Below are 144,179 nucleotides of genomic sequence, written 5' to 3' on the forward strand. Positions count from 1 at the left end.
GACTTCATGGATCAAAAGGCCTGTACTGTTCTGTGTTGAATGTTCTAAAGTTAGAGTGATCACGCACATACAGCACAGATGCAGGACCTTCAGCCCAATGTATCCATGACAACGATGGTGCCTATCCAGATAGTCCCAATGTCTGCACTGAGGTCATATCCCTCTAAGCCCCTCCCCTTCATGTACCCGTCCAAGTGTTTCTTATGTGATACTATTGTACCTACCGCAACCACCTCCTCTGGCAGTTCATTCCATCTGCTCACCAATCTCTGCATGAAATAGTTGCTACTCCAATCCCCATTAAATCTCCCCCCCTCCCCGACCTCCCTAAATCTATATCCATAGTTTTGCACTCCCTACCTTGGGGAAAAGACTGTTACCATCCAACTTATCTATCCCTCTCAAAACTTTAAACGTATCTGTCAGCCCTCATTATCCTGCACCACAAGGAATAAAGACATAGCCTGTCCAACATCTCCCTATGACTCAGGCCTTCTAGTCCTAACAACATCCTAATAAATCTTTTCTGCTCTCTTTCCATTTTACCACATCTTTCCTATAGCAGAGCAACTAAAACTGTACACTGTACTTCAAGTGCAACCTCATCAATGATTTATACACTAGTCCATAATGTCCTAGCTCATATACTCAATGTTCTGACTGATGAAAGCCAGCTTGCTACATACCTGTTCCACTCCCATATCTACTTTAACAAACTATGCACTTGTACTCCTAGGTCCTTCTGTTCTCTTACAATCCCCAGTACCCTTCCACTCATAGTACAGTCATTCACTGGTTTGACTTTCCAATGTGCATCAGCTCATACTTAAGCTGTGTTGAAATCCATTTGCCATTCCTTGGCCCACTTCCCCCAGCTGATCAAAATCCCCTTGTTATCTATGATAATCTTCTTTATTATCACCATCTCCTAATTTTGTGTCACCTGCAAATGTACTGATCAAGCCTGATGTACTCACGGCCAAACCACTAATATAAATAACAAGGGTCCCAACATTAAACTTTGCAGCACACTGCTAGTCACTGGTTTCCATTCCGAGAAACAAATCATCTTCCTTCCCTAGTACATTAAAAATGCTTGTGTTCAGAATGTTTGAAAGCTGTAGAATCACAAATAGTAGCATGCATGTACAAGAGAATTTATTCTGAAGATCAGGCATAACAAAAGATCAATCAGATAAAAAAAATGGTTTGATCACATGTTAAAGAGCAAAAGGGTTTTCTTTATTTTCAAGCTTCATGACTAATTTGATTTAAGCAAACACACTGTGCCAAAATATTTTCGATTATAAAATGTTACTGTATCTACTTAAAACAAGTAGCAAACTCAGATGACAATCCGTATTGGAATTAAGTTTGTGTGATGAATGCATTTAGCAAGAAATATAATTGGTAGTGTTAAAAAGAGATATTTGTAGAAAATCTCATGCGAGTAATGCTTTTAGACTTCAGTTCTACTGTGATAACTTAGAAAAAGATTGGGTTTTGTTCAATGATCTCAATTTATGGCAGTAATATTCCCATTGCAATTTTGCTTGGATTTGGTACAGAGTGCATTAGTTGCACACAGCTACAGCTACATAATATAGGTCACATTCTGTTGCCTTTGTGCACAGTCTAGCCAAACATTTCCTGTTACTGGAATGAATTATGCTTTTGTGCAGACCATGTAAACATTTATTTATAGAGGCTTTCTGATAAAGCCAGGAAATACAGCATAATAGGAAACAGTGTTAGTTACTCTTTCACTAAGTTCTTCCATAGAAGAGAACTCTGGACTTTGAAAGGTTTGTTGGAGGTGGAATAGTAGTTTTCCTCATGGAACAATTGAGATAGTTGGTAACTGCTAGCATAGGAGAGCCAATTCAGCAGTGGTGATGCACTCAATCCTAGCAGACATGGGCTAGCAAACACAGGTTGTTGAAGCATCAGGTTGGTAAAATGCACAGCCATCTTAAAGTTTCACAATGTTGTAATCTTTGTGTTCAGATGATTCTCCCATGTTGAACACTGCTTTAACACTTCCTGGTAGAATTATTAACAATAATTAGATGTCTTATTATGAATTCTGCAATTCCTCAGTTCATTTAATGTTATAGGTATTAGCATGGTAAATGCCTTTCAGCGTAGCATCATTGCTAACTCCTTTCTTTATCTCAGTAATCTGTGAAGCATTTGGAGGAAGAGAGAATGAATGCAGAAGGATGGAGAAGGATGGGTGTGATTGCACCCCATACACCGTGCGTATGAGTCAGTCTTCTTTCAAGAGCTACACTTTCAGTTTCAGTTGATGTGCATGGGGTTGTTTTACTATGTAAACATCATCTTAATTTCCTCTTGCATTAAGTATTTAACTTGCGCTGTAAAAAAAATACAGTGATCTCTTTCATATAATGTTCTACATTTAAACCGGAGCTTCCAATGTCTCTTCTCATTCCTAATGGTAACCACCTTGTCATATTCCTTGCCAATTCACCGAATTCAATCTCATTAGATAACTGGGATCAGGTTTCTCATGCATAAATCTAAAACACTTGTGTATACAAAGAACAAACTTGGATCTGACCCCAACATCACCAGTCTGAACACCACTTATTTAACCCTTCATTTCCTGACCATCAATTTTCTATCCATACTGTTATAACTCCTCGTATATCACGCACTTTGATTTTCTTCATGCATTTCGGACTTTATTGGGCACTTTCTAAAAGCTGATTATATAAATAGCCTTTCCCAATTCAATTCGAGGTCAAATGTGTTGAAACGTTGCAATACGTGCTCTCCATATTTTACTTAAAATAAATAAAACCTTGTTCACTTCTAAATACTTACCAATTGTTGATTCTAAGTTTGCACAACTGGATTTAATCTTCCCTCATTCGAGGTAATGAGTATTAAACCAGCTGCTTACTGGAGTCAGGCCATAACTTGTGTACTTAAAGGGGATTAGCTGTCTGATTTCTCTCAGAAAAGTTAATATTAATATGAAAGGGGCATTCTGTCGGCTTTCCATCCTGAGTTCTCACAACATTGATAGAACGGATTATTGTATTATTTATGAGACTGGGGGAAACCAGCATCTATTGCTGTCCTTGAGCCACTTCGGGTCTAAGTTTTATAATTTAAACCCAATGACACTGAAGAAATGCAAATGTATTACAAGGCCATGGTGCGATTTGTGTAGTTCAGAAACGTCACTCATTCAGGTATTTCAGTGACTTTTGATATCCCTTGCAAATGGTGGAGAGGCTTTGGAGAGCCACAAGGTGAGTCTGTCATCATGGAATATCCAATCACTGCTCTTGCAGTTGCATCATTTATGTGGCTGGTAAACATCTGATCAATGATGACTCACATTATCACACCAACATCCAGGACAAAGCCATATTCTCGATTGGCGTTTAACCTACAGCCCAGAACTTCCTCTGCCTCTACTCAGTATACAATCTGTAAAATGCACGGCAATTCAACTATTTCAATATGACTTCTTAAATTCTTAGCCACCACCATGAAGAGGAACAACAGCAAGATTGGTGCCTGCAGGCTCTCCTCCAGCTCATACACTGCCCTGAGGTGGAAATGTATTGAAATTGACTTTCATTGAGTCTAAATTATGAAACTTAGACACAGCAGGACTGTGGGAGTACTTTCAGTAGAAGTACTGGCTCAGGAAAGACAGCTGGGATGAGCAATTAATTCTGGCCTTGCAAGCTATGCCCCAATTCCAAAAATCAATGCAATGGTAAAAACATTGAACATTATGAATAGATGGCTGGACTCTCATGTGGAAGATTGTCATTGCGTGGCACTTGCGTTGATAAAATGTTAGTTGATTTGCTATGAACTTATTGACATCGGCTCTTCTATGACATTTTGTGAAGCACTGATGTTCTTATTCTCTGCTATTTTTAAAAAATGGATAACATGTGTCCAGTACTGGACTTCCTATTTACCAGATTTGTAGAAATAACTCTGCCACAAGCCACAAGCATTGTAATAATTCAAAAAGAATGTTAACCACTGCCTACTATAGGGAAAAAGGAATGAAAAATCTACTGAGATAGATTTGTCTTCCTTTAACAGAATCCATTCTTCATTTTCTGCTGGCACCATCCCTGCCATTCTGTTAATTATATGCTTAGATAAACCCTCAGTATTTTAATTTATATCATTGACTTTTGGTTATTCTGTCCCTCACTATATTCCTTGAAGACTGAATTTTTTTTTGATTTTTATTAGTTTAGTCTTTTTGTACAATATTTTCTTACAGTAGCGCTTAGATTCAATATTTTTCCAGGAGAAAGTTATTCTGTGCTTTGTGCATCTGTAATTGTATTTGCTCACATTTTTTATCTCTGTGCTAACATTTTTATCTAGTCATTTCAGACCATATTCTCACACAACTTTGTCCAGAGCTGTATGCAAAGGATTGCCAATCTCCGGCACTATCTTGTCTTTCTCCTGCTTACAGAATTGTTGACCGATTCCATTGGCAGGATTAAAACAATCAGCTCACAATGCCAGGGACTATTGGTGTGAATCTGTATCCTATGACCATGTAGCAAAATTTATTCATTTAAAGGAAACATTTCCATAATAGAGGCTTTAATAACAATGTTGTTATTTACTGGTTTGAAGGGCTGGATGGCCTGTTCCTGTTCCTACTTTCGTTAGATATGTTTGAGTAAATAATGATTTGCAATCCTCTGCATGAGGGACATCCTCTCATAAAGGGTATTCTGACCCAAAATATTTCAAAACACATTATGTCTCTTAAATCAAGTAGAAAAGGACAATACACTGCTATAGGCTGTTGGAGAGAGTGTCTTGGTATCGGCCAATAGGTGGCACACTTATGCAGGTCAGGGCAGGAGGGAAGGTGTTAGGATTTCTATCTCAAACATGCACTGTTCCCTTTGATGGTCTGCTGGAAGTGAAAGATGCTTGTTCACTATAGGGAACTGAGCTTTTATAAGTTTGAAACTTGATCTGACAGACCTTCAAATGAGAATTTAGTTCTCAGAATTACTTTTCCAGAAAGCCATGTTGCAATCCTATTATTTAAGAAAGGACAACATGTGAGTATCCTTAGTAAACTACAGGATCGCCATCTTCTGGTAATCAAATAAATTTCAGCAAAATATTCTTTATATTGGTCAAAGTTCAAACTTCAATGTAAACTTATTATCAAAGTACATATATGTCACCATATACAACCTTGAGATTTATTTTCTTTTGCAGCATACTCAATAAATCCAATAGCCACAATAGAATCAATGACAGACTGCATTAACTGGGTGTACAATCACTGTGCAAAAGACAATAAACTGCACAAATACAGAAAAAAGAGAAATAAGAACAATAATATTAATACCAAAAGTCACAATACTAAACACCACTGGAATAAGACCATAAGACAAAGGAGCAGAAGTAGGCCATTCGCCCCTTCGAGCCTGCTCTGCCATTTTATCATGAGCTGGTCCATTCTCCCATTTAGTCCCACTCTCCCACCTTCTCACCATAACCTTTGATGCCCTGGCTACTCAGATACTTAACAATCTCTGCCTTAAATACACCCAATGACTTGGCCTCCACTGCTGCCCGTGGCAACAAATTCCATAGATTCACCACCCTCTGACTAAAAAAATTTCTTCGCATTTCTGTTCTGAATGGGCGTCCTTCAATCCTTAAGTCATGCCCTCTCATACTAGGCTCCCCCATCATGGGAAACAACTTTGCCACATCCACTATGTCCATGCCTTTCAACATTCGAAATGTTTCTGTGAGGTCTCCCCTCATTCTGCTAAACCCCAAAGAATACAGTCCAAGAGCGGACAAACGTTCCTCATATGTTAACCCTCTCATTCCCGGAATCATTCTAGTGAATCTTCTCTGTACCCTCTCCAACGTTGGCACATCCTTTCTTAAATAAGGAGACCAAAACTACCCACAGTACTCCAAGTGAGGTCTCACCAGCGCCTTATAGAGCCACAACATCACATCCCTGCTCCTATACTCTATTCCTCTAGAAATGAATGCCAACATTGCATTCGCCTTCTTCACCACTGACTCAACCTGGATGTTAACCTTAAGGGTATCCTGTACAAGGACTCCCAAGTCCCGTTGCATCTCAGAACTTTGAATTCTCTCCCCATTTAAATAATAGTCTGCCCATTTATTTCTTCTGCCAAAGTGCATAACCATACACTTTCCAACATTGTATTTCATTTGCCACTCCCTTGCCCATTCTTCCAATCTATCCAAGTCTCTCTGCAGACTCTCTGTTTCCTCAGTTCCTAGCAATTGAGAAACGAGTAGGCTTGGCTATACCCACACCTCAGGTTTTACCAGCTTGAGCTGAGAAAAAAACAGAAAAACAATAATAGTAATAATCATAATAAATAAATAATAAATATTGAGAACATGAGATGAAGATATTTTGAAAGTAAGTTCATAGATTGTGGGAACATTTCAGTAAAGGAGCAAGTGAAGTTCAGTAAAGTTATCACCACTGGCTCGAGAGCCTGATGGTTAAGTAGTAATAACTGTTGCTGAACCAGGTAGTGTGTGTCTTGAAGTTCCTGCACCTTCTTCCTGATGGCAGCAGTGTGAAGAGAGTATGGCCTGGGTGGAGGGTTCCCTACTGATGGATGTTGCTTTCTTGCAACAGCATTTTGTGTAGTTGGGAGGGTTTTACCTGTCATGTACTTGGCCGATGCCATTACCGTTTGTAGGATTTACTGCTCAAAGGCATTGATGTTTCCATACCAGACTATGATGCGGCCAGTCAATATACTCTCCACTGAATGCAGAAGGAATCAAGCAGAAAAAATGCAATTTGTTAAAGTTAGGAATAGATTAAAAGAAGAAGATTTATAATGTAGATACTCGAAGCATAAAGGAAAGGAAAAGTAATTATATGAGATCAATTTAATATGAGACATAAAAACAGATTATAAGACACTAAAGTTAGGTACAAAGGAAATGTTTAACGAAATTTAATGTGATTAACATAGGTTGAGACTGGAGAAAATATAATGGGAAATAATGAGATGGCAGAGAAAATTAAAAAACTTTTTGTTTCTGCCTTCATGGAAGAAGACAAAAAATCTTTCAGAAATAATAAAAGCTAACACACTTGGAGTGAAGGAGGAGCAGAAAACAATTCGTAAAAAAACTTGGAGTAATTAATAGGACTGCAAGGTCATAAATCCCCTAGACCTGACCATCTGCACTGAGTGGCTAAGGATGCCCTGGTTGTCTTCTTCAAAATTCCATGGATTCTACAACAGTTCACACAAATTAGAAGGGACTGAATGTAATCTCATCATCATCATTACTAGGTGCTGTGCCCAGTTTGAGCTTTGACTGCCATGGCCCACACACTCCTGTTTCGGGTCAAGTGGATCAATTCATTGGTATTCATTTCCAGTTCTCTGGCTGCTGTCTCCATCATCATTTGTCTTTGTCTTCCTCTTGCTTTCTTCCCTTCAATCTTTCCCATAATTACCGTGCATTCATAGTCATATTCATGGTCATAGTCATACTTTATTGATCCCGAGGGAAATTGGTTTTTGTTACAGTTGCACCATAAGTAATTAAAAAATAATAAACCATAAATAATTAAATAGTAATATGTAAATTATGCCAGGAATAAGTCCAGGACCAGCTTATTGGCTCAGGGTGTCTGACCCTCCAAGGGAGGAGTTGTAAAGTTTGATGGCCGCAGGCAGGAATGCCTTCCTATGACGCTCTGTGTTGCATCTCGGTGGAATGAGTCTCTGGCTGAATGTATTCCTGTGCCCAACCAGCCCGTTATGTAGTGGATGGGAGACATTGTCCAAGATGGCATGCAACTTGGACAGTATCCCCTTTTCAGACACCACCATGAGAGAGTCCAGTTCCATCCCCACAACATCACCGGCCTTATGAATGAGTTTGTTGATTCTGTTGGTGTCTGCTACCCTCAGCCTGCTGCCCCAGCACACAACAGCAAATATGATTGCACTGGCCACCACAGACTCGTAGAATATTCTCAGCATCGTCCGACAGATGTTAAAGGACCTCAGTCTCCTCAGGAAATAGAGACGCCTCTGACCCTTCTTGTAGACAGCCTCAGTGTTCTTTGACCAGTCCAGTTTAATGTCAATTCGTATCCCCAGGTATTTGTAATCCTCCACCATGTCCACACTGACCCCCTGGATGGAAACAGGGGTCACCGGTGCCTTAGCTCTCCTCAGGTCTACCACCAGCTCCTTAGTCTTTTCCACATTAAGCTGCAGATAATTCTGCTCACACCATGTGACAAAGTTTCCTACCGTAAGCCCTGTACTCAGCCTCATCTCCCTTGCTGATGCATCCAACTATGGCAGAGTCATCAGAAAACTTCTGAAGATGACAAGATTCTGTGCAGTAGTTGAAGTCTGAGGTGTAAACGGTAAAGAGAAAGGGAGACAAGGCAGTCCCCTGTGGAGCCCCAGTGCTGCTGATCACTCTGTCGGACACACAGTGCTGCAAGCACACATACTGTGGTCTGCCAGCCAGGTAATCAAGAATCCATGACACCAGGAAAGCATCCACCTGCATCGCTGTCAGCTTCTCCCCCAGGAGAGCAGGGTGGATGGTGTTGAACGCACTGGAGAAGTCAAAAAACATGACCCTCACAGTGCTCGCTGGCTTGTCCAAATGGGCGTAGATGCGGTTCAGCAGGTAGACGATGGCATCCTCAACTCATAGTCGGGGCTGGTAGGTGAACTGGAGGGGATCTAAGTGTGGCCTGACCATAGGCCAGAGCAGCTCCAGAACAAGTCTCTCCAGGGTCTTCATGATGTGGGAGGTCAACGCCACCGGTCTGTAGTCATTGAGGCCGCTGGGGCATGGCGTCTTCGGCATAGGGACAAAGCAGGATGTCTTCCTCAGTACAGGAACCCTCTGGAGACTCAAGCTCAGGTTGAGGACATGGTGAGGTACTCCACATAGCTGAGGGGCACAGGCTTTGAGCACCCTGGTACTGACACCATCCGGTCCTGCAGCCTTGCTTGGGTTGAGACGTTTCAGCTGTCTTCTCACCTGTTCAGCTGTGAAGCCCACCGTGGTGCTTTCATGTGGGGAAGGGGTATAGTCATGAGAGCAGGGTGGGGGACTGTGAGGAGGGGTAGGAGGGGAGAGTGGAATGTGTGTTGGTTGGGGGCCGATAATGGATGACTCATGTGGGGGATTCTAACTCGTCTTTCCTAATCACATATCCAATGAAGTTACATTGCTTTTTCATGATCTCATACATTATTTCTCTTTTTGTGTTTACTGTGTTCATGACATCCTCATTAGATATTCGTTTATCCATGATACTTTGCATCCTCCTCAAAAACCACATCTCTGCTGCTTCAATTCCTTTCCTCATGTTACCAGATATTGTCCAACAGTCTGAGCCATGTAACATAACTGGATAAACGTAACATTTCAGTACTCTGAGGCGGGTTGTCATGCTTAGTTTAGTATTGGTCAGTATACTCCTCATTCTCATAAAGGTGTCTTTTGCCATCCCTATTCTTCTTTTGATGTCCATGTCGCACCTGCCATCTGTTGTCACCCAGCTTCCTAAGTAGCAAAAGTTCTGTACTTGTTTTGTCTTTCCCATTTATTCTCAGCCTGCAGACAGGATTCTCCTTCTTTTTAGATAACACCATACATCCTGTCTTATTGCAATTGATAGATAGACCCATTTTTGCACTTTCTTCAACAACTATATCAATTAAGTTTGTAGTTCTTCCTCCATACTTGCAATTAACAGTGTCATCTGCATATCTGAAATTACTGATGTTTTCGCCACCAACTTTGATTCCCAAGATGTCTCTTTTTTTTTGTAATATTGTTTCACTGTACACATTAAATAGATCAGGGGAGAAAACACACCCTTGTCTAACACCTCTCTTGATTTTCATGAACTGACTCACTTCTCCATCTATTCTTACAGCGGCAGTTTGCTCCCAGTACAGATTTCTGATTAGGCAGAGCTCTTTCGAATCTAGATCTAGAGTTTTCTGTAATATTTTCAAATAACTTATTGTGCTTCACTTTATCAAATGTTTTTGTGTAGTTGATAAAACAAAGAAACAAATCTTTTTGCACTTGAATAGCTCATTCTGATAGTATCCTTAACATCAATATTGTGGTTCTTGTCCCTTTGTCTTTCACAAAACCAGTTGTAATCTACCTATTCAAAAAAGGTTTGAGAAAGTAAACTGAAGTACAGACCCGTTAGCTAAACATTAGTACTGGAAAAATTCTGGAACCAATGATTAATGAAGTATAGTGGGGTCAGTTAGAAAATAATAATTAGATTGGACAAAGTCAACATGGAATTGTGAAAGGCAAATCATTTTACTAAATCTGTTATAGCTTTATTTGATGTGACTATAACTAGGTGAGTAGTTAAGGTGGCAGGGGGAGATAGTGGATGTCATATACTGTATTTGCCCACTTAAAGGGCTCCTATGAGATAGTACATGAGAATGTACTTTTAAATTTTACTTGGTACTGCCACTTCGACCAACATTTATTGCCTGTTCTAACTTGCTCCTGGAAAGATGCTGAGGAGCTTTTTTCTTGGCCTGTTTTCTTGTGAAAGTACTCACATAGTGCCGCAGGATTTAGACTTAGAGTCAATGAAGAATTGGCAAAATGTTTCCAAGTCATGATGATGTATGACTTGAGCAGAAGCCTACAGTTAAAGATGTTCCTCTGTGCCAAAATGCTAAAACAGCAGAGAACATTACAGAACAGTACAGACCCTTCAGCCCACAATTTTGAGCTGGCTCTTTAACCTAATCTAAGATCAATCTAACCCTTCCCTCCTATATAGCCCTTCATTTTTCTATCTTCTGTTGCCTGCCTAAGATTTTCTTAAATGTATCTGCCTCTACGAACATCCCAGGCACCCACCATTCTTTGTGTAAAAATCATACATCTGACATCCCCCCATACGTTCCTCTGATCAGCTTAAAATTTTGCCTCTTTGTGTTAGCCATTTCCACCCTGGGCGAAAAAGTCTCTGGCTGTTCACTCAATTCATGCCTCCTATCATCTTGTATACCTTGTACCCCTCTATCATGAACCTTTGTGGTCTTATGTAGAGAGGGTATGATCAAGAGTTTAGAAATATAAGAGGTGATTTAATTGAAGTATGCAAAATTCTTACGTGCCCTGACACAGTCGATGCAGGGATGATGATTCTTTCCTCTGCTGTGATGTTTAGAACAAAGGTTATGGTCTTAAAATGAAGGGTATTCCATTCAGCATTGAGATGAAAGGAGGCATCTCCACTTAAGGTAGTTAGTATTTCAAAGTTCAAAGTAAATTTATTATCCAAGTATGTATATGTTACCAAATACTACTTTGTGATTCATTTTCATGCAGGGAAGTGTGGACTGGAAAATCAGTTGAGGATTTTGTTCAAGACAGACACTAAAGAGATTTTTGGATTTGAAGAATAATCAAGCACTATAGGGTTATTGCAGGAAAATTGATCTTCCAGGGTATCAAAATTTAAGCTTCAAAGTAATTTTTAAAATTGAACAAAGTACATATATGTCACCATACACCACCCTGAGATTCAGTTTCTCATGGCCATTCACTGTAAACTGCACACAAAGACAGACAACCAATGTGCAAAAGTAGGCAATCTATGCAAATACAAAAAAACATGATTAAATAAATAAATATTGAGAGCATGAGTTGTATAGTCCTTGGAAGTGAGTCCATAGGTTGTGGGCTCAGTTCAGTGTTGAGGTGAGTGAAGCTATCCTCGCTGGTTCGGGAGCCTGATTCTGGTGGTGTGGCATCTAAGGTTCCTGTGCCTCCTTCCTGATGGCAGAAGTGAGAAGAGACTGGGTGGAGGGTGTCCTGCTTTCCTTTGACAGGGCTCCTTGTAGTTGTGCTCAGTGGTGGGGAGGACTTTACCTGTGATGAAATGGGATGTATCCAATACTTTTTGTAGTCTTTTCTGTTCAAGGGTATTGGTGCTTCAGTACTAGGCTGTGATGCAACCAGCCAGTATTCTCTCCACCATGCATGTATAGAAGTTTGTCAAAGTTATAGATGGCATGCCAAATCTTTGCAAACTTCTTGGGAAGTACATTTGCTGTCATCCCTTGTCTGTAATAGCACTTACATGCTGGACGCAGACAGAGCCTCTGAAATGATAACTCTGAGGAATTTAAAGTTGCAGACCCTCTCCAACTTTGAACCTGGGATGACGATCGGATCATGGACCTCCAGTTTTCTTCTCCTGTAGTCAATAATCAGCTCTTTGGTTTTACTGACGTTGAGTGAGAGGTTGTTGTTTTGGCATCATTCACAGATTTTCAATCTCTCTCCTATATGCTGATTCATCACCATATGATTGATTCAGCAATATGGCATTTGATACCATTGATTTGGGTACAGTCATTGAACTAGTAATCTAGAAGCAGGGATTTTAAAACCTACGTGTAAACGGTGGAATTTAAGTTCAAAATGATGTGGTCTAGAGATATACCTCAGACTGACCAGTTAAAGACAGCAGATTTCCTCCCCTGAAGAACGTTAGTGAAACCAGAGGTAAAAAACAGCAACGTGTAAATCATTGTGATTAATATGAAAAGAATGAAGCTCACATCATTCTGAAACCACAGTCAGAAGATAAGGGTGAATCAGAGACCTCACGCCATAGATTGCACAAGGCCATAGTGAAGGAGGTTGTCCTATACTGGAGGAACAGGCATGGTCTCAGAAAGCCTGTGAAAGTGGCTTGACAAAATCAGAGATGGAGAATATTGAAGATCTCACAGAGGATCCTGCAGTGTGAGAGAATCGTAGCTCAGTAACAAGTCTTGGGCAAATGGAACCAATTAGATCAGATCTGGAACAGTAGTCTGCTGAGTGGGAGCCTCGCGCTTAAGTAAAATGCATTTAGGGAGAAGTGGTTACCGATGCTTTAATCTGGAACACAAAATAATTTCTGGAGAACTCGGTAGATCAGACAACATCGACATGGGCAGAGAGATGGTCAGTGTTTATCGTTGAGGTGCTGCATGAATTCTTGACCTGAAAGATTAGTTATTGTTATAGACTAATACAGCACAGTAACAGGTCCGCCTGATCCATGCTGAACACCAACACTCCTCCCTGCTAGTGCCAGTTGCCATGTTCGGCCGATAACCCTCTCCTCCCATCTAAGTGCTTCTTAAATGTTGCAAATGTACCTACCTCGACCACTTCTTCTAGCTTCTAGTTCCAGAAACTCGCTACCCTCTTTGTAAATAAAAAGACTCTTTTAAATCTCACCCAGATTACTTTGGAGAGAATTTGTTTCCCTTTTCTTTAATGATGAAGGTAATGATTAACATATTTAATCAAGGATGCTGTTGTGCCGCCTTTATAGTGAAACATATGCTGGTTCTAGGACAGAACTACTGATATGGTAATGTCAAGAAATTTAGGGTTACTGACCCTCTCCAACACCCCCACATCCCGTAATGAGAACTGTCTTGTGGACCTCCACTTCTTCCTCCTGTAGTCAACCTTCAGCTCTTTGAGCTGGCATTGAGTAAGAGATTGTTCCTGTGACACTACTCAACCAGATTTTCAACCTCCCGCCTATATGCCGAATCATCACTACCTTTGATTCAGCCTACAACAGTAGTGTCACCAGCAAACTTCAATGAGGCATTGGAGCTGTGCTTGGCCACACAATTATAGGTACAGAGTGAGTATAGCGAGGGGCTAAACACATCATCTTGTGGTGCACCTGTACTGATGGTGATTGTGGAGTGGATTTTTTTTGCCAATCTGTACTGACTGGGGTCTGCAAGTGAGGAAACTGAGGGTCCAGTTGCATAGGGCAGTATTGAGGCCTGGGTCTTAGAGTCTAGTGCGGAATCTTCCATGAGTTAGAAACTCAATGTGCTGAGTTTCTCCAGCGGGATGTTTTTAGTGTGTATAAATTTTTATGGCTCTGTAGCGAAAGTCATTGTAAAAAATTCTGCTTTGAACCATTTAGGTCAGATTATAAAGCAGTTTTATTTGTCAGTTTAAATTACTGGCTATTGCCATGTAGCTTCGAGAATGGATTGGAGAGGATAATGAGTCATTACATGAGTATACTACTGTCCTTGTTTACTCTAATTTAAACCCACTAAATCCTGTAGCACTGAAGACTGGAGCAGAGGCTGTTATCCTGTTGCTCATTATGAAGTGACCTCCAGTCACATCTTTTTGTGTTGCCAGTTGACCTCTTCACATCAATGGGAAATCTTTAAATCTTGGGCAGAAATTGCTTGATTTTTTTTGTCCTTTTTATGACTCCTTTGTATTGTGAACTCAACTCCAGGGTCCATCAAATGTCATGCTTGTGATGTCCCTTTGAATTGTGGGTTGAAATTGTGTTCAGAACGCTATTGTAGATCATGGGCTTCGACAGAACCCCAGCCACCTTGAAAAGGCAAAATGAGACATCAGAGAGAGGAACTTTAGCTGTTTCCACAGATGAGCCTAAAGAAGCAGCTGTTTGACGCCCTCTTAGCTCCACCCACTTTCGGGTTAACGATGGTTTTTGCTGATGCATATCGTGGTCTCACTTTAGGGGCTTTGCTGTTACTTGCTGAGTGGTGGGCACTGACGCTTTCTACTTAAACAGGTGGGGATGCAGGAGAGGAAGTTGATGCCTTGATGGGCTGCTTGCGTGTAGGAGGGGGAGAAAAGACTTAGGGGCTCTAATGTTTTTCTGTTGTTTATTCTTTTGGGGTTCTCTTCCTTTTTTTATGGATATCTGTGAAGAGTAAGAATATCAGGTTGTATTCTGTACACATTCCCTGATAATAAAATGGAAAGGTATGAACCATTTGAAGTATGATGACATGTCACCTCTTACCCTGGCAGCCAGTCAAACGTCACTGAGCAAATGTGCTGCAGAGAATGTCGAGTCTGTTGCTTGTTAATGATAGCTCTATGACACCTGCATTCTCCACTGCCACCACTTCCAGCACATTAAAATTCAGCTCTTGGGTGCAGTACTGCATAATAATATCAGAACGAGTATCAGCAAAAAAGTGGTTTCAAGAAAGGAGTTAAAAAAGAAACGTCAGTAAGTCTAAAATGGCAGTTGTAATTTTCTATATACAGCTCCCAGTGTAACTTTTTATGGATCGATTACTATCATAATATGCTGTTGCGATCTACAATTACCAGTGTGGCCTCACAAGCAGACAGAACAATGCAAGGGATTACGGTAAAGCTACTTTCCATTGCAGCTGTCTGTGTGTGTCCTTTTATTTTGCTATCTGTGGTGACACTTTGGCCCATTTTCAGCACTACAGCACCAGGGATGCATCCCTTTATTTGAAATGTGAAGTCCGAGATGTATCTAATGCTGAACTCAAACCTACCTTCTTCACTCCTGCGAGCTCATTATTACATAACGATATAAAAAACAAGAGCAGGAGAAGGAGATACATATGTCCTCTAAAGCTTGCTTAGTCATTAAACAAGAGTGTGACTGACCTGACGATTAACTTCAGCTCTAATTGCGTGTCTGCCTGATCCCGACATACTTAAATTCTCCTATAATCTAACCATCTGTCCATCTTTGCCTTGAATATACCCAATGAATCTGCAATTGAGAATAATAAAGATTCAAGTCACTCATGGAAGAGAAAGTCTTCCTTATTTAAGTGTTAAATGGGTGACACTCTATGCCAAGATTATTCTCTTCATATTCCCATCTTCTCAGCATCTACCAGGTCAAGCTCTTTCAGACTTTTTTTGGTAAGATCCTATTTCTTTCTTCTATATGACAATCTGCATTTATTTAATTTTGCATCACAAGAGAAGGTCTTTATCCAACACATTAACTGAGCGCTAGACTCAAATATATCTATCTAGAGCATTATCATCTTATTTGCAGCTCATGCCAAGGACACGTGTTTCAGGTTATGCTGATCCTGCCATTAGGTCTCAGACAGAAGTTAATCCACTTTTGTCTAACTGCAATGTGGACACTGCACACCATTTTTCTCCTATTGATATCATCACGCCATCATCCCCTCAAAACAAACCAATAAGCTCCAAGACTTTGGTATCAGCACCTCTATGCGCAATTGGATCCTGGATTTCCTCACTTGCAGAGCCCAGAAAGGTCAAATTCTCAACTTCATCTCCTCCACAATCTCCATCAGCACAGCTGTACCACAAGGCTGCGTGCTTAGTCCCCTGCTCTGCTCACTTTACGCTTATGACTGTGAGACTAAGCACAACTCCAGTGCCATACTGAAGTTTGCTGATGGCGCCACTGCCATAGGCCGAATAAAAGGTGGTGATGAGTCAACTTATAGGAGGGAGACTGAAAATCTGACTGAGTGGTGCCACAGCAACAACCTCTCACTCAGTGTCAGCACGAGCTGATTATTCACTGCAGGAGGAAGAAACTGAAAGTCCATGAACCAGTCCTCATCGGAAGATCAGAGGTGGAGGAGTTGAGTAACTTCACGTTCCTAGGTGCTATTGTTTCTGAGTACCTGTCCTGATCCCAGCATGTAAGTGCAAATATGAAGAAAGCAAACCAGCACCTCTACATCCTTTGGATTTTGTGGAGATTTGGCATGACATCTAGAACTTTGACAAACTTCTATAGGTATTTAGTGGGGAGTATATTGACTGGCTGAAACACAGCTTGGTATGGAAACACCAGTGCTCTTGGATGGAAAATCCTACAAAAGGTAATCGATATGGCCCAGTCCATCACAGGTAAAGCCCACCTAGCCATTGACCGCATCTACCTGAAACGCTGTCGCAGGGAAGCAGCATCCATCATCAGCGACCCCCCAGCTCCCAGAGCATGCTTTCTTCTCACTGCTGCAATCAGGAAGAAGGTTTAAGAGCCTCAGGACTCATCAGGTTCAGGAGGAGTTATTACCCCTCAACTATCAGGCTGTTGAACCAAAGGGCATAACTTCCCTCAACTACACTTGCCCCATCATTGAAATGCTCCTACAATCTATGGACTCACTTTTAAGGACTCTTCATCTTATGTTCTCAATATTTATTTCTCATCAATTTATTATTCTATCTATCTTTATGTATTTGCATAGTTTGCTGTCTTCTACACTCTGGTTGAACACCCAAGTTGGGCAGATTTTCATTGATTCTCTTTACATTTTTATTATCCTATAGATTTATTGAGTATGCCCACAAGAAAATGAATCTCAGGGTTGTATATGGTGACATACATGTACCTTGATAATAAATTTACTTTGAACTTTGAACTTTGAACAGAAGTCACTGAGCAATCATTGAGTCATTGAGCATTGATGGTTGCTGTGCACCAGAACTTTTAGGCTTTTAATCATACATTATTCTACCTCTGTCTCACCAAGATTTAGTAGCTTTAGTAATGACTATTGATTTTGAAGTTTAAATTAAAGATTCACAGTTACGCTGTTTGACAAACACATGGACAACTCCAAGTTCTCATGATACTGACCATAACGTCTCCGGTGCTGAAAATAAACCATCACTGTGCGTCAGCCCGAAAAGATGTAATAAGCCTCCCACAAGGCTGGTGATGATTTAGTGAAAGACTATCTGCCATATGATGATTTGACCTTAAGTTTGCCTGCACAATGAATCTTAAAGTATCATCTGTCATACGTTGAAGCCAACTTTTACTGCAATAGGATTTCATTTCTTAGATGTTAAAATAATAGCAGAGTGTTTTGCTATTAATTTCTTTTTTTATTTAAACATATCACTTGCAAGGCCACATTTAATATCCATTTCCCATTGTCCTTGAGAAGGGGAGTGATGAAGGTGATGCCACAGTATTGAGGGCCACCAAGTTCCATGATTTAGACCAGAGGCGATGAAGGAACAATAAAAGTTGTCAAGATGACTCATGCCTTTGAGGTGATCTTGAAAATTTGGGTGGGTTGGGCGCTCATGTCTAGCAATGTGGTAGAGGCTGAGGGTTTGTGGGGCACTGTTGATGAAACTGATGAATGGATGCTGACGACACTATGATGCTCTGGTATGAAAAGAATGCAGATTAAAATTGAAGGATGAGATAGCAATCAGATGGGCTCTTTTGTTCTGGATGCTGTGGAGCTTCCTGGATGTTCCTGGGAATGCACTCCTCCAGACAAGTGGAAAATATTCCAGAGTATTGCTTTGGAGAGACCAGGAGATAAATCATTTGTAGCAGGATATTCAACTTTTGTGGCCACTGATTGTCAGTGTCATGAACGGAGATATCTATAATGGGCATATTGCAGATAATAAAATAAAAGAGGCTTTAAAATGGTGTCACTTCTGTCAGCACCTGATGAAGACCTGTCTGGCAGTTGTGTGCCTCAGTGGTTTAATTCTTGGTGATAGATGCTGAAATTACCTAGCTGAAGTCATGTTTTTCCCTTTGCTACCCCAATCAGTACTTCTCTGCCCCTGTTTAACCCTTCCTATTCAAAAACTGCTATTCCTCTAACTCTTTCTCTAACTCCCAGTAATTTCTCCCCCTCCCCCTTCTTTCTTTTTCCATTCCCCATTCCGGCCTCTCTCCCACCTCTTCTCTGCTCCTCACCTCCTTCTGGTGCCCTTCCTCCTTCCCTTTCTCCCACGTCCACCCTCCTCTCCTGTCAGATTCCTTCTGCTTCAGCACTTCATCTTTTCTGCCTATCAACTCCCAGCTTCCTTTATTTCCCCACCCCACCCACCTACCTTCCCTCTCACTTGCCTTTTCCAATCAACTTCCAGTTGTACTCCACCCCACCCCCAACCCTAGCACACACCCTCCTCTGGCTTCTTCCTCCTTCCTTTCCAGTCCCACTGAAAGATTTCCACCCAGAACACTGGCTCTTTATTCCTTTCCATAGGTAATGCTCTGTAATGTTTCACTGCTAATGTAATGGTTTCTCTGTAGCAGCAGTGTCTGGGTTCTGACTAGTGATAGCAGGGCCTTTGGAATGTGCGCCATCCAATGAGAGGCGTGTTTTTCTTTCTTGTGTGCCCTGGAGAAGGTTTTGCGGGCTTTTGTTCGGCAGAAGATGAAAAGAAAAGACGCCAGAACTGGGAAATTGTAGTCTACAGGAAGGAGTGAACTTGGAATGGGGTCGGGAGTCAATGGTGAATCGATAGAGAACGAACCGATGGGAAAACAGTGAGCTCCAACGTTGCGCATTAGATTGTTTCATGAGAATCGGTCCTTTTTCTGTTTTGTTTCTTTACTAACCCTATAGTCAAACTAAGAATTATACAGCTCAATCGTTTAATTGCATATTGTGTACTGTTTGTTATTTCGTGGTACTGATTTGTAACAGGGGAACACAAACAAAATTTCTCAAGTTTGGCCGGGCCGGGGGCTGCCTCCCCCTAGATTAAACCACTAGCCAAACCTGAGGGTTGCATTTGTGGGGGTATCGTTTAGGATTCATTTTGTTAGATGCTGTGTTATTACCCTGAGCATTGAACCAGTGGGGTAGATATTCGTACTCCTGATGAATTGTTAATTCGCCTGTTAGGTACTCTTAAAGTTGCGATTGCGGGGCGGAGGTTTGATATAGTGGCGGGCGCAGCTCTCGATTTAATGCAGACTAGCGCTGACATAACGGCAGTGGGGCGGGCCGAATCACAAGTCGAGTTTCTCGTAGCTGGGGGCAGAGATTTCAAAGACAGGGTTCTATCGTTTCTGAGGAGTGAGGGGAAGGAATGTTCGGATTTGGAATGTCTAATTAGTCCCCGCCCTCCAGGGAAGAGTGAGAACTCTGAGGTGGTATTCACCCTTACCTCTCTGGCGAATATATGGAAAAATGCCCAGGTCCAAAGTCCCAGCTATGGTAGGCTCCGCCTATTCTCTGGAATAACTCCCACCCCTAAAGGGGAGGAGGAGTATGAGACTTGGACGGAGTAGCCCTCTTAGTTGTTAGATGAGTGACAGTGCTCTGATGATGTAAAGCAACAGCGATTGGCTGAGAGCTTGAGTGGGCGGGCTGCTGACGTGAGAGCCGTCAGGTTGCGGTACCCCATAGCTAAAGCTGTCGATTGCATGAAAGTATTGGAAAATGCATTTGGCAGGACAGGAAGCCCAATGGAGCTGATGGCAGAATTTCAGAGCATGCGTCAGGAGAAGTGGGGAGAAGCTTCCGGCCTACATCTTTTGGCTAGAAAGGCAACTAAATTGTTTGTGGCGTAGAATGGCTATTCAGGCAGCTGAGGTGGATCAGTTAAGAGTGAACCAGATAGGAAAGGGTGCCCAGTCCCAGGACTTGATCGCTTGGGGTTTCCGACTGTCTTGTAAGAGACGTCCCCCTCCCTCATTTGTTGAACTGATCAGTGACGAACGAGAGGAGGAGAATGCGTTGGAGGCGTGGGAGGCCTCAGTCAGCAGGGTACAGTCCTCAGTAGTGGTCCCCTGCGGTGAAGTGACTACGGATAGCCCGCCCCAGGGAATGGTAGAGGAGATTGTGGCAGAGTTGAGAACTGAGATGTCTCAGCGGGTGTGACTGCCACCCGCATATGATGGAGCTGATGGGGGTTGTGTGGTAAACCATGTATATAGGTTGTAACTGGGTTACCTGTCTGGACATGCCTGGACACACCCCTCTGCTGACTGCTCCTGTGGCTCCTCCCACAGACCCCTGAATAAAGGCGATTGTGTCAATGCTCCTCCCACAGTCCAGGACAGACATACAGCATGGACGTGGATCCATTTTACTGTTAATTAAAACCTTTCGGTATTTACTCTACTTCCAGTCTTTTGGAGTAATTGATAGTGCATCAATTTTATTAACAGTAATTTTAAGGCATGGAACACGTCCTGACACACGACAAGTTAGACCTCGACCCGCAAACACCTGAAGCCGTAAATGCTTTCGAACTCTGGCTACACCTGCTTCGAATCATACCTGGAAGAGATTGAAGTGACTGAGTCCGCCACGAAGCACAGAGTTCTCCTCTCCAGGGTCAGTCTACGGGTCTACTCAATGATTAGAGACCAGCCGAGCTATGATGGCACGATGAGCGCCCTCAGAAGACAATACCTGCGGCCGGTAAATACCGTCTATGCGCGACATCGCTTAGTGATGCGGCAGCAGGGGCCCGGAGAGTCGAGCGCTGAGTTCATCCGGACCCTACAGACACTCGTGCCGGCCTGCGATTGCCGGAGGCTGACAGCCGAACAGCATGCGGAGCTCCTTGTAAGAGATGCCTTCGTCACGGGGACCAGGTCAGTGTATGTGCGTCAGCGGCTGCTGGAACACGCCGATCTTACCTTACGTTCGGTGACTGAGCTGGCCGACACACTAGAGGCAGCTCTGCACAACTCTGACACTCTCCAGGCACGCGATCTCCCAACGGCCTCTTGGACGCTGCAGACCCCATAACCCGCCGGCAAATCGACCGCGGCTGCTGCCAGTCGCGAGTCCGCAAAGTGCTACTTCTGCGGACTCGAAAAGCACCCCCGGAAATGCCCGGCCCGAGAAGCTACCTGCTCCAGCTGTGGAAAGAAGGGCCACTTCGCCAAGGCCTGTAAGTCCAAACCGCGAGTGGGAATGAGCAGCGCCACGTGCGGGGCATGGGGGTCACTATCTTGCCTGCACGCCGCCACCTTGGTCGGCACCACCTCGCACCGCCTACGACCCATGGGTGCTCATGGGGCACCCCACCGCGCAGGACCAAGACAGCGACCCAACTCTGGCTTCCGTGACCCTCGACCAAAGCGCTCCCCACCAACTTGCAAGGTCAATAATGGACATTCTGGTGGGGGGGCGCAGGACAAGCTGCCTGTTTGACACGGGCAGCACGGAGAGTTTTATCCACCCGGACACGGTGCAGCATTGCGGACTCACGATACAGCCGGTAAGTCAGAGGGTCACCATGGCTTCCGGGTTGCATTCAACAGACATCTGGGGGGGGGTTGTGTAGCGACACTAGTGGTGCAGGGCACAGAATATCGAGACTTTACATTACTGGTCATGCCTCAGCTGTGTGCCCCTGTGCTATTGGGGCTCGACTTCCAGAGCCACCAGAAAAGTGTGACAATGGAGTATGATGGGCCCCTCCCACCAATCACTGTCGGAAATCCTCAGTTTTGTAGGAATACGTCACATTCCCCGCTACTGACCACCCCCACACACTGACCCGCACATCCCACCCAACACTATGCCAACAGCTGCACTACGGACACCACTTGCGGCCTCTCCACCCTCAGGATCCCTCCTCCACCGCTGTTTGCCAACCTGACCTCCGACTGTAAACCTGTGGCAACTAAAATCAGGAGGTACAGCGCAGGGACAGAGCCTTCATTAAGTCGGAGGTGCAGCGGCTGCTTAAGGAGTGGGTCATTGAGGCAAGAACAAGTCCTTGGAGGGCCCAGGTGGTCATTGTTTGGAAGGAGGAGACTATAGCCAGACCATCAATAGGCTCATGCAGCTCGACGCGTACCCTCTACCCCGCATCATGGATATGGTCAATCAGATAGCACAGTACAAGGTGTACTCGACCATAGACCTAAAATCCGCTTACCATCAGCTCCCCATCTGCCAGGAGGAATGCTCTTACACCGCCTACGGGGCGGACGGCAAGCCTTATCACTTCCTGTGCGTCCCCTTCGGTGTCACGAATGGTGTATCTGTCTTCCTGAGGGAAATGGACCGGATGGTGGACCAGTGCCAACTGAAGGCCATGTTCCCATATCTGGATAACATCATCATCTGCGGTCACGACCGGCAGGATCACGACAACAACCTCCGAAAATTTCTCCAAGCGGCCAAAGCTTTCAACCTCACCTATAACAAGGACATGTATGTGTTCGGAACCACCTGACTTGCTATCCTTGGGTGTGTTGTGGAGAATGGAGTCATTGGCCCTGACCCCGACCATATGTGCCCCCTGTTGGAACTCCCTCTTCCCAACACCCTCAGAGCCCTCAAAAGGTGTCTAGGTTTCTTTTCATATTACATCCAATGGGTCCTTAATTACGCAGACAAGGCCCGGCCCCTAGTCAAGTCCATCACATTTCCCCTCTCAGCCGAGGCCCATGCGGCCTTCAGCCGCATTAAAGGGGACATTGCCAAAGCAGCAATGCATGCGGTGGACGAGGCCATTCCCTTCCAAGTAGAGAGTGGCGCCTCCAACTTCGCGCTGGCTGCTATCCTTAACCAGGCGGGAAGACCAGTGGCGTTCTTCTCCTGTACTCTTCAAGGCCCTGAAATTCGGCACTCCGGGGAGGCCCAGGCCATAGTGGAAGCCATTAGGCACTGGAGGCTCCATCTCGCCGGCAAAAAGTTCACCCTGCTGACTGATCAGCGCTCAGTCGCATTCATGTTTAGCAACCAACAGCGGGCAAAATCAAAAATGATAAAATTCTGTGGTGTAGAATCGAACTCTCCACCTACAACCATGACATCATGTACAGGCCTGGGAAGCTCAATGAGCCCTCCGATGCCCTATCCCGGGGAACGTGCGCCAGCGCGCAGATCGAATGGCTATACACCCTGCATGCAGATCCTTGCCACCCGGGGGCTTTTCCACTTCGTGAAAGCCCGGAACCTGCCTTACTCCCTTGAGGAGATCAGGACGATGACCAGGGACTACTAAGTCTGCGCAGAGTGCAAACCTCACTTCTACCAACCCGAAAAGGCACAATTAATCAAGGCCAACCCACCCCTTTGAGCCACTGAGTGTCGACTTTAAGGGCCCCCTTCCCTCCACCGACCACAATGTGTATTTTCTTAACGTAATCGACGAGTACTCGCAGTTTCCCTTCGCCATCCCCTGCTCCGATACCACTACCACGTCAGTTATAAAAGCTCTGCGCAAGCTCTTCACTCTATTCGGATACCCATGCTATATCCATAGTGACAGAGGGTCCTCGTTTATGAGTGACGAGCTGCACCAATATCTACTGGCTAGGGGAATTGCAACTAGTAGGACCACAAGCTATAATCCCCGGGGGAATGGACAGGTGGAGAAGGAGAATGGCACAGTGTGGAAAGCCACACTCTTAGCCCTCAGGTCAAAGGGACTGCCGGTCTCCTGCTGGCAAGAGGTCCTTCCCGAGGCAATCTACTCCATCCGCTCCCTGTTATGCACGTCCACCAATGCCACCCCTCATGAGCGGCTCTTTTCTTTTCCCAGAAAGTCGACCACCGGGACCACCTTACCAACTTGGCTGACGTCCCCGGGGCCAGTGCTGCTCCGGAAACATGCGAGGAGCAATAAATACTCCCCGATGGTCGAGAGGGTTCACTTACTTCATGCAAACCCCCAGTATGCCTACGTGGTTTTATCTGATGGGCGGGAGGACACGGTTTCCATCCGCGACCTGGCGCCCGCAGGAGAATCGGGTCCCTACCCTGAACACTCCATGGTGACTATTAACCCCGTACCCACTGATATATATACCCACGAGACACCACGCACTCCAAACCCTACACAGACACCCCACGATACTTCCACACCGGACGTGACGCACACGCACGAGGGATTACTGACGCCTAACGTGCTGGCACCTCAAGTCAGGCCGGAGCCAACACAACCGCCGTCGCCGATTCAATCACCACTGGTGCCATGTAGGTCACAGCAACGGACTCCACTGCCTGATAGACTTGACCTGTAAATATACTTGTTTTAAATATTGTCAGTCACTTCACCCCGCGGGACTCTCTTTTTTATAAACCATATATATATGTTGTAACTGGGTTTCCTGTCTGGACACGCCCCTCTGCTGTCTGCTCCTGTAGCTCCTCCCACAGACCCTGAATAAAGACGATTGTGCCACTGCTCCTCCTCTCAGTCCAGGGGCAGATACTCAGCATGGACAAAGACCCATTTTACTGTTAATAAAAGCCTTTCAGTATTTACCCTACTTCCAGTCTTTTGGAGTAATTGATAGTGCATCAGGTTGCAGATCCCCTAAGGGGATGAACAGTGTAGAGGGCTGCTGCCAGCTGGTGTCACGCGAGAAGGAGAGTGAGCCCCCGGGTATCTAAGCAGAGAGAGTCATTGAGCAAACTTAGAGGAGACCTAGTGAGGGAATGGCCTGGTGTCTCTGGAGGAACCCATTCCTAGCAATACACCAAGGAACCCCCAAAAGCGAAAGACCCTAATCCTGAAGGCTTATAGGGGCCATGCTCCAGTGTATCGTTACGGATAGAAGGTATTTATGCTAAAGCCATACTCGACACCAGGTTGCAGGTTACGTTGCTGTACTGTTCGTTTTACAACTGGTATCTGACGCATTTACATTGACACCATTCAGGGCAGTAGAGATCTGGGGTCTCAGTGCTGGTGATTATCCACACAATGGTTATTTGTCAGTGAAACTGGAGTTTTCGGAGGCCGATGTGGGAGTGGCTGAGGTTGTTGATATATTAGTGCTCGTTTGTCCGGACCCCGCTGAGATGGGCGGCGTTTCAATCCTGGTGGTGACCAACACACCTCTGGTGAGGAGGCTCATGGGGGCTGCAAGGAAAAGGCTGTGGAGAACTTTCTGGTAACATTGTCCGTGCGCTTGGTGTTTCGAGCTGCTTTTGAAGAAGTGCATGATTGCATTGGGCCGGATACCAACTTTAGACGAAGGATTGTGTGGTTTACCCAGTTGAAGCCAATAGTGTTATGGCCTGGGGAAGTAGCAAGAGTGATGGGGACCCCCAGATTTCCTGGACTGCTTGAGGGCAAAGCCCTCTTACTGGAAGCTCCAGAAGACCACGAGGGAGAGTCGGGATTTCCTGCAGGGTTGCTAGTGAGGCCCGAACTGCAGAAGCCCTCGGTGGTACAGGGGAGCAGGATGGCGGTGATTGTCAGGAACACTACGAAGAGGGAGGTCATCTTCAAGCGGAGGATGCCCCTGGTGCATTTGTTCCTGGTGACCATAATGTTTAGTGTCTCTGTGAGACAAACTGGGGAGAAGCTATTGGGAAAAGGGGGAAAGTTGACCCCTGAGTCATTCAACTTCGGGAACTCCTGCGGGTTGGAAGAGGAGGTTGGTAGAGAAGATGTTGAAGCTGGAAGGTGTCTTTTCCACTGACAAGTTTGACGTGGGTTGTTCCAAGAGCTCTCGTCACACTATCCGGGTGACAGAGGACACCCCGCTCAGAGAGAGGTCATGCTGATTGGCCCCTGCAGAGGTGGAAGACGGTCAGCAGCATTTGTGTCAGTTGAAGGAAGCTGGGATCATCACCGAGTCCTGAAGCCACTGTTCGTCTCCAACAGTAGTGGCCTGAAAGAACTTGGGAAGTTACAGATGTGTATGGACTGTAGGACTCTGAACAGGCATACTGGCCCTGACCAGTATACGGTCCCGAGGATCAAAGATGCGCTGGCATGTCCGAGTGGTGCGAAGTGGTTCAGTGTGCTTGACCTGAGGAGTAGAGATTACCAGATCCCCATGAGTGAGGCTGACAAAGAGAAGGGCTAAGAGAGTTGTAAAAGAGCGCCTGAAGGCTTTGTGTGTCAATGCAAGGAACATTCGTAATAAGGTGGATGAATTGAAAGTGCAGATTGTTATTAATGATTATGATATAGTTGGGATCACAGAGACATGGCTCCAGGGTGACCAGGGATGGGAACTCAACGTTCAGGGATATTCAATATTCAGGAGGGATAGACATGAAGGGAGGGGAGGTGGGGTGGCGTTGCTGGTTAAAGAAGAGATTAACGCAATAGAAAGGAAGGACATAAGCCGGGAAGATGTGGAATCGATATGGGTAGGGCTGCGTAACACTAAGGGGCAGAAGACGCTGGTGGGAGTTGTGTACAGGCCACCTAACAGTAGTAGTGAGGTCGGAGATGGTATTAAACAGGAAATTAGAAATGTGTGCAATAAAGGAACAGCAGTTATAATGGGTGACTTCAATCTACATGTAGATTGGGTGAACCAAATTGGTAAAGGTGCTGAGGAAGAGGATTTCTTGGAATGTATGCGGGATGGTTTTTTGAACCAACATGTTGAGGAACCAACTAGAGAGCAGGCTATTCTGGATTGGGTTTTGAGCAATGAGGAAGGGTTAATTAGCAATCTTGTCGTGAGAGGCCCCTTGGGTAAGAGTGACCATAATATGGTGGAATTCTTCATTAAGATGGAGAGTGACATAGTTAATTCAGAAACAAAGGTTCTGAACTTAAAGAGGGGTAACTTTGAAGGTATGAGACGTGAATTAGCTAAGATAGACTGGCAAATGACACTTAAAGGATTGACGGTGGATATGCAATGGCAAGCATTTAAAGATTGCATGGATGAACTACAACAATTGTTCATCCCAGTTTGGCAAAAGAATAAATCAAGGAAGGTAGTGCACCTGTGGCTGACAAGAGAAATTAGGGATTGTATCAATTCCAAAGAAGAAGCATACAAATTAGCCAGAGAAAGTGGCTCACCTGAGGACTGGGAGAAATTCAGAGTTCAGCAGAGGAGGACAAAGGGCTTAATTAGGAAGGGGAAAAAAGATTATGAGAGAAAACTGGCAGGAAACATAAAAACGGACTGTAAAAGCTTTTATAGATATGTAAAAAGGAAAAGACTGGTAAAGACAAATGTAGGTCCCCTGCAGACAGAAACAGGTGAATTGATTATGGGGAGCAAGGACATGGCAGACCAATTGAATAATTACTTTGGTTCTGTTTTCACTAAGGAGGACATAAATAATCTTCCAGAAATAGTAGGGGACAGAGGGTCCAGTGAGATGGAGGAACTGAGCAAAATACATGTTAGTAGGGAAGTGGTGTTAGGTAAATTGAAGGGATTGAAGGCAGATAAATCCCCAGGGCCAGATGGTCTGAATTCCAGGGTGCTTAAGGAAGTAGCCCAAGAAATAGTGGATGCATTAGTGATAATTTTTCAAAACTCGTTAGATTCTGGACTAGTTCCTGAGGATTGGAGGGTGGCTAATGTAACTCCACTTTTTAAAAAAGGAGGGAGAGAGAAACCGGGGAATTATAGACCGGTTAGCCTAACGTCGGTGGTGGGGAAACCGCTGGAGTCAGTTATCAAGGATGTGATAACAGCACATTTGGAAAGCGATGAAATGATCGGACAAAGTCAGCATGGATTTGTGAAAGGAAAATCATGTCTGACGAATCTCATAGAATTTTTTGAGGATGTAACTAGTAGAGTGGATAGGGGAGAACCAGTGGATGTGGTATATTTGGATTTTCAGAAGGCTTTTGACAAGGTCCCACACAGGAGATTAGTGTGCAAACTTAAAGCACACGGTATTAGGGGTAAGGTATTGGTGTGGGTGGAGAGTTGGTTAGCAGACAGGAGGCAAAGAGTGGGAATAAACGGGACCTTTTCAGAATGGCAGGCGGTGACTCGTGGGGTACCGCAAGGCTCAGTTGAAGCCAGTTCATTGGCTATATTTAAGAGGGAGTTAGATATGGCCCTTGTGGCTACGGGGGTCAGGGGGTATGGAGGGAAGGCTGGGGTGGGGTTCTGAGTTGGATGATCAGCCATGATCATATTAAATGGCGATGCAGGCTCAAAGGGCCGAATGGCCTACTCCTGCACCTATTTTCTATGTTTCTATGTAAGACAGCATTTATATGTCCCCTGTGATTCTTCCAGCATCCACGGTGGCCAAAGTGTTATGGGAGAAGTATTTCATTTATTATGGCCTCCTCAGGCAGATACATAGTGATCAGGGACTGGACTTCAAGAGCAGGCTCATCCATGAGTTACTGGGCATGCTTGGAGTCGAGAAGTCGAGGACCACTCCCTATCATCCGGAGGGTGATCCCCAGCCTGAGAGGTTTAATCGATCCTTGCTAGACATGCTTGGGACCCTGGAGATCAGCAAGAAGAGCAGGTGGAGTCAACATATTGGACATCTGGTCCACAGTTTCAACTGTACCCGAAATGAAGCTACCAGGTACTCGCCAGACAACCTAATGTTCGTGTGGGGTGAGGTTGCCCATTGACCTTTGTTTTGGGACTGACGAGGGAGACTTAACCCCAAAGACTTATCTGAAATATGTGTCTGATATGATAAGAGAGCTGAAAAGTGCTTATGAATTAGCTGGGGTCGCGGCTTCCAAGCAGAATCAAGGGAATAAGAGGAGGTATGGTCAAAAGGTGAGGTTCTTCCAACTCCTGCCAGGAGGCCGAGTCTACATAAAGAACTTGGGTCTACCTGGAAAGCATAAGTTGGCTGACCGCTGGGCGGCTACACCCTATGGTGGAGAGTCAGATGCCAAACCTACCAGTTTTCCAGATGAAACCAAAAGATGGGAATGGGTCTGTCAAGGTTCTCCATCGGAACCACCTGCTGCCCCTGGGACAAGAGGTGCTGGTAGGCACAAAGCCCTTAACTTCGAGTGGAGTCATCGGGACGCCGTCATGACAGTGTTTTTTTAGCAGGCTTTCTTATTTTAACAAGGCCTAGTTGCTAGCTCGACGCTCAATCCAGCACAGATGGAAAGTGTGCAAGGGAGCTGGCTGGATTCAAACTCGGGAGCCTTCGCTCCGAAGTCTGGTGCTGATGTCAACATGCCACCAGCCGGCTCGTAAGAGGGCTCTGCGGAAATGCAGGGCGACTGCAGGGCCAACAGCAGGCGAGGTTAGGCCGGCCCCCACCCCTGAGAGGGATACTCATTCGGAGGATGAGGACCTGGATGTGTGGTATATTGGGCCAAATAGGTTTGTCCCATATGGGACCACTCTTGTCCCGTATTTCCCCTGCTAAGGTAGAGCGTTCCTATGAAACCTTTTGTGCTGAAATGGCATAAAGTGAAGAAGCAATTACGGTTAATTTATATGGGAAATATTTTTGAGCGTTCCCAGACCCAAAAAATAACCTACCAAATCATACCAAATAACACATAAAACCTAAAATAACACTAACATATAGTAAAAGCAGGAATGATATGATAATTACACAGCCTATATAAAGTAGAAATAATGAATGTACGTGTAGTTTCACTGAACAGAATCGCCAAAACCAATTTGTAGAAAAAAAAATGGGCACGTCACACATGCCCACACAGGTGCCCGTGCAAGGCTTCATGGTCATGTTAGTCTTTCTCGGGGTAAACACAAGTGTCCCGTATTTGACTGCTACTTTTGTCCCTTGTTTGGGAGTGAGAAAGTTGGCAACTCTATGCCTATCTGTGGAGAGCCTGGGTTGCAGTGGGATGCTATAAGGGGTGAAGTGGGACTTGGCCACGGGACAGAGGGGTCTGAGTTGCAGGTGATAGGCCGGGGGAGGCCTCACCAGGTAGAGCAGAAGTATCCGTAGTAGTGTCTGAACCTGAAGAGTTAAGTGAGGGGGGGAGCAGAGGCCTCAGAGAATTAGGAGACCACCGGAGAGCTTGGCCTATGTAGCAACGAGGAAACAGGGTGCGGCCCCTACCGTTTTGTGGGGCTACGTCACTGATTTTCACACCTGGGGTGGACTTTATGCTTTGTAGGAAGGATTGGTGAATTACCTCAACATCATGAGGACATGACTAAATATGGTGGGGACAGTCTGTAATGCTCTGTAAGGATTCACTGCTAATGTAATGGTTTCTCTGTAAGGTTTCACTGCTAATGTAACAGTTTCTCTGTAGCAGCTGTGTCTAGGTTATGACGAGAGATAATGGGGGCTTTGGAATGTGTGCTGTCCAATGAGGGGCATGTTTTTCTTTCTTGTGTGCCCGAGAGAAGGTTTCGCTGGCTTTTGTTCGGCAGAAGATGGAGAGAGAAGACGCCATAACGGGGAAATCGTAGTCTGCAGGATGGAGTGGACTTGGAATGGGGTCGGGAGTCGATGGCGCTGGAGAAATCGATGGAGAGCGAACTGATGGGAAAACCGTGAGCTCCAACATTGTGCATTAGACTGTTTCATGAGCATGGGCCCTTTTTTGTTTTCTTTACTAACCCTATTGTCAAACTAAGAATTATACAGCTCAATCGTTTAATCACATACTGTGCACTGTTTGTTATTTTGTGGTACTGATTTGTAACAGGGGAACACATCAAGCAGCATCCACACAAACAAGATTTCTCAGGTTTGATCAGGCTGGAGGCTGTCTCCCCCTAGATTAAGCCGCAAGTTGAACCTGAAGGTTACGCACAGATGCTGCCCAGTCTGCTGAGTTCCTCCAGCATTTTCTGTGTGTTGAACTGCAGAATCTCTTGTGTTTATATGTTGCATGCCATTATGCCTGGGTCTGATAGAGTTTATTTAGTGATAAAGGATTCTGTGATTTGGCCAAATGGAGTGATTCTGTAGCATGGAGTTTTTTCAGGCTGAACAGCTTTTCCTCTCTTGTACAGCCTCAAGTCTTTGTGAAGAGGGCTTTGCTATATTGACCAGACTATGCTGATTGTCACTGAATCCAGTGTCTGATCAGACTATGGTTAACCCATTTGTTCTTTTCTTCTTACACCTCATAGTATGAGTTCAGTATAATTGCTTCTTTTGTTAACCCACTTCAGAAGTCGGTTAAGAACTAATAGCGTTATTCTGGGTATGGAATCACTCCTGGTAAGGAGGGCAATTTTCAGTCTTTACAGACACAAACAGAACAGGTGAGATTTTACATCAATTATTGGTTTCCTAATTACCAATACTGAAACCAGCATTTAATCAGAATTATTACATTAACTGTATTTAAATTCCCTGATGCAACGGTGAACTCTCAACTCCAGCACTGTACACTAGCAATTCAGTTATATGTCCAGTTAAAGATTTGAAAACCTTCTTTCTTGCTGACATTTCATAGAAACATAGAAAACCTACAGCATAATACAGGCCCTTCGGCCCACAATGATGTTCCGAACACGTACTTACTTCAGAAATTACCTAGAGTTACCCATAGCCCTCTATTTTTCTAAGCTCCGTGTCCCTATCCATGAGTCTCTTAAAAGGCCCTATCATATCTGCAGTCAATATAATTTCCCCCCTTATCCATCACAGATAACAAAGAGAAACCACCCTGATCCTTAGCCTTTTATGACTCTTATGTGTAGTGGATGATGTGGTTGGAGGAGCTTAGGAGAATCAGTGGCACCTAACGGCCACTCCTTTGCTCGCATCTTTGGAAACAGCTCTATTTCCATCTTTATTTTTCAGGGTTCTTTTGAAGACCCTGACCTGGAGTTACACACTGACTACGGTTCTTTGCGGGAATGCGACCCACTCTTGGGGTTTCACAACTGGCCATTTTTTGACACGCCAAAGGCACAGCCTAAGACCTCAGCTCACCTTCGGAGGGCTGAGATCTTGTGGTTCTGGTGACAGGCAGATCAAAAGTCGGTGTCTGGGCAGGAGATCAGGGTGTTGTGGGAGATGGACGATCTAAGGCTGTGTGTCCAGAGATCTTTGGGCACAGAGCTCGGAAAAAGTGAAGCAACAGACTTTTAACATTGTAAATCAGCGAGTTGTTTGCTATGTCTCCCCTCTCGCTGTGAAAGGGAGACATCTCTTTCTCCCTTATTAGGGAGAGAGAGAGCCTGTGGTATGTCGAATACTGGGTGAACGAGCAGGAGGGAGAGGAGCAGGGGGGAGACTTTGGGGTTCTAATTATTTAACTGTCATTCATTCTTTGGGGGCACTTCTCTGCTTTTCGTGGATGCTTGCAAAGAAAAAGCATTTCAGGATGTATATTGTACACATTTCTCTGAGATTAAATGTACCTTTGAAGCCTTTGAAACCTTTGAATAGCATCTTTTAAGGAGCTGGACAACCTGTGCCTATTAAAACAGCAGAGGCAACTTTGACAGGTGGCTTAATCCATGACTCCTTGCCTAACTGGCTGCCAGAGATAGTAAGATATTTTATTTTGAATATATAAGATACTTACATCATTTAAAAAAAATTAAAACAAACACATACAAATAACAATAAATAATCAGCTTCATTCCATGCAATTTTTTTCCTTTATTGAATATCAATGGATGGGAATTTTCTTCCCCAAATCTAACCGAGCACAATTGTTTTGTGCACATTCCCCAATCCCATGCTGGGAACATGAGGAGTACATAATTAAAGTCAGAGTACCTTTATTATCAGAGTGTTTACATGTAATCATATACTTCCTTGAGATTCATTTTCTTGCAGCCATTTATAGGAAATAAAGAAATAAAATAAAATTTTACTAAAAAACTTCACAAAGACTGACAAAAGAATACCAATGTGCAAAAGAAGACAAAATGTGAAAATATAAATAGCACTGAGAATATGAGTTGTAGTGAGTCCTTGAAAATGAGTCTATAGATCATAGAGTCAGTTTAGAGTAGTGATCAATGAAGCTATCCACACCACTTCAGGATCCTGATGGTTGTAGAGTATTAATTGTTCCTGAATCTGGGTGGTATGGGACCTAAAGTGTTGTACCTTCTTCCAGATGATAGTAGCAAGAAGAGGGAATGGGCTGGATAGTGGGGTTCTTTCAGGTTGGATGTTACTTTTTTGTGGCAGCAGTCCATGTAAATGTAGGTGGGGTGTTTTGTTTGTGATGGATTGGGTTGTATCCACCAATTTTTGAAGTCTTTTCTGTTCCCGAATATTGGTGTTTCCATTCCCAGCTGTGATGAAGCCAGGTAGGATATTGTCTATAGAAGTACGTCAATGGAAGTTTGTCAAAGTTTATTTTGAGATGCCAAATCTATGTAAACTCTTAAGAAGTTTATACCTTCATACCTTCTTTGTGATGACACTTATGAGCTGGTATTAGAACAGATCCTCTGTTCTGTTGATACCAAGGAATTTAAATCTACTGACTCATTTGTCTTTTCATTTCTCATCAGAAGAAAATTGAATAAAATACCAGTTTAATACTTCTGTAACCAAGTTTAATAGTCCTGTGTTTCTGCACATATAAAATACTATGTCTGAAAATATATTTAGGAAAATATTAGCAGTTAAGGATAGAGCTCTGCAAATACCTCTCTATAAAATTCAAGAAACTTCAGCTCATGGCATTACATTGCGTCACCCCCCCCCCCCCCCCACCACCACCAAACAATTTTTGCAGGAGCACCAGTGAGAGTGTTCTAACTGGATTCATTAACATCTCATACGGTAATTACAACGCATTTGAACACAAGACCCAACAAGGGATTGTGAGAGCTGCTGAGAGGTTTATCACGGTCTCTAGTCCACCCACCTGAGGTATGTATTAGGAGTGATGAATACACAGAGCCCTTAGCATTGTCAATTACCCCTCCCATCAGTCTGAATCCTTACCATCAGGCAGGAGGTAAAATAGCATTAGTATACAAACTGTTAGGATGGGAACCAACTCCTTCCCTCAGGCCATGAGATTACAGAACTCCCTGCCACCATCCAAGTCTCATTACTCATGAAGCGTCAGTAGCTTCCTGTTTACCTTTTAATTTGTGTCGCAAATGCATCTTATGCTAAATATCAATCTTCTGGAATGCATTTTATTCTTTAATAATTTACATATATTACTTAATATTACTTAATGTGTTGTATGTGAGTTATAGGTACTGGGTTATGGACCTTGGTCTGGAGAAACATTGTTTTGTTTGGTGGTGTACATGCATGCGGTTGAATAGCAATAAACTTGAACTTGGAATCCAGCACATTAACTGTTATCATTGTTCTGATTTATAATGGTGAGATGACCTCAGGAGCTGACACATCAGGTCTGATGCCTAAGCAGTTGATCCAGATAATTTCTACTCTTGGTGTCCTACTTGATCTGAAGATGAGCTTCCAGCCACATGACTGGCTCATCCTCCATGTTTCAGAAAGCTCTGATGAAACCGCCACACCATTGTTATAACCTGCAGGTCTGACTACACAGCACCATGCCAACACTCAGTTCAACAGACTTAAAGAGATCGGTAGGTCTTCATTTCATTGCCGTCTTTGGGAAATAAAAAGCGGATAATACGAGAAACAGTCAGCAGGTCGGGCAGCATCTGTTGATAGAGAACAGAAGTAATGTCAGTGAGCTTGCCTTAGTACTGGGAACCATTAATATATATTGTTACAAACGTGCGAAGCAAGAACAACACCAGAGTAGCAATCAACCTAAAATGATATGTACGGTATATGTTAAAGATACAGAGGTGAAGGGTGAAAGAAAAGTGTAATATATGGATCTATTTCTTTTAGAGCAATGACCACCCCCCTCCAAGCACTACGTACTGATCTGTCGTCTGCGCATGCGCTGTTGTCAATGCATGCACATTGTTCTGTCTCTCTCCCTCTCTGCAATGCGAATACACCAGTTAAAACTATCTCCCATGTGCATGTTTTTAGTTCATATATATGCGGTTGTGCACAGACACAATAAATTGGCGATGCGAATGTTATCATTGACAAGGCACCTGCCAAACCTGATACCACTTCACAGGCCCAGGGGCACTATCCTGAAAGAAACAGAGTGCCACCCAAAAGACTGAATCTTTAGAACTGTGAAGTTATTTATGGACTGTTACTGTGAAAGCATGTTTATTTGGAATATGGGTTTATGAAAGGGAACTTGAATGTTTTGTACATATACAGTTATACGTTGCATTCATCTAAAGGGGAGGAAATGTAATGTATGGATCCATTTCTTTTAGAGCAAAACCCTCCTCCTCTTAGTACTATATATTGATCTGTTGTCAGCACATACGCTGTTGTCTATGCAGGCACGTTGTTCTCTCTCTCTCACACTGCAATATGAATACACTAGTAAAAGCCATCTTGCATGAGTATTTTTATTTAATATATATGTAGTTGTGCACAGACTCAACAAACATATTCAAAATTCAGAGCTGTTTTGGAAGGAAAGGTTAAATGATAAAAGGAATAATAATGCCATTTAAGGATGTCCAGTGGTTTTGAAAGGTCTGCATTAAATGCAGGTTCTTTCATTCAGACTCGGTAGTAGACCCTGGATTATGATTTGCAGCAGTTAGAATAGCAAAGATTGTTGGTGATTGACATTAGTCACAAATAAGGCAACAACAGCTGTGTTTTTGAAGCAAATGCTTCCCCCATAATGTAAGTGGTGAGTGTAGAATAGGGCTAATGGACTGATTTCGTTTGTGCCAATTCAAATACCAATTGCAGCTGGTTTGCCTTTCTAGGTTTGTTACGTGCATACTTGTGAATGAGGTCATTACTGAGTGAGCCAATTCTGAATGCAGCCAGGCTCAAACCTCATACTTCAGGGCACAAAACGGGAAATGCTTTCATACCAATCAATGCAACAAGTAGAGCTACTAGGACTTGATGTTTCAATCCCTATGGTAAGTTGGCATTCTCGATGTTGGCAGTGGGTTTGGAGTGGTGACAAGGAGGGAAGGTAGGTACGTCATCAGGGTCATCAGGTGAGCACCCTCCTTCTTTGACCTTTCGTTGATAAGCCCACGACGTCTCCAGAGGACTCAACGGTGCTACCTGGCATCCCAGATACACCCCCCTCAGTTCCATACCCCCCTGTCTTCATCTTGCAGCCCAGTTGTTGTCTTTCCTCTTAATCCAAATCCAATTGCTGCTTTCTTCTGCTGCATTTGACAAGGACTCGACTGCTTGTTGGAGGGAGTGACCCCTCACCCCCATCTTCTTCAATAGACTGGTCGTAGATGTAGCAACGAATCCTCTGCATCCCACTTCTACAGGGAAAATCTTGGTCTTCCAGCCATTCTGGGCAGCTTCAGTTGCCAGTTCAGAGTACTTGGTCTTTTTCCTCTCATAAGCTTCTTCGACACCATCTTCCCATGGGACTGTCAATTCCACGACATATGCCAGCTTGGCTGTTGTGGACCACAGGACCATGTCTAGCCGGAGTGTTGTAGCTGCAATGTCTGGGGGAAACACAAGCTTTTTTTCCAAGTCCATGTCCATTTTCCAATCCCGAGCAACCTGCAGAATGCTTACATCTTTTGATGTTATATGGTGCTCTGGAGGTTGGCCTGCTGGTACAAATCGTGTGATGTGGACATTTCCTGCCGATGTTTGTGGGAGAGCATTTGTGATGATTCGCCTCTGTTCCAAGATTGATGCCAGCTGTCTGAGAACTTGGCTATGCCGCCAAGTGTACCACCCCTGGGTGAGGCTCATGGTGCATCCTGTTAAAATGTGCCTTAGTGATGCAGGTATTTGACAAAGAAAGCAAGCATGGTTTTCTCCCCACCACTGGTTCAGGTTCTGGGGTGTGGGCAGGAGGTCATAAGTGGCTCTGATGACAAAACTTAGCCGAGATCCCTCCATCTCCCAGATGTCACGCCAGCTAGGTTTCCTCTTTTCCAGGCTCTCCCAATTAGACCAATGGTCCTGCTTGGTCATTGAGACGTCCCTGGCATGTCGCTCTGTCTCCTCCTATCTTTTCAACGCCTCCACCACGAGTTGTCTCTTCTGCACTGATGCTGCCTCGTGCCATTGAGGAGCCTTTGAGACATGCCCGAGCCCAGCTCTCCCATGTTGGACTTGGCCAACCACATCCCTGAAGCGAAGAGCAGACTGAACGGCTTCAGTTGGGGTCCACTTCCTCCCCGTTACCACATGGGGAACCTCAGAATAAATCAAAATAATTTTTTGGAGCATTTCTTTGATCTTTAAGTGTTTGACATGATTTATCTTGGACACTGGCTGCACAGACCATGGTTGGACATGGCTAGAATTAACTGCTGCCAGGAATTTACCTACAACCACAATAGCTCCACGATAGATATATTCTCAGAGTCTCTCAACTTGGCTTTGGAGCACATAAACATCAATTATGCATGTGTCAGGCCGCTGTTTATTGATTACATAGAAACATAGAAAAACTACAGCACAATACAGGCCTTTTGGCCCACAAAGCTGTGATGAACATGTCCTTACCTTAGAACTACCTAGGCTTACCCATAGCCCTCTATTTTTCTAAGCTCCATGTACCTATCCAGGAGTCTCTTAAAAGACCCGATCTTTTCCGCCTCCATCACTGCTGCCGGTAGCCCATTCCATGCACTCACCACTCTCTGCGTAAAAAAACTTACCCCTGACATCTCCTCTGCACCTACCTCCAAGCACCTTAAAACTATGCACTCTCATACTAGCCATTTCAACCCTGGAAAAAAGCCTCTGACTATCCACATGATCAATGCCTCTCATTATTTTGTATACCTCTATCAGGTCACCTCTCATCCACCGTCGCTCCAAGGAGAAAAGGCCGAGTTCACTCAACCTATTCTCATAAAGCATGCGCTTCAATCCAGGCAACATCTTTGTAGATCTCCTCTGCACCCTTTCTATGGCTTCCACATCCTTCCCATAGTGAGGTGACCAGAACTGAGCATAGTACTCCAAGTGGGGTCTGACCAGGGTCGTATCTAGCTGCAACATTACCTCTTGGCTCTTAAACTCAATCCGATGGTTGATGAAGGCCAATGAACCATATGTCTTCTTAACCACAGAGTCAACCTGAGTAGCAGCCTTGAGTGTCCTATGGACTTGTACCCCAAGATCCCCCTGATCCTCCACACTGCCAACAGTCTTACCATTAATGCAATATTCTGCCATCATAGTTGACGTACCAAAATGAACCACTTCACACTTATCTGGGTTGAACTCCATCTGCCACTTCTCAGTCCAGTTTTGCATCCTATCAATGTCCCATTGTAACCTCTGACAGCCCTCCACACTATCCACAACACGCCCAGCCTTTGTGTCATCAGCAAATTTACCAACCCATCCGTCTATTTCCTCACCCAGGTCATTTATAAAAATCACAAAGAGTAAGCGTCCCAGAAGAGATCCTTAAGGCACACCACTGGTCACCAACCTCCATGAAGAATATGACCCGTCTACAACCAATCACAGTTCAGCATTCAACACCACCATCCTCCCAGTACTAATCAACAACCTGGGCCTCTATCTTCCTCTGTACGCTTAACTTCCTCAGCAGGAGACCACTGTCAGTGTAGATTGGTAATAACATATCCTCCTTGCTGGCAATCAACATAGACCTTAAGGATGTGAACTTAGCCCACTGCTCTATTTTCTCTATACTCATGATTGTTTGAGTGGGCACAACACAAACACCACCTATAAATTGGCCTATAATACGGTTCTTGTTGGTAGAATCTCAGGTGGTGATGATGAGGCATGCAGGAGTGAGATATACTGACTGCTTGAGCGGTGTTGCAACAACAAAGTTGTGCTGCACAAATTGTCAGCAGGACCACAAATTGATTGTGAACATCAGGAAGAGGAAGTCAAGAAAACACATACTGAGGGAATAGTGGTAGAAAGTGTTGGCAGCTTCACGTTCCTGGGTGTCAACATCTCAGGGGATTTATCCAAAGCCCAACACATTGATGCAAACACCAAGAAGGCACACCACTGGCTCTACTTCATTAGGAGTTTGAGGGGATTTGGTGTATCACCAAAGACTCTAGCATGTTTCTATAAATGAAAGGCGGAGAGCAATCTGACAGTTTGCATTACCACCTGGCATGGAGGTTCCAATGTATAGGACTGCAAGAGGCTGCAGAGGTTGTTGACTCAGCAGTTCAATCAACTTCCCCACCAATGTGGACATCCTCAAAAAGCAGTGCCACAAGAAGGTCGCATCCATCATTAAAGAGCTTCACCTATCCTGGATATGCCTTCTTCTCATTACTGCTATCGGGGAGGAGGTACATGAGTCCGAAGACTCCAACTCAATGTTTTAGCAAAGGCTTCTTTCCCTCCACCAGTAGATTTCTGAGCAGTCCACGAACACTACCTCACTATTTCTCTTTCACACAGATCACTTATTGTATCTTATAGTATTTTCTCTGTTTTGCACTCTACTGCTGACTTAAAACACCAGATTTCAAATGTATGCCAGTGATAATAGACCTGATTCTGATTCTGAATCTCTTTAGCCCAAATTGAATACATTTATGAATGGATGATTCTACGAGGTTGGAATTAACCTGGTATTCAACCCAACATCTTGAGCTGAGTGCGATGATTATAATTAGGTTCCTTGTATCATGATGTTGTTCACCCACTCATTATAAACCAAGGATTGAACACAGGAAAACTCAGTTCTGGAGATTTACACCATAGTCATGAATTTGCTTATTGCGTTGGGGATGCAGCTTTGATCATATAAAATCCTGAAACTTTAGGGGAAAGGAAAGACAAGACAGAAGAAAGAAACTAATTTTGTAACAGAGCAACTTTAGAGAAAATTATAAAAAGAGGTGAGACCAGGTTGAGATACAAAAAACTTAATGTTTCTATACCAAAGTCTGCTTTCCCCAATTCTCCTACCTCCTAATTAATCCTAATGTATGTCTTAGGTGGAAGACAACATTGATACAATACTTAAACTCATTGTAATAGCAACTTTCTGTAGCATCATTATATAAAATGTCAATCCCTCTGTTCTACATTTGCAAAATCACATTAATGATGATTCAGCTGAGAACAATTAATCACATATTGGGGTCTTGGCCCGAAACGTCGACTGTACCTCTTCCTAGAGATGCTGCCTGGCCTGCTGCGTTCACCAGCAACTTTTATGTGTGTTGCTTGAAATTCCAGCATCTGCAGATTTCCTTGTGTTTGCCTTTTTAAAATCACATGTTTTGCTTTTCCTTGGAGACAGGTTAAAATTTAACGGAACAATGCAAAATCAAGACACTATTATTGGTTTGTATGACCATATTAAAAATTGAATTATTTCTATTGGGAATCAAGTACTTCACACATTGAATAGATTCTGTATGTAGCGCCTTGCCAGGTTCATACGAGTTTTTGTGTACTAAGGACCCTGAATGCCTTTGTTATTGTCTTTTGCTGCTCTTGCTGTTCATGCGCTGTCCACTCTAGTCATTATTAAGGGACTTGTCCAGGCTGAAATATCCAGGTGAACAAAGTATATTTGTTGCTGGCCGGTGGTATAGTGGTGTTCACATCAGACTTTGAGGCAACCGGTCCTTAGTTTGAATCCGGCCAGCTGCTTGCTTGCTTTCCATCTTGAACTAGCAACTCAGCCGAGTGAAAAACAGACAAATGTGCTAAATAAACGGCAAGGTTGCCTCCCGATGCTCCACAAAGTGTGGAAAGGACCAACAATAAAGTATATTCACACAGCAGCTTTAGCAATAATTTATTATGAGTTCTTGAGCAATGTCAGTGGTTGTAGCATTTCTTGCTAGACGTTCCAGTTTGAGAACTGATAACTCAGGAAATGCTTAGATACAGCATCAGCAATGATATTTTATTTTTACAAAATACATTAAATCATATTATCAGTCTATGAAAGCAAAACTGCCTACCTGTGTATCATGATGTTACCAATGTTGGAATTGATGCTTTAGGATGCAGGAATGCAAATATGTTCTGAGATAAGTGTGAACATTTAGTGTGTACTGATGAAATGTCTTGCTTTTGAAAATAATTGGCGGTGTTCCCTTCTTGATTTTCATGTAGTTGCCTCGACATTTATTATGAATACTATACATGAAGCAAATAGTTTTGCACATAAGGTGGCAACAAAACTACCTACATGAACTAGGAAAGCTGCATGCTATATTTAGGATTGCCATCATGTCATATTTAACCAGTCAGGATTTATCACACACTATGTGTTTACATTTATCAAATGCTTTCTGTTACACATCAGTTCAATTCCATTTCTCATTCTTCTTGATGTGGTGTTATTATGTCAACACTGTTTTTACACCAAGTAAGAACAGTATTGAATCATTCCGAGAGATCGAACCTCTGTAACATTCTCAGAATGGTATGTTATCAACATTGTTTTTAACAGATTTAATTCCTTTAGCATCTGCCTTCAGATAGAGCAAGCTGGCTGTTGGTCCAGTGGCATCAGCATTGGAATTGGATTCGAATGGACCTGAGTTCAAATCCGGCTGATTCCTTGCACACTTTCCATCTGTGCTGGGGTGAGTGTCAAGCTAGCAACTCAACATTGTAAAATAAACAGTCAAATGCTGCAGAAACAGCAAAAATGCAACACTCCCCCACCCCGATGTGCTACTAGGCACGAAAAGGAACAACATCAGATTGAGTTACACCAGCCCTGCCCATACAAATCTCTACCATTCTATAAGCAGGTTCCACAGTTTTCTTTGTTTCATGGCTGCCTGTGGGGAAGACGAATTGCACACTGCTTAAGTCATCCTTTGCATCAGCTCCAGCAATAAGATCATTTTGATTGCAGTGTTAATTGTCAGTGCCTTGTATCAATTTAGGACTGGATGGTATTTGGTGAAAATTTGATTCCATGTGTTGTTCATTGTTGGTTACAAAGTAGTTAATGACGTTTCAAACTTAGCAACTTGGAACCCACCAAATACCCATATTGTCTGAAGAATTTGGTAAGTATATTATTCAATGTCAAATATCTGATTTAAAGTTTCATTTAGTCATTGGGCAACCTCACTGCTTTATCCATCTTTTCAGACAAACTATCCTAAATTTTATGAAGTAAATCTTATATTGAATGTGCCTGTCACTGTGGCCAGCTATTAATGGAGGTGTCCAAGAAAACTTCTAAATACCTTATTAATAACATTAATAACTGATTGTAGACTTCAGGAGAGGGAAACCAGAGGTCTAAAAGCCAGTACTCATCAGAGGATCAGAGGTGGAGAGGGTCAGTAAATTTAAATTCCTGGGTGTCACTATCTCAGAGGACCTGTCCTGGACCTATCACGTAAAGACTTACTTAAGGACTCTGTTATATTGTTATTTCATGCTCATTATTTATTGGTTTTTATTTATATCTGCATTTGTACAGTTTGCTTACAGTCTATAGATTTGCTAAGAATGCCGGCAGACAAAGAATCTCAGGGTTGTATGTGGTGACATGTACCTGCTCTGATAATAAGTTTTACTTTGTACTTTGAAATTTTGAACTTTGAATTGGAAAGGTCGGGAATGGGCTGAATTGTGGCAGCAGGGTTCAGGTCCAAGAGCAGTCCAAGAGCGAGGAATGACCAGATGCTTGGACAGTTTAAGCATCAGGCCTGATTAAAAAGGTCAAGGTGTTGGACTGGAGGCGAGGCAAAGGCAGGTTCTGCCCAGTTCTGGTCGGTTCTGCTGACTGCTTTGGCTGCAGTGATGCCTGACTTCATATTTGTAGTTTCACAACGTTTACTTGCCTTTGCAATGAACTAAATTAGCCTGCTCCAGGTGCAGTAATTCCTGGCTTCATGTCTTTTGTTAAACTACCGTTCTGAAGCTATTTGCTATACTTGTATTATTTGCACAATTAGATGATTTTTCTCTTTCTATACATTGGGTGTTTGACGGTCTTTTTCTAGTGGGTTGTTTTGAGGTTTCTTCATTTTGTGGCTGCATGTAAGGAGACAAATCTCAAGGTTGTACACATGCTTCAATAATAAATGTACTTTGATCTTTGAACTTTGAACTTAATAGTGTTCTCTGATTTTGAGCAAAACTACAGTTGTTTATAATTTATCAAGTTTCTTCCAATTCTATCTTCAAGAAAAGGAAATGGCCTGTGTTTGCAACTGAATGGTTTAACATCGCGTTTGTTCTGGGTTGAATCCATGTGGGAGCCTTCTGAAATGACTCCTGTGTAGAGATCTTTAAGGATGTCATTAACAGTGTCTGAAGGACACAGAATACACCCTTATTAGTTACGTTTTTGCAAGCCAGTCCTTGTCCAGTTCAGTTGGATACTCAATACAGTCAGCAGAATTTTTGGTAACTGAGCGTTCATTGCAGTATATAATGCATTACATTCAGACAAACCTCTCCTGAATTTCGCTGAAATAAGTATTAAGTTGACTGTGCTTCTTCCTAAGGGTAGCTGGTTGAATTGTTTGACATATGAATCATTCCTCAACACAGATGCGTCACTAATGTCATTAATTCGGAATGTGACCTGTACATCCTGTGTGGTTGCTTCCAGCAGTTATGTTGCACAGATTAAAATCTTTGTGACTATTAAGTGTGCAGTTTCCTCCTTTGTGACTTCTTATGAGGAAACAATTGTCTCCACTGGAGTACTACATTTCAAAAAGTATTCTCACCTGTTGCCTTTTGTTCTGACTTTTAATTTGTAGCAATATGCCCATTTTTCTTCTGATATCAGTAACACGTGGACATTTTCGAACACTGACTGTCGCACTTTTTTGGATGAAAACTATAGGAGTTGGTCTTTGAAGGAAGGCAATGGCTACATCTGTGCCTGATGAAGGATGGAATTCACTGGCAGCATTTGGTTGTCATCTTAATTTACATTGACCTTTACAATGCCGTTTTATTTCATTATCAGTGGGCTTGACTGTGGCTGTACCGTTGTTGCTTCTAGTTTTATGGCAGTGCAAAACAATTGCATTGATAAAAGATTTGTTTATGGGAATTTTTATTTTATGCAGAGAGTGACTAGAGTGGAAAACTTGCTACTGGGTTGAGGTAAGATTTGGTGTTAATTTTCCCCAGGAGCGCCATTTTTTTTGTCAATGAAGGAAATGTGCCATGTGATGTATGACATCATCAGTATGCAACTAACACCAGGCAATTATCAACAGCATGAAAGAGAAATTGTGCGCAGAAGGGCTCAGTCCATTTTCCCACTTGGTCACTAATCAATATTCTCGCATGAACTGAACGTCAAATTTACGTATTCGTTTTAAATTTCTGAGCAAGATTGCTTACTCAGTTCATGTTTGATAAATGACTTCACAATGATCTTTTTCAAGGACAGCCCTTCCATAATATTTAGTAAACTTGCTCACAATTTTCTGGTTTTTTTTGATCATTTGGTTAATTACCGCAGACTTCCAGTCAGTGGATATCATAGGTATAAGGTAGGCTTCAGGCTAGAGCAAAAAACTGAATCCGAAACAAAAAAAACAGAAAATGCCAGAATTGTCAGATAGCATAGGTGGAGAAAACGATAAAAAATGTCAATAATGCATGACGGATGAAGGCTTAATGACTTGGAATGTTGGCTCTGTTTCTCTCTGCATCTTGATCTACTGAATGCTTCTGGCATTTTCTGTTAGGCCCCAGGCTGATCTCTTTTCTCTGGTGAAGGTACAAACATTTTGTTGTATTATGCAAGACTAAATTAAACCAGGATCCCTGCGCTTAGTTGCTACTTAACCATTCCTGCTGAAAAATGCACCATTACCAAAGCCATTTTGGATGCAATAGATTTTTCTTACTCAAATACACTGCTGATATTCATGATCTACCTTCAGCCTTCAAATAGTTGCTTCAATGAGGTACTTCAGAATAGTTGGCAAGCACAGGAGTGTACCTTGGTATAAATCACAAGACACAGGAGAGAGTGGTTAAGGGCGGGAAAACATGACAAGAAATGAAGTTGAGTTTGAGAAGTATGTAGATGTTAGACCATAAAACATATGAGCAGAATCAGGCCATTCAGCCCATTGAGTCTGCTCCAGCATTCCATCATGGCTGATTTATTATCACTTTCAACCCCATTCAAAGTTCTTTGATTACCAAAGTATGTATACCATATAGAACTCTGAGATCCATCTTCTGGCTGGCAAACAGAAAACAAAGACACCCAATAGAATTCACAAAAACACATACAACAAAGGTGGCCACATATCCAATTTTCAAAAGAGGACAAATCACGCAAAGAGTAAAACAAAAGTAAGCAAATAGCACATGGAACATGAACTGCAGAGACCACAATGCGGATCCTGTTCTGAGCTGAAGCGAGTGAAGCGGGTCCAGGAGCCCGATGGCTACAGGACAACCACTGCTCACACTGGGCTCCAGATTCCTGTACCTGCAGCCTGAAGCTGGAGTGAGAAGGGAGAGAGCGAGGCCATTAAATGCAGGCAGATGGCACAGAATGTCTGATCATTTTCTGCTCTCAGCCTTGACACTTCTAATCTTGCTCCACCCTTTATTTGGTATGGAGCAATGAAACTGAGCATGGGTTTGTCTTTCACTATCAGGCCTCAGCACAGCATCCACTCCTGGCAAAGGCCGACCCGGCTGTACCTGCACTATCAAGAGTTTAGTTTGCTAAATCCCCCAGGAGATTGTAACAGTACTAGTTCATTCAGTCAGTTCAGAATTACGTCTGTTAAAGGGAAATTAGACTTTAGACTGTAGCAATTGCAGTTCAAAAGAAGCATATCTACTACAGTATCTAATAGGTTGTGAACTGCCAGCAAAACTTTGCTGTTGGTTGCCAGCGCCATTCTGCTGCCTTCTCCCTGTAACCCTTGACATCCTTAACTATCAAAAAACCTATCAAACTCCATTTTAAATATACCCAATGACTTGGCCTCCACAGCCATCTGTGGCAGCGAATTCCACAGATTTAACCACAAAATGTCTAAAGAAATTCCACCTCATCTCTGTTCTAAAGGGATGTCCTATTTTGAGGCTGTGCTCTTTGGTCCTAGACTCCTCCACTATTGGAAAAACCCTCTCCACATCCACTCTATCTAGGGCATTCAATATTTGATAGGGTTCAATGAGATCCCTCCTGTAATTCTTCTAAACTTCCGTGAATACAGGCTACTATGATCAGTAACAACTAAATTGCATTATGGGCATCACACCAATTTGTTGTGCAGAGGGTAAGGTTATATGAGAGTTGAGTTAACAAGGCATCTAAAGTTCTTATTTTCGCCACCTGCTGTGATGCATGTCTGATAGTTGAAGGTTAATTACAGTTTCATTGACTCATATTTCAAATTTCTTGACTTCCTACCAGGTTTTACTCTATCAATCAGCATGCCCATCTCAGCATGTTATTGCAAGAGTCCTGTCTTCCCCCATTAATGTGCTTCTTTTTACATTTCATTCTTTATTCTGACCTAATCTCAGCAAAGCAACAAACTTAAAATCCACAGTGTATTCTCTTTCTTATTCTTCCTAATTTCAAAGCATCCTGTTGACCTGTCACTAACTGACCTATGCTAGGCAATTCACTACATAACACTTATGAAGTCAAATCTTGCACTTCAATTTTTTTATACAAATTGTGAATGTAACAATGTTGACCACAGGCCAACAATTTAAGTCATGAATTCTATTGTTTCCTTTGTACCAATACTAACTCAGACCACCCCTCCTATTTATAACTCTGAAATAGAGGATCTCCCATTGGCCACGTATCTTGATCATATTGGCACCAGCCTATCTGACAAAATGTGTCAGCTATCCATTGGCTCTGGTCCAAGGCAGCAAATTTTGTTTCCCTTCATGTAAATAATGAACTGTAATTATTATCTCTTTCACTGTTCCCTGAATCAATTTTCCATGTTTACAAATCCTACATTTCCAAGTCCCATGATTCACCATGCCAATCCCAACTGGACCATGCTGATCCCATTTAATTAGGGGAAAAGTTTCTCAAGATGGGTGATTGTCTACCAATAACAGAAGGCCTGGAAAAGTCTAGGAGATGGATCAATTGAAGCTTCTCAGGCAGTTAGTGAATTTTGCACAATAGGTTTAATATCATGAAGGCCAAATCTTGAAAGTTAATCGGAGAAATAAAAAGGAGACTTGCAATGGCCTTACCAACAACCCAAGCCCACTTGCAATTATGACCATGAGAAACCCAATAAGGTAGGCTTTAAGATGTTCATTGTCTCCAGTGAGAGCCAAGTGTGTTCCTATAAGGGCACCCCTGCCTCAGGCATTCTGTTAACCTGTGTGTTTGGACCCCAGACCATCTACTTATCAATGAAGCTATGTTTATCCGTACATATCATGCTGGGTCCATGGCAACAGGTTCCTGTCATGTGATGTCAACAGCTAGGCAGCCACTCTCTGGCAGAAAATGAGCAAAAATGCCTAACTATTAAAATCAATCCAACCTGTATGCTGTTGTTTGAGGAAGATCACGTTGTTCTGCACCCAACCAAAGTAAAATTGAGACCTTTATCTTTCAATTTACTCAAACCTTTTGCCGAGGAACATCCATAGACCGTACCATAAACTGGAGAACTTCTGATAAAGGAAGAGATTACATAGGCTGGATTTGGTATCTGGAGCAAAGGAGGCTGAGGAGTGACAACGATGGATGAAAGTCATGGATGTGGTAGAGAGTCAGAGTCTGTTTCTGTGGTAGGGGTGTGTAAACAGAGCCTTGTCATCTTCAGAAGTTTTCTGATGACTCTGCCGTAGTTAGATGCATCAGCAGGGGAGATGAGGCTGAGTACAGGGCTACGGTAGGAAACTTTGTCACACGGTGTGAGCAGAATTATCTGCAGCTTAATGTGAAAAAGACTAAGGAGCTGGTGGTAGACCTAAGGAGGGCTAAGGCAGAGGTGACCCCTGTTTCCATCCAGGGGGTCAGTGTGGACATGGTGGAGGATTACAAATACCTGGGGATACGAATTGACAATAAACTGTACTGGTCAAAGAACACTGAGGCTGTCTACAAGAAGGGTCAGAGCCGTCTCTATTTCCTGAGGAGACTAAGGTCCTTTAACATCTGTTGGACGATAATGAGGATGTTCTACGAGTCTGTGGTGGCCAGTGCTATCACGTTTGCTGTTGGTGTGCTGGGGCAGCAGGCTGAGGGTAGCAGACACCAACAGAATCAACAAACTCATTTGTAAGGCCAGTGATGTTGTGGAGATGGAACTGGACTCTCTGACGGTGGTGTCTGAAAAGAGGATGCTGTCCAAGTTGCATGCCATCTTGAACGATGTCTCCCATCCACTACAGAATGGACTGGTTGGGCACAGGAGTACATTCAGCCAGAGGCTCATTCCACCGAGATGCAACACTGAGTGTCATAGGAAGTCATTCCTGCCTGTGGCCATCAAACTTCACAACTCCTCCCTTGGAGGGTCAGACACCTTGAGCCAATAGGCTGGTCCTAGACTTATTTCCTGGCATAATTTACATATTACTATTTAATTATTTATGGTTTTGTTACTATTTAATTATTTATGGTGCAACTATAATGAAAACCAATTTCCGTCAGTATCAATAAAGTATGACTATGACTCTGACTAAAACTAGAGAACACAGTTTTAAGGTGAGAGGAGGTTTCTAAAGGGTGAACTGAGAGATTAATATATCACACAAAGAGAAGTTGGTATCTGCAACAAATTGGCAGAGGAATTTGTGAACGAAAGAACAGTAACTTTAAGAGGTACCTGGACAGAAACTTGAATGTGCAAGGCATTGAGAGATATGGAATTAATGCAGGCAAGTGGGATTAATATAGACGGTTGACATGGATCTGATGGACTGAAGAATCTACTTCTATGCGGATTCATTAACTGTCTGAGCAGTTTCAATTTATTCATCTCCTCGACTTTTCCAGGCCGGTAGACACTTGCTCGTCTTGAGAAGCTTTCCCCCCAGTTAAACGGGATCAGCATGGTCCAATTAGTGTTGGCATGGTGAATCATGGAACTTGGAAGTGTAGGATTTATGAACATATAAAACTGGATGAAGAGTTTCAATCCAGACTGTTTTCACTTCCTTTCCTCCCAAAAATGTTGCTTTATCCATTGAGTTCTTCCAGCACATTGTTTGTGGCTTCAGATTCCAATATCTGAAGTGTCTTTTGTCTCCAAAGTAATTGAAAGTAGGTTCACCAAACTTTTCAAACTCTCTTGGAACCACCACCAATTAAAATCTCCTACTGTGTGCAAATAAAATGGATTGTTTTGGGTACAAAGTTCTGCTTGACTGATAGGGCCAATGGATGCAAGAGGCAATGTTACAGAAAGTCCAAGAATACATCTGATGAAATAATTAATCCATCATAAACCAGAAAAACTGAGCGTAGAGCTTTGACTTTGATTAAAATCATTAGCATTATTCTCAGCAAAGTCATTTGATCATTATCTCCACAATTGGTGACACTATCCACTCGGCTGTCCTTTCAATACAATTAGAATTAAACATTATTAAACTATTATCAATGCAACATGCACTGTTATAAAGAGGAAAACTGCCTAGTCTTATCAGGTTAACAAAGAATTAACAGATGGAACAAATGCACGGTACATGGCCCAAAATAACTGTTAACTGGAGGTTTCTCATATCAGATTCTGAAGTGGTATTAATGTAATGACATTAATAGAAGCAGAAGTTCAGCTGTCATTTTCCCATAAGTGCAATTGACATACATTTTCTCTTTTGAAGTGGAATAATCGCTATACTTATTCAATCCCTCCCAGGTGCGTCTCCAGTAAAAAGAATTTTCTGTTCTCATTTTTAAACAATGCTTTCAACCAACAATTTCCTGTTTGTTTATCAGCAGTTGCTTATCGACTGTGCAGTCTGAACCACTTCGTAAATGGCCAATTAAGCAAATGGTTCAGAATACACTGTAAATCTAATATTTTATAAATCGGGATTGCTGAGATTTCCTCCGCAAGATTGGCAATGTCAGGTCCAAGCAACCACTACTGTAGCTATACCTACAAGGTGAGTATTGTTTACTTCACCTGAGGCTGGGCAACTGTACCATAAAGGCAGCTTGTGATCCACTTATCCAGAAAATAGTCAAAACTTTATACCAAGAATTATATGAAAGAATCAAGGGCGGTACCAACTGTGGGAATAAAAGAGGGCAGGTATGTATTTAAAAAATGCTGATCAACGCAGCAGGCCAGGTAGCATCTATAGGAGGAGGTACAGTCGACGTTTCGGGCCAAGACCCTTCGTCAGGACTGACGAAGGGTCTTGGCCCGAAACATCGACTGTACCTCTTCCTATAGATGCTGCCTGGCCTGCTGCATTCACCAGCACCTTTTATGTGTGTTGCTTGAAATTCCAGCATCTATAGATTTCCTCATGTTTGCAGGTATGTATTTGCTTAGGTTACGATTGCTTGGCTTCTCTGACCCCCAATTTTATTTGACTAACCATAAAAATAATGAAATTCACAAGGCAGTAACAATGAGGGCTGGAAAAACACAGAAAAATGCTGGAGGAATGCAAGTCAAGCAGCATCTAAACAGGGGAATAAACAGTTAACATTTTGACTGTTTGCCAGTGGGTTGATGCTCAGGATTCAACATTGAAGTTTATTTGTCACGTGTACAGTGAAACATACAGTGAAGTGTGTCATTTGTGTTAACAACCAACATATGCGAGGGTGTGCTGCGGGCAGCCTGCAAATCCTGTTATTCATAGCTTGCCCACAATGCTCAGCAGAGCAACATTGAACACAACAAGCAACAAACAAAATCAAGCTCCGTACCTCCTTTCCATCCATTCGCATACACAGTCCTTTGAACCCCAGACAGGCTTCCAGCTCCCCTTTATAATAGCCCCTGTTCACACCCCTTTCAGAATCTCAACCACCATTCTTACTATTCCCTTACATCACATCCTTTAGCTGACAACATATATGAGATCAACATCATACTTCACACAAGTGGTATAAGAATCTGCTGGTAACCCCTAACTGCTCACCTTGTCTTTTGAATTCACTGAGGTGGATCCAGCCTTGACAAGTGAGATATAGGTTATCTGCTTTGTGCAAACTGCAGAATGCAGAGTCTGCAACTGAGTGGAAGGAGTTGATAGATAAAGAAGCTCAGGACTCCGGTGAAGTTGGCCAACAGTGGTGAGGTTGACCACCGCTGTGGTCAGGGCCGGATTTAGTGGGGTCAGGGCCCCTGGGCTGGAGGCCCTGATGGGCCCCTGCCAACACCGTAAAATGCTGCTGTACCAAGCGAAAGAAGGCAAGAACAAGAGCAAACGTCATACTGGTCTGAATATCAAAGCTGTGGACCAAGACATTGGTTTAGTACAATACGTAGGCTATAAACTTACAGGCCTTCAGAGGGAGGACAGAAAGTAATGCAGGTTCTTAGTTTGAAGGAGAGCATCTAAAGCACTTAAAAATTGACCTAAGCTTAGTTGGCTTAGTAAAGTTATGAGGGAGACGAAGAATGATGTACCCACTTTTAAATCTTTATTTAGCTATTACTGCACAAACCATAGACCTTATTTCTCAAACAATGCCAAAGCATTTTTATCTAGGTATTTTTCTCAACCATGTGTTCTGAGAAAGTAAAATGGAAATGAGAGACAGAAAGGCCAAGAGAGATGGCACTATGGCAAACTAGGAAACTAGACAACACTCCAACAATCTTTCTGAAAAATGAGGTCTAGCACAAACTAACCTATTGCTGTGCTGTGTGGCTTGCAGAGTAAAGACCACTTATTACTTACTAGGTTTGTACACAGTCAACTATTAGCCTATTGCCACAGAAACAGGAACAGCACTGACACACAAGCATAGATATTTACAAAGTCAGATGCTTGTTTTTCAAAATTAAAGCCTAGTTCTTCTGGATTTCTTCACAGCAAAGTCCTTGATCAGATCGCTAAAATCCAGTTTCCGAGCAAGATCACTTTCAAGTGACATCAGAGTAAGATGATTCAGCCTGTACTGTCCCATTGTGGACCTGAGCCTATTCATCACCAGCTTGAGCTTGGCGAAAGATCGCTCACCACTTGCACTTGTGACAGGAAGAGTCAGGTAAAGCCTCAAAGCAATGCTTACATTTGGGAAGATGACCTGCAAGTTTTTTTCTCTGAGGAAGCAAAAAAGCTCTGTTGTGGATGAAATAATCTTTGCCACTTACAAATTCCCTGAAATGGACAATCTTCTCCACAAAGTCTAACTCCAGGTCAGCTGAATATCTGCTTTGGAGATCAGATGTTCTCTTGTGTAGATCTTGTACAGAGAGAGAAATAGGGTTGCCAACTTTCTCACTCCCAAATAAGGGACAAAAGTAGCAGTCAAATACAGGACACTTGTGAAAGACTACCATGACCATGAAGCCTTGCGCGGGCACCTCTGTGCGCATATGTGACGTGCACATGCCAGTACGTGCCGATTTTTTTCCCCACAAATTGGTTCTGGCTTAATCTTCCCGACTACACTGTACATATGTTATTTCTATTTCATGTGGGCTGTGTATTTATCATATCATTCCTGCTTTTACTATATGTTAGTGTTATTTTAGATTTTATGTGTTATTTGGTATGATTTGGTAGGTGATTTTCTGGGTCTGGGAACGTTCAAAAATTTTTCCCATATAAATTAATGGTAATTGCTTCTTCGCTTTACGCCATTTCAGCACGAAAGGTTTCTTAGGAACGCTCTACCTTAGTAGGGGAAATATGGGACAAGGGCAGTTTCTTGTTTCTTTTTTCTTTTCCTTGTGCTCCACTCTCCTATTTTTTTTTGTCCATCATGATGATAGCTACCTATTTTGGGCCCCTCTGCAGCCCGGGCCCCTGGGCTGCAGCCCAGCCTAGCTCTGTCCAAAGTCCAGCCCTGGCTGTGGCTCTTGGTCCAACAGGTAGCAGGTCACATTTCAAATGCTGCAAACATTTGTGATAGCTTGTGTCTAAAACTGCAACCTTTGTTGCACTCTTCCTCAGATAGATCAAAAGAAACTGATTCAGGTGTCAATATACCTTTTGAAATATAGCCATTGGCAATAATGCCCTGTCTCAAGCCAAGTACCTTTACTCTGGAAACCATGAGACGCTGGCTTCTAATAGGTTCATCTGAGGTTTTGTACTGTTTGATGTTGTTGCTGCTGCTTTTCCTTCTGTTCTTATTCCATGCTACGGGCAACAATTGAACCTATGATAATCAGGCAAAAGTTACTGAGGTTATGTGGGACAAAATACGTATCACTAAAGCATGAACTGGACTCTGGGAGTTCTGCAGATTGTTATTATATTGCCAATGAGTGACACTTTAAGATCTCACCCTCAAGGCGCCAAAGGAAGTAGTTCCAGTTGCTTCTGGTGCTGGGTGACTTTGAGAAATAGAAATCAACTGGTTTCTGAACCCTAAGTGCATTTTTCACTCTGGAGTATGAGATCTTCTTTTATCTCTGTCATCATCTATGTTGATTTGAAAAGCATCACTTTCAGAAGGGCATTTGGTGAGGATTTGGTAACAATGGAACAGCAAAATCTATATATCTTTTATGTTGCTCTTTTCTCTGGAAAGGAAGTGTAAAATTTGCTTTCAGATGTATCTGAGTAGGTGACTCTGTGATTGCGAATGATGGCTGCTCCATTGGGTACAGAGGCCTAAGCTAGGGAATAGGATATGCCTCTCCCTCCTGATCTCAAGGCACCTACCCCATGCAGTGAATTCCACTCTCATGAGCATTTGAAATAACAAACAATCTGCTGAAGGAATTTAGCAGATCGAGCAGCATCTGTGGAGGGAAGGAATTCACCTCATACCAAGTTTTGACCTGAAATGCTGACAATTCCTTTCCCCCTTCAGATGCTGCTCTATCTGCTGAATTTTTCCAGCAGATTATGTATTTCTCCAGATTCCAGCATGTACAGTCTCTTGTGTCTCTGAAACAAAACTCAGTCTGTCTGGAAGTAAAGTCCTCAACTCTGTCTTCAGAGGTGCCTTTCCCAATACGTTCTTTTATTTTCTTATACAAATACAAGTTGCTCATCTTTCAGTTCATAAGCACAACCTCAATAATCATATTTAAATATGTGTCAGCATTCTGATTTATCATTGACACTATACCTTTCCAGATGGTAATATAGATGAATTTGTTTGGTATTTATTAAGTGCTAGTTGACATATCTCATTGAGTTTGATTTTTAAACACAATGGCTTACTGATCCACTCCATTGGACTGGATTATTAACTTTGAAATCATTTACATGTTTTAAAAAAAACATTATTTTATAAATCCCAAAATACAAATAGTTCTCAAATTTAAAAAAAAATCTCTTTCAGGTATGAACTTAATTGCATTTTGTCAAATGTTTTGCAACGAGCTGACAAAAATGTTTATTCAAATGTTTTGTCAAATTTTTAGAGATATGCACTTAATTTTATAACTCTACATTCAGAAGACATGATTTACAGAAATAGTTTTACTGCTTTTTAACAGCTTGCAATCCTTTATTGCAGGGTTACAAACATACACTACTATGTACTTCTAATAAATGATGATATATATCCTCAAGTAAGTGTGATTATCTATTTGTGGAATGGATTACGTAACTGGAATATCTACTTATCAGCAAGGCAGGATCATTAGTTATCGTCACAGCACATGAAGGTTTAGAAACATAAAGGTTTTACTTTGGTGCTCTGGTACTTTATCTAATCAGTTTGTTTTTGTGGGCAACCCTAATCACAATGCTGAACAGAATCACAGCTGAATCAACCTAACTCAGTGATCACACCAATGTATTTTACATGAAGGGTCACTGGATTCAGATTTGGAAAGGCAGCCGGCTGTTCTCCCTCTTTAAAGCTCAAGGTCAGCACCACGAATGCCTTCATCATTTCTGAAGTCATCACCACGATTAGTTTAGGTGGCTCAGTCTCACTTCAGTTGTGTCTACACTCATTTAATAAAATAAGTTTAATTTTAGTTTATTGTGGAATGTGCCACACTGAAAATCATGGTAGACTTCAGAGAAAATAATTTGCTTGGAACAAACCCTGGAGACATTTGAAAATTGATGTTTACTCCATAACGTTCTGGAGCAACTCTTCGACAAATCAGCAGATGATAATCCCTTTTGTGAGGCACTCTGCTCATCATATTATTTCAGAATGGACTTTACACTTTTGCTTTATTTTGTTAAACAAATTATGAAAATTGAAGTAAAAACCAAAATAAAATTTGCAAAGTTGGTAATTGATTTTACAGAGAAGTGGAAATAAAAATAAAACTCATGATGTTTATTTTGAGGTTATTTTTAAGGATTTTGCTCAAATTAAATAATTGCCCATAATTAAAGTTGGTCATCTAAACTGATGTATGGATAACACTATTTCAAAATTCTAAAAGTACACAGTAACTTGTGGAGGACAAAATATCAATACACTTTTAAGTACAAAAAAAAGTGAACAACTGAAAGTTGTGGTGATATTTTTCTCCTAAGTTTCTGCAATGTCAGTAATATTATAATCTCTTGATTGAAATTTGTAATTTGAGTGCGCTCATATTTAATCACATAACTAGGGCTGTGGATAGTGCTTTAAAGGGAACAACAGCATTTGGAAGAAGATGAATATAGTAAGTAAAGGGGGTACTGGAGCAGTTATGGAAATCTGAATAAAGAATAAGCTCATTTTTCGCAGTAGCCGGATGGGGTGTTGTAAGATCTGGCCAGTGATTTGGAGAAGGTAAGTCGGCCTATAGGGCTGGGAAGGTTGAATTGGCCCATTGCGCCGGGGATGACAAATTGAGCCGTTGGGCTGGGGATGTCAAGTCGGCCTGTCAGGCCAGGATGTTGAAATGGGGCCTTCGGGCTGGGGATGTTGAACCTGACTGCAATGCTGGTGATGTCGAGATGAGCTTTCAGGTCCGGGGATTTGAGCTGGGCCATTGGACTGGGGGATTAAAGTTAGGCCATTGGACTACAGGTGGATGTTGTCTATATGGACTTCAGTAAGGCCTATGACAAGGTTCCACACGGAGGGTTAATTAGGAAGGTTTAATCATCAGGCATTAATATTGAAGTAGTAAAATAGATTCAGCAGAGGCTGGATGGGAGATGCCAGAGAGTAGTGGTGGATAACTGTGTGTCAGATTGGAGGACGGTGTGTAGCGGTGTGCCTCAGGGATCTGTACTGGGTCCAACGTTGTTTGTCATATATATTAATGATCTGGATGAAGGGGTGGTAAATTGGATTAGTAAGAATGCAGATGATACTAAGATAGGTGGTGTTGTGGATAATGAAGTAGGTTTTCAAAGCTTGCAGAGAGATTTAGGCCAGTTAGAAGAGTGGGCTGAAAGATGGCAGATGGAGTTTAATGCTGAAAAATGTGAGGTGCTACATTTTGGTAGGACTAATCAAAATAGGACGTACATGGTAAATGGTAGGGCATTGAAGAATGCAGTAGAACAGAGGGATCTAGAAATAATGGTGCATAGTTCCCTGAGGGTGGAGTCTCATGTGGATAGGGTGGTGAAGAAAGCTTTTGGTATGCTGGCCTTTACTAATCAGAGCATTGAGTATAGGAGTTGGGATGTAATGTTGAAATTGTATAAAGCATTGGTAAGGCCAAATTTGGAGTATTGTGTACAGTTCTGGCCACCGATTTATAGGAAAGATGTCAATAAAATTGAGAGAGTACAGAGGAGATTTACTGAAATGTTGCCTGGGTTTCATCTCCTAAGTTGTTGAACAAGTTAGGTCTTTATTCTTTGGAGCATAGAAGGTTGAGGGGGGACTTGATAGAGGTGTTTAAAGTTATGAGGGGGATTGATAGGGTTGACGTGGATAGGCTTTTTCCACTGAGAATGGGGGAGATTCAAACAAGAGGACATGAGTTGAGAGTTAAAGGGCAAAAGTTTAGGGGTAACATGAGGGGGAACTTCTTTACTCAGAGAGTGGTAGCTGTATGGAATGAGCTTCCAGCAGAAGTGGTTGAGGCAGGTTCGATGTTGTCGTTTAAAGTTAAATTGGATAAATATATGGACAGGAAAGGAATGGAGGGTTATGGGCCGAGTGCAGGTTGGTGGGACTAGGTGAGAGTAAGAGTTCATAATGGACTAGAAGGGCCAAGATGGCCTGTTTCCGTGCCATATAATTGTTATATGGTTATATGGGATTTCCGGCAGCAATTCAGAAGATGTAGGATAGATACATTCAAAAAAAGAAAAAATATTCGAAAGGGAAGATCAGGCAACCATGGCTGACAAAGGCAGTCAAAGACAGCACAAAAGCCAAAGAGAGGGCATGCAATATAGCAAAAATAAGTGGGAAGTTAGTGGATTGGGAAATTTTAAAAACCAACAGAAGGCAACTAAAAAAGCAATAAGAAATGAAAACATGAAACACAAGATAAACTAGGCACAAATATAAAGGAGGATACCAAATGTTATTTTCAGGTATATAAAGAATTAAAAAAAAAGTCAAGGCTGCTGGAAAATGTGCTGGACAAGTAGTAATAGGGACAAAGAAATGGCAAGTAAACTTAAGTATTTTGCATCAGTCTTCACTGTGGAAGACAACAGCAGATGCCAATAATTCAAGTTTCAGGGGGCAGAAGATAGTGTAGTCATTATTACCATGGTGAAGAAGTTTGGGATGTTTAAAGGTCTAAGTTTAGATAAGTCATCTGGACCAGAAGGACTACACCCCAGGGTTCTGACAGAGGTAGCTGAAGAGATTGCGGAGGCATTAGCAATGATCCTCCAAGAATCACTAGATTCTGGAAAGGCTCCAGAGGACTGAAGAATTGCAAATGTCATTTCACTCTTTAAGAAGAAAGCAAGGCAAGAACAAAATATTGGAAAGAAATTAGAGTACATTATTAAGGATGAGGTTTCAGGGTACTTGGAAGCACATGTTAAAATAGGTTGCAGTTAGCATGGTAAACCTACTGGAGTTCTATGAAGATATAGCAGGCAGAATAGACAAAGGAGAGTCAGCGAATGTGTTCACTAAGATTTTCAGAAGGTTTTTGACAAGGTACCTCATATGAGGTTGCTTAACAAGATAAGGGCACTTGGTAATACAGGAAAGAAATAGCATGGACAGAAGATTGGCTGGCTGGCAAAGAGTGGGAACAAAGGGAGCCTTGTCTGTTTGGCTATTGGAGCCTATTGTTGTTCTGCAGGAGTCAGTGTTGGGTCTACTACCTTTCATGTTATATGCTCATGATATGGATGATGGATTTGATGACTTTGTAGCCAAGTTTGTGGACAATACAGAGATAAGTGGAGAGGTACTATAGTTAGTGTTGAGGAAGCAGGGAGCCTGCAGAAAAATTTGGACTGATTATAAGAATGGGCAAAAAAGTGGTGAAGTCTATTTTACTTAACATTGAGTGAATTCAGAAATTAGAGGAGCAAAGGGACTTGTAATTCTCAGTGCAGATTTCCCTAAAGGATAAACTGCAGGATGAGTTGCTTGTAAGGAATAGAGATGCAACGTTACTTTTTGCCACATACAAGCCCAATGTGGATTGTTGATTGATGTATTTCACTGTTACGAATGTCATTCCACAGGAGTTATCTTTTCTCCAGGATAAGTTCTTAGTTGGATATTTGCAGACATCAGTTCATTATCTTTGAAATGATGTTCACACTCACTTTTTGGAATGACTGAAACAGCTGAGCCAGTGTCCAATTCTACTTTAATTAATTTGCCATTCACTTCTGGTGTAAGCCATATTGCTTGTCTATTGTTAGTTTTCACAATGTAAATCTCAAGGCTACTCAGTCCTCGGTCACTCTCATCATTATCAGATTTTTCATTAACTGCTTGCAGATCAGGGCTCTTTTTGAAACTGCAATTTGACTCTAGCTTTTTCTCTTCCCTGTGCAGTCCAGTAATTTTTGTCAGCCCGACATACTCTTTGTACGTGTCCTACATTATTTTTCATTTTCTGCAAGATTCACCTTTAAACCTCCATTGGTGTGATGTATGTGAGCATCTACCAGAATGGTAAGACTATTTGTTCGGCCAGGCAGGTCTCTGTCAATTGTTGCAATTTTGTTCGTGCTCATTTTCATTCCTGACTACAACTCAATTGCATCTCTATCTGCAGTTTCTATTGAAACAGCAAATGCAACTGCTATTTTAAATGTAAGTTGTGCTTCAGTTAGGAGCATTTTTGAATCTTTTCTTGTAAGATTCCACAAACTAAACAATCCCTCAATGCATCATTAAGACCATTACCAAATTGGCAATGCTCAGACAAGTTCTTCAATTTAGCCACTGAAACTGACTGTCCTTCCTTTTGATTCTGCATATGAAACCTAAAGTGTTTTGCAATCAACAATGGTTTCAGTTCTAAATGTTCCTGCATTACTTTCACGAGATCAGCAAAGCTAATTTCGACTGCTTTGGTTGGAGCAGTGAAATTCCTAAGCATACTGTATGCTTATCCACCCAATACAGTCAGCAAAATTCAAATCAGTTCAAGTTTAATTGTCATTCAACCATACATGAATACCCATGAATACAGACAAATGAGATGGCATTACACCAGGGCAAGGTGCAAGCACATTACCAACAGTCATACAGCACAAAACACACATAGCACATCAAGATAATACACACATGTCAGATATCAATAAACTAATGCCATGCAAAAAAATAGTCCAGATCCTGAATCCATAAATGCCACTGAAATCTGCAGTTGACCACAATACAGCTTGTCCTCTGCCAAACATAAACTGAGAGGAGTGGGGGGCAGCACTAATTCTAACCTGGATGCCGTGCCACACAGCCCCTGGTGGAGTGCATCGGCTTTCATGAACAAAGTGAAATAAAGCAGATGAGCTTAGATGTACTTGGAGCTATGATGTTGTGGCCATTACAGTGACTTTGATGGCACAGGGGCAGGAATGGCTACTTCAAGTGCCAGACTTTAGATATTTCAGAAAGGACAGGGAGGGAGGCAAAAGAGGTGGGGGCATGGCACTACTGACCAGAGATAGTTTCATGGCTGCAGAAAAGGAGAAAGTCATGGAGGGATTGTCTACAGTCTCTGTGGGTGGAAATTTGAAAAAGGAAGGGGTCAATAACTCTACTGGGTGTTTTTATAGACCACCCAATAGTAACAGGGACGTCAAGGAGCAGATAGGGAGACAGATTCTAGGTTAACAGGGTTGTTGTGGTGGGAGATATTAATTTCCCCAATATCAATTGGCATCTCCCTAGAGCAAGGGGTTGAGATGGGGTGGAGTTTGTTAGTTGTGTTCAGAAAGGTTTCCTGACACAATATGTAAAAAAGTGTACAAGAGGAGAGGCTGTACTTGATCTGGTATTGGGAAATGAACCTGGTCAGGTGTCAGGTCTCTCAGTGGGAGAGCGTTTTGGAGATGGTGAACACAATTCTATCTCCTTTACCATAGCATTGGAGAGGGATAGGAGCAGACAAGTTAGGAAAATGTTTAATTGGAGTAAGGGAAATATGAAGCTATCAGGCAGGAACTTGGAAGCAGAAATTGGGAGCAGAACTTCTCAGGGAAATGTATGGCAGAAATGTGGCAAGTGTTCAGGGGATATTTGTGTGGCATTCTGTATAGAGACAGGAAAAGGATGGTAGGGTACAGGAATCATGGTGTACAAAGGCTGTTGAAAATTTGGTCAAGAGAAAAAGAAAAACTTACAAAAGGTTCAAAAAACTAAGTAATGATAGAGATCTAGAAAATAGCAGGAAGGAGCTTAAGAATTAAATTACAAGAACCGAAGGGAGCATGAGAAGGCCTTGGTGACCAGGATTAAGGAAAACCCTAAGGCATTCTACAAGTTTGTGAAGAGCAAGAGGATGAGACGTGAGAGAATAGAACCAATCAAGTGTGACAGTGAAAAAGTGTGTATAGAACTGGAAGAGGTAGTTAATGAATGCTTTGCTTCACTACAGAAAAGGATCCTGGCAATTGTAGGGATGACTTACAGTGGACTGAAAAGCTTGAGCATGTAGATATTAAGAAAAAGGATGTGCTGGAGCTTTTGGAAAACATCAAGTTGGATAAGTCACCGGGACTGGACGAGATGTACCCCAGGCTACCGTGGGACGTGAGGGAGGAGATTGCTGAGTCTCTGGCAATTATCTTTTCATCATCAATGGGGACAGGGGAGGTTCCGGAGGATTGGAGGGTTGTGGATGTTGTTTCATTATTCAAGAAAGGGAATAGAGATAGCCCAGGAAATTATAGACCAGTGAATCTTACTTCAGTTGTTGGTAAGTTGATGGAGAAGATCCTGAGAGGCAGGATTTATGAACATTTGGAGAGGCATAATATGATTAGGAATAGTCAGCATGGCTTTGTCAAAGGCAGGTCATACCTTATAAGCCTGATTGAATTTTTTGAGGATATGACTAAACACATTGAGGAAGGTAGAGCCGTAGATGTTGTGTCTATGGATTTTAGCAATGTATTTGATAAGGTACCCCATGCAAAGGTTATTGAGAAAGTAAGCAGGCATGGGATCCAAGGGGACATTGTTTTGTGGATCCAGAAATGGCTTGCCCACGGAAGACAAAGAATCGTTGTTGATGGGTCATATTCTGCATGGAGGTTGGTGTCTAGTGGTGTGCCTCAGGGATCTGTTCTGGGACCCCTTCACTTTGTGATTTTCATAAATGACGTCGATGTGGAAGTGGAGGATGAGTTAGTAAATTTGCTGATAACAGAAAGGTTGGAGGTGTTGTGGATAGTGTGCAGGGCTGTTCGAGGTTACAGTGGGACATCGATAGGATGCAAAACTGGGCTGAGAAGTGGCAGATGGAGTTCAACCCAGATAAGTGAAAGGTGGTTCATTTTGGTAGGTCAAATATGATGGCAGAATATAGTATTAATGGTAAGACTCTTGGCGGATCAGAGGGATCTTGGGGTCCAAGTCCATAGGACATTCAAAACTGCTGCGCAGGTTTTCTGTGTAGTTAAGAAGGCATACGGTGCATTGGCCTTCATCAGTCGCGGGATTGAGTACAAGAGCCATAAGGTAATGTTACAGCTATATAGGACACTGGTCAGACCCCACTTGGTGTGCTGTGCTCAATTCTGGTTGCCTCACTATAGGAAGGATGTGGAAACCATAGAGAGGGTGCAGAGGAGATTTACAAGGATGTTGCCTGGATTGGGGAGCATGCCTTATGAGAATAGGCTGAGAGAACTTGGCCTTTTTTCCTTGGAGTGACAGAGGATGAGAGGTGACCTGATAGAGGTGTAAAGGTGATGAGGGGCATTGATCTTGTGGATAGTCAGAGGTTTTTTTTCCCAGGGCTGAAATGGCTAGCACAAAAGGGCATAGTTTTAAGGTGATTGGAAGTAGGTACAGAGGAAATGTCAGGGGTAAGTTATTTATGCAGAGAGTGGTGAGTGCGTGGAATGGGCAGCTGGTAATGGTGGTGGAGGTGGGTACATCAGGGTCTTTAAGAGTCTTTTGGATAGGTACATGGAGCTTAGAAAAATAGAGGGCTATGGGTAACCCTAGGTAATTTCTAAGGTAGGCCGAAGGGCCTGTATTGTGCTGTAGGTTTTCTGTGTTTCTATGTTCTTTTCTCATTGGCTATTCCACTTCCTTTAAAATATTGTTCAGTTAGCTCAGTATACATGAGCCAGTTTTCCGTTGTGCAACTGAATGGGTCTATCTTTCTTATATAGCCAGCCATTTTTGCTTTTTAAAAAATTTATCATTATCACCTGGTACACACAGTTTATGAACTCAAGAATTCTTTGGTTTTCTGATTTGTTTTTACTCGATTACCTTCCCTTTTGCAGAGAAAATGTGATGCTCTGAAGAAAAAAATGTGTTGCACCTTTTTTAAACTCGGTCACTTCTCACTGTGCTTTTTAAATTTTGAAAGCCATGTTATGTTTCAACAGGTAGGCAGTTGTCTCAGGTTTGTTTTAAAAATACTTTGTCACCACTGTTATGTTTTGTAATACCAAAACATTAAACTAATTGCAATAAAAATATGGGAGCCCAAGAGATGCAAGTCTTAGTTTGCTTTTTTACTTTAAGCGAGGTGTGGACTTACCATGTGGTAGTGTGATGACGCTATGCCATTTATGTCCTTTTACAGATAACACACAATGAATTATGTAAACAACAAGGAATGCTTACTCAAACAATATATTTACAATATTTCTTAAATTTTACTGAAAAATTAAATACACAACAAATTCCTTTAGCCAGAGTTTGGTGAATCTATGGAATTCATTGCCACAGACATCTGTGGTGGTCAGTTCATGCTGTATATTTAAAATAGAGTTTGATAGCTTCTTGATGGGTAAGGGCATTAGAGGTTATGGGAGAAGGCAGAATAATGGGATTGAGAGGGAAGATAAATCAGCCATAATTGAATGGTAGAGCTGACTTGATGGGTCGAATGGCCCAATTTTGCTCCTATGTCTTATGACCTTATAGTCTACTCTGCTGACAGTCTGCTTAAACATGACCGAATATTTACATATTCTATCTACTCAATTACCTTCTTCACGTATATTATGTATAAATTCAGCTCTCAGGGAATTTGGCCAGAAGGATATCTCAACCTCTCCACCCTGAGAACGTAAGTAACAAGAATCATTTATTATAGGCATCCACTAGTCTCGTGAGACCATGGATTTGCACCTTGGAAGGTTTCCAGGGCGTAGGCCTGGGCAAGGTTGTATGGAAGACCGGCTGTTGCTCATGTTGCAAGTCTCCCCTCTCCATGCCACCGATGTTGTCCAAGGGAAGGGCACTAGGGCCGATACTGCTTGGCACCAGTGTCGTTGCAGAGCAATGTGTGGCTAAATATCTTGCTCAAGGACACAACACGCTGCGTCAGTTGAGGCTTGAACTAGCGACCTTCAGATGACTAGACCGACGCCTTAACCACTTGGCCACATGCCAACACAAGAAGCATTTAACAGCACCCTTAATGAACTGCACTTAATTGCCTTGGTTTCAAACTTTAATAGCACTCTTTTTTTGTTTTCTCCTAATATTTTCAATGTTACCTAGCTGAGAAGAATGTATTCAAATCAGTTTTATTGAAATTAATATTAATAGAGCTATTGTAGTGGGAGTAGCAATGTGAGTCTTTCTGAAGGACAGCTTTCTTTTGGATCTTCAGTTTTTTATTTATAATCAACTTGCTTTGAAACCATAAGCCAGGAGATAATATCGTGGGCGGGGCGATAGCCAGAGGAGGGGGAAGAGAGTTGGTAAAGTGGCTGTAGTGAATGTAGCTGCTGGGTTGTCACAGAGAACTTGCTTTGTGTGACAGCAACTGGGGCACATAGCAAGGCACTGCTGGAATAGATGTGAGAGGGTAAAGGAGATGATTTGTTACAGTTGTGTCTTCTCAGGTCATGGTTGGAGGCAGTGTCCGAAAAACAGAGGAAGGTGTGAATACCACTCACCAAGGCAGGCAGAATCCATAGCAGCACCTTTCATTTCTGATTTAACTGCTTACCAGATTATAGGTCTGGTGAGGTCAGCATCGAGGTCACACAAACTAATGGTAGGAGCCTCTATTGCCAGTGGTGGTCATACACAGATGTGCACAAGAGGGAGCCAGCAATGTGAAATGTCAGTGGACACGGAGTCGTCAGCATTGATAACTGATCTACCCATTCCCACGAATGGAGAGACAATTTACTGTACATTACCAATGCAGGAGGTGAAACAATGAAGGTGGAGATAAGTCAGCTCCAGGTACTTGAGATTGAGGGTGTGCAGCTTCCTATAGATTTTTGGGTGTGTCCAAACAATGAAGGTACTATCCTGGGGATAGACACACTGAATCAGGCAGGTGCTATCATAGTGTGGTAAACCATATATATGTGTTGTGACTGGGTTAACTGTCTGGACACACCCCTCTACTGACTGCTCCTGTGGCTCCTCCCACAGAATCCTGTATAAAGGTGTTTCGCCTTGTCCCTCCCCCTCAGTCCGGGGGCAGACACTCGCCGTGGAGGTGGTGGAGGTCATATTGTACAGCGAATAAAAGCCTTTCAGTATTTTACCAAACCTAAGTCTTTTGGAGTTATTGAAGGTGCTTCACATAGACTCAGGAAAAGGAGAAATGACATGGACAAGACAGGAACAGCGAACGTGTGTGACCCACAGAGCAGCCAACATGGCCCATAGAGAGACAGTAGCCCCAAGCAGGGAGGGCACACAGAGCAATGTGTGGGAATTATGTCAGAAGATCCCAAGGTTTGGGGCCAAGCACAGTCAGGAGCTGTCAGAAGTTGTGCAGCTGCCTGAGGAGGGAGCAGTGATTAAAGTAAAGGCTTACCAGAAAGGGGATAGTAAGGAGCAGAAAGGGACGAGTGGGCAGACATCAGTGTGAGGAGGGCAGCAGAAGAACAAGAAGGAACAGAAATTACAAGTGTACAAGAGGAAACAACAAATACCAGTTAGTAAGATTACATGGAGGTGAGAAGGACCACTGTAACTACGGTAACACATTGAGGGATCAAGCAAAGTATCAGAAACACATTACTGATCAGAGAGAGCCAGAGGGAGAGAAGATAGTCCTCCCACAGCATGGTGACCAAGTCATGGTAAGGGAGCTGGCTGTAAAGACAGGTTTCACTCCCAGGAGGTATGGAGCACAGATGGTGCTCCAGATGAATGATGCCCCTGTTAGTGTATAGTCCCGGTGAGGCTGCCAGTGGAAACACTAGACTCAAGTTAATCCGTATGACTCACCTTCTTGTTGCCCCCACAGACAGAGCGAGAGATCAAGTGTACCCCGAACACTGTCATTGCAGATAACCTAGGTGATGACTCAGAATCAAGTTTATTATCACTGGCATGTGTCGTGAAATTTGTTAACTTAGCAGCAGCAGTTCAATACAATACATGCTAATATACAAAGAAAAAAATAAACAAATCAATTAGAGTGAGTATATAATATGTATATTAACCTGTTAGATCAAAAATAGTGCAAAACAGAAAAAGTGTATAAAAAAGGAGACGTGGTTTTCATGGGTTCAATGTCCATTTAGGAATCGTATGGCAGAGGGGAAGAAGCTGTTCCTGAACATACACAGGCTGCATCAGTTCTGACCATACCTGATGGAAGTAGACCCACAACAAATGCAAATGCAGAGGCACCAAGAGAATGTGGCAGCAAGTTGTGAACAGCATGTTAAAGTATAACATGAACTATATTCTGTAATGAAAGCTGGTTCCCAAAGGTAGATGATCAGTTGTGTAGATCAGATAGATGAGAAGGGATCCGAGTTACAACAGAGACATCAGGTTCCACAACTTCGATGGCATGGCAGACTGAGAGAGAGACGAAATGACATACAGCATCTGAAGGCAGTCACCCCCAGCCTGAATGGGAGTGAATACAAATGAACTGGGATCTTTCAGTTGTTGGTTCAGTAATTGAATGGACAGTCCGGGAGGGGGTGCCACTGGAGTGAGGTCGTTGCAACCATTCATATAAGGACCATCCCAATCCATCCTGTACAGGATGAAAGGGTCTAAGAGATTAGTTGTCAGATCCTCAATCTTGTCATGGCATGGAGTGTGAATTATTGCCTGTGAAACTGATAGTTACCTCGCTGGCACCCCTGACCAGTGACTAATCACCGATAGCCACTGTTGAATTTTAGCTATCAGAGAATGAAGGGGTGAAGATAAAGAATGTGATTAAACTGCAATTTGTCAGCAGGGAGGGAGACAGCAGGCATATGAATGACAAAGCTGCATTTTAAAAAACTGTGGTTTTATTTCTGGAACAATCTCTGCTTAGAGTCTTGTAGGTAGACATTAGGAATGATAATGTAGATGTAACTGCATGTAGGAAATGATCTACTTGATTAGATCCTCGTCATAGTATGGTCTTTCCTGGCTCAAATTTATTTTTGTCCAGGAGGGCCGAGAGAAGGGACTGTTTGATGTGTTCTGGTGATATGGAATATAGAAAATATCAATTTCAACAGCAGATAATTGGCAATTTCTACTTACAGCTTGGGATTATTAAATAAATCAAAAAGCTCACAGTGTCAGTATTCTTTACAATAGCTTTCATTGCAGAATGAGACAGACGCTAGTGTGCTCTGCACTGTGCAATTTTACAACACAGAAAGCTGTTGGTGGTATAACACAGCTTTAAACCAATAAAAAAAACCTAAAAATAACTGTCCGTTGTCTCTGAACTTCAACCCAAGTTGGTGCAGTTTTTCATTGACTCTATTATGGTTATTATTCTATTATAGATTTACTGAGTATGCCTGCAAGAAAAATTTTCTCAAGATTGTATATGGTGACATGTATGCACTTTGATTATAAATTTATTTGACTTCGAAATTTGAACATTCACACCAAGTTTTCCTGACACCTAGGTCAATGGAGAACCCTCTCAAATCTGGATCTCTTGGTTTTTGTTGTTGGCCTGTGCTGTTCAGGCTCTACAGTTTAATAGTACATCCTCTGATATTGTCATATCTGCTTCTAGATAACAAGCTTTTCTTATGGTCTTCCTGAGAGAGTTCTCACTCCTGCTGATATAAACACTTTCCCATCTCATCTTTACATGATCCAGGGCATGACATCAGCCAGCTTAATGCAGCTTTCTTCCCAATTCGGTGTTGTTTTGAGCTTCATCCTTACTGTGTCTCTGACTGTTACTGGTGACATGTCTCTGCCACCTCTGTTGTAGATGTGCCTGTCATCTTTTGGCTCCCCTTGATACCTTCTACATGGATTTGCACTTCTAATTTGAGCACCCTTTGTTATTAGAAGTAGAATTCTTGTGCACCTATACATTAATCTCTACACAGTACTTCATTAAAATTAATTTTTCACGATCTGGTCTTCACTTGCAAACCCAAGCAGTTTTACCCATCCCCAATACTCCATTACAGAGGAGTATTTAAGCATCAATCACATAAGGTGGTCTAGACTCATAATAGTTTGCTTTAGGAGGATGCAATTTCTTGCTTCTGAGTCAATTTAAACCAATATCTTCGTAAAAGACATACACAGAATTGACCTTATTTGGCTAGGTAGCAGGTTTAGTGATATTCTCTTTCTGATCTTCCTTCTGCCCCTGCTGAACACATCTTATCCATTCCAGAGACACCGGATGTCAGCTTCATTGTGCATTGTTTGTAGATGTGATTTTCTACCCTGCATTACAAACAACTCTTTCCATTTGCAGGACATTTTTTCTCCAAGTGTTCACTTCGCCATCCCCAGTACAGCTGAACAAACTTGGCCATATGTCCCTGCTACATTAGATGTGCTTCCGCTGTTGGCCTATCCAAAATTTCAAGCCTGCTTTTGGACCATTCTGCAGACTTGTACTTTTCTGTAGTTAACTGTGCCTCACACAATAGGCATTCCCTCAGGCTAGACTCCCAGAATCCAAAAATAATCCAGTCTCTAATGAGCATTTATGAAATCTGCAAAATTGCAGTTGACTGCTGACAGCTATAGCTCATGAAAAAGAATCCTATCACTCCTCATGTTCCAGGTTGCATGTAGAGAATTGGTAGCAGTCAAGTTGATATTTTGCAGGCGAGTTGCAACGTGCTTGTAATATGCCAGATCTTCTTCTCAGGGTCTCGCTGAGTGCATTCCGGTTGTACTTCTGCCTGCTGGTGACAAATGAGGTACAACAGCATCTAGACATTCTTCTGCCTCTATTTATCTGCCATGGTCAGTTCAATAAGCAGCAGGTTCTCTTCTTCAGACAAATTACTTGTTTGAACTCAATTTGCTCTGACACCTTATCTGTTCCGTCATGTATTCTCAATTGAATTATACAGCCTGTAATCTCTTGGTGCATATCTACACGTTATCTCAATTGGGTGGGATGATTTCTGATGTTCAATGTTCTGGCTTGAGCATCATAATTTCATAATCCCATCAGCCAACACTTCTGACACCATTCCCGGATAAATCTTTCTACAGAGACAGACAATTTCAGGCAGTTTCTACAAGGAACAATGTTATGACACAAAAAGCTTTCAGCCACATGACATAATCCTTAACTGAACAACCTTAATATATCAATGATTGTAACAGTTATTATTAAAATATTACTTCATTCATCAAATTTGTAATTATATAACACAATGCACACATATAGTACCACTCTCTACATACCATTTACCTTGCATCAGTATGATATCAATTTCCCTTATATCCATTCCTTGAGCAAACAGTCTGAAGAGTTTATACATGGCTCGCTGCTCCTAGTGTGCATTTGTGATAGGACCTTTAGCAAAAGCCCAACTGGTGTTTGCACCTAGCTTCAGTACTTTTCCCTGTATGTTATCCTGGACCTTGGAATGTGTAAGCTCTCAACACTCAGTTGTGAACAGTTCCTTGCACTGAAAGACCGGCAAGTTTAAGGGAGAGTAGAGGGTCTCTTTAACTGAGCTGGAATTCTTCCAGCAGCAGATGGTGTTTGTCTCTGTGTGTGTCCTTGGGAATAGACCACAGAGCGTGGAGTCCTGCGTTACTCATCTGTTCAGGATGAACTTTGACAAAGGTCACTGCACCTCTTTCCAGATCTGCCTGGCAGTGATTGCTAACAGATATGGTATCAGCCATGAGCATTCTGCCAATCTCCACCTACCAAGCTTCCCCAGTCTTCTATCAACAACAATACAAGGAGGGGGGTAATTTTATTACAGAGCAGATTGATGAGGATATTGCCAGGACCGGAAAATCACAAGTATAAGGAAAGATTGGATAAGCTGGGGATGTTTTCCTTGGAACTCTGGAGGCCGAGCATAAAGTTACTTAATTAACATAAAGTTACTTAATTAACATACAGTATATAAAGTTATGAGAGACCCACATACAGATAATAGAAACTTCATTTACCAGAGGGTTCAAAATCAGGGGATCATTAATTATTGCAAATGGTATAAGGATGAGAAGAAAAGAAAGAAAAGATATTCACACAGAAAATAGTAAGGGCCTTGAATTCACCATTTGATGAGATAGCAGAGTCACAAACCCTTGTCTCCTTTAACAAAGACCCACAAATGCAAGAATACAAGCTAGGATTATAAAAGGACAATTATTCTTTGACTGAGACAATCATACTGGGCTGTATGGCCCCTTTCTAAATCATAACTATTCTATGATTCTATTGCATGCTAATTTCCAATTCCCTTGCACCTCCTACATTTTGGGAACCTCTATCCCCCTGACACTCCAACTTTCTGTTATCTGCCTCGTGCCCACCTCCCCCATGCATGTTTTCTGCATCCTCATTTTTCCAAATGTCTGCTGTTCTGTTGTTCCACCAGGACTAACCACCAGTCACCCTTTCATGTAGCCAACACCATCCTACCTCCTAATATGCAAACACTGAGGCTCCATTTTGATCATAAAATGGACCCTAGTGGAACTAAAATTTCATGTGGTGGATCTGTGAACCAAACAGTTACTGGTTCCTGCTTCTGCATCATTCTAGGCAAGGGCAATGTTCTACAAATTTGAGAAAACCTTATTTAGCTGTTAAATAATTGGTTGTCAGTAGAACTGTCAGCTGTGGAGTTTGGCTTCTATGGTATGATACCTTTTCTGTTGCACAGAAGGCAGCTTGAGTGCTCATTTAAATACAAGGGCCGGTGCCACAGTGATCAGATTTCTATGTAAGCAGAGTAGTGCTCTTGTCAACACAAAGCCTAGGCAGCAAATGGTTGTCAGATCTGCCTCCAAAATAACACGATTGATGTTTCTCAACAGGCATCCTTGCCCGGTCAAATGAGTCAAGAATTTCACATTTTTCTTATTGGTTGTTGGGAAGCTGAGTGAAAATGTGGAGGAGCTATTTTTATTGACCAGTCGAGTGCAGCTCTGAAAACTGTTGAGGATTAAAAACTCTTGTGCTCTTCTATTCTTCTCTGAATCTCCTCTTGCTGCCAGCAGTGAAGTCCATTTGCAGTCAGTGAGGTAAGAGTTTTCTTCTGTAAGTTTGAAATGGAAGGCATAGAGAATATCAAACTAATAACAATATTAAACTGGAGATTTCAGTTCTGAATGTAACACTAAAGCTTATTAATAATAAATGCAAGCTAAACTAATGTTGCAACATGTATGCATAGAATATTCCTTAAACATCAACTCGAGGCTGAGTTTGTAATTAGTGAGGTCACAGTAACATTATGAGGGAATATTGAGAATAAGGGAATAACTACGCAAGTATGACATTTCAAAGCATTGGGACTCTCAGATTATTCCTCTGTTCTAAATTGAAGTTATACACTGTGTTACACATTTGAATTGGTGAGGCAATCTGTGAATCCTACATTACATGGAATTAGTATACTTTGATATCAAACTAGTTCTCGCATGCCAAATTATCTTATTGTTTTCATATTATTTTGCTTTGGTGATATTATTCCTACTGCTATTATTATTTGAAATTATTATTTATTTCCAAATAATGTAAAAAATAGCAATTTTATTCATATAGTTCCATTTGTAATTTATTCAATTGTAATGGAATTGCAGAACACTCTCACGATCTTTGAGATCATCTTTAGATCTCTCCATGGTGGGTATGGTAGGGATGTTGGGGGGTTTCATATTGGCTCCTAGGAAAGCATGAAGCCAGCAATTTGAATGGTGTCATGGGAGTGGATGTAGGGATAGGGACAGGGTAGTGTAGGCATGGGAAGACCACCATGCTGAAGGTGGGGTGACGGAGACACAATTTGGTAAAACAGAGCTTGGTAAAATGGGCTTTTTGTATGTGGCGTAATCAAGGAATCAGTGGCTTTGATTTTAGCAAATGCTGAGATTGATGTGGCATGGCACACTGGATGGTTGGAGACTGAAAACTGGGTGATCTTGAAGCTGCTGGTTTGGCAGTGGTATGGAAGCACGATGGAAGTGGTTAGATGGATTGGTGCTAAGGATTAAATATAAGTAAAAGACATACCACTCCAAAACCTGGCTCTCTTACAGTAACTCAGGGTCCTTGTCTCCAGGACAGACTGGTTCAAGTTATTTTGTACTGCTCTGAAAAGAAATTACATCAGGGGTTCAACTGTGACTCACGCCTGGAAGTGTTGAATTAAGTTTCTCCAGTGATATGAAATAGAGAAAGACATTATCTAATATCAAGGTAACATCACTGACAGATTTTAGGGACATAGAAAGGCCAGTCAGAGCTGAGAAAGCATATCAATCCTTATTGGGGCCATTTGAACTGTGGCAGGACTTTTCCAGCGTTGATATTACTGAGGACACTCAAGCTTTAGAAGTGATTTCCACCCTCTTAGACTTAATTTTGCTTCTAAAATGTTTTCTACCAAATCCTTGACAAGAAATTTATCTCTATATTTCACAAAGCCACATGCATCAGGTACATTGCCCTCACTGTGTGACGATGGTGCTTTTCTCTGTCTCCTCATTGCTGGAAAAGTAGAAATCAAAGCTTGAGAAGGCTTCTTATGCATTAGTGACAATATAAGAGACTGAGAAGTGATTTATAGAGGTGTACGAGATCATGAGGGGCATAGATAGGGAGAATGCATATAGTTTTTTTTGGAAACTCAAAAACTAGAGGACATAATTTAAAATGAGGGTCAAAGATTTGAAAGGGACCTAAGGAACATCTTTTTCACACGTGTTTGTGAAATGAGCTGCCAGAGGAAGTGGTTGAGGCAGATACAGTAAGAACATTTTAAATACATTTGGACAGGAAAGGTTGAGTGAGATATAAGCCATACATAGGCAAGTGGGACTAACAGACGGGCATTTTTGTCAACGTAGGTGAGTTGGACCAAAGAACCTGTTTACTTGCTGTATCACTCCATCATTCTATGACACGTTTAATATGTCTATGAAATCCCATGGTCCATTGCAGCAGCTTTAGCAAATAAAATCATTAGCACTAAGCTATATTGGAAGATAAAGCAAATGACTATTAGGTTGTTGAAATGGAGGTTAGGCAGTTAATTGGTCATTGTAAATTGTCCCGTGATTCGGCAAAGGTTAAGTAGATGTGTTGTTGGTCAGTGTGGTTTGTGAGGTCAGAAGGACCTGATCCAAGCTGTAACGTGAGATAAAATAAAGAAAGAATAAATATTGTTAAGGGGTGCCTAAGACTTTGAATATTTTGGTGTGACCTTAAGTTGTAGCTTTCCCTTAGTAGAATACAAAAGACCTTTACAAATTGCATATAAGTATTTTGTGCAAAATATGAAACTTGAACATTTTTAACTTCTAATTCATGTATATAATCTGATCGCCTTGACTCACCTCCTGATATATACAGAGATATAATGACAATGGCTGAGAGAGGGGAGAGGGTTCTGGTGCCTGACTCAGCCATGGCTTACATCAGCGAGAATTCACTCCCTTCTGATATACTGCAAGCCTTATGTTATTAGGAAAACTATAAATGTCCTCTTAAATTATGCAGGTACAAGGAAACTGGAACCATTTCACTCTAACAGTCTGGTATATATTTGGTCAGATTGCGCACAGTCCCGCCTACTGCCTGCATATTCCAATCCCACTACACTATGGCAGTATATTTCTTTTGTGACCATGGTCATCCCGTGAGTCACATCGGCAAGTAGATCTCAGGCAGTGAAGTCTGAAACAATGTCTGCAAAATGTCCAAGCTGGCTTTTCGCTAACTTTCTGTTGTCAAAGACCTTTGGACTGCTTTATCAGCTATATCAGAATCAAGTTTATTATCACTGTCTTCTCTGATAAGAAATGTATTGGTTTGTAGTAGGAGTGCAGTCAGAAGACATAGAATTACGACAGGTTACGAAATTGATAAGTTGTACATAAAAAAAGAATAATGAGGTCCTGTTCGCAGACTATCCAGAAATCTGATGGCAGAGGGGAAGAAGCTTCTTTTGGAATTGTTTACTGTGGGTCTTCAACCTCCTGTACCTACATCCTTGTGATAGTAATGAGAAGAAGGCATGTACTGGACGGCGTCCTTAACGATGGATGTTACCTTCTTGAAGCACCACCTCTTGTCCTCTCCAAATGGCGAGGAGGGTGGAACTGACTTCTGCAGACTCTTGTGGACCTGTGCTATGGAGCCTCTATAACAGGTTGTGATACAACCAATCAGAATGCTCGCCATTGTACATCTGCAGAAATTTGCAAGTGGCTCTGTGACATACCAATTACCTCAAACTTCTAAATGAGATTATTTGATGATCAACCATATTTAAAGTCAGTTTTAAATTATATAACAAATTAAAAGGATTACTAAACATAAATAATACTTTCATCTTAAAGCACATTTAAGCTCTGAAAGTCAATTAAAAATGTTAGGATTAAATAATGTGATGAGAATAAAAACACTTTGTGACACTATTCATTCATGATCAATGACTCCATTGAACACACAGGTTTGCACTGCATCCTTTAACATCTCTTTTTCTGTTAGCTTGCCTGGAATAAGATGACTTTATTAAAGGATACAATGTAAGAACAATTTACATTTTAATATTTCACAAGATTTAAAAATGATTAAAGAAACATATCTGTTAATACCTGGAAAATTTTAGCAAAACATAATATTGACATGGCCTCTTGTTCAACGTTTATTTTTATTTTTCCCACTATGATGAGAATTTTTAATGTAGTTGTCTCTGGTACTGAAGGATTAATATCATTAGCAACTGGACAATATTCAATGTTAAGTTTAAAGAAAATCTTATTGTTCTGTTTTAGCCTAATCAATTATAAACTAATAGTTTTTTGTCTAACGCAGATAAAGGTTTGACATTTGGGATCTGGACATTTCTCTTTTAGTTAGATGCATGGATTCCCACTAAGCCTGAACTCAAATCATCCTATGCTCCCTTTGACACAGTAAATGAGTGGTCTGTTAGAAACAGCATCTGTGGAAAGAGAAACAGAGCTAACATTAAAACATCAGTTTTCTCTTCCTACAGATATTACCTGACCAGTGGAGTGTTTCCAGAATTTTCCAGTTTTGTTTTAGATTTTCAGTTCATTAGAGTGTTGAATTTGATTGGCAATGGTCAACCTTAAAAAGGTAAACATTTACAAAAATCTGAGCTGAGTTGTAGACTGAAATCTAAAATTGTGTCAATTTGACTAATTTTAACTTTCAATGAACAATGTAAGTTCTGTCTGGATATGCCTATTCATGTATCAAAAATGACATTGTGTACTCACAAATGTAGAATTTGCTAAAACGCATTTAGCTTATACAAAGCTAAACTCTATGCAAACAGTTATGAGTCAAACTAAAAATAAGGTTGTAGGAATCTTTATTTATTAATAAGATGTAGGAATAGTGATCATCTCATTGCTAATTGTTCTTCGAACTGGTGAGATACTTCTTTGGAAGTGCTGCTGCCTTTGTGCTGATGGTATTTGCACAATGCTATTAGATATGGAGCTTCATAATTCAAGCAGTGGTATGTTTCCATGTCGGATCACGGTGGCTAGAAGAGAAATCTGAAGATGACAGCACTCCCATCCTGTTGTTAAACTTGTTGTAAGTGATAGGGATCACAAACTTGGGAAATATTGCTGAAGAAACCCAGAAGAGTTGTTGCAGTTGCTTTTAGTTTCAGAAATGTAATTTCTTCACTCTGGCTTCCTCTGACAGTCTTTTCTCATACCATCTGACTTTCCTGACTATTCAGTATACAATTGCCCCTTAGACAGTTAGACAATAACTAGCTTTCTGTTCACTAATTCAATAATTGGCATATTCTGAGGATAACTCTTTTTAAATAGTAAAGCTGGCGGTATACCATTATATGGTTCTGCATCATTCCTGCGGTGATGACATTTCTAGCCTATACTTGCCGCGTATATTGGTGCCAAGAATTTGAATTTGAGAATTAAACTGATGTGAATACTCGTACTTTCAAATCAGAAACATTTATTTTCTCACCATCAGCATTTCCCATAGATCTATGCTATGAATTGTTCTTAGCCAGTTTAAGTTGTTGTGTAATAAGTTATGATCTAATGTTAAGTTGCAACATCTCTATAACTCTAATTTTGCTTGCATTGCTCCACTTTCTATATTCCATTTGAGATATCAATTATATAAATATTTAGTGTTTTCAAAAAATTATGTATCTTCAGTAATTCTATCAGCAGTAATGCCTGCCAAACCTTTTGTGTAGGAAAGAGTTATTATTCATGAATGGATTTCCTTTGAAGCTACATATAACAAAGAGAAACTCAGATAGGCCTTCAGTGTAAAACTCACTTTTTTTGTACTTTCCTGTTTTTTTACTGGTCCTTGTCTGTTATTACATTCATTTCTCCTATGTCCTCACTTCTCTTATATAATCACTTTCTCTAATTATCCTTTATTTTATTCACCCCTGCCCACTTTAAGAAAAAGAGCTACTAAAATAGGCCCTCCAATCCCTCGAGACTCTTCTACTTTTAAATAGGATCGCAGCTGATCTACACTTCAACGCCTTACATCTGCTTTGGCTCAACATTCTGTGACTTATTAGGAGCTCAACTAAATCAAATCGTTCACAAGTGTATTTGGCTGGAAGTGTTTCAATTAATTCTGTTCCTTTGTGAATTTTAAGTAAGAGATTTAATTGTGACCCAGCCAAGATCTGAAATTCTCTTTCATAAGCTTCATCTCATGATCTTGTTTAGATTTGAAATTTTCTGCAGTCTACTATTTATTCAAATTGTTTGCCAATCGTCATACTAAACTCTAGTTGCAAATTCTAAATAAAAGTCTGTGAGATAATAAAGAATTTAATGTACCTTAATCTGTTTAACGTGTTCATGCTGCAGCCACTTCGGTCACATTTAGTCCTTATCTAAAATGTAAGGTTCCAAACCATATAAAGTAATCACATATTAGTGTATGTTTTAGCTGAATGCCCTTTATCAGTGTTTATTCTAACATGTGCATTACGCAATTACATATGAGGTTGCATCTGACAAGGTCTTAACTCTTTCTTTCTTTCTTCCAGCCCCCTCCATCAAAATGCCTGAAGCTGTGTAAGTATAATTAAGGTAGCACAATAAAACTGATAGAAATTCTAATCTTTATTATTTACAATAATGCTTGTGTCTTTTCTTCATTATTATTGTTACAGTAGAGAGGTAAGGCTGCTTGTTTCTTTTGAAACTTTTCATTCACTTAATCCTTTCTTCTCCCCTGCAATTTGCCATTTCACACAACTCACAATTTGGTATTGATCTGTTGTGTGTAATTCAGAAGATTAAATTTTTCTAATGAACATTAACAAAAACAAATTGATTATTTCAGTATGGTTTGTTGTATAATATGTTGAATTTGTGAATATTGTGTAGAAACAATATAACAATAAAAAGGAAGATGACTTACATTTAATATTATGACAATGTGCATGTAACTTAAAGCCAACTTGCTGCCTAATTTACATATTCTAATGAGAGTTTTTTATTACAAGACGGGGTTATTTTACAGCGATTACAACACAGCAGGATTATTATTTTCTCATCTGCTTAGATGCGTGTGACAGATTTGTTTATGACAGCACTCAGAGTGGAGGAAAGACTTTTTCGTTTTATTTTTGTCTGATGTACAGATCAGTAATCATTGAGCTTAATCCTAGTACTTACATGTATTGACATTAGATGCAGAAATGAACTACTTTGCCCCTCAAACTTGCTAGCCATTTAATATGATCATTGTTAATCAGATTGCAACTTCAACTCTAACTCCCATCTATCTGTATAAATCTTTCACTCCATTCCATATCAAACATCTATCTACTGCTACTTTGAAAATATCTGCTTCCACGGTTCATCGAAGAAGTTCCAAGCCCTCATGACCCTGTGAAGAGAAAAGTCTCACTGAATTCTTTAATGAGTGACATCTTATTCTGAAACATTGGTCCCTAGTTTTATGCTTACCACCAAATTGAATCATTCTCTCAACAACTTAAGGTCCTACATTTCAAGCCAGTCACCTCTCACTCTCGCAACATCAAGCCTAACCAGCACAATCTGTTTTCAGAAGACAACTCACCCATTCGAGGTACTGATCATATAAACATTCTCAGGGCTTCTTCGATTTGCATATGGCCTCACAAACAACTGCTTAGATGATCCATAATGTCTTGACCTTTGTAATAATTACCCTTAGAAATAATGTTCTGCTGACTTTTCTAGTGATCTGTTGCGAATCATGTACTACGATCCCCAGATCACTTTGCATTTCATAGCTCTCAATATTTCACCATTTAAAATAATAGATTTCTTGCATTATTTTCCACCCAAAATAGACCATATCTCATCTTTCCATATTATGTTCCATTTCACAGACCTTTCTCCCTTTCCCCACTCACTTTACACTTTGACATGATTTTATCATCTCCTTAAGTCCTCTTACTTTCTTCATTGTCTTTTGCATCATTAGCAAACTTAGCAACCAAGCCTTCAATCCCTTAATCTAGGTCCTTTGCATGAATCGTTAAAAGTTGAAGTCCCCACACTGATCACTGTGACAGGTTATACACACAAGAGATCCTCCAGATGTTGGAAATCCAGTGTAATACATACAAAGTACTAGAGGAACTCAGCAAGTTCTGTGGCAAATCCCTTGTTCTGACCTGTCGACCAGAAAGAAACCTACTTATGTATGTTCATTCTCTGTTTCCATTTGATCAGCCAATCTTCTATCCCTGGTATTTTGTTACCTCCTATACTTTTTGCTATAATTTCTAATGTTATACCTTTTCAACTGCATAGCCCTTTGTCTAAAGCACATGCTACTTCATGAGGCAATATCTTACTAGCTAAAACATTGATTGTATTATAACCAGACTGAATATAGAGTGGATTTCTTCACCCATCAATGAAAGTCTATTCAGAAAACAGTTATAATGAAACACCTTTTCTTTCAGTTGTGATTTAAACCCTCACTTGTTTGATCTAGTTCAAGTTCAAGTTCGAGTTTAATTGTCATTTAACAATACATGAACACCCATGAATATAGCCCAATGAAACAGTGTATCAACAGTCATTCACAGCTCAAGGCACTCATAGCATATATAAGACAGCAGTAAAATACAGTCACACATAAAAAAATAGTCCAAGTTCCCAAGTCCATGAATGTTGCAGCAGTCTGCAATCAAACAGAATACCTCTTGACTTCTGTCAAATGAACACTAGAGGGCAGCACCAACTTAGATATGGATGCTGCCCCACACTACCGCTGCACTGACTCCATCGCCTCTCTCCTGGGTGGCTGCAAACAGGCGACGCTGATGTTTGAGGCCTGGTTCTTGCCATGTCTGAGGCCACAAAGCTCCCCCACTGTTTCCCAATAAACCGGTGAACTGGACTTGCAGCATTCCACATTACCAGTTCAACAGGGCCGTATGATCACAAAAATAGCAACTAAGACAATCACTTGCTGTTAGACTGCATACCACCTTCGCACACTGATGCCTCTCTGACACAGGCACCAAATCTGCACCGAATCCAGCTCCTTCAATTTCTCCGCCGATGAGCAACTCATTGATGGGGTAGAACTGCTGAACTCTAAGTTCCTAATATCCAGCACTGTCTTGCGATCATAACAAATATGTTTAAAAAGACAATAACACATCTGGTTGGCTCCATAGAAGCCACTGCATCCGAGCATGCTACCATCTAACCAGATGTTTATCTGTTACTTATTTGTAAAGAAATCACAAAATTCGTAACATTGAAATAATCAGTGAAGTAGGAGTTAGGTTGAAAGATGGCTGGAGATGGAAGACGGTGTATGCCACTTGTACCAGAACAAGCAGTCTATTTCAATTACAAAATTAAACCATGATGACAAATAGTTTGAAAGACAATAATGAACTGACTACAGTGAGCTATGGATTGGTACAAATAGAACAATCAGAAATAAAGTTAGTATATAATTTTAATTTTTATTTCTTACTCTTAAAAATATGAAAAGCAAAAGCTGACAAAAGCTTAATGTGATTCTCAAGAGAGATTTGTATTCTGTTAATGACATTTCATCTGTAAATACTCTAAATGACACAGTATGTTAGATTAGAACTGCAAAGTTTACAAGCTGTATAAGGCATAACTCCACCTTTCTACTTCAGTATTGGGAAATACATATCAGGAAATAAGTTTGTAAAAATGACTCAGTTTAATACCAGCAAGTGGCAAATTATTTTCCAGTAGATCCCACCAACTCCTGCATGCTAGAAGCAAACTGAGGAGGCTGCAACTTTGCTGAAGTAAGAGTTAAATATAGCACTGAAAGTACCAGGAATTTATTACTTGAGTCAGACTCCCAGTATGCAAATTAAATCTGCGTTTGTGAAAAACAGCCTAATTTTTCAATGTCAACACCACCTTGAGGTACAGGATATTTCCAAAAACCAGCTCACTGCTCTTTTACGTAAATTTGACTACAATATTAAGGTTTTGCAGAAATGCTACTCTGGGACTTACCATTCAAAAGACATACAGGCTTCCTCCCTCCATCTTGAAATACATTTTCATTGAGTGTTCATCGGACAAGAGATGGAAGAAAGCAGCACGCCAATTAAAGGATGGAGTATTGAAAGGCAGGACAAATAGTGGAAAAGAAAATTAACGGAAAGTTATGTGAAAAAGATCAGAAATCAAAGAGTAAAGTACTGTAAATAAATGTTAGCTTTACACAGAAATTATAAGGAGACAGTGAAAGGGCTTCAGTAAGTCTGATAAGAATAAGGGAAGAAAACTGAAAAGTTAATTGACAAACAGATTAACTGACCTATTACTATCTCCATAGAGAAAATCAAAGATTTCAGCTTCCCGCAAGCTCATGCTTAAGGTAAGCTTGTGTAGGTTTGAACTTTCTCATTTGATTTATTTATCCTCTGTTGTATTTCAGCAATTTTCACCGACGGCTTCCTGTTTTCAGTCAAGCTTCATTCAATGAGATGACTGTTAAAGCACACTGAACAATATTCTCTACAATGTATCTTGCCTCACTTCAGGATGGCCAACAGTTAAGGAAGTAGCACTACCATTTGCTCTCCTTTCAGCTGTTGCTTGGTCTTCATTAATAAGAACATGTACTGGGTAGATTCTCCATGAATCTGGCGGTAAAGACATGATCCTAGTTACATACCTTGAAAACTAGTTTCTCAAAATGCTTCTTGGACATACATTTTAATTTGCAACTCATTTTTTGTAAAGTTTACATTTTGATTACATTTCTGAATCCCTTAAAATCTCTATTTCAGCCAAAATTTCAGATAGTTTTATCATGATGTCCTGCAGGTGTAATTCAAGTCAGCTGTAAATAGTGAAATCTCTGATAGCAGCTATGACCTTTAATGTCCTTGACATTTGCGTAAGTGCCCACTTCAACAGCGACACATACAGTGACAACAGTAGCCAATCTATCAGAATTTACCATATATATCTCTGGTGTTTTTGACTTAAACACCGAGTTTCAGTCCTTTATTTTAGAACTGTATTGCATTTTCACCAATAAAAAAATGCAACATTTTAACTGTGTGGTTTTTCTCAGAGATTACAGTAATGTTCCTGTCACTGGTCAATCCTTGTGCATTTTTTTCAACATGGCTGATTAATAAATTAATAATTTAATGTTCAAGGCAAGGCAGGAAATGAGCAAACTTGTACTTGCTCTTTAGAGCTTGCTGCTGGCAAAAGCCAAAGAAGAATTAGAGCAAGAAATGATGGAAAGAGGTGAAGAAAAAGAAAGATTTCTCGGAGAGCGGGTCCCACCCATAAGAATATCAGGCCTGTCTTTCAGCCAACTGCAGGTAAATTTACTCTTTCATTTTGAAATATAATGATTTTTATGTTTTGTATGATTTCTGTATAATCTAACTGAAGTGAAACGGTGAGGATTCGATCAATGGGTGCAGACAGCAGTCTGTGGATTCAACTCTAACTTGGTTTCAACTGGCTGGACAAAGGTCTCTGGTATAGGGATCCTTGTGTTCCTCTTATTCCAGCTTATTTCACTTTCCCAGATTTCTGTGCCTCAACATTTTTGGCTCAGCCTTGATCACTCCAGAAACAGCACTTCCCTCTCTAAACTTTTCCGTCTTCTCCTTTTCATCACAGCTTAAAATATCACTTTCTAATATTTTTAGTCACTCTTCCTCATATCTCACTTCACAGGTTTCAACATGGACAATCCTATGATGTAATGGAACACATCTTTGTGTTTAGATGCAAAATAATGGCAAATCATTGAGTTAGTAAGTGAAAATTAAAATCCATTTTAAACTACAGATAAGGTCTGTACAGTTAATTACAGGTAAACTACAGGTAAAATGGAGGTCCATTCAAACACAGCAGCCTATCAGGGACCAAACAAAGGTGCACTTTTCTTTTTAAAGTGTGTTTTTTATTATCGTAAGACCATACTGATTCTTGGGGCAAAGAAGGAGAAGCTGGTGCTCAGCCCGGAGAAGGAGAAGCAGTCGCTTGGGGTGGAGAGGGTGCGGAGGTGCTGACTTGGGTGCAGGCCGTGTTGCTGGTGGCTACTCGAGGCCATCAGATTTGGTGCACTAAAGCAGAGTACATTGTAACCGTGAGTGACTGTCTCAGACATTTCTCTTGCTATCGCAAGACCCTGTTGGACATTGATAATGCGAGATTCCGCAGGCCTTTGTTCCCTTGTTTGGTGGTCAGAATGGTACTGAGGCAGCAGCGTGGCCTCGGTTGTTGTGAGGGACTACGCCTCAAGCCTTGGGCTTGCCTGCTGCTGCAGTCCAGTTGAGACGACGCTGGAGGCAGTGTGGTGTGGAGTCAGTGTTGTCAGCTGGGAGCTGACCTCTCCCAACAGTGCCGCCCTCCAGTGCTCGGTCAGTGGAATGACAGGCTGGATTGGCAGGAGTTGTACCATCAATTTGCACGTCGCTTAGGGACTTGGGCTATTCATGTGTTTTCTTGCATAATGATGTGTTTATTTCTTGGTGTGTTTACAACAACAACCTCTCACTTAATGTCAGCAAGATCAAGCAGCTGATTATTGACTTCATTAGGAGGAAAGCGGATGTCTATGAGCCAGTCCTCATTGGGGGGTCAGAGGTGAAGGGAGTCAGCAATTTTAAACTCCACTGTGTTACCATTTCAGAGGATCTGTTCTGGGTCCAGCATGTAAGTGCCATTATGAAGGAAGTACAGCAGGACTTCCAATTTCTTAGAAGATTACAGAGATTCGGAATGTAATCTAATATTTTGAAAAACTTCTATAGATGTGTGGTGGAGAGTATATTGACTGATTGCATCACAGCCTGGTATGGAAACACCAATCACCTTGCATAAAAAAAAGCCTACAAAAAGTAATAGATAAGCTCCAGTCCATCAGGGGTAAACCCCTCCCCACCTTTAAGCACATCTACATGAAGTACTGTTGTAGCAGAATCCATCATTGCAGATCCCTACTGTCTAGCTCATCTAGCTTTCTTCTCATTGCTGCCATCAGGAAGAAGCCACAGGAGCCTCAGACCCCACGCTACCAGGTTCAGGAACAGTTAATACACCTCAGCCAACAGGCTTTTGAACCAAATGGCATAACATCACTCCACTTTAGTCACCACATCATTGAAGTGTTTCTGAAACCAATGGACTTTACACAAGAACATAAAAACATAAGAAATAGGAGCAGGAGTAAGCCATCCGGCCCATCGAGCCTGACCCGCCATTCAATAAGATCGCGGCTGATTTGTCCGTAAGCTCAGCTCCATCTACCTGCCTTTTCCCCATAACACAGTTCCCTTACTATGTAAAAACCGATCTAACTATATCTCAAATATATTTAGTAAGGAAGCCTCAACTGCTTCCTTGGGCAGAGAATTCCACAGATTCACCACTCTGAGAAAATCAGTTTGTCCTCATCTCCATCCTAAATCTTGTCCCCTAGTTCTAGTCTCGTCTACCAATGGAAACAACTTTCCTACTTCTATCTTATCTATCCCTTTCAAAATTTTGTATGTTTCTATAACATCACCTCTCATTCTTCTGAATTACGGAGGGTATAGTCCCAGGCGACTCAATCTCTCCTCATCGGTTAACCCCTTCATCCCTGGAATCAACCTGGTGACCCTCCTCTGCGCTGCCTCCAAAGCCAGTATATGCCTCCTCAAGTATGGAGACCAGAACTGCACACAGTGCTCCAGGTGCGGCCTCACCAGTACCCTGTATAGTTGAAGCATTATCTCCCTGCTCTTGAATTCAATCCCTCTAGAAATAAAGACCAACATTCTGTTTGTCTTCTTAATAACCAGATGTACCTGCAAGCCAACTTTTTGCGATTCATGAACAAGCACTCCCAAGTCCCTCTGCACAACAGCATGCTGCAATCTTTCACCATTTCAATAATAATCTGCTCTTCTATTCTAAATACTGTTGCTCCCCTTAAGTTCAAAAAGCCTAAGCCTAAAGGTCTGCCTTGGCTTAATGACACCACCAGAGCCCAGAGGAGGAAGTGCAGAATATTTGAATGAAAGTGGAGGCGTGATAAGCTTCAAATTTCCTTTGAAATTTTGAGATACAATCTTCACAATTATCAGGATGCAGTTAAGGCTGCGAGAGCAAAATACTTTTCTGATCTAATTTCTAACAACTCTCATAATCTCAAGTCTTATTCAGTACTATAAATTCTGTCAATTGTCCCACCCCCAGTATTAGTTTAGGTGTGTCCCCTGCTAGGTGCGAAGAATTTTTAAAATTCTTCATTAGCAAAGTTGAAAATATTAGAATGAACATTACCACCCCCCCCCCCACTCGTGACCTAACTGTCTCACTGGTCTGTTCATCTAAACCAGACAGTTTCCAACCCATCACACTACCCTTCCTTACAAAGATTGTTTCCACCATGAAACCTGCAACCTGTCCCCTTGACATTGTCCTCACTGCCCTCCTTAAGGATGTCTTTGACATAGCTGGTCCCAGCATCCTCTCTATTATCAACAGCTCCCTGGCCACTGGTACCATTCCAACCTGCTTCAAGCGTGCCGTGGTCCAGCCCCTCCTGAAAAAACCCAATTTAGACCCTACCTTACCTAGTAACTACAGACCTATTTCTAAACTTCCATTCCTGTCAAAGATTCTTGAAAAGATTATTCTTCATCAATTGCCATCCTACCTACACCAAAACAGCACCTTGGAAAGATTTCAGTCATGTTTTAAGGCCTATCAGGTTGTAAGTTGATTTTTAAAGCTTTAGAAATTGTAGAAAAGATAGATTTCCAAAATTGTTTCAATACAGAACACGACCAAAACATATGTGTCAATGTAGCTAACTCAGTTTTGCATCTATCACACTAACTATTTACATTAGGAAATATTTTAGACAATCTCTCCTTTGTCAAATAACAACGATGTACAATTTTAAATTGAATTAGAGAATGACTGGCACAAATCGAAGAAGAGTTAACCTACTTCAAAATTCGCAACCAATCTTCTGTTATCAAGGTCATGTTAAGTTCTCTTTCCCAATCTTGCTTAATCTTAAGTAAAGGATAGTTATCCTGTTGGTAACTATCAGTTTTGTTTGGTACAATTCCTCAACATATTCACAGTATTTCTATATCAGACCAATACGTAATTGCATTTGTCATATTATTGTCTAGAAGGGTTATTTTATTAAAATGGAAAGGTGCCTCTGCTCCCACTTTGATACAATGGTTCTCTCAGGTGATGTTATGTCTTAGTTTGGAAAAAATTAGAAGTCGAACTTTTGATCCTAGATTTGACTTTGAGAAAAGGTGGGGTTCTTTTGCCTGTTATTATCATTTGATTTGAGTTAATAAAGATGGTCCTTTTCTGATGCTTGAGTATATGGATTTGGTTGGTGGATTGACATCTTTTGTTTTAATGGAAGCTTGTATGGCGTATAGCTCTGGGTTTGTGCTCCAAATAGGTTTTTTTTCCCCTTTTTTTTTCGCTATTAGGGTTTTTTTTCTGTTTTAGTTAGTAGGGGTTCTTTTTTTCTTTCTTTCTTTTTTCCATAAAAAAAAGCTTTAACATTTTGTTTTTTGATTATTATTGATATATTGTTCAGCTTGGTTGATAGTTTAACTCTTATTTTACATATGGATATGTTGTCTTGATTATTTTGATGTATTTTTGTTTGTTGTTGATTTTCAATAATAATTAATAAAAAGATTTAAAAAGAAAAGGTTTTCAGGCTTATCATAGCACAGAGTCTGTCCTGCTGAAAGTGTACTATGATTTCCTCCTCTCTACCGACTCAGGTGACTCTGCCATCCTAATTCTTCTTGACCTCAGCGTAGCATTCGATACTGTGGATCATGCCATTTTAATAGACCGTCTCCAGTACGGGGTTGGTGCTGGTGGCACTGCCTTGAACTGGTTCACACCTTACCTCAAAAATAGAAGCTTCGCCGTCAACATAGGCAAATCTTCTTCTTCTCCAGCTAGTTTCTCCTGCGGGGTCCCACAAGGTTCCATCCCAGGTCCCATACTTTTCTCTATATACATGCTTCCCCTCGACCAAATCATTCAAAAACATGCCATTTCCTTCCATTGTTATGCTGACGACACACAGCTTTATCTCCCCTTGAAACCAAACGACCAATCAAATCTAGTCAGCCTCATGAACTGCCTTGAGGACATAAAGTGTTGGATAGCACAAAACTTCCTACAGCTGAATGAAGGCAAGTCTGAAGTTGGCCCCCTTGACTCCATCAAAGTGATTACCAACAGTCTTGGTAACCTGTCCACCCTTGTCAAACCCCACATCAAAACCCTTGGTGTGATTTTTGTTTAGATTATGAGAACACTCAGTCCTCCTTTATTGTCATTTAGAAATGCATACATGCATTAAGAAATGATACAATGTTTCTCCGGAGTGATATCACAGAAAACAGGACAAACCAAAGACTAACACTGACAGAACCACATAATTATAACATATAGTTACAGCAGTGCAAAGCAATACCATAATTTGATGAAGAACAAACCATGGGCACGGTAAAGGAAAGTCTCAAAGTCCCCGAGTTGATCGACTCCCGAGTCCCTGATAGCAGGCGGCAAAAGAGAAAAACTCCCTGCCATAAACCTCCAGGCACCGTCAACTTGCCGATGCCTTGGAAGCAGCCGACCACAGCCAACACTGAGTCCGTCTGTTCAAAAACTTCGAGCCTCCGACCAGCCCCTCGGATACAGCCTTCCGAGCACTATCCTCTGCCGAGTGCCTTCGACCTCTCCCCGGCCTCTGAAACAAGCAAAGTCGAGGATTCGGGGCCTTCTGCTCCGGAGATTCTGGTTACCTCACAGTAGCAGCGGCAGCGAAGAGGGTATTTCAAAAGTTTTCCAGATGTTCTTCTGTACTCTCACGTCCATCTCCACCAAATCAGAATTGTGCACAGTCCCCTACTCGACAGATTACAGATATCATTCATTGCAGAGGCCACGTGCGTTGCCGTCGCGCCGCCATCTTCTTCTCCTTTGATTCCGCCTTTAAGTTTGGCAAGCAAGTTAATGCAGTAGTAAAAGTCAGTTTTTTCCAGCTTCGTACTATTGCCAAAATCAAGTTGTTTCTCTCTTTCAAAGATCTCGAGAAAGTCATACAAGCCCTTATATCCTCCCGCTTAGACTACTCCAACTCTGTGTACTGGGATTAGTCAGTCGTCCCTGTCCCGCCTGCAGCTGGTCCAGAACACTGCAGCCAGGCTCCTGACAGGTGCCCGGAAGAGGGACCATATTACTCCTATCCTGGCTTCTCTCCACTGGCTACCAGTAAGGTTTAGAATTGATTTTAAGGTTCTCCTGTTTGCTTATAAAGCCCTAAATGGGTTGGCCCCCTCCTATATCGCATACCTTCTAACCACTTATTCTACTTCCAGGTCCCTCAGGTCTACTGACCTGGGACTCCTGGCTGTCCCACGATCTAAATTTAAGTTCAGGGGTGACCACACCTTTGCTGTTGTAGCCCCTAGACTGTGGAACAGCATTCCCCTCCCTATCAGATCTCCATTGATGCTTTTAAGTCCAGGCTCAAAACTTACCTTTATTCACTAACGTTTGAATCTTCCTGATGTGGCTGATTTTTTGGCTTGTGCTTAGGCTCATGTGTTGTTTATTTTGTGCCTATAAGCTGTGTGCCTTGTTGTTTATATCTGTGTTTCTTGTACTTGTGATTTTAGCTACCTGTTATGGATTGTACAGCACTTTGGTCAACATGGGTTGTTTTTAAATGTGCTTTATAAATAAATTTGACTTGACTTGACTTAACTTCTATTATTCCTTCCAAAGTGGATGATTTTGCATTTACCAATGTTGTATTCCATCTGCCAGACCTTGGCCCACTCACTTTACCTATCTATATCCCTCTGCAGACTCCCCACATGATCTGTACAATTTGCTTTTCCACTCACCTCAGTGTCATCAGCAAATTTAGCTGCACTACACTCAGTCCCCTCTTCCAAATCATCAACGTAAATGGTAAACAGCTACGGGCCCAGCACCAACCTCTGCGGCACCCCACTCACCACTGACTGCCAACTGGAGAAACACCCATTTATACCACTCTCTGCCTTCTATTGTTTAACCAATCCACTATCCATGCCAACACACTTCCTCCGACTCCATGCATCCGTATCTTACTTATAAGTCTCTCGTGCGGCGCCTTATCGAACGCCTTCTGGAAATCCAAGTATACGATATCCACCTGTTCGCCTCTATCCACTGCACTCATTATGTCCTCAAAGAACTCCAGTAAGTTTGTCAAACAGGACCTGCCCTCTCTGAATCCATGCTGCGTCTGTCTAATGGACCTACTCCTTTCTAAGTATTTCGCTATTTCTTCCTTAATGACAGCTTTCAAGGATTCTTCATCTCACATTCTCGATATGTATTGCTAATTTGCTTATTACTATTATTAATATTTTTTCTTCCCTTTTGTATTTGCACAGTCTGTTGTCTTTTGCACATTGATTGTTTGCCTGTGCTGTGGGGGTACGGTCTTTCACTGATTCTATTGTGCTTCTTGTATTTACTGTGAATGCCCACAAGAAAATGAATCTCAGGGTTATATATGGTGACAGACATGTACTTTGATAATAAATTTGCTTTGAACTTTGCACTTTGCCAATAATCTATAAAATTCTATGTAAAATAGGTGGTAGTTTTCAACTTGTGTAGAGACTCTAGATTGTTGATTTGGTAGAGTGCCATTTTCTGCATAGAAATAATGCTGGCCTCTTAGTCTGCTAGGACATGGGAATAGTCATTCAAGTACTTCAGGTGAATGTCAGCAGAATTTGATGAAAGATGGGTTATTTATGTCCATTCACCTAATATGGAGGGATTGTCGAGACAAATTTGGAATCCGAATGGAGTTGAGGCGACGGAGTGGAAGAGTTTTGGAGCCTGTCCACCTAAACCGGGAGTGAGGTTAGATCCATGGAGGTGCTGGGTCGACTTGGAAAGGGCACTCTCAGAATGTGTCGATGTGAGGTCCCAGTGTAGGAGACGACCCAGGGTTTGGACAATTTTTAACACCGGGCCAGATGGACTGAAAAGGCAGGGTGTTGGGACCAGAGGCAGGGCTTGGGGCCGGTTCTGCTCCGCGATGTTTACTCTGCTCTTCTCAGTGTTGAGGCTGAGAGACTACTCTGGCTGCTTCGGGCTTAGTGTCTGTGAGCTTCTCGGCGATTTGCCCTTCTGTGTGATGAACTGAGTCTGAGGCTGCGGGCCCACTCCAGCTGCTCCCGACTTCGGGTTTGTGGGCTCCATTTCATTCTGAATGTCGTTGCTTGCTTTATTGTTTGCATGATTTGTTTTTTCTCTCTGTCTGCGTATTGGGTGTTGGTCTTTTTTTAAAATTGGGTTCTCTCGGGTTTCTTTTCTTGTGGCTGCCTGTAAACAGACGAATCGAAAGGTTGTATAATTTATACATACTTTGATAATAAATGTACTTTGAACTTTGAACTGTGAGAAATCGCAAATGATTCTTCGATGGAAGGTCTGGTATGCTGAAGGAATAGCGTTTGTACTGCCAAAAATTTATTTGGTGAGACAAATCATATTGTAAATGATGAAAATATGTGATGCTAATTTGAACCTTGAGATCAGGAGCATCCGGAATAAAAAGCAGAAGGAGTTGACTACCTCACAACCATACACCTGTGCCCTGCACCCTCCCATCCATAGAAATCTGCAGACTCCACATGGGTTTTATTAGCCACAAAACCAGAGCAGAAGTAAACTGTCCTCAATCCAGAGAAACTGCCTAAGAGAAAGCAATAGTATCAGGGCTTTCATGATCCTCGTTGTTTGCCTGGAAGTGAGGCCATTTATCAGGGAAATATACTTTTTTTGATGAGTTGCCCACCTGGAAACAAAGAACCCTGAAAAGATGGAAATCTGAAATACAAAAGACACAGAAAATTCAGGGAATAAGCAGCAGTTCCCACAACATTTATGGAGAGAGAAACAGCCCAATTTACTGAGTATTTGACCATTTTCTATTTTTGTTCATTTCATTGAAAGTTTATCAGTGTTATTTGTTGAGAGCATCCAATACATGAACCAGGTGAGGTTATGAGATTACTTTGAAAAACCACAGTATTTACTGGTAAATTATTAGATAATTATTAGAAATTATTATATAATTTAACAAATTAGATAAATTATTAGTTTGTACACCAGCAGATACACACGATGAAAAATATTAAAAACACTCCAAAATTGGAGTTACTGTTGTGTTGTTTTGAATATCCAGTTTTCCTGGGATAAGACACAGACTAAATCCAATATGCTCATACTATAGAAAAATGTTCATTCATAAATTAGAGGCTCTTATAACTGAAAATAAAACCTATAATTGAAATTGAAAACATATTAATAATTTTTCACTTATTTTTATATTTTGACGCAAAACCAACATTGACAACGCCAACAACTCAGGAGCTGTGCCGTGAACTTCATGACAAAGTGCATGTAGTGGATGAAGAGCGATATGATATTGAAGCCAAAGTGCAACATAACAAGAGAGAGGTATGTAGTCTGGGGAGAGTTGGTTTTACCTCCCCTCAAACAGAATGTGCTGCTGCAACTTCCTCTTTAGAGACAACTGAGAGCCAATGATAAAATCGTTGAACTAAAGAGAAAGGAATTGAATTGCTATTTCAAGCTCCACTTGGAGTCCACTTTTCCAGCATAGAAGTTTAAAGCTATACTTTTATGGCTACTAAATATTTATTGAAGGGTATTCTGAAGTTAGATTCATTAATTCATCTTACTGACAAGGCCAACTTTGATTGTCTAGCTCTTGAGAGGGTAAGCCATCTTCTTTAACCACTTGCAGGTACTTCCACTACGATGCTTAGTAACCTATTCCAGGAACCTACCTGTCTCCATGTAAATAAAACCTTGTCCATCATTCTGTATGTCCTGAGGAAAGGTCTCAGTCCGAAGCATTGACTGTTTATTCATTTCCATTGATGCTGCCTGACCTGCTGTGTTCCTCCAGCATTTTGTGTGTGTTGCTCATCAAGTTGCCTTTCAAATTCAACCCCCACCCCACCACCAGCCCCAGCTTTAAAAGCATATCCACTAGTGTTTGACACTTTTACCCCTGGGAAAAGATTCTGACAATCTACCCTATCTATACTTCTCTTAATTTTAAAAGCTCTGTCAGGTCTCCTCCCTACTCTGCAGCACAAGGGCTCCCAACTTGGGTTCAAAGGACCACTTGCTTAATGGTATTGGTCTGTGCATAAAAAAAGGCTGAGAAGCTCTACCCTATGGAGAACAACCCAGTTTGTCCAAACTTTCCTTATAGTTCATACTCTCTAACCCAGGCAGCATCCTGGTAAACCTCTTCTGCACCGTCTGCAAAGTCTCCACCTCCTTCCTATAGTGGGAGTGACCAGAACTGCATCAGTACTCCAGCTGTGGTTTAACTAAAGTTTTACTAGCTGCAGCATGACCTCCTCGCTCTTATATTCAACATGCCGAACAATGGAGGTAAGCATATTGTATGATATATGCAGAGTCCTGACGAAGGGTCTCGGCCTGAAACGTCGACTGCACCTCTTCCTAGAGATGCTGCCTGGCCTGCTGTGTTCACCATCAACTTTTATGTGTGACGTATGCTTTCCTTAGCACTTTATCTACTTATGTAGCTACTTTCAGTGAACTATGGACCTGAACCCCAGATACTGTAGAAAGGCTGGATGGTTTGGAGTTTATAAGATGTGTGCAGGATAGTTTTTTTGCAGCAATACATAGAGGAACCAACTAGAGAAGGGGCAGTGTTGGATCTCCTGTTAGGGAATGAGATAGGTCAGGTGACGGAGGTATGTGTTGGAGAGCACTTCGGATCCAGTGATCACAATACCATTAGTTTCAATATAATTATGGAGAAAGATAGGTCTGGACCCAGAGTTGAGATTTTTGATTGGAGAAAGGCTAACTTTAAGGAGATGCGAAAAGATTTAGAAGGAGTGGATTGGGACAATTTGTTTTATGGGAAGGATGTAATAGAGAAATGGAGGTCATTTAAAGGTGAAATTTTGAGGGTACAGAATCTTTATGTTCCTGTTAGGTTGAAAGGATGGTTAAAAGTTTGAGAGAGCCATGGTTTTCAAGGGATATTGGGAAATTGGTTCGGAAGAAGAGAGATATCTACAATAAATATAGGCAGCATGGAGTAAATGAGGTGCTCAAGGGATATAAAGAATGAAAAAAGGATCTTAAGAAAGAAATTAGAAAAGCTAAAAGAAGATACGAGGTTGTTTTGGCAAGTAAGGTGAAAATAAATCCGAAGAGTTTCTGCAGTTATATTAATAGCAAAAGGATAGTGAGGGATAAAAGTAGTCCCTTAGAGAATCAGCGTGGACAGCTATGTGTGGAACCAAAAGAGATGGGGGAGATTTTGAATAATTTCTTTTCTTCGGTATTCACTAAGGAGAAGGATATTGAATTGTGTAAGGTAAGGGAAACAGGAAGGGAAGTTGTGGAAAATGTGATGATTAAAGAAGAGGAAGTATTGGTGCTTTTAAGGAATGTAAAAGTGGATAAGTCTCTGGGTCCTGACAGGATATTCCCTAGGACCTTGAGGGAAGTTAGTGTAGAAATAGCGGGGGCTCTGACGGAAATACTTCAAATGTCATTAGAAATGGGGAAGGCGCCAGAGGATTGGCGTATTGCTCATGTTGTTCCATTGTTTAAAAAGTGTTCAAAGAGTAAACCTAGCAATTATCGGCCTGTGAGTTTGACGTCAGTGGTGGGTAAATTAATGGACAGTATTCTTAGAGATGGTATATATAATTATCTGGATAGACAGGGTCTGATTAGGAACAGTCAACATGGATTTGTGCATGGAAGGTCATGCTTGACAAATCTTATTGAATTTTTTGAAGAGGTTACTAGAAAAGTTGACGAGGGTAAAGCAGTGGATGTTGTCTATATGGACTTCAGTAAGGCCTTTGACAAGGTCCCACATTGAAGGTTAGTTAGGAAGGTTCAATCGCTGGGTATTAATATTGAAGTAGTAAAATGGATTCAGCAGTGGCTGGATGGGAGATGCCAGAGAGTAGTGGTGGATAACTGTTTGTCAGGTTGGAGGCCAGTGACTAGTGGTGTGCCTCAGGGATCTGTACTGGGTCCAATGTTGTTTGTCATTTACATTGATGATCTGGATGATGGGGTGGTAAATTGGATGAGTAAGTATGCAGATGATACTAAGATAGGTGGTGTTGTGGATAATGAAGTAAGCTTTCAAAGCTTGCAGAGAGATTTAGGCCAGTTAGAAGGGTGGGCTGAAAGATGACAGATGGAGTTTAATGCTGATAAGCGTGTGGTGCTACATTTTGGTAGGACTAATCAAAATAGGACATACATGGTAAATGGTAGGACATTGAAGAATGCAGTAGAACCGAGGGATCTAGGAATAATGATGCATAGTTCCCTGAAGGTGGAATCTCAAGTGGATAGGGTGGTAAAGAAAACTTTTGGTATGCTGGCCTTTATAAATCAGACCATTGAGTATAAGAGTTGGGATGTAATGTTAAAATTGTACAAGGCATTGGTAAGGCCAAATTTGGAGTATTGTGTACAATTCTGGTCACCAAATTATAGGAAAGATGTCAACAAAATAGAGAGAGTACAGAGAAGATTTACCAGAATGTTACCTGGGTTTCAGCACCTAAGTTACAGAGAAAGGTTAAACAAGTTAGGTCTTTATTCTTTGGAGCGTAGAAGGTTGAGGGGGGAATTGATAGAGGTGTTTAAAATTATGAGGGGGATAGATAGAGTTGATGTTGATAGGCTTTTCCATTGAGAGTGGGGGAGATTCAAACAAGAGGACGTGAGTTGAGAGTTAAAGGGCAAAAGTTTAGGGGTAACATGAGGGGGAACTTCTTTACTCAGAGAGTGGTAGCTGTGTGGATCAAGCTTCCAACAGAAGTGATAGAGGCAGGTTCGATATTGTCATTTATAGTAAAATTGGATAGCTATATGGACAGGAAAGGAATGGAGGGTTATGGGTTGAGTGCAGGTCGGTGGGACTAGGTGAGAGTAAGCATTCGGCATGGACTAGAAGGGCCAAGATGGCCTGTTTCCGTGCTGTAATTGTTATACGGTTATATGGTTATATATCCCTCCATATATCAATGCTGTTAAGGGGTCTACCATTAACTATATATTTTCTCCATTCACTTGACTTCCCAAAGTGCAACAGCTCACACATGCCTGGATTAAATCCTGTCTGCCACATCTTCGCCCATATCTGTACCTGATATATATCCTGCTGTATTCTTTGATAGTCCTTTACAGTCCATAACTGCATCCTTCTACAGTTTCAACCAAATTAGTGATCTATACCATGAACAATAAAGGTCCCAGCACCAATCCTTGTGGAACACCACTAGTCATGGGACTCCAGCAAGAATAACAGATTTCCACCCTACTCTCTGTCTTCTATGGGCAAGCCAATTCTGAATCCAAACTTGTAATTCACTCTAGATCCCATGCATCGTTATCTTCTGAATCAACTGATCATGAGGAACCTTATCAAATGCCTCACTAAATTCCACGTAGATAATATCTACTGCCTTATCTTCATCAAACTTCTTTGTCACCTCCTCAAAAAGTTCAGTTTGTTAAACATGACGAGCTGTACACAAAGCCACACTGACTGTTCTTAAGCAGTCAATGCCTTTCCAAACTTGCATAATTTCTATTGCTGACTATCCTCTCCATTGGCTTCCTTACCACTGACTCAAGGCTCTCTGGCCTATAATTACCTGGATTATCCACATTTTCCTTTCTTGAAGAAAGACACAACATTTGCTACTTTCAAGTTCCCCTGAATTTTGCCTGTTGCGAGTGAGGACACAGATTTCTTTCTCAAAGTCCCAACAATCTGCTCAGTTGCTTCCTTCAATATTCTGGAATATATACCATCATGCCTTGATGATTTATATAGCTTGTTGCTTTCCACAAGACCCAGTTCTACCTCCTCCTCAATCATAAAATTTCTCAGCACAGTAACATGCCCCACTTGCTTTCACTATCCTCCAAATCTTTCTCCTTGGTAAATACTGACACAAATTACTCATTTCCTACCTCAGCTGCTTTCTCTGACACCAAGATCAAGTTCCCTTCTTTATCCTTTAGTGGACCTACCCTCTCTAGTTATCCTTTGTTACAGTATCCTCTTTTTCTTAATATAAGTGTAAAATGCCTTGGGACTCTCCCTGATCGTGTTCACTAAGGACATTTCATGGCCGCTTTTGGTTGCTGTAATTGCCTGTCTGCACACCTGCCGTCTTTATATATTACAAGAGCCCAGTCTGATCTTAGCTTCCTAAACCTTATATATCCTTCCATATTGTTTCCAATGAAATTTCAGACCTCTCAGATCAATCAAGGTTCCCTTACGTTACCATTCTTGTCCTTACTCCTGACCAAAACTCGTTGATCCTGCCTTCTCATCAGCTGGTCTTTAAACAATTTCTACATGCCAGACATGGGCTTGTCCGACAGCAGCTGCTCCCAAACAACACCCTTTAGCTTCTGTCTTATCCTGTCATAATTTGCTCTCTCCCAATCTGGTATCTTCCAGCAGGAGCTGATTTTATCTTTATCAGAACAATCTTAAAGCAGAATGAGTTATAGTCATTATTCCCAAAATGTTCATCCACTATGAGGTCTGCCTCGAGACCTGACTCAATTCACAAAACAAGGCCCAGTACCTTCTCTTCTCTAGTTGTACTCTCCACATATTGTTTTGTGACTGTAAGAAATCCTGCCCCATTTAAGCCTCTTGTATTAAGGAAGTTCCAAAAAATACTGGGGAAATCAAAGCTCAAAGTTCACATTTGTCATCATGGAATGCACACCATATAAAACCTTGAGATTGATTTTGAGATCAATCAAAGAAACTCAATAGAATTCACTAAAAGGCACACTCCACAAAAGAGGATAATGCACAAAGTGTAAAACACTGAACGTGAACTGCAGAGTCCTCGAAAGCGAGTCCACAGTTGTGGAGACCAGCCCATTCTGTGCTGAAGTGAGTAACACCTGTCCAGGAGCCTGACGGCTGCAAGGCAATAACTGCTACTGAACATTGTGGTGTGCCACTCAAGACTCCTGCACCTCCTGCCTGAATGTAGCAGCAAGAAGAGAGGGAGACCAGTCAAATGCTGGCAGACATTGCTGTACACCTGTTCGTTTTCAGCTCTTGTCCTTGACGATTTTAATTGTGCCCAATGATTTAACTGGTGCGGAGTAATGAAGCCAATGGTCGATTTATTTTCCACTCTCAGGCCTCAGTGCAGTGTCCAGCCCCAAACAATGGCTGCCACAGCCACACCTGCACTCTCAGGAGTCTAGTTCAACAAGTCCCCTAGGAGATTGCAAAAGTGCCAGATTATTTAGTTGGTTCAAAAGTACATCCTTAAAAGGGAATTCATAGTCCTCCATTATGACAACCCAATTGTCTCTTCATCTTTCCACATTCTGCCTACATATCTGATCTGCCACCTTTCAGTGGCTATTGGGAGGCCTATAGTATAATCCCTTCAGTGTGATTTGCATGTTTCTTATTTCTGAGCTCCACCCAAACTGCCTTTGTGCACAAGCATCTAGTGTGTCCTTTCTGAGGACCTCCTGCGACATTCTCCCTGATTAGTAGTGCAACCACTCCTCCGATTTTACCCCCTCTCTATCACCTCCAAAACAACAGAATTCAGGAATGTTAAGCTGCCAGTCCTGCCCCTCGTGCAACCAGGTCCCTGTAATGGCAGCATCATAATTCCCTGTACTGATCTAGGCTCTAATTTCGTCCTCCTTATCCATGATACCCACGAGCATTGGAATAAACATATTTCAACCCATCAGTCCCACTATATTTATTAGCCTCCTCCTTGCAATCGTCCTTTCAGTCTTACTTGTCATCCCATATTTTTTCCCTCAACCGTACCACCTGCTCCCCTGCTGCTGTGGTTCCCATCCCCCTGCCACTCTAGTTTAACCCCTCCCAGGTAGTACTAGAAATCCAAGGATATTAGTTCCCCTCCAGTTAAGATGCAAACCATCCTGTTTGTTCACTCCCTGTCTGCCCTGGAAGAGAGTCCAATGATTTATAAATCTGAAGCTCCCACTCTGCATCAGTTCCTTCACCAAATGTTGAACTGCACTTTGTCTGTTTCTCACCTCACTAACGCATGCAGTTAGTATTCCTGAGATGACAACTCTGGAAGTCCCGCTCTTCAGTTAAACCTAGCTTCCTAAAAATCCCTTTGCATGACCTCATTCTGCTTCTGCCTCATCTCATTGGTACCAATACAGACCACAAAGTCTGGTTGCTCACTCTCCCCTCTCAGATCACCTTGTATCCATTTCAAGACATCCTTGACCCTGGCACCAAAGAGGCAGTGCTCCATCCTGCAGTCGTGATTGCAGCTACAGAAATGTCTATCTGTGTTCCTCACTGTTAATTCCCCTACCACTGTCATTCTGCCTGATTTCATCTTCCCTCTTTGCCTCAGAGCCAAGCATGGTGCCACTAACCCAGCTGTTGCTGCTGGCCTCTGAAAGGTCATTCCCCCCTACTGTACCCAAAGGGGTATATGTGTTGGGCAAGAGAATGTCATAACGGAAGCCTGTACTTTCAGCCTATTCCCCTTATTTCTTCTGGCGGTCATCCATTTATCTGTAACCTTCACTTTAGGTTTGACCACCTCACTAAGACTCTCACCTATGATATCCTCAGCCTGCTGGATGATCCTAAGTCTTTCCAGTTCTTTGATTTGGTCTATCAGAAGCTGCAACTGAATGCAATTTCCACAGATGTAGAGACCATGAAGTTCCCTGACTTCCTGCGTTTTGCAGGATGAGCATTCCAATACCCTGACTGCCATTTTATCTGCACTAAATCAAACTTCAAGGATTAACAGGAAATAAAACCCTTATCTCTTTTTACCTGCTTCTCACCTATGTCTCCTCACCAATTTGTGAAATTTTAGGAATGCAAAGCTTGTATGTGCCCGTCAGAATAAAAGGTAAAGATAATAGGCTTAGGGAACCTTGGTTTTCAAGAAGTAGTGAGGCCCTAGTTAAGAAAAAAAGAGGTGTATGGCAGGTATAGACAGGTAGGAACAAATTAGGTACTTATGGATTCTAATAAATGCAAGAGAACACTTAAGAAAGAAATCAGGGAGTCTAAACAAAAGCATGAGATTGTCCTATCAGACAAGATGAAGAAGAATCCTAAGAGATTCTAAAGATGTGCTAAGAGCAAAAGGATTGCAAGGAATGGAATTCATCCTCTGAAAGATCAGAATGGCAATCTCTGTGTGGATCCAAAAGAGAGGGGGGAGATCTCAAATGGATATCTTCCAGCTGTATTTATTCAGGTGATAGACACAGAGTCTGGAGAAGTGAGGCAAAGCAGCCGCAAGGTCATGGATCCTACACAAATTACGGAGGAGGAGGTGTTCTGCCTTCAGGCAAATTAGGGTGGACAATTCCCCAGGGCCTGACAAGGTGATCCCTCTGACCCTGAGGGAGGCAAGTGCAAAAATTGCTAGGATCCTAGCAGAGACATTTAAATCATCTTTAGCAACAAGTGAGATACCAGAGGATTTTTTTTCCACTGTTTAAGAAGGGCTCTAAAGATAAACTAGGAAATAATAGGCTGGTGAGTCTGACATCAGTGGTGGGAAAGTTATTAGAAGGTATTCTAGGAGACTGGATATATAATTATTTGGATAGACAGGGACTGATGATAGGTATGTGTGTTGTAGGTAATTTCTAACCAACCTTATAGAGTTTTTTGTGGATGTTACTAGGAAAGTTGATGAAGGCAAGGCAGTAGATGTGGTCAACATGGTCTTTAGCAAGGTCCTGCATGGGAAATTGGTCAGGAAGTTTCAGTTGCTTGACATTCAAAATGAAGTAGTAAATTGGATTAGACATTGGCTTTGTGGGAGAAGCCAGAGAATGGTAGTAGATGGTTGCCTCTCTGACTGGAGCCCATGACTAGTAGAGTGCCACAAAGATCAGTGCTGGATCCTTTGTTGTTGGTCAACTATTTCAATGATCTGGCTGATAATGTGGTTACCTGGATCAGCAAGTATGTGGATGATACTAAGATTGCGGATGTAGTGAACAGTGAGGAAGACTATCTAAGCTTACAGCATGATTTGGACCAGCTGGAAAAATGGGCTGAAAAATGGCAGATGGAATTTAATGCAGACAAGTGTGAGGTGTTATGCTTCTGTAGGACAAACTAGGGTAGGTCTTGCATGGTGAATGGTAGTGCACTGAGGAGTGCTGTAGAGCAAAGGGATCTAGGAATACAGGTCCATAATTCATTAAAAGTGGTGGCACAGATTGATAGGGTTGTAAAGAAAACTTTAGGCCTTCATAAATCTAACTACTGAATACAAGAGATGGGATGCTATTTTGAAGTTGAGAAGATGTTGGTGAGGCCTAATTTGGAATACTGTGTGCAGATTTAGTCACCCACCTACTGGAAAGATATCAATAAGATTGAAAGAGTACAGAGAAAATTTGCAAGGGTGTTGCCAGGACTGGAGGACCTACATTATAAGGAAAGATTGAAAAGGTTAGGATCTAATTCCTTGGAATGTAGAACACTGCAGGGAAACTTGAAAGAGGTATACCAAATTATGAGAGGTATGTACAGGGTAAATACAAGCAGGCTTTTTTCGTGCAGGTTGGGTGGGACTACAACCGGAGGTCATGGGTTGAGGGTGAAAGGTGAAAAGTTTAAGAGGAACATGACGGGAAACTCCTTCACTCAGAGAGTTGTGAGAGTGTGGAATGAGCTGCCAGCGCAAGCTGTGCATGCAAGCTCGATTTCAATGTTTAAGAGAAGTTTGGATAGGTACATGGATAGAGGTATGGAGGGCTACGGTCAGGTGCAGATTGATGGGAGTAGGCAGCTCAGTGGTTCGGCATGGATGAGATGAGCTGAAGGACCTGTTTCTGTGCTGTACTTTTCTATAGCTCTTCCCCGGTCTTTTAAACTCCAATTCATATATGCTTATTTTTTTGCACTACATATTGCGGAAAATAATCACTGAATTTTTAGATGCTCATTCAGGAGAGTATGATATGTACATAGAATAGATGATAAAAGATTAATGTGGCTTTTTGAGCACAGTGTCTGGTGATTGATGGATCTGTAGTTGCAATTTCCAGAGAAGCTTGTTGAACCAGTCTGAAGAGCTCTCTGGTGTAAGTAATTAAACCCTGCTGCAGTCCAAAGAATTCATTCAGATTCTCACCCAAGGGCTGCATAAAGGCAACCGTGTGTGAAATAAAGATCAGAATATGTACACCACTAATGATAAAATGTGAAATCTCTTAAATACTACAGGAAATAATGGACTTATGATGCTACTCGCATCTTCTAACCCAGTTAATTCACATTATCAACTGGATACAAGTGCAAAGTGCAATATTTCTCTTTATTCTTTTCAGATCCCGCCTGATCTGTTGAGCTCCACCAGCAGATCTTCTGTTTTCAGTAGATCAATAGTTCAATAGTTCCATTTTAATATCTATCAGAGAAATTTATACAATATACATCCTGAAAATTCTTTTTCTTTGCAGACATCCACAAAAACAGAAGAGTGCCCCAAAGAATGAGTGACAGTTAAAGTGTTGGTTAATGACTGTTAAAATAAAAGCCCAAAGTCTCCCCCTTCACCCCCACGCACAAGCAGCAGCAAAGCAACAACCCTTCCTCACCCCCACCCACTTCCACAAAGACGCATCAGCACCCTCCACCCGCCAAGCATGCAATAGCAAGGACCCTGATAAAGACCATAATCTGCAGAACAATAATAATTAATCATTCACCTGCCAATTTCACATGCCATGCAGTCTCTCTCTCTTCTCCAATAGAGGGAAAAATTCGGTGTCCCCTTTCACAGCAAGAGGGGAGACATAACAAAACAACTCGCTGATTATTTTCAGTAATCTCTCTGGATAACTAATGAGTCCGTCAATCCAGTTAGTCAAACTTACGTCTTGGTGGATAACAAGCTTTATTGTCGTTCTTGTTATAATTGCCAAGTATTGCTATTGGTTTATTATTGTTCCATGTATCAAACTACAGTGAACAATTTAATCTTGCAAGCCATTCATAAAAATTATTTCCCTTTTGAGATTGTGCAAGGAAAAAGCTATAACAGGATGTGAGTTTAGCATTATAATTACAGTTACAGAGAAAGTGCAGTGCAGGTATATACTAAGGTAAGGTGCACAGGTCACAATGAGTTAGCTTGTGAGTTTAACAATTCAGCTTTAACGTACAAGAGATCCACTGAAGGATCTTATAACAGCAGGACAGAAACCTTCCTTGAGCCCGGTGGGGAACTTCAACTCAGACCATGAGAGGCCTGCATCGGGCATTTTCATGCCTTACAAGGTGCAGATTGCAAGTCTGTGTAGGGCGCCACTCCTCGCACAGACTAGAGCAATGTGTGGTTAAGTGCCTTGCTCAAGGACACAAACACGCTGCCACAGCTGAGGCTCGAACTAGTGACCTTCAAATCACTAGACAAATGCCTTAACCACTTGGCCAAATGCCCGGTGTTGCGTGTTATCTTCTATGCAATGTAATGGGGGAGAAGAGAGAACGTTCAGGGTGGGAGTGGTTTTTGATTATGTAGGCTGCCTCTCTGAGGCAGCAAGAAGTACAGACATGGGGCAATGCTGGTTTTTGTTATGAAGGCACAATAGACTGCAAATGCTGGAATATGGAGCAGCAAACAGAAAACTGGAAGGAATCTGTGAAAAAGGGTCTCAACTCAAAACGTCGACTCCTCATTTCCCTCCATCATTGCTGCCTGATTCTCTGAGTGGCATCGCTATTTTGTGACCAGCCAGCATAATGACTCATGAAGTTTGCATTTTTGACTGGCTTAACTGTCCCACTTATCTCTCTAAATGTTAAGATTCAGGACCTGACTCTGAAAGTTCTCGATCTCAGAGGGAAGTTTAAGCGGCCCGCACTTCGCCGAGTCCGTGTCTCTGCCGACGCTATGTTGAGGGCCTTGCTGGGGTCCAAACACAAGGTATCCATGGACCTCAGAGCCAACCTGAAGTCGGTCAAAAAAGAAGATTCAGAAAAGGTATGAGAGCAAACAATCATCAGAGAAAATTGCCTCTGTCCATTCAGTGCAGGAAGTTGTATGACCACTTAAAAAAAGTTTAGCAGCTTATTAAACTTGTAACTTATCTATCCTTTCATTACTCCCTATGACTGAATGCTGTCCACTGATAACTGTTATCAATACCCTGCTCCAATCTGAGTAAAACATTTACAAGGGGAATCTTGAAGAGTCAATACCAGGACTTAAATTCAAATCCTTTATAGTTATATGTAGATTTTGGTACACTGGTAAATATAAGAGATACATTTGATAAAATAAGTAATTACATGTGACAAACAAAGAAATATCAACGTGCTGAACTGAGGCCTCCATCAGTCGGAGTTGACCGGATATTGCGTCCTAGCTGTCTAGATACGCAAACCTGGGCAATATGACATCGAAGAGCAAGCTGTTGCCCATGTAGCAAGCTCCCCACTCCACACATCTGATGAAGTCAGAGGAACGGCAGAGACCAGTACAGTTTGGTACCAGCAGCATCGCAGGAGTTGCCAGTTAGCATTGAACTCAATGTAGGACTGCCTTAGGGACTCCAGGTCTGAATTTTTCCCTCGGGGTTTACTCCTGAAGCCTTCCATATGAGTGCAGGAATGGAGGTTCGAGATCAGAGTTTTCCTTCTCTTAGCTGAGCTGCCAACCATGGCTGATGAACCACATCTGCCTGATGCAACAGGTTTTAAGGCACCAATAACCCACCTTTGTCCCTTCTCCTGTCAATAGAAATGATTCCACCAGGCTTTAGTAGCTAAGCCATAGTGAAGACCAGGAGTTGGACTTGGTTGTCAGAGGCTATTTGAGGTACACACCATTGGGAGCATTAATAGTGGGAATTTGTCCCCATTACCTCCCCCGGCTTTAACAACCTTAAGGAACCAAGATATCAATATAATTGTTTACATAATATCACACTAATACTATTGTAGTATAGGTAAAATACCACTAAATCAGTTCATTAATTTTTGTGCAACTGTAAACTTAAGAACATAGTAAAAATGCAGCTTATAATTTAAATTAATCTGAGAGCTCACCTATACTGTATTAGAAAAAAGCTCAATGTATTTACCCTTCAAGGGACCAAACTTCAGAATCATTTCATTTGATGAAAAGTGCTATTGGATGACCTGAGTTGGTGAAAGGTGTTATACAATTGCAGGTTCTATAGAAACATAGAAAATAGGTGCAGGAGTAGGCCATTCGGCCCTTTGAGCCTGCACCACCATTTATTATGATCATGGCTGATCATCCAACTCAGAACCCTGCACCAGCCTTCCCTCCATACCCCCTGATCCCTGTAGCCACAAGGGCCATATCTAACTCCCTCTTAAATATAGCCAATGAACTGGCCTCAACTGTTTCCTGTGGCAGAGAATTCCACAGATTCACCACTCTCTGTGTGAAGAAGTTTTTCCTAATCTCAGTCCTAAGAGGCTTCCCCTTTATCCTCAAACTGTGACCCCTCGTTCTGGACTTCCCCAACATCGGGAACAATCTTCCTGCATCTAGCCTGTCCAATCCCTTTAGGATTTTATACGTTTCAATCAGATCCCCCCTCAATCTTCTAAATTCCAACGAGTACAAGCCCAGTTCATCCAGTCTTTCTTCATATGAAAGTCCTGCCATCCCAGGAATCAATCTGGTGAACCTTCTTTGTACTCCCTCTATGGCAACGATGTCTTTCCTCGGATTAGGGGACCAAAACTGCACACAATACTCCAGGTGTGGTCTCACCAAGGCCTTGTACAACTGCAGTAGTACCTCCCTGCTCCTGTACTCGAATCCTCTCGCTATAAATGCCAGCATACCATTCGCCTTTTTCACCGCCTGCTGTACCTGCATGCCTACTTTCAATGACTGGTGTATAATGACACCCAGGTCTCGTTGCACCTCCCCTTTTCCTAATCGGCCACCATTCAGATAATAATCTGTTTTCCTATTTTTGCCACCAAAGTGGATAACTTCACACTTATTCACATTAAATTGCATCTGCCATGAATTTGCCCACTTACCCAACCTATCCAAGTCACCCTGCATCCTCTTAGCATCCTCCTCACAGCTAACACTGCCACCCAGCTTCGTGTCATCCGCAAACTTGGAGATGCTGCATTTGATTCCCTCATCCAAGTCATTAATATATATTGTAAACAACTGGGGTCCCAGCACTGAGCCTTGCGGTACCCCACTAGTCACTGCCTGCCATTCTGAAAAGGTCCCGTTTATTCCCACTCTTTGCTTCCTGTCTGCTAACCAATTCTCTATCCACATCAATACCTTACCCCCAATACCGTGTGCTTTAAGTTTGCACACTAATCTCCTGTGTGGGATCTTGTCAAAAGCCTTTTGAAAATCCAAATATACCACATCCACTGGTTCTCCCCTATCCACTCTACTAGTTACATCCTCAAAAAATTCTATGAGAGTTGTCAGACATGATTTTCCTTTCACAAATCCATGCTGACTTTGTCCGATGATTTCACCGCTTTCCAAATGTGCTGTTATCACATCTTTGATAACTGACTCCAGCAGTTTCCCCACCACCGACGTTAGGCTAACCAGTCTATAGTTCCCCGGTTTCTCTCTTCCTCCTTTTTTAAAAAGTGGGGTTACATTAACCACCCTCCAATCCTCAGGAACTAGTCCAGAATCTAACGAGTTTTGAAAAATTATCACTAATGCATCCACTATTTCTTGGGCTACTTCCTTAAGCACCCTGGGATGCAGACCATCTGGCCCTGGGGATTTATCTGCCTTCAATCCCTTCAATTTACCCAACACCACTTCCCTACTAACATGTATTTCGCTCAGTTCCTCCATCTCACTGGACCCTCTGTCCCCTACTATTTCTGGAAGATTATTTATGTCCTCCTTAGTGAAGACAGAACCAAAGTGATTATTCAATTGGTCTGCCATGTCCTTGCTCCCCATAATCAATTCACCTGTTTCTCTTTTGTGGCCATATTTTGAAGATTATAATCCTGAAAGGTTGTGTGAAACAGGAAAGTTAAAAATTCCTTTCACAGATTAACTTCAGAATTAAAGAGATTGCTGTTAACAGGTGTGCTATCTCACTCTTAGGAACGTCCAGTTGGAGTCAGTGATTGGCGTAAGAATGTGGAAGCAATGTCTGGAATGGAAGGCAGAAAGAAAATGTTTGATGCTGCTAAAACTCCATCTGGACAGTAAGTATGGGAAAAAAAAAACATTATTCTTCTTTCATACATACCTTTTTTTTCCAATACCATGAATATCAGAATTCACATGAGATACATTTAGCCTGTAACTTTCCTTTTGATGTTTGCCACAGTGACTACATTTTTGAGCAATCCAGTATTGAAAGAGAGATTACAGTTGTTTTAAAATTGTACCAATCATGATTTTTTTTGGATGAGCAGGTCACAAGAGGGAGATCAGGATTTCTGCACTTTTAATAAAAGTGCAAAAATCGTGCTGTGCATCTTTATTTTAGAAACATAGAAACATAGAAAATAGGTGCAGGAGTAGGCCATTCGGCCCTTCGAACCTGCACCGCCATTTATTATGATCATGGCTGATCATCCAACTCAGAACCCCGCCCCAGCCTTCCCTCCATACCCCCTGACCCCCGTAGCCACAAGGGCCATATCTAACTCCCTCTTAAATATAGCCAATGAACTGGCCTCAACTGTTTCCTGTGGCAGAGAATTCCACAGATTCACCACTCTCTGTGTGAAGAAGTTTTTCCTAATCTCGGTCCTAAAAGACTTCCCCTTTATCCTCAAACTGTGGCCCTTCGTTCTGGACTTCCCCAACATCGGAAACAATCTTCCTGCATCTAGCCTGTCCAATCCCTTTAGGATTTTATACGTTTCAATCAGATCCCCCCTCAATCTTCTAAATTCCAACGAGTACAAGCCCAGTTCATCCAGTCTTTCTTCATATGAAAGTTCTGCCATCCCAGGAATCAATCTGGTGAACCTTCTTTGTACTCCCTCTATGGCAAGGATGTCTTTCCTCAGATTAGGGGACCAAAACTGCACACAATACTCCAGGTGTGGTGTCATCAAGGCCTTGTACAACTGCAGTAGTACCTCCCTGCTCCTGTACTCGAATCCTCTCGCTATAAATGCCAGCATACCATTCGCCTTTTTCATCGCCTGCTGTACCTGCATGCCCACTTTCAATGACTGGTGTATACTGACACCCAGGTCTCGTTGCACCTCCCCTTTTCCTAATCGGCCACCATTGAGATAATAATCTGTTTTCCTATTTTTGCCACCAAAGTGGATAACTTCACATTTATCCACATTAAATTGCTTCTGCCATGAATTTGCCCACTCACCCAACCTATCCAAGTCACCCTGCATCCTCTTAGCATCCTTCTCACAGCTAACACTGCCACCCAGCTTCGTGTCATCCGCAAACTTGGAGATGCTGCACTTAATTCCCTCATCCAAGTCATTAATATATATTGTAAACAACTGGGGTCCCAGCACTGAGCCTTGCGGTACCCCACTAGTCACTGCCTGCCATTCTGAAAAGGTCCCGTTTATTCCCACTCTTTGCTTCCTGTCTGCTAACCAATTCTCCATCCACATCAATACCTTACCCCCAATACCGTGTGCTTTAAGTTTGCACACTAATCTCCTGTGTGGGACCTTGTCAAAAGCCTTTTGAAAATCCAAATATACCACATCCACTGGTTCTCCCCTATCCACTCTACTAGTTACATCCTCAAAAAATTCTATGAGATTCGTCAGACATGATTTTCCTTTCACAAATCCATGCTGACTTTGTCCGATGATTTCACCGCTTTCCGAATGTGCTGTTATCACATCTTTGATAACTGACTCCAGCAGTTTCCCCACCACCGACGTTAGGCTAAGCGGTCTATAATTCCCCGGTTTCTCTCTCCCTCCTTTTTTAAAAAGTGGGGTTACATTAGCCACCCTCCAATCCTCAGGAACTAGTCCAGAATCTAACGAGTTTTGAAAAATTATCACTAATGCATCCACTATTTCTTGGGCTACTTCCTTAAGCACTCTGGGATGCAGACCATCTGGCCCTGGGGATTTATCTGCCTTCAATCCCTTCAATTCACCTAACACCACTTCCCTACTAACATGTATTTCCCTCAGTTCCTCCATCTCGCTGGACCCTCTGTCCCCTACTATTTCTGGAAGATTATTTATGTCCTCCTTAGTGAAGACAGAACCAAAGTGATTATTCAATTGGTCTGCCATGTCCTTGCTCCCCATAATCAATTCACCTGTTTCTGTCTGCAGGGGACCTACATTTGTCTTTACCGGTCTTTTCCTTTTTACATATCTATAAAAGCTTTTACAGTCAGTTTTTATGTTCCCTGCCAGTTTTCGCTCATAATCTTTTTTCCCCTTCCTAATTAAGCCCTTTGTCCTCCTCTGCTGAACTCTGAATTTCTCCCAGTCCTCAGGTGAGCCACTTTCTCTGGCTAATTTTTATGCTTCTTCTTTGGAATTGATACTATCCCTAATTTCTCTTGTCAGCCACGGGTGCACTACCTTCCTTGATTTATTCTTTTGCCAAACTGGGATGAACAATTGTTGCTGTTCATCCATGCAACCTTTAAATGCTTGCCATTGCATATCCACCGTCAATCCTTTAACTGTCATTTGCCAGTCTATCTTAGCTAATTCACGTCTCATACCTTCAAAGTTGTTTTCAGTTTTATGCTTTTGTTTCCAAAAAATAAACAGCACTAAAACTACATACTTTGTTGATGTAGTGTGTTTTTGCCTATCAAAAGTAAATCAAATAGAATGGGAGTCATGTGAAATGAACTGAAATGCAGGGCATGTTATCCCCGAGATCACATTACTTACTAAAACCTACTGCATTAAATTGCCTTCTTAGGGCTAATTTAAAAAGGCACAAGTTGCATGCATTTCATCTACAAGTGACCTGCAAAATCAGCCAGTTTAGCTCTAAATTGATTCAAAAACTGGTTCCCCTTCTGTATTCAATGCAAAGAAGCCAATGAAAATGGGTTACCAATGAGCTGGGCAGATATCGGCCTTGCTTCATTGAGAATCATCAGCAGCCCCCATGGTACCAATTATAAACATTTCAATATTTTTTAAAATAAGGTAGCTTACCCTGGTGTCAAGGAGTAGATAATTCTCTCACCCCGGTTCCATCACCTAAGTTAACAAAATAGCTGCATCACTTCAGTCTGTGATAGTTCCAGCAGAGGTTCTATAGACAAAGTAAATTTCCTTGCACTGTGATCAGATCATGGAGATCCACAGGCCACAGTTTATAAGAATCACAATGTTTTTTCTTCCCTGTAGAGTGGCATGTCTGAAATTAGCTTGGGTCAAAATCTGACATATTTGACCTTGTGATCAATAACGATATTTGAAAATTGCATAGTAACTATTTTCTTCTGATGCACTGTAATTATGTGTACCTTTCAGATGATTGAACTTCACAAGGTTCAAGTCCATTGTGCTTCCATTCCCGTTATCTCTAGCTTTACATGCTTGTTTTTCCCTGCTTTTGAAGACATCTAGAATTCCTTGAAGAAAACACCAGTCACAAAGGAGGAAAGACAATGAAGAATTCTATATTAAGGCAATTAATATAAAATGAGTTAATTAATAAACCACTGTGGTTTTCTGCATCAACTGTAGACTCAAATGAAATAAAAGTAAATTCATTGCCTGGGCGAAGAAGTTAATTTCAGCCTTTCATTCTACCTTGGTTGATTTGTTTAGCTGGCTTCCATTTGATGAAAAGGTAAATAAGTTGACACTGTGTGTTTGTAATGTGGCAATGATTTATACAAAGCAGTTAAGGTGATAAAATGGAGATATGAGGGGTGATTGATAAGTTTGTGGCCTAAGATAGAAGGAGTCAATTTTAGAAAGCCTAGCACATTTATTTTTCAACATAGTCCCCTACTACATTTACACACTTAGTTTAACGATCATGGAGCATACAGACCTTGGACCTCACAGCAGGGGTGATTGATAAGTTTGTGGCCTAAGGTAGAAGGAGATGAGTTATACAGCTCTCCTTACATGCACAGGCATTCAACTCTTTGAGTGATTATGCAGAATGTTTAAGGTTAATAACTCATCAGTTAATAACTCATCAGGGGTGATTGATCCAAGTTCGTGGCCCAAGGTAGAAGAAGATGAGTTATTAACCAAACTTTCTGCATAATCGCTCAAAAGGATGAACTGCATGTGCATGTAAGGAGAGCTGTATAACTTATCTCCTTCTACCTTAGGCCACGAACTTATCAATCACCCCTGCTGTGGGCACTTTCTGGAGGTCCAAGATCCGTATGCTCCACGACCGCTGGACTAAGTGTGTAAATGTAGGAGGGGACTATGTTGAAAAATAAATGTGCTAGGTTTTAAAAAATTGACTCCTTCTACCTTAGGCCACAAACTTATCAATCACTCCTCGTATTTGGGTTCTTTAATTCCTGTCTGCTCCAAGCCATTAGAAATTTGGGGAGAGAACATCTTGACTTCCTTGAAGATGGAGATAGAGAGTATAGAGATAAGAAGGTTAGGACAGTGCAGATGAAGATCAGGTAATAATGAAACAATGAAATTCATGAGTGTCCGGGAGTTCAGAACCAGAGGAGACTGATACCTTGAAGAGTTAGAACGTGTTATTATCTGAAGGTGTGCAAGGCTTCTCGAAGCTAGTATTAAGTTTGTCACTCAAACCCATCCTAAACTATCTGTTTGTGACCTCCTACACTGCTCCAATGCAGGTCAACGTAACCTTGCGGAACAGCACCTTATCTTTCTGGGTATGTTGTATCCTTGGGAACTCAATATGTAATTCAATAAACAACAGGAATTCTGCAGATGCTGGAAATTCAAGCAACACACATAAAAGTTTATGTGCTGCTATTGTGACTCCCGTCTCCCCTTCCCACACCACCACTCTGCAACCCCGTCTCCCTCAGATCCCACCGTCAGCTCCTGGGCCTTCAGAGGCTCCAGTTTCCTCTCACCCCAACCATCCCCTCTCCACTGACACCCCCAGCCTCCCCCCTTCCGCCTCTGATCCCAGCTCTCAAGATTCCAGCCTTGAACTCCAGGCCGGGTCTTTATGTGCTGCTATTGTGACTCCCGTCTCCCCTTCCCCCACCAATACTCTGCAATCCGGTCTCCCTCAGATCCCACCGTCAACTCCTGGGCCCTCAGAGGCTCCATCGTCCTCTCACCCCAACCCTCCCCTCTCCATTGACATCCCCAGCCTCCCCCCTCCCCCCTCTGATCCCAGCTCTCATCCGTGCCGGGTCTTTACCATCCCCTCCGACCTTCAACTGTCGGAGGCAGAACGCTCTGTCCTCAGTAAGGGCCTCACCTTTGTCCCCCTTTGCCCACACCTCGGCGAGTTCCGTGTTCGCCATGATGCGGAACTTTTCTTCCGCCGTCTCCGTCACCGAGCCTACTTCTTCGGCAAGGACTCTTCCACCCCCACCGATGACCCCTTCTCCCGTCTTCAACCCTCCTCTTCTTCATGGACGCCCCGCTCTGGTCTTCTGCCTGCTCTGGATCTCTTTATCGCTAACTGCCGACGGGACATCAATCGTCTCGACTTCACCACACCTTGTCCCCATTCCAACCTCGCTCCTTCGGGACGCTCTGCTCTCCACTCCCTCTGCAACAATCCTAACCTTACTATAAAACCCGCCAATAAGGGGGGTGCTGTTGTAGTCTGGCGTACTGACCTCTATCTTGCCGAGGCACGGTGACAGCTCGCGGATACCTCCTCTTATTTACCCCTCGATCGTGACCCCACTAAGGAGCACCAGGCCATTGTCTCCCACACCATCACTGACTTTATCCGCTCAGGGGATCTCCCATCCACTGCTACCAACCTTATAGTATACGTTCACCAGCAACTTTTATGTGTGTTGCTTGTAATTCAATAATTTCAGGTTACTCATTTTTCCTATTTGTGTCAGAACAGAACAGCATCAGCTCTAAGGCTATCCATATGCAATATTAATTCAGGTTTTCTCTTTCCACAGACACTGTCTGATCCAGTGGGCATTTCAATCATTGTCCTTTGAAACTGAGGTTTCAGCAACAGCTCTGATCTGCATCTCAGTTTTAATACATCCCTTTCTTTGCTCTCTGTTTTGCACTTTCATGCATCTATCAACCAGACAGCTCCATAAATATTATCATTATCTTTGCATTCTACATGATTCTAGAAAAGTGTGAAGTTTTGACAAAAAAAGCAGGGCTTGCTCATACTACCAGATTTGACAACGAGGGGCAAGACCAGGTGTCCTGTATATGCTTATAGGTCGGCTTTCCTTAGACTTAAGGGAACAGAGCAGAAACTATATCAGGTGGTAATTGGCAGATGGTGGGTGAGTAAAGTGTGCAGTGCTGCTGGCCATGGTGAGAGATAGCAATTGCTTTAATATGGTGAAGTCATTACACAAGATCAGAAAATGCTGCAGAATGTTGTGAACACAGCCAGATCCATCATGGGCACTAGTTTCCTCCCCATTGAGGACACCTTCAAAAGCGATGCCTCAAGAAGGCGATATCCATCAGTAAGGACCCCCATCACCCAGGATGTGCCCTCTTCTCATTGCTACCATCAAGGAGCAGGTACAAGAGCCTGAAGACACACAAATAACATTTCAGGAACAGAATCCTCCTCTCTGCTCTCAGATTTCTGAATGGACAATTAACCCATGGACACTACCTAACTGATTTTTTTGCTCTCTTTTTGCACTACCTAATTAATATAAAGTTTTGTAGTTTTTCATAAATATTTATTATTGTAACTTATATAGTTGTACTGCTACTGAAAACAACAAATTTCATGACATATGACAGTGATATCAAACCTAATTCTGATTCGGATAGCTCAAAGATTGGAGCATAGTTGAACAGATGAAAAGCTGCAAAAATTACCGGGAGAACAAGGGTTAGACTTCTGATAATTCAATGAGTAATAGTCTTAGAGTCAGAAAATCATTGAGCTTTAGAACACAAAATCAAGCCCTTTGGCACACCACATCCGACCAAACCTTTTGCCCTTGTTCTCTAATGCCATTTGCTCTCATTAGGACCGTATCTGTACGTCAGAAATACAGGTTTAAGTGAATGTTCAGGGTGCTTCAGGAGAGGGCACACAGGGAAATTAGCCATGAAAGAGATGCTAGGTTTAGTAGGAGAGTGAGAGGAATCACAAGGTCATCATTTTCATTGATGAGAGATTACAAGCTCTATTTCATCTGCTCTTGGAGTTGAAGGTTGGGAAAGTGATTTAGATGAAGGGAACAGCTAGCAGGAGGTGAACTTGAAAGGATAAGTGAGAAAGTGGGTTGAGAATTTGTTATTGCAGCAAAAGTTAATAAAAAGATAAAAGAGGAAAGCAAATTGTGGCATTTTGAAACTATCAAAGGAGATATAGAAACATAGAAAATAGGTGCAGGAGTAGGCCATTCGGCCCTTCGAGCCTGCACCGCCATTTATTATGATCATGGCTGATCATCCAACTCAGAACCCCGCCCCAGCCTTCCCTCCATACCCCCTGATCCCCGTAGCCACAAGGGCCATATCTAACTCCCTCTTAAATATAGCCAATGTAATGGCCTCAACTGCTTCCTGTGGCAGAGAATTCCACAGATTCACCACTCTCTGTGTGAAGAAGTTTTTCCTAATCTCGGTCTTAAAAGGCTTCCCCTTTATCCTCAAACTGTGACCCCTCGTTCTGGACTTCCCCAACATCGGGAACAATCTTCCTGCATCTAGCCTGTCCAATCCCTTTAGGATCTTATACGTTTCAATCAGATCCCCCCTCAATCTTCTAAATTCCAACGAGTACAAGCCCAGTTCATCTAGTCTTTCTTCATATGAAAGTCCTGCCATCCCAGGAATCAATCTGGTGAACCTTCTTTGTACTCCCTCTATGGCAAGGATGTCTTTCCTCAGATTAGGGGACCAAAACTGCACACAATACTCCAGGTGTGGTCTCACCAAGGCCTTGTACAACTGCAGTAGTACCTCCCTGCTCCTGTACTCGAATCCTCTCGCTATAAATGCCAGCATATCATTCGCCTTTTTCACCGCCTGCTGTACCTGCATGCCCACTTTCAATGACTGGTGTATAATGACACCCAGGTCTCGTTGCACCTCCCCTTTTCCTAATCGGCCACCATTCAGATAATAATCTGTTTTCCTATTTTTGCCACCAAAGTGGATAACTTCATATTTATCCACATTAAATTGCATCTGCCATGAATTTGCCCACTCACTCAACCTATCCAAGTCACCCTGCATCCTCTTAGCATCCTCCTCACAGCTAACACTGCCACCCAGCTTCGTGTCATCCGCAAACTTGGAGATGCTGCATTTAATTCCCTCATCCAAGTCATTAATATATATTGTAAACAACTGGGGTCCCAGCACTGAGCCTTGCGGTACCCCACTAGTCACTGCCTGCCATTCTGAAAAGGTCCCGTTTATTCCCACTCTTTGCTTCCTGTCTGCTAACCAATTCTCCACCCACACCAATACCTTACCCCCAATACCGTGTGCTTTAAGTTTGCATACTAATCTCCTGTGTGGGACCTTGTCAAAAGCCTTTTGAAAATCCAAATATACCACATCCACTGGTTCTCCCCTATCCACTCTACTAGTTACATCCTCAAAAAATTCTATGAGATTCGTCAGACATGATTTTCCTTTCACAAATCCATGCTGACTTTGTCCGATTATTTCACCGCTTTCCGAATGTGCTGTTATCACATCCTTGATAACTGACTCCAGCAGTTTCCCCACCACCGATGTTAGGCTAACCGGTCTATAATTCCCCGGTTTCTCTCTCCCTCCTTTTTTAAAAAGTGGAGTTACATTAGCCACCCTCCAATCCTCAGGAACTAGTCCAGAATCTAATATGTTATGTTCCTTACTGGAGACTGGAGGTTTCCTCATGACTAATGATAAATTTATTTAATGGTATTTTAATTCCTGCATTTATTTTAAACAATAATATACAATATGTGATTACTCTTCCCTTCTAATATATTCATTGAAATATAGGCAAGGTAGTAAAATATAAAAACATTACCATAACCATTTAAATAATTAAACCATAATTATGCAAGTTATAAATAATTCACCAAAGTATTAGATTGTTTCCTCCTTCTGTTGACATACCACATAGTTAGCATAATAAATGTTATTGATGCCACTTAAAATATTGTACTGTATGCAAAACCAATCCTTATTAATCAAATCTTCCGTTCAATCTGATTCATAAACACTTAATGTCATGAGTATTTTTTTATTCTCAGAGATTCTTTTAAATTAACAACTGAAAAGGACACACAATGATAATATTGCATTGAGTTTGGGGCCTAATGCTCAGATATTTGCCCTGTGAAGTATACTTAAGTCCCATCATCATGTTTCCTAAGTAATCTAATATTAATATTAATCTCTTTAATATAAAATTTGAACTCATTGTTGCTGACTCCATTGAGAATACATTGAAAGAAAGGGCTAGAGAAAGGCAAGTGTTGCAGATTAATGAGAGAGTGTGTAGTCCATTGATCAGAGATCACCTAATGAGTTAGGAATTTAGAGTCATAAAATTCAACATTGTAGCACTCCTTGTCTGATGGATGGAGACTCTGAATGGGTTCCCAAAAGGCGCCAGATTGTACATGAATCCATTCATAAAGTGTTTGCTGCTGACTGCTATATTAGGAAGGGTGTTGGCGTGTGCAGCATTAATAGTGATTGTAAGTGTGCATAACAGGTAAATAACATCATGCAGGGTACAATACTGATGTGACACCGGCACTTCCAATCAACACCATGCATTAAGCATATACAGTGGATCAAGCTTCAGAAAACAAAGCCATGTGTCACACTGTGTCTGTTCCAGCACCTGCACAAAAGGGAGTTTTAACCATTTACATGTTAGTTGCTGATTGACTCATACTGGCCGTTACTTCACTTAAGTTAAGCTTGCAACACACATCAAAGTTGCTGGTGAACGCAGCAGGCCAGGCAGCATCTGTAGGAAGAGGTGCAGTCGACCTTTCAGGCCGAGACCCTTCGTCAGGACTAACTGAAGGAAGAGTTAGTAAGAGATTTGAAAGTAGGAGGGGGAGGGGGAGATCCAAAATGGTAGGAGAAGACAGAAGGGGGAGGGATGGAGCCAAGAGCTGGACAGGTGATAGGCAAAGGGGATATGAGAGGATCATGGGACAGGAGGTCCGGGGAGAAAGACAAGGAGGGGGGAAACCCAGAGGATGGGCAAGGGGTATAGTCAGAGGGACAGAGGGAGAAAAAGGAGAGAGATAGAAAGAATGTGTGTATATAAATAAATAACGGATGGGGTACAAGGGGACGGTGGGGCATTAGCTGAAGTTAGAGAAGTCAATGTTCATGCCGTCAGGTTGGAGGCTACCGAGACGGAATAGAAGGTGTTGTTCCTCCAACCTGAGTGTGGCTTCATCTTTACAGTAGAGGAGGCCATGGATAGACATGTCAGAATGGGAATGGGATGTGGAATTAAAATGTGTGGTCACTGGGAGATCCTGCTTTCTCTGCTGGACAGAGCGTAGGTGTTCAGCAAAGCGGTCTCCCAGTCTGTGTCGGGTCTCGCCAATATATAGAAGGCCACATCGGGAGCATCGGACGCAGTATATCACCCCAGCCGACTCACAGGTGAAGTGTCACCTCACCTGGAAGGACTGTCTAGGGCCCTGAATGGTGGTAAGGGAGGAAGTGTAAGGACATGTGTAGCACTTGTTCCGCTTACAAGGATAAGTGCCAGGAAGGAGATCAGTGGGGAAGGATTGGGGGGACGAATGGACAAGGGAGTCATGTAGGGAGCGAATCCCTGCAGAAAGCGGGGCGGGGGGGGGAGGGAAAGATGTGCTTAGTGGTGGGATCCCGTTGGAGGTGGCGGAAGTTACGGAGAATAATATGTTGGACCCGGAGGCTGGTGGGGTGGTAGGTGAGGACCAGGGGAACCCTATTCCTAGTGGGGTGGCGGGAGGATGGAGTGACAGCAGATGTGCGTGAAATGGGGGAGATGCGTTTGAGAGCAGAGATGATGGTGGAGGAAGGGAAGCCCCTTTCTTTAAAAAAGGAAGACATCTCCCTCGTCCTGGAATGAAAAGCCTCATCCTGAGAGCAGATGCGGCGAAGATGGAGGAATTGCGAGAAGGGGATGGCATTTTTGCAAGAGACAGGGTGAGAAGAGGAATAGTCCAGATAGCTGTTAGAGTCAGTAGGCTTATAGTAGACATCAGTGGATAAGCTGTCTCCAGAGATAGAGGCAGAAAGATCTAGAAAGGGGAGGGAGGTGTTGGAAATGGACCAGGTAAACTTGAGGGAAGGGTGAAAGTTGGAGGCAACTTCCCCCCCCCCCATCCCTCCCCACTGATCTCCCTCCTGGCTCTTATCCTTGTAAGTGGAACAAGTGCAACACATGCCCTTACACTTCCTCCCTTACCACCATTCAGGTCCCCAGGCAGTCCTTCCAGGTGAGGCGACACTTCACCTGTGAGTCGGCTGGGGTGATATACTGCGTCCGGTGCTCATGATGTGGCCTTTTATATATTGGCGAGACCCGACGCAGACTGGGAGACCGCTTTGCTGAACACATACGCTCTGTCCGCCAGAGAAAGCAGGATCTCCCAGTGGCCACACATTTTAATTCCACATCCCATTCCCATTCTGACATGTCTATCCACGGCCTCCTCTACTGTAAAGATGAAGCCACACTCAGGTTGGAGGAACAACACCTTATATTCTGTCTCGGTAGCCTCCAACCTGATGGCATGAACATTGACTTCTGTAACTTCCGCTAAAGCCCCACCTCCCCCTCGTACCCCATCCGTTATTTATTTATATACACACATTCTTTCTATCTCTCTCCTTTTTCTCCCTCTGTCCCTCTGACTATACCCCTTGCCCATCCTCTGGGTTTCCCCCCTCCTTGTCTTTCTCCCCGGACCTCCTGTCCCATGATCCTCTCATATCCCCTTTGCCAATCCCCTGTCCAGCTCTTGGCTCCATCCCTCCCCCTCCTGTCTTCTCCTATCATTTTGGATTTCCCCCTCCCCCTCCCACTTTCAAATCTCTTACTAACTCTTCCTTCAGTTAGTCCTGACGAAGGGTCTCGGCCTGAAACTTCGACCGTACCTCTTCCTAGAGATGCTGCCTGGTCTGCTGCGTTCACCAGCAACTTTGATGTGTGTTGCTGGAATTTCCAGCATCTGCAGAATTTCTGTTGTTTATTTAAGCCTGGGTGTTTTTTTAACATAAAGTCTGCAGGAAGAGTGATGTGCCAGGTGCTGGTGAACTATATATAGACTTAAAGCTTCTGAAAGACATGACAAACATTTCAGAATTATTATATGCTTGCTTTGGAGTGCAGCATAATAGAAAGAACAAATGGAAGACACTTGCAGTAGGACAAGCTGCTGGAAGTGGTCAAAGGGTGAGTAGAAGTGTTTTCAACATGGTCAGGAAGTAATTTTTCTACCCAAGCCTCAACAGGGAATGATAGTGCATCAGTAAGCAGGTGCAATGCAACAAATTCCAGCTAGATTCCAGAGGAGAGAGAGAACCATAATCAGTGGAATTCATTGACATCATAACCATGAACTTCCAGTTTGATATCCCCTGTTCCATAAGTGAGGAGCATGATACTTGCTATTCAAAACAACAGTCTGCATTTTATGGAACTCGGCAGGTCAGGCAGCATTTTTGGAGGAAAGTGGACGGTTGACATTTCAGATTGACACAGTGTCTGAATGGCAGTCAGCAACATCAACTGTCCACTTCCCTTTGTAGGTGCTGCTTGACCCACTGAATTTCTCCAGAGTTTTGTGTGTTGCTCCAGATTAAAGCATCCATGGTTTCATGTGTCTCCATTCTACAGTCTATGTTCTCTTGTTAAAGAGCTGCAGAAAAATGAGCAGCTACCTAATGATGACAGCAGACCATTCAGAGGGTGCTGCATGCCACAGTCTGTAAATCGTTTTATGGGTATCCCTTCTTAACTTAGAGTTGCATCAAAATTAAAGGGAGTCTATTTTCTACATAGGCAGCTTTCACCTCTATACACAACACAGATTAATGCCTTATTTCCTGGCAGCAGTGATGACAATTTCATTCACTGCCAGGCTGAGCCAGTATTTTTAGTACTTCTTTTGTTAAGAATATTCAAGTATTCTCAGAAGGTACCTCAGAGCTAATGGGCCCATCACAGACAATGTTACAGGTACCATAATACAAACAACCAACTCTTCAACCTTTCCTGTTCCACCAGTTAGAAAGTTGTTTCAAATGAAAATATATGTAAAAGTTACTGTAAAATTATGTTAAATAAATATTTATCATGTCTAAAGACAGAATTTTGACACCAAACTGGCACTTGTACAGACCCCCTACTACAGAGGAACATTGTTTAAACACACTTGATATCTTTTCTGTTGAGTAAGGTTCCTGGTTGCCAGAAAGTTTTATTCAGCAAAAGCAAAACTATTAACTTTACCAGTAATTTAACTGGAGTCTGATGAAATATTAACTTTGTCCTGCAATACATCTTTATATGGAATTTTAACCTCTTATAGGAATTTTTTTCACCTGAGATGTTAGTTTGCCTAAATTAGGTGAAGAGGCACAATGTAATCTACTTGTAGAAACCCGTGGCTACACAGGCAATGTTTGAAAGTGTTCCACAAAGAGAGAACTATTTGCTTAGCAGAAGTTTATATTTAATAATTGCAGCAGGACTTGCTCTCTCGTATGATTCAGTGATGATTTAGATCACAGCCTCGAGTGTCGAAGTCACGTGCTTATTGTAACCTGATGACCAAGAATGGAGTGACCTTGGTTCTGAACTGAGATGGTCATAGAGTCAGTCATGGAGTATTACAGCATAGAAACAAGCCCTATGGCCCATCTAGTCCATGCCAGCCTGGTCATCGATCTAGTCCTGTCTACCTGCACCCAGACTACATCCCTGCCAACCCACCCCATCCACATATCTATTCAAACTTCTCTTAACTAATGCAATCAAAGCCACATCTACCACTTCCACTGGCAGTTCATTCCACACTTGCACCACTCTCTGAGTGAAGAAGTTTCTCCTCTAATTCCCCTTAAATATTTTCATGATTTAGTATATCTTTTTATGTTCTCCCCTCATTCTCTTGTGCTCCAGGGAATAATATACTGACCTATTCAACCTGTCCCTATAACTCAGATCCTCAAGTCCCAGCAACGTTATTGTAAAATTTCTCTGCACTAGTTCAAGCTTATTGATATCTTTCCTGTAGATAGGTGACCAGAAATGTACACAACGTAGTCTGGAGAGTATGCCATTCATCCAATGTCTTTACATTACCCTTGCAGGGAACTTTTTGTGGGTGAGGTGTATTATTAGAGTGAGGAGAATTGACAAGAGGGTTAGTGTGATAGAACAGCTATGCTTGAACAATTCTGCACTGGAATTAGGTCTATATTGGACTCACTGGTAGGAATCATGACTTGCATGTCATTATACAGCAGCCAGAGGATTTGGGATCGATCCTTTCATTCATTGATTATAGTATTGAAGAATATAAGAGGATGGGCCCTATCATAAATATCTGGAACACGAAGATTATTTATCAACCTGCCCACAGTACATAACACAGAGCCAATAATCAAGAACTATTACAAAACCTGGGAAAACATGGATTAGTTTCAGCATCCATGGATTTAGCTTTCAGTGCAAATAAACACTGTTGAAGGAATTCACCAATGTTTTCCCAACACCAGCCCAGCTCTTGGCCACATGAGAACAAGTGTGTTCTTCTTCCTACACTGATCCAAACTATATGAGGGCAAGAAATTTCTGGGAGGATAACTGCCTTAAGGAATTTCCCAATGTTTCCTTGAAAATAAAGTAACGTCCACACCAACGCTTCAGAATTGCTAACAAAATGGAGGAGTAGTATTTGGCAAGGTGCTGAGCACAATGAGCCTCAAGCATGTGGAGGCCATGAGCGCTCAGAACAACATCCCAAAGAATCCATTGGCCAGCCATGACAACTATCCTCCACCCCATCAGGTTGCAGGGAATGTGTTGGCCTTATCAAGCACCTTAGACCTCACTTCAGAACTCGCACTGGCAGGTTCATGGACAGCTACTACCCATCAGCTACCAGGCTCTTGAATTAAAGGGGTAACTACACTCAAATTCACTTGCCCCATCATTGAAATGTTCCCACAACCAATGATCTCACAAAGGGCTCTTTATCTCATTATCTTATGTTCTCATTATTTATTGCTATTTATTTATATTTTCATTTGCACAGTTCATTGTCTTCTGCACTCTCGTTAATCTTTCATTTATACTGTTATAGTTACTATTCAATAGATTTGCTGAGTATTCCCACAAGAAAATGAATCTCAGGGTTGTATGTGGTGACATATACTTCACTTCCGGAGTGCCTTGAAGATGGTGATCTCATATAGCACAGGTTGATGGATGCAATTAAATATTCCCATTTCAGCCTTATACAGCTGAGAATCACAACGGCTTCCAAGGTCTGTACAGTTAATAAATATATTTTGATGCAGATGAATAAACTATCACTGCTTAAAACTGATGGAAACAATACCAATTGTGGCCGTACTTCCTGCCAAATTCCTCGTAGGAAACATGGCTGCAGTCAGGGATACAGGTGCACTTAAGAAAATGGAGTTTTTGACTCCCAATACTGACTATCTTGCACGGAAACATACAGTCTCTAGTAAATAAAATCGAAAATCTCAGAGCTAGGGTGCTGTATCAGAGGGACATTTGGGCCGCTTACGTCCATTGTTTCATGGAATCTTGGTTAACCCCTGCTGTACTGGACGCAGCAATTCAGATTGATGGGTTCACTATACACTATCAGGATAGGACTGTCGAGTCTCTCAAAAGCAGAGGTGGAGGTGTACGCCTCATGGACAATTCCTCCTGGTGCACAAATGTATCAGTGTTGTTCCAATTCTACTCACCAGACCTGGAATATCTCGCAATTAAGTGTCGTTTATTTTACCTGCCACTGGAGATTTCTGCAATCATTTTGGCAGTAGTGCACAATCGACTTCAGGCCAATGTCAAACAGGCTCTGGATTATCTGAGCAATGGGATCAACATGCATGAAACAGCACACCATGACGCCTTCACCATCATTTTGGGGGCTTTAAACCAGGCCAGCTTGATAAAGTCACTAAATAATTAACATCAACAAATCATTTGTACTACTAGAGGAAACAACACACAGGACCACTGCTACACCACTATCAAGAATACTTACTGTGCTATTCCACACCCTCACTTCAGAATGTCTGATCGCTTGACTGCACTTCTACTCCTTGAGTATAGGCAGAGACTGAAGACTGCAGCACCAGCAGTGAGGACCAAGAAGGTATGGACAAGGGAAGCATCGATTCATCTTTGAATCTGGATGAGTGTGCTGCAGCTTTTCCTGACTTCATTAAAACCTGTGTGCCTAAAAAGAGACTTGCTGTACATTCACAAACCAAAACTGTGGATGAACCAGGAGGTTCATCGTCTACTGAGGGCTAGATCTGTGGGATTTAAGTCTGGTGACCCAGGTCTATCGAAGAAAGTCAGCTATGACTTGTGGAAGGCTATTTCAAGAGCAAAGAAACAATCCCAACTGAGGCTGGAGGTGACACCGGATGCACCTCAACTCAGGCAGGTTTTGCAGGATATTACTTCCTACAAAGCGAAACCCGATAGCATGAATGGCAGCAACGTTTCACTACCAGATGAACTCAATGTCTTCTATACCCACTTTGAAAGGGAGGATATAACTACAGCTGTGAAGAGCCCTGCTGCACCTGGTGATCCTGTGATCTCTGTCTCAGAGGCCAATGTTAGGCTATCTTTAAGAAGGGTGAACCCTTGCATGGTGCCAAGCCCCGATGGAGTACCTGGTAAGGTTCTGGAAACTTGTGCCAACCACGTGGCGGGAGTATTCAAGGCCATTATCAACCTCTCACTGGTATGGTTGGAAGTTCCCACCCACTTCAAAAGGGCAACAATTATACCAGTGCCTATGAAGAGCAGTGTGAGCTCTGACAATCGCCCAATAGCACTCACATCTATAGTGATGTAATGCTTTAAGAGATTGCCATTGGGTAGAATGAACTCTTACCTCAGCAAGTACCGGGCCCACTGTAATTTGTCTATCACCACAACAGGTCTATGGCAGATGCAATCTCAATGTCTCTTCGCATGGCCTTAGACCACCTGGACAATACAAACACCTATTTCAGGTTGCTGTTTGTTGACTATAGCTCAGCATTTAACACCATCATTCCCATGGTCCCGATTGATAAGCTACAGAATCTGGGCCTCTGTACCTCCCTCTGACATTGGTTCCTTGACTTCCTAACCAGAAGATCACAATCTGTGTGTATTGGTGACAATGTCTCCTCTTCATTGACATTCAGCACTGGTTCACCTCAGGGGTGTGTGCTGTATTCTCTCTATACCATGGCTGTCTGGTAGGGTATAGCTCAAATGCCATAAATAAATTTGCTTATGTTACAACCATTGTTTTTAGAATCTCAGATGGAGATGAGAGGGCGTACAGAGGCGAGATATACCAGCTAGTTGCGTGGTGTCACAGAAACAACCTGGCACTCAGTGTCAGTAGGATGAAAGAGCTGACTGAGGACTTCAGGAAGGGTAAAACAAGGGAACATGAACCAATCCTCAAAGAGGGATTAGAGATGGAGAGAGTGAGCAATTTCAAGATCCTGGGTGCAAGATCTCTAAGGATCTAACCTGGTCTCAAAGTATCAATGCAGCTATAAAGAAAGCAAGACAGCAGCTATAGTTAATTAGGAGTTTGAAGATATTTGGTTTGTCACCTAAAACACTCAAAAACGTCTATAGATGTTCGGTGGAGAGCATTCTAACAGGCTGCACCACTATCTGGTATTGGTTGGGGGGGGGGGCGAAGGTTTGCCACTGCACAGGACTGAAAGAAGATACAGAGAGTTTTAAAATTAGTCAGCTCCATCTTGGGTACTAGCCTTTGTAGTGTCCAAGACATCTTCAAGGAGTGATGCCTCAGAAAGCAACATCCATCATTAAGGACCCCCAACACCCAGGACATGCCCTCTTCTCATTGTTACAGAAGCCTGAAGGCACACACTCAGTGATTCAGGAACAGCTTCTTCCCTTCTGCCATCCGATTCCCAATGGTCCTTGAACCCATAAACATTACCTCACTTTTTTTAATATATATTATTTCTGTTTTGCAGTATTTCTAATCTAACTACTTAATGTGTATATACATACTTACTGTAATTGATTTACTTATTTATATTTTTCTTTATTATCATATATTGCAATGTACTGCTGCTGCTAAGTTAACAAATTTCATGACACATGCTGGTGATAATAAACCTGATTCTGATTCATATATGTATGTTGATAATAAAACTCACTTTTAAACTTTGAACTTTGAACTTTAGAACCCATGAAATTGGACTAGAGGTTATCCTCAATCCCAAGGAGCTGCCGAAAGCAGAGGGAACGTGAGCAGTGGTGCAGTTGGTACACCCGTGCCCATGCAGCTCCAGTGAATTGGATTCAATCATTATCTTTGGGCTCTCTGTGTGGAGTTTGCATGCTCTCTGCTTGACCACATGACTTTCCTCAGGATGCTCTGGTACCCCTCACACATTCCAAACATATGTGGGTTCCCCCTGTGTCTAGGTATATAGTAGAATCTGTAGAGAATTGATGGAAATTGCAGGATAATTAAATAAAATTATTGTAGGGTTCTTATAAATGTACGGTTGACTTGATGGTCTTCAGTTGTATAGACAGTTAAAGGTGCCTACAACAGACCGAGGCTTTAGCCTGAGACTACTATTGTGTGTAGAGTTCATTCATTTATAACATGTGAAACCTAATTCTTTGCAAAACAAAATGGTTGCTAAAGCAGTGGAATAGATCTGAAATGGAGAAACATACAGGAGCTAGATACCTTTGAATCTAATGGAGAGACCACCCTGTTCATTTTGTATCATGGAAATAGGAGGTGATTTCATTTATTATGACTGCTTCTGCTGTGTCTTGTTGGAGAATATAGTTTTCACAGGATATTATGTGCATAAAACAATAAAGTGCTTGGTGGTGAGGTAGCCACAATGAACAAGTCTTAGCAGATCTATTTCATACTAACTGATCTATGGAAACAGTGGAGGAATAGAAGAATGAAGGTAACTTCCATGCCAAGCATTCTGACATCAGCCTCTGGCACATGTCCATGAAATACTGGAACAAAATTTCATCTGGTACGTACACTGGACAAACAGTGGGATGGGCGACTTCTATTCCTGCCTGATCATGTTCTTAAAGGAAATCTTCCCTCTTAAAGTAATTGTGGAGCTCCTGTTGGTGTTGGCTAACAGATTACATTTCTCTAGTAGCAGAAAGATGGCCAGGGCATGCCAATTTTCAGTCATTTCCATATTAGAGCTGGGAAAATATATTTTGAAAGGAAACACCAATTAACTTTGTGTGAACGTCAAATTGAAAACGAAGTAACATTGCTTACGACAATATGACATTTTAGCTGCAGAGAAGGTAAGCTAGGGTAGCGAGTGTGAGGGAGAGAACAAAGGGATGTATGTAGAAGCTCAGAAAGATTAAATAAAACAAGTGTTGGTACTGTTGTGCAAAGAATGTAAAATTATCAAAACTTTTGCTGCCAATTTCATCTTTGTTCTTAGTTCCATACTGCTAATTCCTGACTTCTTTCTTCCTTTTCTCAAATTCCCTATTTCAGTAAGACATTGGGAGTCAATATATTGAATAGACTAGATTACCCACAATGCACCTTTTACTGGCCTTCCAAAGCAATCTATTGACAAACTTCAACACATTCAAAACACTGCTGCTAGACTTTTAACTAAAACCAGGATGAGGGGACATATTGCGCCCATCCTAACTACTCTGCACTGGCTTCCTGTATCCTTCAGGATTGATTTTAAAGTTCTGTAACATGTTTTTAAAACTGTCTATGGCCTGGGACAGGAGTGCATCACAGGATCACTTTTATTTTATAATCCAGCTCAAACACTCCGGTCTTCTCCACTACTTCCTTAAATCTAAATGATCTTCCTCAAAAGAAAATTGGCAGGTCAACCTTTTTTTTTAAACTATTCCCCTAAACTTTGGAAATCAATTCCTAAAAAATATAAAGGATGCAGAATCATTTGGCGCTTTTAAATGCCTATTTATTTAGTCTTGCTTTTAACTAATATCATTTTATCTTTAATTTTTATGTTTGCACTTTATTCCATTGTAAAGTACTTTGGACTACATTGTTTGTATGAAAAGTGCTCTATAAATCAGTTATTATTCTTAATAATAATAATATCTATTACAAGCCTGCAAGCTCTTACAGATGTCTTGACGACAACCCCATTCCCCTTGGTGATGTCAGACCTGTTTTGATGGTGATACCTTCCACACCAATGTTTCTAAGATGCTTTCCTTCACCATTAGCTGTGGTTTTCCAACTGTTATTGCTCACAGGGCTCTCATCTGGTTGCTGCACTTCCCACATTTCTCTCAACTCCCACTCATAGTAAGGATAAGATTTGACCAATCATCATCTGGTCAGGGAGAGTGAGGAGGTGATAGAGAGGAGCTATAGGCAGGTGGTAACCCCGGGACCACAGGAGACAGAGATGTGGGTAACGGTCAGGAGAGGGAAGGGCAAGAAGCAGGTACTAGATAGTACACCAGTGGCTGTCCCCCTTAACAATATGTATTCCTGCTTGAGTACTGTTTGGGGGGACGGCCTTCCTGGGGGAAGAAACAGTGGTCATGCCTCTGGCACAGAGTCTGGCCCTGTGGCTCAGAAGGGTAGGGAAAGGAAGAGGATGGCAGCAGTGAAAGGGGACTCTGTAGTTAGGGGGTCAGATAGGCGATTCTGTGGACGCAGGAAAGAAACATGGATGGTAGTTTGCCTCCCAGGTGCCAGGGTCCGGGATGTTCCTGATCGCGTCCACGATATCTTGAAGTGCGAAGGAGAACAGCCGGAGGTTGTGGTACACATTGGTACCAGCGACATAGGTAGGAAAAGGGAGGAAATCCTGAAAACAGATGACAGGGAGTTGGGAAAGAAATTGAGAAGCAGGACCTCAAAGGTAGTAATCTTGGGATGACTGCCTGTGCCACGTGACAGTGAGTATAGGAATAGAATGAGGTGGAGGATAAATGCGTGGCTGAGGGATTGGAGCAGGGGGCAGGGATTCAGATTTCTGTTTCATTCTGGGGTAGATGTGACTTGCACTTGAGTCTGAGGGGGACCAGTATCCTGGCAGGAAGTTTTGCTACGGCTGCTGGGGAGAGTTTAAACTAGAATTTCTGGGGGGTGGGAACCGAATTGAACAAGTTTGGCGGGTCAGAGACTGTCTTCCGCTGGACTAATGCCACCACCCAAACCTGAGGGTTACAGCAACTTCACACACTTCATGACCACTGACATGTGGAACTTCCACCATACTGGTAGTATCTTCTATAGTGAAAACTGATGCAAAATACTTATTCAGCTCATCTGCCATTTCCTCGTCACCCATTACTAACTCTCCAGCATCATTTTCCAGTCGTCCAATATCCACTGTCACCTCTTTTTTATACATTATGTATCTGAAGAAACTTTTGGTATCTCTCTCTCTTTGAAATTTATTACTCTATGTCTCATTGGAGATTATTACTGTCACTTTCACAGTTCACTATTTCTTCAAGTTTTGTTTCAGCATAAGTTTACACCTCTCTACACCTAATTCCAAATCATTCCACTACATTGGGAAAAATGATGCTCCTAGTACTGACCCCTGAGGAACTCTATACTCTTTCTTCTGATCCAAAAAAACTGCTGTGTTTCCTTTTGCATAGCCATGGGACTGCAGTCTTATTTGTTGCCTAGCTATTGATATCAATAAGGAAATCAAATACCTTTTGGATGCCCACATTAAACCCATTGACAGCCTGTTATTTAAAAAAAACTTAACAAATTTGTTGAATACAATCTGCCTTTCCCATTTCATGTTGGTGTTTTCTAAATAATCTACACTTATCCATGTAACTACTAATTCTGTCTCTGATTATTTTTCTGAAATTTCCCACTGGACCAAAGTTAGACTAATTGGTCTGTAACTGGGTTTATACTTGTACTTTTTTCAGACCAACAGTGTAACATCTGCAATTTTCCAGTTCTCAGGCAACAGATGTTTGGGAAATTATGGCCAAATCCTTTAATAATTTATTCCCTGACATTCCCTAGAAACTACAGATGCTGCTTGATCTATTGAGTGTTCTCTATTTTTATTTAGGAATCCATAGCTTTTTGATTTGCAGAAGATAAACTTGTATTTTTTCTTATTTGGGTCCTCGTTAAATTCAATGATATACATTTGATGCACTATTGTAATGTGAGCAATGTGTCATATTGTGCACAGCAAGTTCCCACAAACAGGAATGTGATAAATACCAAGTATTCCATTTACACTGATGTTGAGGGAGATAGAATGGTTGCAAAATCAAAGGGCTGAATTCATCAGCTTCTCTTTGCAATCAGGTTATTAGGTCTTCAGTGCCTCCATGACAGAGAGCTAGGTCCATGCATGCATGTATGAACTTAAGTCAGCGTTTCTTCCCGTACTGTCACCGGAGTGGGCTGTATCTCAAATTAGATAAGATTAGATTATGAGGACATTCTGTCCTCGTTTATTGTCATTTAGAAATGCATGCATGCTTTAAGAAATGATACAATGTTCCTCCAGAGTGATATCACACAAAAACAGGACAAATCAAAGACTTACAGTGACAAAACCACATAATTATAATATATAGTTACAGCAGTGCAAAACAATACCATAATTTGATAAAGAACAGACTATGGGCACGGTAAAAAACAGTCTCAAGTCCTGATCGACTCCTATAGTTCCTGATAGCAGGCGGCAAAAAGGGAGAAATTCCCTGCCATAAACCTCCAGGCACCGACAACTGAAAACTGCCAATGCATTGGAAGCACCCGACCACAGCCGACTGAGTCCGTCTGAAAACTTTGAGCCTCCGACCAGCCCCTCTGATACAGCCTCCTGAATGCCATCCTCTGCCGAGCGCCTTCGGCCCTGCCCCGGCCTCCAAAACAAGCAAAGCCGAGGACTCAGAGGCCTACTCCTCTGGAGATTCCGGACCACACAGTAGCAGCAGCAGCGAAGCGGACATTTCAGAAATTTCTCCAGATGTTCCTCCGCGCTCTCACGTCTGTCTCCATCAAATCAGAATTGTGCACGGTACCCTACTTAATAAATACAGATATCATTCCGGAGTGACCGTGTGCGCTGCGCCACACCGCCATCTTCTCCTCCTCCTACAATGAGTCTGAGTACAGGAAGGAGAGAGAGTGCCCAGAGACATAGGATTATGTCGACAACCATTGACTTAATGTCAGCAAACAAAGGAGCTGGTTATTGACTTCAGAAAGTGTGGTAGTGCACATGCTCCTGATTACATCGACGGTGCTGAGGTTTATGGTTGTAAGCTCCAAATTCCTAGGAGTGAGTATTACCAATAATCTGCCTTGGTTCAACTGTGTAGATGTAATGGACTCAACTTCATCAGAAGTCTAAAGAAATTCAGCATGTTCCCTTTGTCACTCATCAATTTTTATTGATGGTCCTTAGAAAACATCCTATCAGGAAGCATCATGGTGTCACAATGTGAGCTGGCAATGTCGGAACCCAGGTGTGGAGGAGAGACAGATTCTAATGTAGAGACAGTAATCAAAGTTTATTCATAATAATTCCAATGGAACATCAGTGGCATGGCGAGTGACACTGCAAGACATAACATTCTCAATACTAGGACCGCACGATTAGCACTAATCACGTGTCCGCTTAAATAATACAAGTAACACAGAATCCTCAAGCCTATCAAAATAAATTTTAAATGTTTATGTAGGTAGCACCAGGAGACTGCATTACAAAGACGAGTCACTCGAGAAAAACACAAGGAACTCTAAACAAAAGAAAGTTGTGGACAGAACTCAGCACATCAGAGAAACCATTCTCCCCTCCATGGACTCTGGCTATATCTCTTGCTGCCTCAGTAAATCAGCTAACGTAATCAAAAACCCCACATATGCTGGAAATTCTCCCTTCTCTCCTCTCAAGTAGAAGATGCAAAAGCCAGAAACATAGAAACATAGAAAACCTACAGCACAATACAGGCCCTTTGTCTCACAAAGATGTGCTGAATATGTCCCTACCTTAAAATTACTAGGCTTACCTATAGCCCTCTATTTTTCTAAGCTCCATGTACCTATCCAAAAGTCTCTTAAAAGACTCTATCGTATCCACCTCCACCACAGTTGCCGGCAACCTATTCCACGCACTCACTACTCTCTGAGTTAAAAAACTCACCCCTGGCATCTCCGCTGTACCTATTCCCCAGCACCTTAAACCTGTGTCCTCTTGTGGCAACCATTTCAGCCCTGGGAAAAAGCCTCTGATTATCCACATGACCAATGCCTCTCATCATCTTATACACCTCTATCAGGTCACCTCTCATCCTCTGTCGCTCCAAAGAGAAAAGGCCGAGTTCACTCAACCTATCCTCATGAGGCACACTCCCCAATCCAGGAAACATCCTTGTAAATCTCCCCTGCACCCTTTCTATGGTTTCCACATCCTTCCTGTAGTGAGGTGACCAGAACTGAGCACAGTACTCCAAGTGCGGTCTGACCAGGGTCCTATATAGCCGCAACATTACCTCTAGGTTCCAAAATCCAATTCCACGATTGATGAAGGCCAATACACCATACGCCTTCTTAGCCACAGAGTCAACCTACGCTGCTGCTTTGAGCGTCCTATGGACTCGGACCCCAAGATCCCTCTGATCCTCCACACTGCCAAGTGTCTTACCATTAATACTATATTCTGCCATCATCCTTAACCTACCAAAATGAACCACTTCACACTTATCTGGGTTGAACTCTATCTGCCACTTCTCAGCCCAATTTTGCATCCTATCAATGTCTCGCTGTAACCTCTGACAGCCCTCCACACTATCCACAACACCTTCAACCTTTGTGTCATCAGCAAACTTACTAACCCATCCCATCACTTTCTCATCCAGGTCATTTATAAAAATCATGAAGAGTAAGGGTCCCAGAACAGATCCCTGAGGCACACCACTGGTGACCCACCTCCATGCAGAATATGGCCTGTCTACAACCACTCTTTGCCTTCTGTGGGCAAGCCAGTTCTGGATCCACAAAGCAATGTCCCCTTGGATCCCATGCCTCCTTACTTTCTCAATAAGCCTTGCATGGGTTACCTTATCAAATGCCTTGCTGAAATCCATATACACTAATCTACTGCTCTTCCTTCATAAATGTATTTGTTTAGTCACATCCTCAAAAAATTCAATCAGCCGTAAGGCACGACCTGCCATGCTGACTATTCCTAATCATATTATACCTCTCCAAATGTTCATAAATCCTGCCTCTCAGGATCTTCTCCATCAATTTACTGACCACTGAAGTAAGACTCACTGGTCTATAATTTCCTGGGCTATCTCTACTCCCATTCTTGAATAAAGGAACAACACCTGTAACCCTCCAATCCTCTGGAACCTCTCCCGTCTCCACTGGTGATGCAAAGATCATCACCAGAGGCTCAGCAATCTCCTCGCTTGCCTCCCACAGTAGCCTGGGGTACATCCCATCTGGTCCCGATGACTTATCCAACTTGATGCTTTCCAAAAGCTCCAGCACATCCTCTTTCTTAGTATCTACATGCTCAAGCTTTTCAGTCTGCTGCAAGTCATCACTACAATCACCAAGATCCTTTTCCATAGTGAATACTGAAGTAAAGTATTCATTAAGTACCTCTGCTATTTCCTCTGGTTCCATACACTTTCCCACTGTCACACTTGATAGGTCCTATTCTTTCACATCTTATCCTCTTGCTCTTCACATACTTGTAGAATGCCTTGGGGTTTTCTTTAATTCTGCCCACCAAGGCATTCTCTTGGCCCTTCTGGCTCTCCTAATTTCCTTCTTAAGCTCCTTCCTGTTAGCCTTATAATCTTCTAGATGTCTAACATTACCTAGCTCTCAGAATCTTTTGTAAGCTTTTCTTTTCTTCTTGACTAGATTTATTACAGCCTTTGTACACCACAGTTCCTGTACCCTACCATAACTTCCCTGTTTCATTGGAGTGTACCTATGCAGAACTCTACACAAATATCCCCTGAACATTTGCCACATTTCTTCCATACTTTTCCCTGAGAACAGCTGTTTCCAATTTAAACTTCTAATTTCCTGACTGATAGCCTCATAATTCCCCTTACTCCAATTAAATGCTTTTCTGACTTGTCTGTTCCTATCTCTCTCCAATGCTATTGTAAAGGAGATAGAATTGTGATCACTATCTCCAAAATGCTCTCCCACTGAGAGATCTGATGCCTGACCAGGTTCATTTCCCAATACCAAAGCAAGTACAGTCTCCCCTCTTGTAGGCTTATCTACATGTTGTGTCAAGGAACCTTCCTGAACACACCTAACAAACTCCATGCATCTAAACCCCTTGCTCTAGGGGGATGCCTATCGATATTTGGGAAACTAAAATCTCCCATCACGAAAACTCTGTTATTATTACACCTTTCCAGAATCTGTTTCCCTATCTGCTCCTTGATATCCCTGTTACTATTGAGCGGCCTATAAAAAACACCCAGTAAAGTTATTGACACCTTCCTGTTCCTAACCTCCACCCACAGAGACTCTGTAGACAATCCCTCTACCTTTTCTGCAGCTATGACACTGTCTCTGATCAACAGTGCCACGCACCCACCTCTTTTGCCTCCCTCCCTGCCCTTTCTGAAACATCTAAAACCTGGCACTTGAAGTAACCATTCCCGGCCCTGAGCCATCCAAGTCTCTGTAATGACCACCACATCATATCTCTGAGTACTGATCCACGCTCTAAGCTCATCTGCTTTGTTCACAACACCCCTTGCGTTAAAATAGACACATCTCAAACCTTGGTTCTGAGCGTGTCCCTTCTCTGTCACCAGGCCAGGCTCAAAGACTTTCCATCTTTGCTGATTTATTAGCCCTCTCAACCCCATTCTCCTGCCTTCTTCCTGTAACCCTTGATGCCCTTACTTATTGACAACCTATCAACCTCCACTTTAAATACACTTAATAACTTGGCCATCCATGGCAATAAATCTCACAGATTCACCAACCTCCAGCTAAAAGAATTCCTCCTCACCTCTGTTCTAAAGAGACTTCCTTCTTTTCTGAGGCTGTGCTCTTTACTCCTAGACTCCCCCACTATAGGCAGCATCTTCTGTACGTCCATCTAGGCCTTTCAATATTCAATAGGTTTCAGTGAAATCCCCCTCATTCTTCTAAACCCCAGTGAGTACAGGCCCACAACCATCAAACGCAGCTCGTACATTAACCCTTTCAACCTCCTCTGGACCTTCTCCACTTCTGCACATTCTTTCTGAGAAAAATGGTTTAAAAGTGCTCACAATGCCCTAAGTGCCTTCTGATCAATGCCTTATAAAGCCTTTGCATTACATCCTTGCTTTCATTTTCTATTTCTCTCAAAATGAATGCTAACATTCAAGTTCACGTTCAACTTCAAGTTTATTGCCATCTGACTGTATGTATATATATATACAACCAAACAAAACAACGTTCCTCTGGATGACAGTGCACCCGCAAAACATATATGACAACATAGCAGCATAAGTTAATAAAATATAATTTCAAAAATGCATGTAGTGCTCAGCACAGATGAACAGTAAGCAGTTTGCTGTCCTAGTGATGAGGGATCGGTGGTGGCAGGGTTTTCATTAGTCTCACAGCCTGAGAGAAGAAGCTGTTACCCAGTCCGGCAGTCATAGTCCTGATGCTCCTGTACCTCCTTCCTTAACAGTAGTAGGTCAAAGAGATTGCAAAATGAGTGCTGGGGATTCTCAAATTGGGACTCAGGTCCTTGGTCTATAATGCTCCCGGTTAACCAGCAAGTTAACTTTTAGGGAATCCTACATGAGGACTCCCAATTCTCTTTGCACCTCTGATTTCTGAAATCTCTCACCATTTAGAAAATAGTCTACACTGTTAGTCCTTCAACCACTGTGTATGACCATACACTTCCTGACACTGTATTCTATCTGCCACTTCTTTGCCAATTCTCCTAATCCAAGTTCTTCTGTAGACGCCCTGTTTCCTCAACATGACCTGCCACACCAACTATCTTTGTATTGTCCACAAACTTGGCCACAAAGCCATCAATTCCATCATCCAAATAATTGACATATAATGTGAAAAGGAGCAGGCCGAACACCAAACCCCATGGAACACGGTTAGTCACCGGCAGCCAACCTAAACAGGGGACTTTTATTCCCACTCTCTGCCTCCTGCCAATCAGCCAATCTTCAACTCATGCTAGTATCATTCTTGTAATACCAATGACTCTTATCTTGTTTAGCAGCTTCATGTCAAAGGCCCTCTGAAAATCATCTGCTGACTCTTCTTTGTCTATCCTGCCTGTTATTTCCACAAAGAATTCTGACAGATTTGTCAGGGAAAATTTCCCCTTAATGAAAACCCTGACGACTTTGACCAATTTTATCCTGTGCCTCCAAGTTCCCTGTAACCTCATCCGTAATAATAGACTCCAACATCTTACCAACTGCTGAAGTCTGGTGAAATGGTCTATTATTTCCTTTTTTTCTGTCTCCCTCCTTTCTTAAGGTGTAAGTGACATTTAAATTTCCCAGTCTTCTGAAGCGATTCCAGAATCTAGTGATCCTTGAAAGATCCCTACTAATACCTCCACAATCTCTTCAGCTGTCTCTTTCAGAACCCTGGTTTGTAGTACATCTTGTCCAGGTGACTTATCTACCTACAGACCTTTCAGCTTCCCAAGCATCTTCTACTTAGGACTGGCAACAGCACTCACATCTGCCCCCTGACCCTCTCAAATTTCTGGCATACGGCTAGTGTTTTCCACAATGAAGACTGACGTAAAATTCTGATTAAGTTTTTCCACCATTTCTACTTCTCCAGCATCATTTTACTGTGTTTTATTCTTTATATATATAGAAAAAACTTTTGGTATACTTTTATATTATTGGCTAGCCTACATTCATATTTCATCTTTGCTCTCCGTTTTGCCTTTTTACTTGCTTTCCATTGGTTTCTAGCAAGCTATCTCATAGCAATTCTACAAATTTCCTCTCTCAGGATCCAGCACCAGCCTAATTTTCCCAATCTACCTGCATATTGAAATCCCCCAAGATAATTGTAGCATTGCCATTTTTACATACCTTTCTTATCTCGTTGTAATTTGTACCACATATCTTGTATATAATTTCCATCAGGATCATTTGACCCTTGCTATTTTTTAACTCTGTCCACAAGGATTCTACATCTTCTATCATATGCTACCTCTTTTTTTGGATTTTATTTAATTTTTTACCAACAAACCCACCCAACCTCCTCTGCCGACAACCCTAAGTGGTACAGGAAAGCTTCCTGCTGAGTTACTGATGAGCAAGTACATCAGTATGCACATGGATTTGATGAAGCCCGAGGTTGGAACTGGTGCATATTGCAACCAAACAAAACATGGGGACAGTGGATCTGTAGTCATCATCTTGAAAGTGAGTGACACCTTGTTCGTAGAAGTTGTACATGTTTGGCACAGCATTGTGGGCTGAAAGGCCTGTATGGAGCTGTAGGTTTTCTATGTTTCTATGTTAAGGGGTCCCATGAGGAAGCACTTACTCTGATTGCACATAAACAAATTTCTTTGTACTTAGATGAAGATGTTTCATAAACACCTCATAAGGTACTGTACATTACAATCATCCTGTGGACTGGATGAGGTTTTGTCAGAACCAAAACTACTAATAATTTTGGTGCACCAAAGGGTCAGCTACCTCAATGGGTCCACTGGTGATGTTCCAGTGCAATATTCATAACGAGTGAGCAAGTAATGATACAGGTTCAATTTGCAAGTACACAAACTCTGGTTATATAATTTGGTTGAGTTCTTGTATTTTTCAAATATATTTTATACATGTATATTTTCATGGGGGCAGAAGAGATAGGGTAATCTGTGTTGGGAAAAGTTTCCCTATGAGATATTGTAATTCCATTGTATCACTCCCTTTCACTGTTGGATGACGACATAAAATAAAATAACTTCCACGGCGAGAGGCACAGTGCAGACTGCTGAACTGTGAGTGTTTTTTGACGCACTGTTTACTAATGCTGAGTGGCGCTGTAATAATCAACCTTGCTAAGTTTTCCAACCCAAGACCTTAATATAATTTTCTTACTCTAAATATATAATTATAGCTCCATACTTTTTTTACCCTTTCTACTGCACAATGGAATACTGCAGCAACTGTAGAAGTTGCAGCATGATAAGGGTTAAGATAAAGTCCAGGCAAGGACAGTTTACAAATAGTGTGCAGTCAGCACAGGTCAGTGAGGGTTTTGAAGGGCATAGCTTCCCTTTGCAGAACAGGAGACTGAAGTCATTTGACATACCAAGCTAAGATAAGGATGAAAACAAAGGATTCTAGGGTGACACTTAATAATGGCCAGCTTGTTTACTGATTCCAAAGCATTATGATGATTCTATTGGCTATTAATACCTATGTTATCACAGTATGATTGGTGATTGACTATGGAAGTAAGTAATTTGAACATCCACAAGGTTACTAATTGATTAACTTTTGCATCTAGTCGTCTATTTCTGTATACTGTAAATATGGCATTTCTTTGTTCAACCTTCAGAACAGTGTTGGTGACGGGGGCCATGATATTCTCATTGTGCACATGTAAATAAAGTGAGATTGAGGAACGATTATGAGTTTTCAGGGTCCATTTAATCAGCAACAACACAACAAACAATCTACTGGAGGATCTCATCAGATTGAGCAGCATTTGCAGGAAGAGAAAGGATTATTAACGTTTCCAGTTGAAATCCTACATCAGGACAATGGAAATTTTTTCTCTGTTCACAAGTATACTGAACATTCATGGCATTCAGAATTTTACTACATAATGTTATTTTCCAGCATATCCTCATGCTCCCCCTAGTTTTACTGTATTAGAAATCAAATGGGGTACCACGGTAACGAAGTCATACACATGATGCTATTACAGCTCAGGGAATTGGGGTTTGGAGCCCAATCATCTCTTAATTTGCCGACAATACAACTATTGTTGGCAGAATTCAGATGGTGACAAGGAGGCATACAGGAGTGAGAGAGATTAGCTGGCTGAGTGGTATTGCAACAACAACCTTGTACTCAATGCCAGTAAGACCAACAAATTGATTATGGACTTCAGAAAGGGGAAGGCAAAGGAACACACATCAGTTCTCCTTGAGCATTTTCAAGTTCCTGGGTGTCGACATCTCTAAAGTCTATCCTGGGCCCCAACATTTTGATGTAATTACAAAAAATTAATATAATTCATCAGAAGTTTGAGGAGACTTAGTATGTCACCTTAAGATTCTCGCAAATTTCTACAGATATATTGTGAAGAGAATTCTAACTGGTTGCATCACTGTCTGGTATGGAGGGGGCACTGCACGGGATCAGAAAAAGCTGCAGAATGTTGTGAACACAGCCAGATCCATCATGGGCACTAGTCTCCCCTGCATCAAGGGCACCTTCAAAAGGCAATGCCTCAGAAACTCAACATTCATCACAAAGGACATACCCTTTTCTCAACACTACAATCAAGGAGGAGGTACAGGAGAGGGAAGCCACACATACAATGCTTCAGGAGCAGCTTCTTCCTCTCTGCCGTCAGATTTCTGAATAGACAATGAATCCATGAAAACTATTTCACTATTTTCCCTCTTTTTGTACTACTTATAAACTACTATAAACTACTTACTAATTTTCTTTTTTAATATATACTTTTTATTGTAATTTATAGTTTATATTGTTATGTGACCCGGCTGGTGGCATAGTGGCATCAGTGCCGGACTTCATTACGAAAGGTCCCGAGTTCGAATCCAGCGGCTCCCCAGCACGCTTTCCATTCGTGCTGGGTTACGAGCTGGTTATCTCTTTGGAAACTCACCCGGCAGAAGGCAATGGCAAACCACTGCTGTAACTTGCCTCGTATGCGGTTCCCCACTACGTCAGAGAGGCTGGAGGGAAATCGCCCACTATCTGGAGAAACTCCGGATGCGACGTACCTTTCCTTTCCATTGTTATGTATTGCAAGGTACAGCTGCCACAAAACAACATATTTCATGGCATGTTCCAGTGGTATTTAACTTGATTCTGATCTTGGCATCCTCTGTCAGGAGTTTGTATGTCCTCTCCATGGAATGCATGGGTTTCCTCTGGGTGCTCTGGTTTCCTCCCACAATCCAGAGATGTATCAGTTAAAAGGTTAATTGATCATTGTAAATTGTCCCATGATTAGCCCAGGGTTAAATCGGGGATATCTGGTGGCACGGCTCGAATTGTTCGGAATGGCCTATTCTCTAAATAAATAAATACAATTAATGTACCCCTGTTCCTCTCACATAGGCATGATAATGCCTACAGCAGACACTGCTATGTTGCAGGACGTTTTCAGAAGCAGGCATTATGTGACTAGGTTAAGAGTCAAGGTGAAAATCCCATTATAATTAGAATATTTGTTTTGATGGTGCACACTCGTAATACACAATTTACAAGTTTTGCCATTTATATGATATTGGCATATTCCCTAAAGTGAGGCATAATAATGGCTTTTGACATCAAAGACAAAATGATATTTTGCCAACAGATTTACTTAAAATTTGGAATAATAACATAGCTTAACTGAAATTGGAGTGATATTTACATTGGCAATATTCAAGTAATTAATAAGATATTATACTCTCAAGGAGATGGTTGATTGACAGGTTAGCATTTACACAATGCTATACAATGTGGAATGGAGTCATTGGGCTTCTGTTTAATGTTATACTTCATGTGCAATAGCAAGAAAAGTCCCGTCTGAGAATGGACACCGGCATCAGTGCAAGATTAACCAGTCTTCAGTGAGAAAAATGAAGGCAATCATTATAAGCCCGATGTTAACATCCAGATGGTGCTAGTGTGTTGTTAGCTTTACAAGTACCTTGGCAAATAGAGCTATTCTGTGAGTGACCAACACCTTTGATTTAAGGTTAGATGGCAGAGGTTTGGGTTAACCTGCAACATTAAAGGTGAGTGGTGCATTTCTGGCAGGGTGAATGTGACGGAAAGCAAGGCTTGGTCAGTAAGGACATAACATGAGCTTCATGTTTTTCCAATGTTATGTCAGAGGCCTTTATGAAGGAGATGAAGGGGAGAAAATAGCATTGATCCACCAAGAAAGGTCACAGGAAGCTCTCCAAACAAACTAGACTTGAGCAGGATGAAGACTGCTACTGATTTCTCAATGCATGTTGCCTTCAAATAACCTCACAACTCAGTGCACCTCATTGCTCAACTACCAAAAATCTCAGTCAACTGGAGTTCATGGAGAACACTCTAATGAAATACCATGACCTCAAATACTTAGTACTGAAAGTACTTTACTTTTGCTGCCAACCATTGTGCATTAATCAGAACAGTACCATTTTACTCACACACACAAAATTGGTGGCAATGTGCAGAGGCAGATTCACTTGCTTCATTATATGGAGAAAACAGTGCTATCTCTAACTGAATTGATTGCGATTGAGAACTTCTCTGTTGGTGTAGATGATATCATCAAAGATGGCAGCACCTTGCAGCTAGGAAACATAGAAATCTTCAGCACATTACAGGCCCTTCAGCCCACAATGTTGTGCCAGCCATGTAACCTACTCTAGAAACTACCTAGAATTTCCCTACGGCATGGCTCTCTATTGTTCTATGCTCCATGTACCGATCTAAGAGTCTCTTAAAAGACCCTATTGTATCTACCACCTTCGCTGCCAATGCATTCCATGCATCCATCACTCCCTGTGTCAAAAACTTACCTCTGACATACCGCTTGTATCTACTTCCAAGCACCTTAAAACTATGCCCCCTCACGTTAGCCATTTCAGTCCTGGGGAAAAACCCTTTGGCTATCCACACAATCAATGCCTTTCATCATCTTATACACCTCTATCAGGTCACCTTTCATCCTTCATCGCTCCAAGGAGAAAAGGACAAGTTCACTCAACTTATTCTCATAAGGCATGCTCCCCAATCGAGGCAACATGCTTGTAAATAACCTCTGCACTCTCTTTATAGTAACCACTATAGTTCTTCCTAATCCTCTGCTAAAGATTGCAAATGGCATCAGGTATAAGTGTGTCGTTCTTATCTTCACCCACAATTCAGAATCTTTTAACCTTCTTTATTTCAGATATGTGTAATTGCCATGAAAAAAGAGTCGGAAGAGAATGGAGATGACACTATAAGTTCCAGACTTCTTGATATCCATCACACCAGTCTGACCAATAAGCATTTTATATAAGCCAGCACACCCTGAAGGATGAGTGGCTCATCACTCAACACTGAAATTTTCTCAAGCACACAGGCTTCAATCAAAGTGACCAAATCCAATCGAATCCCTAAATCACAGAGGCATGCCTGTCTCATAATTACTCTATGCAACTGGACCAATACTGTTTGCCTCCACTGGCTATTCAACAGTTTTGTCCCCATAATTCAGAGGTTTCCTTCTTCATGAATGACTGCAAACACTTTGTTCTTCCTCAACATGAGGTGTTCCCAATATACATCTGTCCTCCAGCAGACTGAAGCAATAATGTTGATGTACATATTTTTCATGGCATCCTCAATTAATTATGATCTTTCACCTTTGATTTGCGAGATACTTTACCCAATGCATCCATTTCTATCTCCTCAACATGTGGTACTAGCAACACATGTGGATGGTTTCTCAGTGGGACTGTTCCTCAACTTTGTTCCGTTGCACCTGAAGCAGATGGGGACCAATATCCTTGTCAGCAGTTACTTTCTTTTGGGATATGTGACCCTGATCAATGTGCCCTATTTTTTGACGAATATGGCACCAACTTTAATAGAAGTGCAAAGGCTTGAGTGGCTGCAAAATATTTGCCGTAACAGCCCCAAACATTTACTCCCACAGGACCTACAACCTTCCCATCTTTGACATTCATGTGACCTGCTGCTGTCCTGCTGAGTCACAGCATCAACGTGCTTGGCTGTGAAGAAGTCCACACTATCACTACTACATGAATGTTTTGTTTTTCTACCTGAACCACATAATCATATCCTGTTTTATATGTTTCCCTGTTGTTTCCAAACTGCTGGCTATCCTGCATACTTTTTCAAATGCTCTGTCCACCACTTTAATAGTTTTGCTTGTATTCTTTGATTTTTTAGCCTTCACAGCAAGTACTACCTGAATTAAAATGATCTGAAAATTAGATCATTTAGCTAGTGCTTTTAGGCTGACCACATATTTGCCATTCGCTTCCTCTGGTCTCAGTTTGCACATGCTGCAATTACAACTTACTCTGTAATGTTTGGTTAAAATACTCCTCACAACTTTTACAATTTTTCTTGGACCTTAATGCTAGTAAACTCATGGATGTTGCGCATACCATAGCTCATATTACCAGGAAGAATATCATCTTAATTTTTCCACATATTGCTATATTTCTACACTCTTTATCCTCCCCTGGACCTCAAAAATCTTTAACATTCTCTGGAATATTTCTACTTTTCAATGCCTTCAGAAAATAGCAAAGCTTCTGTTGTCTTTCAAGTTAATCCAGTAGCATGTGCCTTACTTGTCACAACTATGACTTCACCTAGAGAAACCTGTTCTATTTTATTTCACACACACGGTCACTATTCCGCAAAACTCTCAAGCAACAATGTCCCAAACTCATCAACAATATGGCATTAGACAATTACTTTGTGATGCTATTCACCAAGACCAGGACTACCAACTGAGCAATTTTTACTACAGTCAGTAATCATAAGTGCTGGTATCACACATAGAACTGTGTTTTTTTAAAGATACATACACCTTCATGTGTTTTTGCTGTTTGTCAGATAACATCCAGTAGTTAACCCCAATCAGACTGTTCCAATAAACCCCTTTCTAATGTTGTCTGGAGCATTCCACCCTCACCATTTGCTAACGGCCATTTACACAGGATCAAAGCTCCCTATGGGTAAGCCCCTAAACAAGCATGAAAACTTATTTCAAACCACTTACTTCCATTGCTCAGTCAAAATCAAGGTATCCATAATTCCAAATCATTCAAATTTATGAGGAAGTGGTCTTGCTTTTAACATTTTGATCTGAAGGTAATGAGTGTTGGCAGTTATTACATTTCATCTTTATACGCTTTGTTGAATTAGTCACTATTTTATATTGATCCATATCAGCAGGTGAGAGATGACAGTTGATAAATACATCCTCTAAGAATGATTGTTAAACAGAAACCTGCTGCAAATGTAATGCCCTTTGTACTTAACCCTGGAATATCCAGTGACCGTAAGAAAGAGGAGCAGAATTAGTCATTCAATTATAGCTGATATTTTAGAAACCATAGAAACCATAGAAAAACTACAGCACAGAAGCAGTCCTTTTGGCCTTTCTTGGCTGTGCCGAACCATTTTCTGCCTAGTCCCACTGACCTGCACAAGGGCCATATCCCTCCATACACCTCCCCTCCATGTATCTGTCCAATTTATTCTTAAATGTTAAGAAAGAACCCGTATTTACCACCTTGTCTGGCAGCTCTTTCCACACTCCCACCACTCTGTGTGTGTGATGAAGACCCCCCCCAATGTTCCCTTTAAACTTTTCCCCCTTCACCCTTAACCCATGTCCTCTGGTTTTTTTCTCCCCTTGCCTCAGTGGAAAAAGCCAGCTTACATTCACTCTATCTATACCCATCATAATTTTATATACCTCTATCAAATCTCCCCTCATTCTTCTACGCTCCAGGGAATAAAGTCCTAACCTATTCAACCTTTCTCTGTAACTGAGTTTCTCAAGTCCTGGCAACATCCTTGTAAACCTTCTCTGCACTCTTTCAACCTTATTAATGTCCTTCCTGTAATTTGGTGACCAAAACTGAACACAATACTCCAGATTCGGCCTCACCAATGCCTTATACAACCTCATCATAACATTCCAGCTCTTATACTCAATACTTTGATTAATAAAGGCCAATGTACCAAAAGTTCTCTTTACGACCCTATCTACCTGTGACGCCACTTTTAGGGAACTTTGTATATGTATTCCCAGATCCCTCTGTTCTACTGCACTCCTCAGTGCCTTACCATTAACCCTGTATGTTCTACCTTGGTTTGTCCTTCCAAAGTACAATACCTCACATTTGTCTGTATTAAACTCCATCTGCCATTTTTCAGCCCATTTTTCCAGCTAGTCCAAGTCCCTCTGCAAGCTCTGAAAACCTTCCTCACTGTCCACTACAACTTTTCTTCACTTTATTCTCCTGCCATCTTTCTTTAGCCCTTAACCCCTCTAACAATCAAGAACCAATCAACCTCTGCCTTCAGTACACCTAATAAATTATCCTCCACAAACATCCGTGGCAACAAATTCCACAGATTCATCACTCTCAGAAGTATTTCCTCCTCATCTCAGTTTTGAAGGGATATTCCTTTATTCTAAGGCCATGTCCTTTAATCCTAGACTCTCCTACCAATGGAAACATCCCTTTCCATGTCCACGCTATCCAAGCCATTTGGTATCTAGATTTTCTTCTCGCCCTTCTGAACTCCATTGAGTACAGGGTCAATGGATTGAGAAATACCTTTCAGTGGAAATTGGATGGGCAAGTTAACTTTGAATTAGTATTAATAAGAGCTTGTGATGTTAACTCCATTCTAGTTTAATTGAGAATCAATCTTCTACAATGAATAAACATTACTGGATGTTTGGATTTGCCTTGGTGGTATACAATGTGTAAATGGAACTGTGAAGCCACTAAAGCATCCTCATTCATGAAAATGTCCAAGTAACTGCCAACCCAATTTGTTGTCTTCACTAGCCTGGCTGCTGAATTTATG

General features: G+C 41.9%; 1 protein-coding gene across 2 annotated transcripts; it reads left to right on the top strand.

Moving 5' to 3' along the window:
* Positions 1–1,858: 1,858 nt before the first annotated feature.
* Positions 1,859–109,717, top strand: LOC140209927 (troponin I, slow skeletal muscle-like). Of its 2 annotated transcripts, XM_072278598.1 has the most exons (9): positions 1,859–1,950; positions 71,095–71,301; positions 77,322–77,349; positions 81,125–81,166; positions 81,999–82,130; positions 91,258–91,347; positions 102,795–102,971; positions 106,083–106,186; positions 109,439–109,717. In XM_072278598.1, the coding sequence occupies exons 4-9, from the start codon at positions 81,158–81,160 to the stop codon at positions 109,440–109,442; spliced, it is 516 nt and encodes a 171-aa protein (XP_072134699.1). In that variant the 5' UTR covers positions 1,859–1,950; positions 71,095–71,301; positions 77,322–77,349; positions 81,125–81,157; the 3' UTR covers positions 109,443–109,717. The 2 variants fall into 2 exon arrangements, with proteins under 2 accessions (XP_072134699.1, XP_072134700.1); XM_072278599.1 differs by lacking the exon at positions 71,095–71,301 and having other exon boundaries at positions 1,893–1,950.
* The last annotated feature ends 34,462 nt before the right edge of the window (positions 109,718–144,179 follow it).

The sequence above is a fragment of the Mobula birostris genome, chromosome 14, assembly GCF_030028105.1.
Source record: "Mobula birostris isolate sMobBir1 chromosome 14, sMobBir1.hap1, whole genome shotgun sequence".
Taxonomy (NCBI): domain Eukaryota; kingdom Metazoa; phylum Chordata; class Chondrichthyes; order Myliobatiformes; family Myliobatidae; genus Mobula; species Mobula birostris.

Excerpts from the sequence above, each read along its gene's own strand:
- LOC140209927 (XM_072278598.1), top strand. Across the intron at positions 91,348-102,794 it reads TGCAACATAACAAGAGAGAG|ATTCAGGACCTGACTCTGAA; the intron begins GTATGTAGTCTG and ends CTAAATGTTAAG. Across the intron at positions 102,972-106,082 it reads AAAAAGAAGATTCAGAAAAG|GAACGTCCAGTTGGAGTCAG; the intron begins GTATGAGAGCAA and ends TCTCACTCTTAG.